Genomic DNA, 144179 nt, shown 5'->3' on the forward strand with positions numbered 1-144179 from the left:
ATCTTCTCAGTGTATCCTCATCTGTTTGGGCCACTGTCACATGCTGTAGAGGCTGGGTGACTTATGAGTAAGGGGGAGTTCTGAAGGCCTTGGAAGTCCAAAGTCAAAATGCCAGCAGATTCAGTACATCATGAGAAGCTAATCTAGTGGTTGAGGCTAACCTGTGGGTTACATCGTGAGAAGCTAATCTAATGGCTCTCAACCTGTGGGTTCGAACTCCCACAGGGGTCATATATCAGGTACCCTGCATATAGATGTTTGTGTTATAACTCATAACAGTAACAAACTTACACTTAAGAAGTAGCAATGAGAATGGCTTTATGGTTGGGGGGGGGGGGTCACCACAACATGAGAAACTGAATTAGGTCACAGCATTAAGAAGGCCGAGAACCACTGATCTAGTCTTTACCTCTATGGTGGCATTTTCAAACACTGTGGACTCCTATAAGTGGAGAAGGGATCTGGAGAACAAAAGATCCCTATGCCAGTCCCCTCTTGCCCTTTGATCAAGAAGTGATAACTCGTGGCAGAAGAGCTCTCAAAAATTTAATAACTTCCCATCTAGTCCAGGTTAGCCTCAAATTGACTACTTAGTACAGGATGACCTTAAAATTCTGATCATCTTGTCTCCATCTTTCGAATGTTGGGATTACAAGCATTCACCACCACACAATGTGCTGGGATCAAGCCCATGGCTTCAGGCATGGTAAGCACATTCTCTGCCAACTGAGCTATACCACCAGCTAAGTCCGCTCTCCTCAGTGAAGATTGCTTCAAAATGGATTGTGGGGGGGACACCTTCATTCAAATGACAGCAGTGTAACCACTGGAAAACAGAACCACCTTGGATTTGTTTCTGGCTTCTAGAAGACTTCTCATAAGTACTAACGTGTGGGAGCCACACCAGAGTCAGGCACACTAACTAAGGACTATTTCTCCAGGATGTGTTTATGGTCGTAATGTGCCTGTGTTTTGGTTTGGTCCTTTTTTTATCAGTCTTAGGCTATCTCGGTCCAAATTCTGCCACTTTCAGTGGGTCAGGAAGTTTCCAACTTACAATGTGTTCACTTTCTTAGGTAAAAGTAGTTACAGTAACAATAGACCAGCCTGGTAACATTGCTGACACAGTGCTGAAACCCATTTAAACTTCTTCACTCAGCCCACTACAAAGTCTCCGTTTTACAGGGAGGAAAACCAAAGCGTGGAAACATCAGGAGACTTACCAAATACTGTGGCTTCTGAGCAAAACCTGAATTGAAGTACGAAACTCCTAAACCCTGTGGCAGAGTTGTTCATCCCACAACACCTCATCTCTCGCTACCCTTTCACTTCTGTGTGTGATTCTTTGCTGTTCTGGGTTGAAATCTCTTCGAAACCTCTTTGTCTGTTAAACAATTATAAATTTCATTCTGCTTTCGATGCTCACCCCGGCCATTCAACAAAGATTACACTTTCTCTAAACCACAAAGTCTTCCTGCTCAGATTCTTTTATGAGAACCTTTATCTCAAGAATTAACTTGTTTTACTGCCCAACAGCAAAGCAGTCCTCTGGAGATAAGGCCATCTCTAAATAAAGGGCCGAGGATGTAAAAAGGAGAGAAAACACAATAGCCCCCAACCCCCAGCTACCAAATCACAGACTCCCCCCACATCCAGCCTCTGGCCCATCCCTACAAAGTGAGGCTAACCCCTGAGAGCTTACACAGCTTAGGACTGTTTATCTGGATTTTTTTTTTCAAATAAAGCCAACCCTCTGCGAAGCTCCTTTCAGACCTCCCTGACACCATTTTTTTTATGCTTTTTGCACTTATCCAACCATCTTACAAAACCGTGCTCCTTAAAATTATGGGATGCAGAATGAAAAACCCATCAGGATTTAATGACCGTATTTCAACCTCTTACTGCTTAGCAGAACTTGGCTTTTTCAGCATTTCCACAATTATTCAAACTGGAAGGGGATCAAAAAGGTAGAGTTTTGAGGTTTTTCTATTTTTTTTTTAAGCTGCCACAAACCATTCATCAAAGTTAAGCACCTTGTTAGGGAGAGGGAGAGAAGACGGAGAGAGACCGCGCACATGGAGGTTTGGAGAATATTTTTAAAAAAGACAATCTCACAGTCTAACGAAATATAATTAACTGAATTTCATCAGGGCTTCTATAAAAAATACACAAAGAATCAATAGGAGGCATAAAATCCAAAAGTGGGTTGTTATCTCTAGACCAGAAAAAAGCATTTCATTAGGCTGAAGGATTTTACACTCCCATTGGGAAAATTGCTTTTCCCTCACACCCTTTCCTCTGCTCACTACAGAAACTCAATTGAGAAGTCAATCATCAAAGCCACTTAGCAAATGTCACAAGGTGCTGCTGCTCTCCCCAGACATTTGTCTCCTCAATGGGAAATTCAGCAGCTAGGAGCCCGGCCCCTTTCTTCCCTGTTGACTGACACTCCCCCATCTCTCAGTGGTGTTTTATTCCCTTGCTGTGTCCTTTACTGTTTATCTGAGCTTGTTGTAATGGGGAGAAAAAAAATCTGATGCTCTAAGGTCCTGAGCAACAGTTTTTCCTTTAACATGCCAGCATTCTTGACACTCACCACCCCAGTGAGAGCCCTGCTTTCCCAAGTCATAAATGAACATCGCTGTCCATCCCTGCAGCTGGAAAAGCCTTTTGCAGGCTGGAAGTGTCCTCTTTTGGCATTGCATCCTCAGAAATCCCTGTTGCTTAAGGGACACTTTACCCGGTCATCACCCTGCAGGCCACAGATCGACCCAGCTCTCCCTCCACCCCAAAACAGAAGCAGATCCAATGCATAGGGAAGCACAGACACCCCAGGATGGGATTTTGAAGATCAAGCACACACCGTCAAAGAAAGAGCTTGAAGAAGGTTCGGGAGACTGACGTCATTATAAAGTATTGAGCTGGAAAGACCATAGGAAGAGACCACTATGCCGAGGTACAGAGTAAAGGGTAGCCAGAAGGAAGCAGCAGTTTATCGAGTGCCTCCTGTGGGCTAATGACATGTGTTTCATCATTGTATTTCTGAATTCTGTTTACTAGCCAGCTGCGTGAGCAGAGGGAGCTTCCTTCTTTTTCGTGTGTTCTATTTTTTCTATTTTTATTTTTATTTTTTATTAGATATATTTCTCTACTTACATTTCAAATGTTATTCCCTTTCCTGGTTTCCTGTCCATAAGCCCCCATTCCCTCCCCTCCCTTTCCCATCCCCCTCCCCCATACGGGTATTCCCCCAATCCATGCCCCTTACTGCTCCCCCCCCCATATTCCCGTGCACTGGGGAGGGGATCTAATCTTGGCAGGATCAAGGGTTTTCCCTTCCACTGGTTCCCCAACAAGGCTATTCTCTGCTACATATGCTGTTGGAGCCCTGGGTCAGTCCAGGTATAGTCTTTTGGTAGTGGTTTAGTCCCTGGAAGCTCTGGTTGGTTGGCATTGTTGTTCTTATGGGGTTGCAAACTCCTTCAACTCTTTTAATCCTTCCTCTAATTCCCCCCAAAGGGGTCCTGTTCTCAGTTCAGTGGTTTGCTGCTAGCATTGACCTCTGTATTGGACATGCTCTAGATATGTCTCTCAGGAGAGATCTATATCCAGTCCCTTTCAGCATGCATTTTTTAGCTTCATCAATCCTATCTAGTTTTGGTAACTGTATATATATGGGCCACATGTGGGGCAGGCTCTTTTTTTAAAATCACTTTTTGTCTTTCATTTTTATGTGTCTCACTGTGTGTTTGTGCACCACATGCATACATTGCTCAAGGAGGCCAGAAGAGGGCATTGGATGCCCCGTAAATAGAGTTATAGAACATTGTTAATTGCTAGGTGAACGTTGGGAATTGAACCTTAGTCCTCTGGAAGATCATCCAGTGTGTTAAGCTGCTGAGCCATCTCTCCAGCACAATTGCTTCTGTTTTAAAGCACAGGGATATGAAACTCACATAGGACATGTCTGAACACATCTCATCAAATATCAGATTCTTTTTTTTAAGTATTTTTATTAGATATTTTTATTTACATTTAAAATGTTATCCCTTTCCCAGTTTCCTGTCCATAAAACCCCATCCCATCCCCCTCCCCCTGCTACTATGAGGGAGTTCTCCCACCCACCCACCCGCTCCTTCCCACCTTCCCACCCTGACATTCCCTTACGCTGGAAACCTTGGCAGGACCAAGGGCTTCTCCCATTGATGCCCAACAAGGCCATCCTCTGTTACTTATGCAGCTGGAGCCATAGGTCTGTCCTTGGTTTAGTCCCTGGGAACTCTGGTTGGTTGGTATTGTTCAAGTCTCTAAAGAAAGAAATTGAAGATCTCAGAAGATGGAAGGATATCCCATGCCAAAAGCAATCTACAGATTCAATGCAATTCCCATCAAAATTCCAACTCAATTCTTCATAGAATTCTAAAGAGCAATTTGCAAACTCATTTGGAATAACAAAAAGCCTAGGATAGTGAAAACTATACTCAATAATAGAACTTCTGGGGAATCACTATCCCTGACCTCAAGCTGTATTACAGAGCAATAGTGATAAAAAATAAAATAAAATAAACTCTATGGTATTGGTACAGAGTCAGGCAGGTAGATCAGCGGAATAGAATTGAAGACCCAGAAGTGAGCCCACATACCGATGGTCACTTGATCTTCCACAAAGGAGCTAAAACCATCCAGTGGAAAAAAGATAACATTTCCAACAAATGGTGCTGGTTCAACTGGAGGTCAGCATGTAGAAGAATGCTAATTTATCCATTCTTATTGCCCTGTACAAAGCTCAAGTCCAAGGGAATAAGGACCTCCACATAAAACCAGATACACTCAAACTAATAAAAGAGAAAATGGGGAAGAGCCTCGAACACATGGGCACTGGGGAAAACTACCAGATTCTTTACAGAGAATGATTAATGTTTCCAAACCTAACAGAGTGGTTTGGGCTGTTATTGGACCAGTGTCTATGGGTGAGATGGTGTGTATGCACATGTACACGAGTGTATATACACATAAGTGTGCCTGTGTGCGATCATTCAACTAACTCAATTATCCAGACTTACTGTGCACACATCTCTAACTTACTTTGTTCTGATCACATGGACATGTCTTAAAGAAAGCAGATGGTGACAATGGCGGGCAGCCAGGGTGGGGCTCTGGTTCCCCATCAACACCCTGGCATCTGTCTTCCACTAATCCTTAAATTAGGAAAGCCATCACTGATGGACCAAACTTTCTGATCCTCTCTCAATCACCCAGCTGCTTAGAAACAATTTGTCTAGTCAATAAAATTAAGAATCCAGACCCTAAGTCAACGTTAAGAAAGAATTTACTTGTAGTTAAAGAATGTACCTTATGTATGAGACCCACTATTCGGTCCTCTGCAGCGAAACCACCAAGCCTCTTGCTCTGCACTGCTAACAGCTTGCACACCACCCGGCACTCGGTGCAAACATCATTATTTAATATATTTCCTCCGTCAAAGGTCAAAAATGGGGCTGCGCTAATAGGAAATTGCAGTAGAAAAAGAAGAAATGCTCACATCCCACAACCAAGTGAAAATCATGATATAACAGCAGTTAATGGGATCATAGCTGCATGGTCCGCTTCAAATGGCTTCGGAGCCGGTTAGCAAATCAACATCACCTACCCTCTGAAGAGTGCAGCCTTAGCCAGGAAAACGTGTGACTGGCCAACCAACCGTGGAGGTGGGCTACAGGAGGTTTTAAAGCTATAGCGTGAAGCTGGCTTAAATTATACATTATTTAGAAACTGAGAGTAAAAACATTACGGGAAGAATACCAAGGTGTTTCATATGATACCAGGAAACTCTTGGGTGAGTGAGACAGCTCAACAGGTAAATCGCTTGCAGCAATGCAAGCTGACAAACTTAGCCCATGATCTCAAGAAAGAACTGACTCCCAAAGTTGTCCTTTGGTTTCCACAGAGGCTCTGTGGCATGTGCTCAAGAATGTACATGTGTACACACACACACACACACACACACACACACACACACACACACACACACACACACACACACAAGCTTAGAATACCTTTAGATTTATATATAGAAAGCCTTTTGCATTCCAACCTCTCCTTTCCACATTGAGAACCCCCCTCCTCTTTTTTTAAGCCAATATACTTTAACTGGAGTCATGCTGCCATCTAGTGGACATTTCTCAGAAATGAGGTATTTCTGTCCTCCAGAAATATTTGACAGGGATCCGATACAGTTTTTCCTGAGGGCAGCATTTTTCACACTAGCCCTGGTTCCTGGCTTAGTAAAAAGATATTTTCAAATGTGTCAGTCACACTCAATGATCTGGAGTAGAGTTTCTGTGTTTCAGCTTTTGTCTAAAATTGAGAAAGCTCTCAGTAGAGAAAAATTGTCTTCCCAAACCCCCAGGAAAGACGTGCCCCGAGACCAAGCACGTTCTGTCCCCTTTTGCTCAGATCTGCTCCGTGCCTTTGAGGAAACCGACCTCAAACAAAAGCGAAGGACCCTGACATGTCCCTTTCTTTCCCTTCTTGTTGTTCCCAGACAACTGGAAACACCGCTGTGTGATAAACATGGCACTGTTGGGAAAGGGACGTGTCACCTCAAGCCTTCCCTCACAGCAGTGTGCTTGCAAAGCTACAGCGTGAGGGAGAAACCAGAGAAATGGCTCCTTCCTCAAAGAAGGAGCCAGCAAGTGTCATTTCATATCTCTGTATCTCGGGTCCTCATCTTGCTAAGTGAAGAGCATCAGGGGATGTGTAGAGTGCTCAAAACATGTAGAGTCTCATTACCTGAAAAACAAGGCAATATTGTGCCATGGTGACAAATCAAGAACAATTGTAAGACTCCTCACATTTTCATTTACTTTCCTCTATTGATAATGTGCTTTTATTGTTACCAAGAACCAAATGGCCAGCACTAAAAACAGACATACAAGTAACATTCTACGGACTGAGAAGGTTGTATCTATGTATTTTGTGTGTGTGTGTGTGTGTGTGTGTGTGTGTGTGTGTGTGTGTATTTTTTTCCTTTGGGTCTGTGGAATATAGCATGGTGTTGGCATTTTGTCTAGGCTCCATCCCACAGTTACCTGGCAAAAGGCAGGTATACCTGACTCACTATATATAAAAGGGACTGCTTACCGCCTCTGCTCCCTCTTGCCTTCTTGCTCTCCCTCTGTCCTCTTCCAGCTCCTGTCTCTTCCCATTCCTCTACCCCCCTCTCTCCAAGTGCTCATGGCTGACCTCTACTCCTCTACTCTCTCTCTCTCTCTCTCTCTCTCTCTCTCTCTCTCTCTCTCTCTCTACTACCCTCTCAATTCCCCTCCCAATGCCCTGAATAAACTCTATTCTATACTATACCAGGTTCCTCATGGAGAAGGGATGCCTCAGCATGGACCCATGGAGGCACCCCCTTCCCCAACACCTGACCGCACCTCCACCAAACACATTCCTTCTCTCCCTATCTTTTTATAAAACATGGTACCTGTACTCTATAAGTGAATATATACCATGCATGTCCTTTTGGGATTGCCTCCCAATTCTTACATGTAATCAAAGCCTGGATTTTCTCCCTTTCTCTTTCAGCTCTCAAAGCAACAAGAACTTTAAAGCAAGAACTTTAAAAACAATCCAAAAATTTGAAAACGAGCAAGAAGGTATATGGGAGGAAATGTAAAAGGTAAATGCTGTAATTATATTAATCTCAAAATTTTAAAATATTGTAAAAATTAAACAAATCTCCCAAACATAAAAGATGTTTAAAAGTCAGTTTCCTATGGATCCTCAATTTCTGGTAGACCCTGAAAAGCAGGACTATCAGAGCCATCACGATCAAGGCCCTACATTCCAACCTCTGCACCCCACAAAATAAACAGATAAATTTCTGACGAGGCTGTTGTATTAAAATGCAGAAGGTAGAAAGATGCCTGTGTACACAGACGACATAGTGTAATGTCAGCACGCACCTGCATGAACTGAAAGGGAACCTGAAGGGAGAAAATAAAATAGGGGATACCCACGCTACACTTCACAGACACAAAGAAGCTAGACTAGAAGGAAGACCCAATCGAGAAAGCTTGAATCTCACTTAGGAGGGGGAATAAAATAGTCATAAGAGGCAGACTGAGGGAGGAATCTAGAAGGGAGAGGGGATGGGAAGGGGAATGGGGGTTCAGGAACAGGTGTGGGAAAGGACAGGAGAGATGGTCAGATGGCCATGAGAATGAACAGAAATCTGCAACTGACAGGGGTGAGGAAGTTGGGAGCATCTCCAGGATAAGAGAGAGACCTGGGATAAGAGAGGTACCCAAGAATCAATGGGGGTGACCTTAGCTATGACATTGGGGATATGAAACTCCTCCTGTAGCCAGGCAGGAACCCCAGTACAATGATAGAGACACCAACCCACCCACAGAACCTTCAACCCAAAACGTATTCTGTCTACAAGAATGCAGGCACAGGAGATGGAGCAGAGACTGAGAAAATGGCCAACCAATAACCAGCCTGACTTGAGACCCGTCCCATGGGAAGCACCAATCCCTGACTCTATTCATGATACTCTGTTACGCTTGCAGACAGGAGTATGTTGTCCTCTGATTGAATCCCCCACTCCCCTTCCCATCCCCTCTCCCTTCCAGTTCCCTCCCTCAATCTGCCTCCTATGACTATTTTATTCCCCCTCCTAACATAACATAACTCAGACAGATACAGACACCCACAGCCAAACAGTGGTTGAGGCTTGGGAACTTTTTCGGAACAAGAGGAAGAAGGATTGAAGATCTCAAAAGGGATGGGAACTCCACAGGAAGACCAACAGAGTCAACTAACCTGGACCCTTGGTACTCCCAGAGTCTCAACCACCAACCAAACAGCACACATGGGCTGGACATGGATGTGCACCTTGAGTTTCCTTGCTTCATCATGTGGGTCCCCAACAACTAGAGCAGGGGCTATCCCAAAAGCTGAGGCCTGTCTGTGGGATGTATGCTTCTAGCTGGGCTGCCTTGTCTGCCCTCAGTGGGAGAGGAAGCACCTAGCTTCACAGAGACTTGAAGTGCTGGATGGGGCTGGGGGCGGGAGTTGGGGGGGTGACCAGGAGGGGGGCAGTGAGTGGGATGTAAAATAAATATGTAAGAATAATTAAATTAAATTTTAAAAACAATTGAGAGTAAATTGTACTTACTTTCTTTAATTTCCTTTCCTTTGTTATAGTGATCCTTACAGAAAATAATTGAACCTATTGGGTGAGATGAATATATTTGATCTATTTAAAATTCCTGTCTTCAGTGATTAAAGTAAGTATTTTCTCATTCTAAAATGCAATAGGGTTTGTCACTACAACCTTATAACAACAGCACTTGCCTGCTCGTTTGTTGAATACTTAGTATATTCCAGGCTCGAGCCAAGTACCTCACAGACACTGTCCCCCTTAACCTGCATAATATCCAGGGCATTAGTAGACAACCTCTTTTAGCACACAGGAAACTGAACGCCCAAAGAAATCACATTGGCCTAGATCAGAGCCAACAAGGGTCAAGCTGCACATAGCCTGTTTGGCCTTTGATTCTCATGGAAGAATTCTGACATATTATACAAGGTATCCAAAACAGCCACATAAAGAGTATTGGGAAGACAAAAGTTGGGGAAAGTTTTCTACCCCACTTAGCAGTATAAGCATGTCCCAAAGCTTCATTTAGAGAGTTTATATTAGTTAAGTAAATACATAAAGCTTAGGAGCCAATCACACTTCTCACTCTGCCTAGCTCTGAGATGTATTTATTAGGTGCCAGGAAACTAGGTGGTACTTATGAAAGTGGACTTTTACTGGGTCTTAAATAGCTGTGATTGCGTCTTGTGACTTTTACATTTGCACCTATTCTCATTCTGAAAATATCATTCACGTGAGTCTTCCACATCGGTGTATCTGTACCCTACCTGACCAGAGTCTGATGACTGGGAATCAGCAGCTGATACTCTCACCGCCCAGCTCAGTGGACACAGATGGGTGGTGTTGACCCCGTCAGTGTTACAAGATAGAAATGCATGGCTGTAAAGCCACGGGAGGTTTCAGGAAAACACTGTACTGGGGTCTTGCCATTCAGAATCTTCCAGAAAAGAAATCTCATCTTACAAAACCAACATCCTAGTCAGTTTATGTAAGCAAAGTCACGTTTATGGGATTGCACTTTCCTGGTTGGTTGGTTGTTTAAAGACAGAGCCTCCTTGTGTAGCTCTGTCTGGCCTTGAACTTGACATGAGGCCTGGGCTGGTGTCTGTATCCTGAACCTCCTGCCTCATCCTCCCAGTGTGATAAGATCACAGGTGTTCACAACCATGGCAGCAATGGGCTATTCTTTCAGGTCCCCGAATGAAAATTCTGTTGAAAAGAGCTGGCGCCCAAGCCGTTACAGAAATCAAACCCTCACCTCTAAATTTCTGTCTGCTGAAATGAGGACCAAGAGTCACTGAGCACAGGGAGATAAAAAGTCCTCGCAGGATGACAACCAGGCGGGAAACCCAAGGTAAAAGCCTAGATTATTTGCTGGGTTGAGAATGGAGGATAGCTATGTTTGGATAGAAATGTCATTAGCCCTTTTCATGGAAGCTTACAGTCCCCGGCATTCCCAAACTACTTACAATCTAGATGAGATGGCCTGTGTCTCTCATTTCATTTTTATCTTCCATAAACTGAGTCCATACCTTTCTACAATTTTGAACTCAGGATTGTTCCTGCTGAACTACCTCTTTCTAGGTGACCCCAGCATCCATTCTGTTTTGTGATGCCACAGTCCTCCTAAGGAAAAACTTGGATTCTATCCTCCACATAAACTGTTCTATGTTAGTCTGCATTTGTCTCCACCTCTCCCTTTCCCCATGCATCTGTCTCACACACATACAAAGACTTGCATTTATTCACCACATATGTATTTCCTTTAACTATGCATACATACAGATTCATACACACATATACCTTATACGTCGCCTTGAAAACTATGCTTTGTAGGTACAACAAATTTATTCAAAGACCAAAAAACTAAGAGGGACATCACTAAAACCCAGCCCCTGGGATGGGCAACTGTCATCTCTGCACAACGCTCCTTGGGCTTCCCCACCTCCAGCAGGGCCACCTCAGAAGCCCTTAGACTTCATTCCAGCCCGTGTCTCTTTTCCTTGTTCTCTAGTATCAAGGTCTCATGCACAGAGATTTCTAAATCCTTTCAGTCACCTAGACTCCTGCAAGCCCTCAAAGCAGATACTTTCCAAAATTAGCTCCCTTCCCAGGAATAACTCTCAAAGCAGATCTAAAAAAATAATCTACCGCCTACATTTATTTCCATTATTTTTTTTTCTATGACTTGATACTCTGTTGCCAGAACAATAAGGATATGCTGTATTCTGGGTTTGGTAAATCCTGGCAACAAAAACCACCATTAAAGCAATTTAAGACTGTTCTGTCTTTATGGGCATTTCGCTAATAGAAAGCACTTTGCCGGCTAGAGTTGTGTTAAAACGCGGGGCTCCTGTATATTCCTTGGCCTAGAACTGAAACGACTAAGAGGCCCAGCTCCTTTCAAAGATAGCTGGACATCTACCAACAGCAAAATTTGAAGCCTTGAAGACAGATGTTCGATAACAAAGAGGACTGTTGGCGGGAGGCTCCAAGTATGATTCTGTGTCAAAACAGAGGGCTGCTGAAGACTCCATCGGGGGAAACTAAAGAAAGCCCTGCCAAGCAGAAGGGATTTCAAAAATAATCAGTAAGAGTGGGCACAGAGTGGACCAGCTGGGGTGTCACTTTCAAACCTCAGCTGAGCATGCCAGGAACTGAAATTGAACAGAGTAGGGGAAAAAAATAGAATCAAGTTGTCAGCAGATGTACGCTCAGAGTACCAGGTGTCATCTTCACGTGGCCCAAAGAGAGGAAAGGAAGGAGACGACCAGTATCCTGAACCTAGGACCTGACACACTGAGCCAGTTCAGGTCAAAACACTGAAGACGACATACAAAAAGCCTGTTTCCTAATGTCTCTGTTTGCCTGGGGCATCCTGACTCCCCTCTGCCTACCTTCTGCTCATTAACCAAAGATCAGCTCTCGTTTTGCTGTGTCCAGTGAAAGCTAGCAAGCTTCCAACCCCGCCCAGGACAGCAGCTGAGCCGTGTCTACCCAGGCAAGAAAAAAATACTGCTGTCTTAGTAAGGGGAATCCAAGTTTTCACTTATCTTACCCAAGGGAACAAGACCAAAGGCTACAGAGCCTTGTATGTATGATGGTGAAGTGTTTTAGTTTTGTCAGATTTTCAAATTGATTATAGAAATCATTCTCTCCTCCTTTCTTCCACTTCTCCCTTTCCCTCTCCCCGTCCCACTCCCCTCCTCCTCCCCTCCTCCTCTTCCTCCTCCTTCCTCCTCTTATTCCTCCCCCTCCTCTTCTTCCTCTTCCTCCTCCTCTTTCTCCTCCTTCTTCCTCCTCCCACTTCCTCCTCCCCCTCCTCTTCTTCCTCTTCCTCCTCCTCCTTCCTCCTCCCACTTCCTCCTTCCCCTCCTCCTCTACCTCTTCCTCTCCTCCTCCTCCCCCTCCTCCTCTACCTCCTCCTCTTCTTCTTTTTCTCCTTTTCCTTCACGGCAAAGACAGCAGCTTAACCCAGGGCTGTGGGAAATTTAGAAAGTACCATTTCCCTGTGACATTGCAAATCCATGAAGAAAATGCAGTTTGGGTAGTGAGGGTGGAAGGAACAATGATATAGGAGGATATCACAGAGAAACAACAGACGACAGAGGGCAGGAAATAAAGTCTCCTTCCTGAACGGAGGACTAAGGGCTCATGGTCCTGTAGATGCGTTACTCGGATGGAGATGGAGATACTCCCAGCCTTCTTGCTGAGCACCCCACAAGGAACACAGAGCACCCCATTCTCATCTTACTCATGGCCCACATTCTCTTTTGCCACAACTTCACCACACTGGCTACCTCTCTGCTCTTTTGATCTCCTTACCCTGCAATCTGTGGAACATGCCCGATCTTAGTCTTAACTGCTTTCTCATTATTTCTTAATCTGTGCCTGATCTCATCTAAAGCTAAAGAATTATACATGCGTCACTTCTCAGGCTGTTTTTGGAAGGTAAATGTAGCTCTCACCATTTCCCTTCAAAGAAGCTTCTCTTTGCAGCGAATGGAGAGCATTACAGAAAAACACAACTGGACATAATTCAGAGATCAATAGATTGGGGGTTTCCCAGTCCCAGTGGATACATCCATAACATAATTCCTGGACCCAGTGCTCAGGGAATCTCAGAAGAGGAGTCGGAATTATTATAAAGCCAGATGACCAGAAAGTCTGCTGTGCGATCTTGTCTCCTAGAAATGACAGGGAAGCTTCACTTGTGATGCCTCAATAGTATGGCTATGCGATCAAGTACCAGAGAAAACCAATAGACACGGAGATCTTAAGAGACCCTACCTCTAGACAAAGGACTACTGACAACTAATGGCTATTGAGAGAGGGAGAGCTTGTCTTCCCTAGAGATGAGCCCCTGATTAATTACCAAGTGGTTGGCCCTGCAGGCACATACAAGCAACACTAAACAAACTCAGAAGGTTATATTTGTAGTTATGCATATGTGTATGTGTAAATTATATGTGTGTGTGTGTGTACAGAGAGAGAGAGAGAGAGAGAGAGAGAGAGAGAGAGAGAATATACTGGACAGGGAAGACATGGGATGGGTCAGAGGAAGGCAGAAAGAAGATTTACTAAAATTAAAAAGGGGGGGATTATATACATGCCAAGGACACTCAGACTTGCAGCACCGGATTCCTCCATCACAGATCAGTATCTCCAATGGCCATTCACCATCTTTACTGGGTATCTGGACTATCGTCTAACAACTGACAAACAGAAGCCTTGGTCTTCTACCCTGACTCTGCTCACCTCGCCCTTGGTTATCTCAGGAGAAGAAAAGCCATTCTTCCAAGACCCTCCTTGGACTTTGCTCTTTCTCATAGGCCTTAAATCTGGACCATCAGAAAAGCTTGTTTCATCTACCTTGGAATTATATCAGAATCCAACCGCTGCCACAATGGCTGCCATGACCACGGTGCCAGTCACCTTTCATTGTTATCTGGACCACAGATGTAACTTCCTAACTGGTCTCCACATTCCCATGCTTCTGCAGCATTGTTACTCCAGAGAGACACATTCATTCTGGGCATCCAATCAGGTCATTTTCCTACTCAGCATTTCTGAGGACACCCACCTTGCCCAGCATGAATTCCTACACTATCTGGCCCCTGCTGTTTGTTATTCTTTTAAAATTACTAGTGCTTAATCACAACCTTCCATATACATATAGATGAGTAAACGTACCTCAAGGCCTATTGTAGCTGTGTAGGATCCCGCAGAGCAGCCACATGTTTCTTACATAGATCCTCTTGGCACACAGGCATAAGCAAAGGTGCACTCTTTGACTAAACTCCAGTCATTATCCTATCCACTGTACCACTATCAATCTGCCTCCAAGACTATTAAGTTCAAATTTGGCAAGACCTCACCAAGTCAGTTTAGTAAGACTCTTCTCGCCTTTGATATCATTCAAGTTCATCACCTAAGTATCAGGCATGCTCTTCAAAACAACTCTATTAGGTTGGTTTAACGAGAGTCTCCTTTCCTTGATAGTCAATCGCATTCCTCTTAGGAGTTTCCTATCCCCAAGACTCGTTCTTCTGTATTTGTCCGAGAAGCTCCATAGCAAAGTCTTCCCCCCTTACTGTAGTAACTTGAATGAACGCCTTGTGTCATTTTTAAACAAGCATTCAGTGCAAATTTTTCCCACACACCATTAATTTGCAGGCTGACCATGGTGACATACCTAATTGGTTCCAGGGCAGAGTTGAGTAGTTAAAAGAGAATGCATAATCTTCAGAACCTAAAGTCCCTTCTCTCTAGTCACTGGAGTTTATGGTGCTCGCTGTTGATTGTGAACAACAAAAAAGAGAAAAAGAAGAAAAAAGAAAATTTGTAGATGCTTGGTAAATGGTGATTTAAAAAAAATACTAAAATGGGATAAAATTACAAAGTAGCAACTGGATTCCTAACAAAGGGATCGGGTTGGGACAGCCAAGTGAGTCCTGCCTTACTACCATAATTATAATGATACAGTAGTAGGACACCTCTCTCTAAATACGAATTTAAAGTCTTTGATGCTACAAATAGTGTCTGCTTCCGAAGGAAGGAGATGTGAATTTATCTTCAAGGAAAATCATACTTTAATTTAAGAAAACTATCCCACTCAAATATAAATAGTGTCCCATCTGGTACCATCAAGAGCTGTGACAGCCAAGCAACCAAATGCTTCTACCCCCGGTGCTATTTCTTTTAATAAGGCAAATGGGAAGGGGGGTGTTTCTGTAGCGCTGCAGGCTTCATAGTAATGTGAAGTGAAACTATTTCTCCCCCCCCCCTTCTCTCTCTCTCTCTCTCTCTCTCTCTCTCTCTCTCTCTCTCTCTCTTTCTCTCTCTTTCTCTCTCTTTCTCTCTTTCTCTCTCTTCCCTGATGAGAGAAGCTCTGAAGAAGGTCAGACCCTCTGAACAAGATCAGACTCTGGCTTGTACCAATGTCAGATAAGGAGTTGCCTCCTGGGCTGGCTGATGGCTTGCTGTGAGGCAAGGAAGAAAGTAGCCTCTATGGAGGCCTATAGCGACCAGTAAGGATTTTAAGTTATTCTCTGTGATCTTCTTATCTCTGAGATGCTTTTGTGAGTTACAAGGCAAAAGGCCTAGATGAAAGATGACAGGGCAAAGTCTGGGCGACAGCAATATAGAAACATCATGTAGAGGCTGGAGAATGACAGAAAGAACTGGTCCTGAGTACAGTTGAGAAATAGCCCTGACAGAGCAACCCAGAATTATGGAGACAGGATTTCGAAACTTAGAGTAGGCAGAATGTTCCTGAAAGGAAAATTATACAGATTTAAGGTTTAAAAATATGAAGTTAAAAGAGTAAGTTTCAAAATTCACAAACTCAGGACTAAACACTGTGAAAACCAAGTCCAGGCAGCCCCGCCCTGCCGCTAGAACTAACAGACCATAAAAGGAAAGGAATGCAGAACAGACCAGGAGTACTGGATCTGACTCACAGGCCACCTGGCAGGAAGAGATAAGCCCCCAGCCCCCGACTTTCAGAACGCCCCAAACCTGCCAATGTGTGCAGCTATACCTTATTACCTCATTATGTGAAATAGCCAATCATATGTGAACATGTCTATGTGCCTTGTTTGAATCCACCAATCCCCATAACTATGCATCTGCTTCTGTACGCCCGCTTCTGCTTCCCCAAACCCTATAAAAGCCCAATGCTGGAGCTGCTGGGCCCGCAAGTCCTCCGAAGAGACTGTGTGCCTGCAGGTACCTGTGTTTTCCAATAAACCCTCTTGCTGATTGCATCCGAGTGGACTCAGCTCGGTCATTGGGCGCTTGGGTCTCCTCCTGAGGGAAAGGTCCTCTCCGGAGGTCTTTCATTCCAATGTGGATGGATGCTTCAGGGGGAAATGTGACCCTGTTTGACAACACAACTCACTGTCACTTTCCTACTTTCTAGCTCATCGGGAAGAGGTTTCTTGGTGTCCTATCCCAGTAGGCAATTCTGCTTTGGAGAAAATATAAAAACAAACAAAAAGAAAAAAAAGAAAAAGAAAAGAAAGAACAAAACCAACCAAACAAAAACAGAATGCCACCCCTTCCTAAGCATTCAGTAGAAGAATAAGAACTCTAAGCTGACCCTGCCACACTCACAATATGAAAGCAGCTTCACAGGGCTTCCCCAAGCCCCACATCTCCCCTCCGATCTTGTCCCACTTTAGAGTGTCAGAGCATGAGCAGAGGAGACAGCAGATGACTCCAGTTTGTTCCCATGAGAGTAGAGATGAGAGTGATTCAGACATCCTATATGGATCTTGGAGCAGTTCTTTCTGAAAGATGCTTCTATCAGGGGGGACCAACCTCTTACATCCATAAGAGAATTATTTAACAGGGAAGAGCTCAACTCTAATTTGTGTCTCCTAAACTATGGGGAGGTGGACAGATTGCAAATACTACATCAAGTACTCATGACTTTGAGGTCTCAGTTGTAGAGCATTACTGAAAATCTAGGGAAAAGTGACTCCACTCCCTACCTGTCTATCAGTCATACCTTTTGATTTTTATCTTTTTAATAGTTTAAGACCAAAACTTTTGTACTTTCTGGGCAGACCTCAGAGGGGGAAAAATTCATTCTTTATTCTTGGCTAGAGGTCTCAAAACTCTGACATCTCATTTGATAAAAAGAAGACAACTTGGGTCTGTCAACAGTCAGGCCACACACTCACTGGAATGAACTAAACGCCCTCCAGATTTCAATGCTGGGCCACCAGCAAATATGATGGAATTAGAATGTGCGGCAATACAATTTGGGGCAATAAGGTATGAATGAGGTCACAGATATGGATGGTATTAGAACTATATAAGGAAAGACACCAGAGAGCTGCTGTCTCTCTACATTGTATGGACACAACAAAAAGCAGCAATTTACAAAAAAGAAAGAGGAAAGAGAACCTTCCACAGACACAGGACCTTCCAGAAGCTTTACTTTGGACTTCCAGTCCCCAGATATATGACTAATAAAGGTCTATGTCCCAGTCTGTGGCATTCTGTTACAACAGCTCAATATAAGACACCAACAGCTGACAGATCAAGAAAATAAAGGAATTTTAGACTGCACTGGCAGAGAGGCCAGATGCAAGGAGCTGGTTCCTCTGTTTCCTGGATCAGCCACAGGACATATTCAATATTTATGAAGTTCCGGCATATGACAGTCATTTGGGAGTGTAGGATAGATCCAGTCCCACCTCCCCGTGGCTATTAGTTTAAGGAAAGAAATGGATCTGAAAATAACATAAACCCTCAGATCACAGAGGCAAGACCAGCAAAGGTACAACAGTTCTTTGAGAGGAACGGGACATTTAGATGGATAATACTTGTCTTCTGTCTGTGAAGGGCAGGATACATTGACAGGACACTATCAGAACTGAGGGGACAGTTCCATTGGTCTAATTCCCTATGTCAGAAGAAAAGGCCAGGTATAGTGTGACATTTCTAAGCTAGCACTGAAGAAGTAGAGACAAGTGGATCTTTGGAAATCACAGGCCTATTTCTAGCCTATGTGGTAAGTCACAGTGAGAGAACTTTTCTCAATAAATAAGGCAGTGTCTGAGAAATTACATGAAGTTGTCTTCTGAGAGCTTGAACACACACATACACACACACACACACACATACATAGTCACACAGATGAGCACACACATACACATCTTCACATACATGCTCATAGACATTTTCATATACACATGCAAAAGATTCAAATCAAACTTTTAAGGGTTGACAAAGGAATATTGCATTATTCTTTCACACAGCATCCAAAAATCATGGCAGGTATGATTTGTTCTTATACCCCGAGTATCTCAGAATCCCCAAAATATCCCATCAGAAGCAATAGATACCACTTCCTAAAACTGTTCACGACACTGGCCTCTAACCTATTGTAGAGCTTAGAAGTAGAAAAAGAGTCAGGCCTTCTTTGAGCTGATTCTGACCTAGAATTAGAATCAGTTGGTGAAAATCCTCCAAAGGCAGATCTGTGGTTTCAAAATCATTTCTAATGACTGTAACTCCTGAAGACATGGAGCATGTCTGTGGATGAATAGATACACCTGCCACCGAACAGATCAGGTGGCAATCACACCAGCGAAGCAAGAACTACAGAAGTATTGGTTCATCTAGGGTTCACCATGATCTCCAAATAACTCAACAATTTGTTAATTCTATTAGGAAAAAAGAAACCACTCATCTGGATGCTGCATTTTCATGATGCCTATTAAACCAGGTCCCAGGGCCCACAGATCATTACAAGAGGAACGCTTTGTTAAGGAGGGCTGGTCTGCTACAGCATCCATTTGCTGTTCTGTCCTATGGTCAAAGTTTGGGGTTCTTGCTGTGTACCCAAAGGGGAAAGAGGATGACTATTAAAAAAAATGAGCCAAAAACTATTTAGGGAGGGGTATCTGACGGATAAAGAGAAACACTTCCTTCCAAACTCCATAGCTAATGCAGGATTGTGGTTGCCATGGTGACCTGAGCTCATGCCTGCCACCTGCTAGGACACCTCCCTACTCCCTGCTGGGGTACAGTGAGTTTCCAAGCTTGGAAGACACTCAGCTTCCCTTCAGGGACCACAGAGCCCTTCTCTCCTCCGTGAGTTATGTTTTCCTTTAGTCAAAAGGATTTTTTTAGAAGGACCTTCAAAACCTTGCCTTGTGTCCTTTAAATATATTTTAATAACCATAAAATACACACATTATAAACAAATACATTTAGTTGTATACAAGTATTACATAATACAAAGTAAAACCACCTGAAATTCTATTTAAGGAGGTTCTTTGTATGTACCAAACACTGAAAAATGCTGTTTTCTCCCTTCATTCAAGTGTACAGAAAGTAAAAGGAACACATTTTACTAATTCATTTAACTCTCATAAACTCCAGGCATGTAAGTTTCCTGATACTGTGACTACTTTATTCCTATCTTATTTCACAAATAGCAAAAGGATGTACTGAGTTCCGAGACCACATGGCTAGAAACAGTAGGAGTAAGAGTCAAGTCCTCCTAAGCCACTACCCAAAGACTATACATGGGCTGACCCTGGGCTCCAACCTCATAGGTAGCAATGAATAGCCTAGTAAGAGCACCAGTGGTCCTGCTAAGACTGAACCCCCAGTGAACTAGATTGTTGGGGGGAGGGCGGCAATGGGGGGAGGATGGGGAGGGGAACACCCATAAAGAAGGGGAGGGGAGGGATTAGGGGGATGTTGGCTCCGGATGTTATTCCGGAAGGGGAATAACAATCGAAATGTAAATAAGAAATACTCAAGTTAATAAAGATGGAAAAAAAAAGATTCAAGTCCTCACTCCTGACTTCCATGAAGCCTTTGTGAACTTAATTGCCACAGGTGCTGTGATGGCCAGTCCTGCTTGCCAACTTGACTACATCTGGAATGAACTACAATCAAGGATGGAGGGTACATCTGTGAGAGATTTTCTGCTTGAAGAAGAGAGTGAACTCACTTCTAGTCTGGAAGTTAGAGGTGGAAAGACAACAGGTCTTTGATCCTGATCTTTAGGCAGGAAGATGCACTTTTGATCTAGGCCACACCTACTGGAAGCCCATATAAGGACACTGAAGAAGGAAGATTTTGCTCTTTGCCTGCTTCTCTCACTTGCTAGCACAGCCATTCCTTTAATGGCAATAGAGACTACTTCCTCGATTCCAGCATATACAGAAGACCAACTGAGACACCCGGCCTGGTGGGACTGAGCAACTATTAGATTCTTTCCATTAGCAACTTTCCATTCACAGCCAGCCATTATTGGATTAGCTGGACTGTAACTTATACACCATTCCAATAAATTCACACACACACACACACACACATATATATGTGTGTGTGTGTGTGTGTGTGTGTGTGTGTAATTTGTTTATATACACAGACATATTCATTCCATAAATTCTGTGACTCTAGAGAATTCTAATATAGATACCTTTGAGCAACAATACTTTTTCAAAAGTAGTATATTCGGTCCCCAGCTCCGAAAAAAAAAAAAAGTAGTATAATAGTGTGGCATAAATGTACCACTGTCTATCCTTCTGCTGCCTCTTGATGGGCAGTTAAATGGCTGTCAACAATTATTGGCAATTAATTATTAGTGTGCAACAGTAGTAGACTTGCTTAGCTAGACCCATTGTGACTCTATGAGGCCATCTCCTTCTTCAGTAGACACCCCTGGCAGTAAGGTGAGCAAGTCAGAGACCTCGTTCTTCCATGACTTAAGAAAGCAAGGTGAATGACCCCTAAGATATTCCAACCATGGTTGACTTTTGGTCCCCACATGTATGTGTACCCATGCTTATGTACACACATGAAACATACATACATACACACATATGCACAAAGAAAGAAACTATGCAAGCTTAGAAGAAATGCATTCTTTAAAAAATTGTCCTCCAATCTCTCTCTATTCAAATATCCTAGTATCATTAATTCTCTTCCCTTCTAGTGATGTCCCCCATGGGCAGTGAGACTGTAGGCTCCCGCTTCTTGTTTTTGTTTTCTTATTGGTAAATGGAAATAATAACATCTGTCTTACAAGTCTTCAAAGGGTTAGATAGCACACAGAGAATATACTCTTTTCCTGATTCTCTATACTTCTTGCTGTCTGGTAAGAAAAGTCATGTCTTTGCCTATTTCTAATATTAAGAATGTTTCTCCCGGGGTTGGGGATTTAGCTCAGTGGTAGAGCGCTTGCCTAGCAAGCGCAAGGCCCTGGGTTCGGTCCCCAGCTCCGAAAAAAAGAAGAGAAAAAAAAAAGAATGGTTCTCTCTTCTGGCTCTAGCATTCCTTCTGCTCTCTCTTCTGCAATGCTCTCTGAGTCTTGCAGGTGTGTGTGTCTATAAATGCCTTATTTAAGGTTCAATCATCATTTATTGCCAGTATCCTGTAAATGTGGAGACTCCAGCTTGGCACCAACAGACAGTCACAAAGCAAAACAAAAGGCATGTGAGGGAAAGGGATCTTTCAAGAGAAGAGCAGGGAAAGGAGAGATGGGAAGGAGATAAGAGAGGGTAGGGGTGAAAGCGAATAGAATGTACTGAGTACATGAATTAAATTGTCAAGGAACACAACATAGTCAATTTAAAGAGGGGGGCATTCTGGGAAAAAATGGATCTAGACTTTTATTACCCTCACGCTAAACATAATGGTGTGGAATTCTTCCCAACATGATCTATCACCATCTTACTGCTCATTTAGCACGTACATTGACTTGCGCCAGCCACCTCTGCCATATCTGTTAAAAATTCACACACTTCCCCCTCCTTTTTCCATTAATACAGATAATTGTGTTAGCAGATTTCCTCTATTGATCTAACTTTGATCTGTTACACTGAACTTCACTTGGCTTTTGCGCTATCATTTTATTCATTGCTCGATCCGATTTGTCTGCACTTCATTTGCAGTTTTTCATATCAATATTCTTAGCATGAGAAACTGAAGTGTTGTTCTCATCCACCATTACCAGGGCTGTGCTCCCAGAGATCATTACAAGTGCCCCTTCTTCCTTGCTCTGTCAAACCACCCAGGGACTAGTTGCTCCTTAGTCAGCAGAATTACTGCGCTGGAAACTGTTTCTGCCTGATGTTTTATGGCAAATGGCTCAATTTGTTTCATGATAATTGGTCATTTTCATTTGCTTCAGTTTCTTTTCAGTTAGTTCTACTTAGATCTTTTTATAGAAAAGTACTCATTTGGGCTCATTCTGCCAATTGTTGGCAGGTCACCCATCTCTGGGCATGGGTTATAGAACTACTATGATACAAACAAAAAAGGTTTGTTTAGTATTTATTACCTTGATTAATTAACTTGTAATTTAAAAGAATGTTCGATGTTGAGCACATCATTTTCTGTGCTTAATAGCTTTCCCCTTTATTGACTTTCTAAACTGGCTGAGGCTACTCTCTGGGGGTCTTTGACACACATACTAGCAAGAAAAAGAGCCCATGGGTGACTAAAGGAAGTAAAGGGGGAGAGTTGTCTTCCAGAAGAGCCTTCCTCTTCTACAAGAATGGCTTTGGTCCTGACTACAGATCAGAAATACAGGCAGTGCTTATAAAATAAAAGTCAATCCTCAAACCCCTCCCCTAGTCCAACCAAACAGATTCTCTAAGGTTAAAACCCAGGTATCTGGATTTTAAGTCTCTTCAGATGTTTTTGATGTGCACCCAGAGTCGATGGCAACTGTTCTCTACAAAAATAACAACAGCAGGGTGGGAATACAACCACATTGTTTCTGTTAGTGATCAGATATCAGCAGGCTTGGAAGTCTAAAGTTAGAACTCTCCTTTATAACTTTCAGATTCTAAAACCAGAAACTCAAATTGTGATCAATGATCAAAACAATGAGATCAGAGCCATATTTCTAGCCCTGGGTAAATATAGGAGATCCCCAAAGCTCATAAGATTACTACCAAGAGACTCTCTGCTAAAGAACATAGACGTACTATCTCCCTGTTCCTTAACCTAAATATAGCTATCAATCACCTAGCCAGTTAAACACATCTGTTCCTGAAACTTTATAAATTAGCATAAAACCCACCTTAACAAGGGTGGGCACAATGACCATCCTCCACTATCCGTACCTAGCCCTGAGAAAGACTTTATAATAAATGCTGCTTGTCTTCTGTTCTCTGGGTCTTGTCTGAATGAATTCAACAGAGATCACAAAGACCAACATGTTGAGGGATGCCAGATCTGGATCCTAGTCACAAACCCCAGCCCACATCTCCCACTAAAAGATTTATTTGGCCCACAGATCTGACTTAACAGAATCTACTCCAGTACTCCAGACATAGACTTAGTCAGTCTCAGCACTTGACATAGGCTTTTCCTATTTAAAAAGTTAAGAAAAAAAAAGTCATAGGCAAAGCAAACGCATGGACAACCAAGCTTCTCTCCTAATGGAGATGGAAGGGAAGTCCCGGAGGCATAGAGGCTCAGAGAAAACTATGGAGATAAATCCAATCCTGAAAGAATCAATAACTACTCAGGGCCTAGAGACAATAACCTGATAAGAGAATATTGTTAAGTCGAATGCATGGCTCAGAAGAGCAATATTGCCCACAGGACCACACCAGCCTCCCATGAGACCTTCTATAACCTAAGACACACAGGTGAGATGCCTCTCCTAATTGTCCCTGCCTGCTGGGACCCCAGCAAGTCCAGTAGTCCTGAGCTTTGGCCAATCCTGTCAGAGTTCCATCTTCCTTCCTGTCTGTACCAACACCTGCACTCTTAGATTGGCTTACCACACCCCAACCCCACCCCATAGCCCTACCTGCTTCCTAGGTGGTCTGCTCCAACCCTGGACACCCTGGCCAGCCAACATCAGAGATTACCAGATGGCAAAAGGCAACCACAAGAACATAATCAACAGAAGCTAATTCAATATGGCATCATCAGAACTCAGTTCTACTACTACAGCAAGCCCTGGATGTCCTAAGGCACCTGAAGAACAAGATTGTGACCTTAAATCCCATCTCATGAAGATGGCTGAGGCCTTTAAAAAGGAGTTAAATAATTCCCTTAAGGAAATACAGGAAAACACAAACAGGTAGAAGCCCTTAAAGAGAAAACGAATAAATACAATTAAACAGGAGAAGGAAATGAAGAAAATGGTCCAAGACCTAAAAATGGAAATAGAAGCAATAAAGAAAACAGAAATGGAGGCAATCCTGAAAATGGAAAGCCTACAAAAGTGTACAGGAACTACAGACATAAGCATCACCAACAGAATACAAGAGATGGAAGAGAGAATCTCAGATGTAGAAGATACCACAGAAGAAATTGATACATTAGTCAAAGAAAAAACCAGGTGTAAAAAGTTCCTAACTCAAAACATCCAAGAAATCTGGGACACTGTGAAAAGACCAAACATAAGAATAATAGGAATAGAATAGGGTGAAGATTCCCAGTTCAAGGGGGCAGAAACTGCCTTCAACAAAATCATAGAAGAAAACTTCCCTAAAGAAAGAGATGGCCACAAGCATACAAGAAGCCTACAGAATACCAAATAGATTGGAACAAAAAAATATCCTCTTACCATATAATAATCAAAATACTAAGCATACAGAACAAATAAAGAATATTAAAAGCTGCAAGAGATAAAGGCCAAGTAACATATAAAGCCAAACCCATCAGAATTCCACCCTTTTCAACAGAGATTCCAGAAAAGCAGAAGATCCTAGACAGATATCTTGCAGACCCTAAGGGACCACAGATGTCAGTCCAGACTACTATATCCAGCAAACCTCTCAATCACCATAGAGAACCCAAGATATTCCATGACAAAACCAAATTAAAACAATATCTTTCTGTTAATTCAGCCCTACAAAAGATATATAAGGAGGGAACTACACCCAAGAAAACACAAGAAATTAACCATCATAAAGTAATGAACTAACAATCGTTGATCATTATTATCTCTCAATATCAATGGACTCAACTTACCAATAAGGCACAGGTTAATAGGTTAGATATGAAAACAGGACCTGTCATTATGTTACATACAAGAAATACACCTCAGCAACAAAGATAGACAATACCTCATATCCCATAACTCTTAAGAAAACAGAAGTAGTCATTAAAAGTCTCCCAACCAAAAAAGAAAAAGGAAAAAAGAAAGAAAGAAAGAGAGAGAGAGAGAGAGAGAGAGAGAGAGAGAGAGAGAGAGAGAGAGAGAAGGGTAAAATGGCATGGTGGTTTTAGTGCAGAACTCTACCAAACTTTCGGAGAAGAGCGAATATCAATACTCCTCAAACTATTCCATGAAATAGGAACAGAAGGAACACTATCTAATTCATTCTATAAAGCCACAGTTACCCTGGTATTTAGACAACACAAATACTCAACAAAGAGAGAGAACTTCAGATCAATTTTGATTATGAACATCGATGCAAAAATACTCAATAAAATTCTCCACTTACACAATCAAGTAAGCTTCATCTCAGGGATGCAGGCATGGTTCAATATACAAAAATCCCAACACAATTCACTATATAAACAAAGTGAAAGAAAAAATCACATGATCATCTCAGATGCTGAAAAATCCTTCAACAAAAATACAATACCTCTTCATGGTAAAAGTCTTGGAGAGACCTGGGATTCAAGGCACATACCTAACATAATAAAAGCAATATACAGCAAGCCCATAGCCAACATCAAGTTAAGTGGAGAGAAACTTGAAGAAACCCCACTAAAATTAGGGACTTGACAAGGTTTCCCACTCTCTCCCTATCTATTCAATATAGTACTTGAAGTTCTAGCTAGTGCAATAATATAACAAAAGGAGATGAAGTGGATACAGATTGGAAAGGAATAACATAAGGCATCGCTGGTATTATGTATTGGTAGTATACATAAGCAATCACCAAAATTCTACCAGAGAATTCCTACAGATGATAAACAACTTCAGCAAAGTGACTGGCTATAAAATTATAAAATTAAGTCAAAGAAATCAGTAGCCTTCCTTTATACAAACAATAAATGGGCAGAGAAAAGAAATTAGGGAAAAAACACCTTTTCCAATAGCCACAAATTATTTTTTATATTATATAATATTTATATATATCATTTATATTATGTATTTTATAATATATAAAATTACATCCTTTATATGCAAATCCAAACAACCCGGAGATTCCAACTTACACCAATAAGAATGGCTAAGATTAACTCTCAAGAGACAGCGCGTGCTGCCAGAAATGTGGAAAAAGGAAAACACTCCTCCATTGCTGGTGGGACTGCAAACTTGTATAACCACTTTAGAAATAAATCAGGCAGTTTCTCAGAAAACTTGAAATAGTTCTATCTGAAGACCCAGCCATACCTCTCCTGGGCATATACCCAAAAGATGTTCTGCCATACCGGAAGGACACCTGCTCTGCTATGTTCATAGCAGCCTTATTTATAATAGCCAAAAAAAAAATTGGAAAAAACCCAGATGTCCCTCAGCTGAAGAATAGATACAGAAAATGTGGTTCATTTACACAATGGAATACTATTACAACAAGGGTATCATGAATTTTGTAGGCAAATGGATGAAACCTGAGGCTATCATCCCGAGTGAGGTAACCTAGACTCAAAAGGACACGCATGGTATGTACTGACTGAGAAGTGGATATTAGCCATAAAGTACAGGATACCCATGATACACTCCACAGACCCTAAGAAGCTAAACAAGAAGGACCAAGCAAGGGTACTTGAATAACACTTAGGAGAACAAAATAGTCACAAGAGGCAGAGGAACAGCGGGGACTGGGCGGGAGAGAGGAGGTGGTGGAGAATGGGAGGAAGCAGACCAGTGTGGGGAGAGACGGGAAAGAGACCAGAGGGCCAGCAGAATACCTGGAAATCTGTACCTGCTGAGGCTAGAGCCTTGCGGGGAATCTCTAGTAAGTCCCAGAAACCTGGGATGGGGAAGGCTTTCAGAAGTCAGTGCATGTGACCTTACCCTAGATGCCTAACATGGGACATGGAACCCGCAGAGACCACCTCCTGTAGCCAGGGAGGACCCACAGTGGAGGGATAACACCAACCACCCAAAACGCTTTTGACCCGAAGGTTTGTCCTGTCTAAAAAAAATTCAGGGACAAAGATGGAGCAAAGCCTGAGGGAATGGCCAGCCAATCACTGACCCAACTGGAAACCTGTCCCATGAGCAAGCACCAATCACTGACATTATTCTCTGTTATGCTTGCAGACAGGAGCCTATCGTAACTGTCCTCTGAGAGGCTCTAGCTAGCAAATAACTAAAACAGTTATAGGTACCCACAGCCAAACGATGGAGGGAGTTTGGAGACTCTTATGGAAGAGTTGGGGGAAGGATTAAAGGCCCTAAAGTGGATGGGAACCCTACCGGAAGACCAATAGCGGCAACTAATATGGACTCCTGGGAACTCTGAGACTAAGCCACCAATCAAAGAACACGCACAGCTGCCGAGAGCCCTTAGCTCATAAGTAGCAGATGTGCAGCTGTCTTCATGTGGGTCCCCTAACAACTGGAATGGAGCCTCTTCCTAAAACTGACTGTGGTATCCATTCCCCAAAAGGGCTGCCTTCTCTGGCCTCAGTGAGAGAGGATGTGGCTAGCCCCACAGAGACTTGATGTTCCAGGGTGGGAGGATACTGTGGTGACCCTACCCTCTCATAGGAGAAGGGAAAGGGTGATAGGGAGGAATTCTATAAGAGGAAACTGGGGGACAGCCTTTGGAATATTAATTATAATATCTCCAAAAAGATATGGTGGGAGCTTTCTTGATTAACTTAACCACACGTAATCACCCCATCCACCCCAAAAGACCCAAGTAAGTCTAGCTAAACGTCAGTATTTTAATTTTTTTCTCCCATTACTGACAAAATTAATTTTTGTGCTTGATAACCTGCCTACTAGTCAGACAGACTTAAATCCCTCCTATTTGGGTAGGAAAATTCAGCCAGTAAAGTGCTGGCCATATAAAGATGAGGTCCTAAATTCAGATACCCAGCACCCATGTAAAAATCCAGGTGCATCAGTACATGACTGCAATCCCAGCACTAGAGAGGCAGATCCATGAAGATTCCTATGGCTGCTGATAAGACAGCCTGGAGATTATAGATATAGATATAGATATAGATTATAGATAGATATAGATATAGATATAGATATAGATATAGATATAGATATAGATATAGATATAGATATAGATATAGATATAGATATAGATATAGATATAGATATAGATATAGATATAGATATAGATATATAGAAGATGGTCTGCTGCTGATTTCTGACTTCCAAATACACACACATACATGTGCATGTACAAACACATGCACTCATCACATGTGCTTATACACATCTTTTCCTATTCAAAAATCATTTTAGACATTTCACATGGGACTCGGTGGCAATTTCCAGCTTCCCTGGTAATCTAGGAAGGAGTCCTGTGGACTAATCCAGGTGCCAGCACTCCAACATGCTGAGGGTTTTAGTTGCAAACATTATGTTATTTGGGAGGTTGTTACAGGTCTGAAATGACAGAGCACATGGGAGTTACTATTTAACATAGGATGTCTGCAACCTCATAAACACAGTTTACCCATCTGTAGTGGCTTGAATGAGAATGACTCCCTAGGCTTATATATTTGAGTGCTTTATATGTCTGAATGCTTGCTCCTGAATTGGTGGAACTTTCTTTTAGGAAGAATTAGGAGGTGTGGCCTTGTGGAAGGAAATGTGGTCTTGTTGGAAGATGTGTGTCACTGGAGGTGTGCTCTGAGGTTTCAAAAGCCTACACCAGGCCCATCCCCTCTCTCTCTGCCTCATGCCTATAGATCAGATGTAAGTTCTTACCTATTGCTTTAGCACCAAGCCTCCTGCTTCATGCTGAACTCACCCTCCAAAACTGTTAACACCTCAGTTAAATGCTTTCTTTTATATGTTGCCTAGCTCATGTTGTCTCTTCACAATAGAATAGAAACTAATACACCTACTAACAGCTACTTACTTGTTGACTCTATTATCAGGGGGTTATGCTAGATACTACAGATGTCACTCTGCATGGAATCAAACCTAATCCCTGTTTCCATGGAGCTTACAAACTAGTTCTCAATAAATGCCTGCTGATGGTATTTCAAGACACTAAAAACAGAAAGAAATCCATTCACTGGTTAAAAAAAAATAGTACAAGTGGTACAGCAAGGACTTACAATCCTTTACTTGAACATCCTGTTTCCCAGGGGGGAGGGGGATTTGTAAAGTTTCCTGAAAAGAAATTATGTATTCCCACAGGGCTAGACAACTTCCTACCATTGATTAAGCATGAAGCAATGAAGACTGTGGCTGAGAGAGGCATCTCACCACATCCAAAAGTCTTCCCAAAGCCCAAGAGTCACCTGCTTCACCTCTCCTGGGTCTGTATGTGGGATGCAACCACATAAATTCAGGAGCCTTAAGATGTCAGAGGTGTTCTATCCCCTGGAACTGGAATTATAGGTGATCATAATCCACCTGATGCGGGTGCTGGGAACCAAGCTCAGGTCATGTGCAAGATCAATAAGCATTCTTAACCGCTGAGCCATCTCTCCAGCTCCTATAACATAGATTTTAAATATTGCCATTCAGAAAGACTAGAGAGGAGCTAGGGAAAATAGTACACACACAAGAATGGGTGCAGACTTCCCAGGAGACATTTTCTTGAGAAGTTATCGGATTCTTTTTTTTTTAATTTATTATTATTTATTTATTTATTTATTTATTTATTTATTTATTTTTACACTCCAGATTTTCTTCCCTTCCCCGTCCACCCTCTGACTATTCCATATCCCATACCTCCTCCCTGCCCCCGTCCCCACATGGATATCCCCACGCCATCCACCCCACCAGACCTCTAAACTCCTTGTGGCCTCCAGTCTTTTGTGGGATAGGTGCATCTTCTCTGACCTAACTCAAGACCCAGGAGTCCTCTGCTGTATATGTGTTGGAGGCCTCATCTCAGCTAGTGTATGCTGCTTGGTTGGTGATCCAGTGTCTGAGAGATCTCAGGGGTCCGGGTTAATTGAGACTGCTGGTCCTCCTACAGGGTCATCCTCCTTCTCAGCTTCCTCTAGCTTTTCCCTAATTCAACAGGGGGTCAGCAGCTTCTGTTCATTGGTTGGGTGCGCATATCTGCATCTGACTCTTTCAGCTGCTTGTGTCTTTCAGAGGGCAGTCATGATAGGTCCCTTTTTGTGAATGCCCCATAGCCTCAATAATAGTGTCAGGTCTTGGGGCCTGTTGCTGGACCTTCTTTTCCTCAGGCTCTTCTCCATTTCCATCTCTGCAGTTCTTTCAAACAGGAAGAATTATGGATCAGACTTTTGACTGTGGGATAGCAACCCCATCCCTCACTTGATGCCCTTTCTTTCTGCTGGAAGTGGGATCAACAAGTTCCCTCTCCTCACTGTAGGGCATTTTATCTAGGGTACCCCCCACTTGAGTCCTAAGAGTTTCTCATTTCCCAGGTCTCTGGAGGGCTCTCCCAACCTCCTTCCTTCCAAGGTCACCTGTTTCCATTCTTTCTGCTGACCCTCAGGGCTTCAGTCCTTTCCCCCCACCCAATACCAGATCATGTTCCCTTCTCCCCCAACCCCAGCCTCTTTCCCTCTCCTATGCCTCCCTCCCTTGCCCCCGCCTCCCCCCCCCCGTGTTTCTTTTCTTCTCCCTCCCAAGTGAGATGGAGGTGTCCTCAGCTGGGCCCGTCAGCTTGTTTACCTTTCGGGGTTCTGTGGACTATATCTTGGGTATTCTGTACTTGGGTTTTCTTTTTTGTTGTTGTTTGTTTTGTTTTGTTTTTTGTTTTGTTTTTTTTGGTTAATATTCACTTATTAATGAGTACATACCATGCATGTTCTTTTGGGTCTGAGTTACCTCACTCAGGATATTTTCCAGTTCCATCCATTTGTCTGCAAAACTCAGGATGCCCTCATTCTTAATATCTGAGTAGTATTCCATTGTGTAAATGAACCACATTTTCTGTATCCATTCTTCTCTTGTGGGACATCTGAGTTGTTTCCAGCTTCTGGCTATCACAGATAAGACCACTATGAACATAGTGAAACATGTGTCCCTGTGGCATGGTGGGCATCTTTTGAGTATATTCCCAAGAGTGATATTGCTGGGTCTTTTAATAAATCAATTTTCAATTTTCTGAGGAACTTCCAAATTGATTTCCAGAGTGGTTGTACCAGTTTGCAATCCCACCAGCAATGGAGAACTGTCCCTCTTTCTCCACATCCTCAATAACATGTGTTGTCACCTGAGGTTTTGATCTTAACCATTCTGACTGATGCAAGATGCAATCTCAGGATCATTTAGATTTGCATTTCTCTGATCACTAAGGACTTTGAACATTTCTTTAGGTGCTTCTTAGCCATTCAATGTTGCTCTTGGTTTAGTCTACACCCTATTTTTTGATTGGGTTGTTGGGATTTGTTTGTTTGTTGTGGTTAGCTTCTTGAGTTTTTTTATATATTTTGGATATTAGCCCTTTATCAAAGTTTGTGAAGATTTCTTTCCCAATCTGTAGGATGCTGATTTGTCTTATTGACTTCGTCCTTTGCCTTACAGCTTTCCAGTTTCATGAGGTCCCATTAATCAGTTCTTGATCTTAGAGCTTGAGCCACTGGAATTCTGTTTAGGAAATTCCCCCCTTTGCCAAAGAGTTCAAGGCTCTTTCTCACTTTCTCTTCTATTACATTGCATGTACCTGGCTTTATGTGGAGGTCCTTGATACACTTGGACTTGAGCTTTGTGCATGGTGACAAATATGGGTCTATTTTCATTTTTCCAGAAACAGACAGCCAGTTATACCAGCACCATTTATTGAAAATGTTTTATTTTTTCCATTGTATATTTTTGGCTTCTTTGTCAAAGATCAAGTGTGTGAACTGATTTCCAGAATAATGGCATCTATGCTATAGATTCTCCAAGGCTGGTTGGCTGATTGGCTGATTAGAATATCTGTAACTATGGAGTACTGGGATATTACAGGTCTAGAACCAAACTATCTTGGGCTATCTTGACCCCTTATCTCACTGTCAACAGTTTCACATTAACATCCTTGTGATCCTCAAATAAAACCCTTTTGAGATTGCATGAAAAGGCCCCTGGCTTCCACTGACCCCAAACCAAGAACGTCATCAGCTAGCAGGCTGAGAACAATAGCGGAAACTCTCCCCCCAGCCTACTCGCTGTTGCCCATCTACTGATCCTGCCATCAACTGATCTTTAAAGCTACATTGATGATTTGTTGCTTTGTAACCGTAAGACCTTCAGGAAAATACTACCGTAGAAAAGCATGTGTTTGGGTTGACCTAAATCTGTGTTCCTGGGCTGGACTCAATCGTGTTTTGCTCCAGAATAAGCTATTACTCCCTTTGAAGTTTGATCTGCACATATTCACTGTCAGCGTTACACCTGCTCTAACACATTTCAGAGATTTTAGATGTTTGGCTCTTTGTCATTCTTATGTCCACCCCAGAAAGCAGTTTTCCTAGTTGCCAGCTCCTGCATGCATCTTAGCAAACTTGCAGACCTTCGGGGATACGTTAAACCAGCTTCAGTGAGAGCCAAGCATCTGCCTGTGAGAAAAGCCTCTACCAAACCTACCTTCTGCTATGTCCTTGTAGGCTTCTGCAGCCAAGGAAGTAGCTGGTCTCTATTAATGCTTTCCTTGCATTTTTTAAAAATCAGGACAGGGTGGAGATGAAGCAGTGCTTACTGTGCAGTGGAGGGTGGGTGTCCTTTAATTCACGCTCGGCCTCCTGGGTGTTGGGATTGCAGGCAAACTGCTAGCCCCAGTGGATTCTTGAAGTCCATTAGAGTTCTTTTAGTTCTTAGTACTTCATCTCACTTGGCTCGTTATCATCCTTTGTGTTATAGTTTTGTTTTTTTTTATTTAATTTGATTTGTTTTTCTGGTGTAGTTTCTGTCTTCTGTCCTTCCTCTAGACCCTGACAGAAAGAACTTATAAATTCTTTTTTTCAATTGTATATTTTATTTATTTACATTTCAAATGTTATCCCCTTTCCCCTCCACAAACCCCCTATCTTGTCCTCTCTCCCTCCTCCCTGCTTCAATGAGGGTGCTCCCCCATCCAACCACCTACTCCCTCCCACCCTGGCATTCCCCTACACTGGGGGAATCGAGCCTTCCCAGAACCAAGGGCTTCTCCTCCCACTGATGTCCAACAAAGCCATCCTCAGCTACATATGCAGTTGGAGCCATGAGTCCCACCATGTGTACTCTTTGGTTGGTGGTTTAGTCCCTGGAAGCACAGGGGGGAGGTCTGGTTGGTTGATATTGTTGTTCTTCCTATGGGGTTGCAAACCCTTCAGCTCCTTCAGTCCTTTCTCTAACTCTTCCATTGGGGACCCCATGCTCAGTCCAATGGTTGGCTGCAAGCATCCACCTCTGTATTTGTCACACTCTGGCAAAGCCTCTCAGGAGACAGCTATATCAGGCTCCTGTCAGCAAGCACTTCTTGGCATCCGCAATAGGGCCTGGGTTTGGTGTCTCTTTTTGAGTTGGATCCCCAGGTGGGGCAGTCTCTGAATGGCCTTTCCTTCAGTCTCTGCTCCACATTTTGTCTCTGTATTTCTTCCCGTGAGTGTTTTGTTTCCCCTTCTAAGAAGAATTGAAGCATCCATGCTTTGGTCTTCCTTCTTCTTGACCTTCATATGGTCTGTGAATTGTATCTTGGGTATTCCCACCTTTTGGGCTAATATCCACTCATCAGTGAGTACATACCATGTGTGTTCTTTTGTGATTGGGTTACCTCACTTAGGTTGATATTTTCTAATTCCATCCATTTGCCTAAGAATTTCATGAAGTCATTGTTTTTAATAGCGGAGTAGTATTCCATTGTGTAGATGTACCGCATTTTCTGTATCCATTCCTCTATTGAAGGACATCTGCGTTCCCTCCAACTTCTGGCTATTATAAAATAAGGCTTCTGTGAACATAGTAGAGCATGTGTCCTTGTTATATGTTGGAGCATCTTTTGGGTATATGTCCAGGAGTGGTAGAGCTGGGTCCTCAGGTAGTACTATGTCCAATTTTCTGCAAAACTGCCAGACTGAATCCCAGAGTGGCTGTATCAGCAATCTACACATCCTTACCAGCATTTGCTGTCACCTGAGCTTGTGATCTTAGCCATTCTGACTACTGTGAGATGGAGTCTCAGGGTTGTTTTGATTTGTATTTCCCTGATGACTAAGGATGTTGAACATTTCTTAGGTCTATCTCAGCCATTTGATATTCCTCAGTTGAGAATTCTTTGTTAAGCTTTGTACCCCAGTTTTAATAGGGTTATTTGGAGTCTAACTTCTTGAGTTCTTTATATAGATTGAATATTAGCCCTCTTTTAGATGTACAATTGGTAAAGATTTTTTACAGATCTGTTGGTTGCCATTTTGTCCTATTGACAGTGTCCTTTGCCTTACAGAAGCTTTGCAATTTCATGAGGTCCCATTTGTCAATTGTTGATCTTAGAGTATAAGTCATTTGTGTTCTGTTCAGGAAAGTTTCTCCTGTACCAGGTGTTTGAGGCTCTTTCCCACTTTCTCTTCTAGAAGTTTCAGTGTATTTGGCTTTATGTGGAGGTCCTTGATCCACTTGGACTTGAGCTTTGCACAAGAATAATGGGTCAATTTGCATTCTTCCACATGCTGACCGCCAGATGAACCAGCACCACTTGTTGAAAATGCTGTCTTTTCTCTACTGGATGGTTTTAGCTCCTTAGTCAAACATCAAGTGACCATAGATGTGGGGGTTCATTTCTGGTTCTTCAATTCTATTCCATTGATCTACTTGCCTGTCTCTGTACCAATATCATACAGTTTTTATAACGATTGCTTTGCAATACAGTTTGAGGTTAGGGATGGTGACTCCCCCAGAAGTTCTTTTATTGTTCAGGATAGTTTTTGCCATCCTGGGTTTCTTGTTATTACAAAACAACTTGCAAATTGATCTTTCTAACTCTATGAAGAATTGAGGTGGAATTTTGATGGGAATTGCTTTGAATCTACAGGTTGCTTTTGGCAGGATGGCCCTTTTTACAATATTAATCCTACCAATCCATGAGCATGGGAGATCTTTCCATCTTCTGAGATCTTCTTCAGTTTCTTTCTTAAGAGACTTGAAGTTCTTGTCATACAGATCTTTCACTTGCTTGGTCAGAGTCACACCAAGGTATTTTATTTTATCTGTGACTGTTGTGAAGGGTGGCATTTCCCTAGTTTCTTTCTCAGCCTGTTTATCCTTTGAGTAGAAGAAGGCTACTGATTTAAGTTAATTTTATATCCAGACACTTTGCTGAAGTTGTTTATCAGCTGTTGGAGTTCTCTGGTGGAATTTTGGGGCTCACTTAAGTATACTATCATCTACAAACAATGATATTTTGATTTCTTCTTTTCCAATTTGTATCCCACTTTTTACCTCCCTTTGTTGTCTAGAACTTATGAGTTCTAAGATTTAAGAATCTCACAAAGTATTAGAGGGAAAAAAAAGAAAGAGAGACTATTTCCCAGTCAATTTCAGAAAGGATCACTCTGCGGCTGAAACCAGACAAAGATATAAATAAAACTAGGGCAATATTGCCCATGGTCATAGATGCAAAAAACCCTTATTCTGCCAATGTAGCAGCAGGGTTGGGAACCCCATTTGGCATGACATATCTAAAGATGCAGAGATATTTAATATCTAGACATTAGATAATACAATATACAACGTAAACAGATAAAATAGTAAAATATATACATAAACAGATAAAAGAAAAACCAGACAACTACCTCATCAAAACAGAGCACTTAACAAGTCTAATTCCTACTTATATTTAAAAAAATCTCAGAAAACCGAAGACAGGAAACTTTTCCTAGATAAAGGGATGTAAAGATAGTAAAGAGTGAAGAGAGAAGAGGAAAAAGAAGCCATTTAGGATATTACACAAATAGGAAAGATATTCTCCCTAAGACTGGGAACAAAGTGAGGGCATATGCCCTTAACACTTCCCAAGGATGGACCTCAAAGTTCCAGCCAACACAAAGGCAGAAGCCTCTGACACAAAGCAGCCATGCAGGGAAGGAAGCACAAACATCTGTAGCCACAGATGACATAACTGTATGTGTAGAAATCTTCATATATTCCAGACACGATGCAGAGCATTGGCAGCTCTAACACTGGTGGGAGTGTACATCACAGGACCATTTTAAGGAATAATGGTGGTTTCTTATGAAGTTAAACAAATCTTAACATAAGAGCTAGTAATCTCTCTCCCCCCATTAATCCGGAAGAAATAAATGCAAATTCTCAAAGATTTGTATGTTAATGCCCTTAATGAGTTTTATTTTTAATCTCATAAAAACAAGAGATGGGAAAGCAAAATTGTGGTACATCCATTCAATGTTCCCTTCAAAAATAAGGAGGAATGTACCTCATTGGCAAAACCTTACACTCTGGACAAATCCTACAGCACTGCGCTGACAGAAACATCCACTTAGAAGAGTACACAGCATATCCTCTCACTTTCAAAACAAACATTTTTATTTTTAGCAACAGAGATGTCACTGCTGCTTGCAAAGAGGAGTGATGAAGACTGTTGTACAGTGTAACAGAACTTTCTGGAGGGATGGAAATCGTCAATAGCTTCACTGGAGTGTGGGTTACCAGGGAATGTTTACATTTACCAAACTATACATTTAAAATGGAAACATTCAAATGTATAAATTGTACCTGTTTTGCTACTTTTCAAAAATACTCAAAGATTTAAATAGTAAATCATCTAACCTTGGTTTCAAGTTTTCAAAAGTAATACAGACCTCACAGTTTATCTACCCATGTTAGAGCAGCACAAATTCCCAGGGAGTAGAGTTAATTCAGTGAGTAATTTTTCCTTACAAGAAATTCCAGAATTCACTTTACCCACATGGAAAATTCATTGGTGTCTAAGAGTTACATTAATGTTAAATGGATATTATTAGTATAATCATACTAATGAGAAACATGCTTGCCAACATGTAAATATAAATTGGGGATATAACAATTGCATCTATCCAAACTCTCAAGGAGATGATCCAACTCTGAGCTAGTTAAAGCCCCGGTGGCCCCTCCTGCCACGCGTAGATAGATGAAGGCATTCGCTGGTGCTGGGCTGTGTCCAGAGCCCCTTGTGAGGACGAACTGCAAAAGGCACAAGAATCGTACAGGGAAGCTGCTAGACTTCCTGCAACATGGGAAATGTTCTCAAGAGGGTTAAAAGTTGGAAGTAAGAGAGTTTTAAAGTACAAACAACCCAATTAATCTGGTTGTGTTTTATTAGTGCAAAAATGGCTTTGGTATTAGTTTATTACTTTTCAAATCATCCCATCATCATTTGTGCAATTCCAAAAGTATCATCCTGGAGCAGGGAGGAGACAGTGATAGAGGAGAGAGGGGAAAGGAGAGAGGGATGGGGTGAGGGAGAGAGAACTGAAAGTTCAAGTATTCATGGAAGTGCTCATTGGTATCTTCTTAAGCATCAGCATCTTCTAAGGAAGCCTCGACTAAGGCATGGTCCAAGCTCACAAAAACACCCCTGTGGTCCCAGCCATCTGCATGAGCATTTACAAACAACTTAGGGTGAGCTACCTCGGTATCAGTGCCAAGGCTACAAGGCCAGAACCACTCAAAGCACTCCTGAAAGATGGGACTGACCAACAGTGGGCCGTAAGGGCCGCCACAGACAGTGCCAAAGACTATCTGCATCCCCTGTGTAATTAGCTCTAAATAAATCTTTCACGGGATCCAGCAAAAGTGCACCATTTCCCCTATTTACTCCTCATTGTGAGCCTCAAAGGATATACAGATCCATCAAAATGAGAACCAGCTCTGAACCAAAATCAAAAACAGAAAATCCAAATCATGTCTTGACGGCCTGTGAATATTAGCGAGCAGCTTCCACATGAAAGTTGTCAAACTGCGCAAACTCGAAGGTATGCGTTCCGATCGCAGCCCAGCCATGCCCTGGGTATTTCACGGGCACATTTTCCCACAGGATCTTGCCGTTCAACATACCAGAGGCGAGATAACCCTGAAAGAGAAAGAAATATGTTCCTTGAAATGGAAAAGAGGCTCTGAAGCAGATTTAAAAATATACTTCAAGCAACTTAGTGGAACAAACATCTCGTCTCTCTCATCCAAGGCCTAAAACTGTAAAATACAATTTTATATGTTTCAGCAAAAGCCCGAAATAGACCAATTTTTTTTCTGAAAGAATTAGTAAGAAGTACCTATTTAAACAGTTCCCCAAATACATTAGATCTTGATATTTCCTGATGTTTCACCCAAAATCAAAACAAAATATAAGCCCATAATATTTTCTAGTATTATGAAGCTTCAGAGAAAAATTCATTAAAATAACTCCGTAGTTGCATACTCTGGTACTTTGGCTAAGTGGAGAGATTCCTCCAGAGTGTTCTGGAGCCCAAATGCCTTCTGCAAGCGGCTACGTACTTAAGGTCTAATTAAGGGCTGTGCACTGAGCTAGAAGAGGAATTAGCCTTTACTTCACTCTTTTTGTCCCCACGAGGAGCGCGTCACTACAAAGTCATATGGAATGCTTTCCCTTACATCAGAAGAGCAGTAGCCATGGGTTGAACAGAACAATGGGGTAGAGTGGAAGGAAGAGGGAAATACACATGAGGTGGGATTTGCTGGTAACAATGAAAAGAAATCAAGTGTTCCCTTCTCAGAAAGTGGCCAGTCCATCCCCCTCACTGCCGGGCACACAGTAAGTTGTAAATGTCACACTTTTCCTCCACGCCGTAGTACACTATGAGCACACACTCAAAACACACCAAGTGTACAGCCAGCCGTGTGGAAGAGCTACTTTCAAAGGACAAAGAACTGGAGAGTCAAACCATCAGGCCGAATCCACCACAAATCTGTCCGTCTCAAAATGACAGTGCACTGCTCTTTAATTTTATGGATGGAGACACTGAGGCTTGGGCTGACTAAAATTCCATGTCAAAGATGTTCCAGAGGAGCCAGGAATTGAGTCCAAGTCACCTAATACCCAATGTGAGGCCAATGCCTCTGACTACACACCTGCCCAGTTGTCTCTATCTCAGAGCACTTCCTGGATATCCTCTGCTACTTCCTGAGCAATAACTGTTAGCACTGGGTCAATGGATGGACGGACAGACAGACAGGCAGGCAGGCAGGCAGGAGGACACACACACACAAGCACAAGCACACACACTATATTGAACACAGTTTGTCTCAGGGGGCCATGGTACCTCCTGGACCTACTGCCCAGGCTCCAGTCATCCTGGAGTCCCGGATGCCCCTTTCACAAGGCTAGACCAACAACCTTTTATACCCAGCTTGCTCTCTGCCTCATACATCTAACCTCAAGCATCACTCGCTTGACACAGTCTTCTCTAACTTCCACAGTTAGAAAGTCAGAGCAGGGGGCTATTTTATCACACTACCCCAAACTTCTTCATAATTAACGTGCGTTCTCACGTCCAACTTACTGACTCAGAACAAAGCTCAGGCAGACAGCGGCCTCACAGCCAACCCCTGTTTCTGCAGTACACCGTCACAAGAATCAGGTACACTCATCTTTCAGCGCCTGTCTCCCATGGCTTGCTCACTAACGGCTCAGTTGAAGAAGTGCAGCACAGACCACATGGAGCCCAAAGCCCAGCTATCTCCTGGCCAGCTTCTTCAAGTAAAATGCTTGCCCAGCCCCAGTATGACTTCCTCATACAGCATGTACCTCAAGAGTGTCAGAGGTTAACCGATTTGTCCAAGGTCTCAAACCGTTAGTGGCAGAATTGGACCTAGGAACAGAACTTATAGTGTTCTCCCTTACCTACCTGGCACCATTATCAGGACCAAGAAAGTTTGGCTAGACAAGTCTTAGGATCCAGGAGAGATCCCACCACTACTATCATTCCATTTAACATACATACTATTAAGCCAACTCTTAATGACTTACGCCCAGAGCCATAGACTAATGCATCTTTCAGCCACCATCAGAGAAGCCTCCTTTTGTACTAGACGGTGATAAACAGAGACCCAAATTGGTATAGGTGCAGAGAGTGAGAGGCTTCTAAATGTTCTACCCTAATAGGACGCCCATAGCACTCATCCCATCTTCCCAAGGCTCAGGGATCACTGGTGGACGGGGAGACAGAGGGATTATAAGAGCCAGAGACTGTGGGTGACTATAAGGAAAACTGTTCCCTGACGTAGCAGGGAGCTGTACATACGAAATCACGGCAACTGTTACACCACACATGAGACCTGTACAAGCTAAAGCCGGACAAAATCCACACAAGCCCAGAAGAGATGGCTGTGAAGTCCCACCCTGGCTGAGAAGCCACTGGCCACTGACAGCAGCAGTGAGGGAGAAACTGTTTCCATTCTAAGAGGGTTGGATGGACGGAACATGCTTGAATGGAGAACCGCATACCCCAGAGGATATGGGCAACATAAACTGGACTTGAGGGGTTTTAAAAAAGAGGACACAGTTATGTGGGTAGGGATGAGAGATAGATCTGGTAGGAAATGGGGGGTGTGTGAATATAATAAAAATACTTTATATAAAATCCTCAAAAATAATTTAAAAAATAAAATGCAATTCTTCTTCTAAATACCCACCTTCACCAACAATACCACATAGGCAGTCAGGAGCTATGTCTGGGATCATTCTATCAAAGAACAGTTAGATCAAATTATAGGCAGTAAGAATAGTATGGTCAAAAAAACTACCTCACATCCCAACTAGATCTTCAACTCTTATATAAACACCTTAAAAATGAGAATTCTCATTTTTAGTGGTTGGATGGGAACAGAGAACAAACTTAAAACTTCTTTGGATCTCAATTTCAGTTTCTGAACAAAAGCAGGGAAGAACTGCTTCAGGAGAGCCACGCGTCGCAGACGCTTTCTCTGCACAGCATCCTCGGGAATGCTGTCTGTCTCTACCTTGACCAAGCGAGGCTGCTGATGAGGATGGTAGAGCCCCTTTAGCCCGTGCCTTCTCTAGTGCCCTCCTCTGATAATAAAACTGTAGAAAACTGTGCTTATACCAAACTACCAGAAATAAGCCTCTGATTCTGCATAGTACTCTAAGTTCTATTTCTACTCTCGTCTCAAGCACAGAGCGAACCACAACTCACTTGTTGACTTGACTAATGACTCTTGAATTCACAGGGCAACGACAAAGCTGAAGAAAGAAAACGCTGGGTCCCCATGAGCCACCGACATGCACCTTCACACTGTGGGTGGCTGTTTGGATTCCACAGCAGACTTGCTCTTCGTCACTTGTCACATCCCCCCATTTGTTTTATAACAGGAAATTCTAGAACATTACACATTTATCTCCATTCTGTCCCATCAGCAATACCCACCTTAATGCCTAAGGTGAGTGTATACCATCGCTTTGCTGTAACGTCAGCATGTCCTGAAGCATATGTTATCCACCCACCTGTAACACAAAACGAGTATCTCAACAGGCTTGCTTTTAGGCCCTAAGTCCTAGGATCATGCAACCCAGGGCACCTGTATGTACTTAAGTCTACCTCAGTGGGACACTGTTCCTTCATTTCCAGATCTATGCCTGATATAAAAGGAAAATACCTTATTCAGCTGCACACGACACAACATGTATTAAGGTTCTATTCTACACCACAGAGCATACATACACTCACAGCAGAGTGAATGAGATATACCTTAAAACTAACCGTAGTCTAATAGATTACCATCTAATGGGTAACATCTGGTTGGAGCAGCCTAAGACTGCAAAAGACTGCGAGCGAGTGGATCTGCTCACAGGAACTGCAGTGACTTACAATAGACCGAGAATAAGCTAATCTTGCACGTATGACATTTGAATGCTGGAAGAAACCCAGGACCAGACATCAAGCAGGTGATTTAATTCTGCAACAGTGGGAACTGAAGATGCAGACTGAAATTCCTAGTTCCAGTTCCACCACTAACTAGTTTTAGGGATTCAGGGAACGTCAATCCATGTCTCTGGTTCTGCTCTGAATCAAAACCTCAGTGAGGTTCAGCCCGGATGGGCAGCGCTCTTACCACCAGCTACCTCTACTTACAGAGCTGGGGTGAAGAGCGGAAAACTACAGAACAGATTGGTTTTGGTTTTCTTTGATTTTCTTTTTTCTTTCTTTCTCTTTTCTTTTCATTTTTTCTTTTTTTTTTCTAATGCAGGAGTAAGTCGAGAGACTGAGAATCAAGAAGTTACCACCACAGGGGCTTGTGCCAGGACAGCAGTATGAGGTAGGTGTAATTCAGTGTCGACCCTGCCCCAGAAGCTGTTCTGCACAGGCCAATGCTACTGAGACGTGCCAGCCAGGAAAGGCAAACTCTTTCCAAGTAGATTAGGGAAGAGGAGCTTTCCATTTTAAGAGGCTCCACTTGTTTTGATTTCTGTGAACACCAACATTTTAGTCTCGAGTGTCTCCTCAGTGTTTTTCTCCTGTCACTCCTTCATCGGGTTCCTCACAAACCTTCCCCTCATGGCACTGCATGCCCCAATGCCCTAAAGGCCTCCAACTGCTATTTTCTCAGTTACCAAGATGCCCTTTCCTCACAAATCAAATAGCTAGGACTCTGTACCGCTTACTACTTGCCAGCACATGCTGAAATTCATCCCAGTAGTCGCAGACACGTAGACAGGCTAAAAGTAAGTAATGACCCATGAAAGTATGTCATTTACCCAGGTCGGCTGTAACTCTGTAAGAGCCATTTGCAAAAATCCAGAAGAAAACTCCTGAAGCAGTTCTGATCAAGATACCACCTTTATTCACTCTTCCAGCAATGAACACACCGCCAGTCCGAGGAGTCTCTATGTAAACATCACACTGCACAGTCATGTTGCTCCTGCAGAAACAAAGAGTCCATTACATTACCCTCTTCAGCTACGCTCCAATGTAGCACCAGCACGATGCGTCACAGCCAACGCCTGCAGTCTTCAGCTGAGAGCGACTTGCCACATCTTAAGCTGGTAGCAAGGATGGGCCTCAAGAATGCTCACTGAGGGCTGTCTTAAGTTTTACGTGCTTATATTAATCAACTTTATTGATTCTTTTAGCGGGTTACTGGACAATATTTATGAGCTTTAAGCACTGTAACAGCATGTTTCTTGTCTAGAGACATTGAAACACTTTGTCATTCCGCAAGGGTGACATTAAAAGGAGGCACTTCTATGCTGCACATGGGTGGTTTACAGTGACTGTGAACAGAAAGCTTTACTTGCATTCCCATCAGCAGGGAAGCATGCAGCCCATGAAGAGATGCCTGCAGAACTTAAGCCACTATCATTTATACCTCTCAAGATTTAAAAATGCCCGAATAAAGAGTTAAGTAAGTTCTGACTCAACACGATGGCCAGTTTGGGGGCTGGAGGTGGACTCAGCAGTTAAGAGCACTGACTGCCCTTCCAGATGACCCTGGTTTGATTCCCAGCACTCACAAAGAGGCTTACAACCGTCTAAAAGTCCAGTTTCGGGAGACCCGATGCTCTGTATGGACTCTGCCAGGTCTGCACACACATGGCACACAGACATAGGCTTGTTGGACAACTCTGCCTGAGAGTACCGTCGCCCAGTGTCTAATTCAGTCAGTCTGAGGGGGGCCCTTGAATATCTCTATCTAAACTTCCCAGATGATGTTGTCTTGAGAAGCATTTTACACTGCACAGGCTGCCTGCCTGAGAGCCTTACAGATGCAGTAAAGGTTCACTGTCCACGGGAACGTATCAAGGATGAGGACTCTGGCAAGCAGCACCAGAGCCTTTACAACGAGCTCTCCTCCAGGAGCTTTCCTTTTAAAGATGTTACCGGGTGTAGCACGTTCCTTCTGAGACATTCCTGTCACGCTAAACTATCATCCCTGTAAGCAACACAGTTCACGCTCAGGACCTAACTGCAAATAGGAGAGGAATGTGCAAACTGTCAAGTAACAAACCCTACACCTTATCTAAAGTAAGACTGGGGACACAAGGTAAGGGTAACGGGTCCTCACTTGCCCTTTACAGTTCTCAACGTTCTCAAGTGAATTCTGCACAGCTGAACCTTATCCCATATAGACAGGGGGAGAAAGGGAGAGAAGGGAGGAGGGAGGAGGGAGAGAAGGAGGGAGGAAGGGAGGCAGAGAGGGGGAGGGAGCCTGGCCAATTAAAGCAAGGCTTCTGGCATAGACCACCGAACCAGAGAGGCCAGGTCCCGGTTCTGCCACTTATTTCAAAACCTCACTTTCTCAACCTGCAAGTTGAGCATGATGCATCCACCATCATGGCTGTGAAAGTTTTACGTGTGCCCCTGACTGCTCTCACCAGCCCACAGTAGCAGGCATGGCATCAGTGTGGCTCTCTAAACAAACCTTGCCACTTCCAATAGAGGATAAAACATTGGAAAATAAAACAGGATAAAACTAAAACACCAAATCACATGGAAATTAGGTAAAAAGGTGTGGGGCTGCCTTAGCACAGAGGAGCTTCTAGGCTCCTCAGACAGAAGAGCAGGATGGAAATGCCCTACAGTGGGGAGAGGGACCTTGTAGAGCCCACCTCCAGCAGAAAGACCGGGCATCAAGTGTGTGTGTTGCCACCCCACAGTAAAAGAACACTGGCCCAGAATTGTCCTTGTCTGAAAGAACTGTGGGTATAAAACTGGAGAAGAGACTTGGGGAAAGAAGGTCCAGTGACAGGCCCAAATTGTGATACAGCTCAAGGGGAGGCTGCAAGGTCTGACACTATTACTGATGCTATGGTGTGTTTACAGACAGGACCATAGCATGGCTGTCCTCCGAGAGGCCCAACAAGCAGCTGACTGAGACAGAAGCAGATACTTAAACCGAACCAATGGACAGAATCCAGGGACCCCTGTGGTTGAAGTAGGGAAAGGCTGGGAGAGGGCGATCCCATGGGAAGACCAGCAGGCTCAACTAATCCAGACCCCTGAGATCTCTCAGACACTGAGACACCAATGAGGCAGCATACAAGATCTGGTCCAAGGTCCCCAACACATACACAGCAGAGGACTCCCTGGTCTGGGCTCAGTGCCAGACTATGTGCCTAACCCTGGAGAGACTTGTGGTCCCAGGGAATTGGCAGTCCATCCTCTTGGAGACAGGGGTGGGGGTGGAGGAGAGGAGGAATGAGATGAGGAACCGTTGGAGGGATGACAGGGAGGAAGTAACAATTGACTGTAAAAAATAAAAGTAATAAAAGAAAATTTTAAAGTACATCTGGTCTACTTTTTAAGTAGCTTCCTGCACTAGCTAAGGCAGTGCAATTCTACTGTTTGTCCAGCAGGTGGCAATACCAGCTCAACAAATCAAGTCTGGAAAACTAATCACAAGGCCTACAATAAGTATTAAACTATAATCAGGTCCAGAAATCCTCAATTTTCCCATTAAAGTTAAATTTCTATGACTGCAGTTATTTCCAAACTGGAATGATCTGAAGGAAGGACATGGAAGCTAATTTGCTTATCTGAGGTCACATAATTCTGACCCACCGCATATTACGTTCTCCACCCAGATAGGTCTATTGGAACCTCTTCACTCAGAATGTACCCAAAGGCACAAGCGTATGCACCGAGGGCAACCGAGGGCAGCTCTCACACACCAGTGGTGATCGCCTATGACACTGATCGTGCTGGAGGCATCCGCGGCCCAGGTAATAGGTCGTTGGTTGAGAACTTGGCGCAGTGTGAAGCGATGCTCAAGGTCTTCGTTATTCGTGTAGTACTCGAACACGCCGGTCTGATCAGCAAAATTCGGAGCTTCACTAAATAATGGGTACTCTGTTCAGAACACAAAAATTCCTCCACTTAGTATCTCGGCGGGTAATTATCAATCTCCTACCTGATATCTGTGATACACTGCGAAACACTTGAATAATTTTTAAAACATAATACTTAGAAACAAAGTGTAGGTGTGTGTGTGTGTGTGTGTGTGTGATATATCTAGAAATAATCCAAATAATTGACCAGATGCCTGTAGCAGAGCCAAAGGCCTTTCTAAGCCAATCAGCTGAAAGATCACGTCCTGCCATGGGACTGTGAGACCCCGTAGTGAGTGGCAGAGTCTCCGTGGGGGGGGAACAGGAGGTGCTGGCCCCTGAAGTTGGGTACAGGTACATCACTCTGGCAACGCTAATCCTCTCCCTGTTGCTTTCGTACAGTTATCAAATTTGGGAACAGCTTACAGAGCTACCCGACTCACCTTTGAAAGAATCCTTCAATCCCACCAAACACTTAGGAAGCAAGGCAGTTCTTGCTGGGTCCTCTGAGGCCAGCACAATGAACACGCCTTCTGTTTTCCTATGGTTCTCCCCAGTTACCCAGCCACCATGACTTCCAATCACTCTACAGCAGATCCTCCTAAAGACTTGAGGGCTAAACTATGACCTCCCACAAACAAAGGACAAGTTGGAGCCCCTCACTGTGGCATAACTGTGTCAGGCACTCATGTCCCTCACACTCAGATAGAGACATGATACGGTTTAACCTCCACATGAAAGGGAGAGACCAGTGGTAGCCAGGACAGTAGTACCTAGTTATACCCTGCAAGTTGCACCCAGAACAACTTAGAATTAGAACTTTCATTCTCACAATGACTTCTGCATTTCTTCTGGAACTGAAAGAAAAAAAGAATTCACATCAAGGAGCTAGAAACACTAGCTCTCTTTTAACCAAACACAACGCTAAAGCAGTGCTTCTCAACCTGGAGGGTCGCAACACTGGGCATCCTGTATATCAGATATTTATAATTCATAACAGCAGTTATGAAGCAGCAATGAAAATGATTTTATGGTTGAGGGTCACCCCAGCATGAGGAACTGTATTAGAGCACTGCAGCATGAGGAAGCTTGAGAGTCACTGCTCTAAGGCCTAGAGGCGGACTTTTGACGTCATGCTATTGTTCATCAGTCTGAGAAGAAACTGCCCTACCTATACAGAAGGCGGATGACAGGTCACCTGGTTAAAACTGCTTACCAACGTTGAAATCATCCTTATAGCTGGTTGGGAAGGGCTGTGACTTGGGAGGGGGACGGTAGCTGCCTTTGTGCCCTGTGGTCAGAGTGGTGAGTGTGAACATCTCATCCTCCTCCAGTTCCAGTGAGAAACTGCCGCTGCCGTCAAGGAGCTGAAAAAGAAGACAGCCCCAGGTTCAAGGCCAGTGCTAGGTGTAAACAGCCATTCCAGTAGGACTTCCTACACGTGTGAGGAAGACCAGAAATAAACACCAAGGCCCTTGACGATTTTAAGGGTATTTTAGAAGCATGCGTAAATAATATTTTATAGAAAAAGCTTCAGCAGATGGAAGGGACAATGACAAGATTCCGGAAAGTCTCTATCTGTCATTCAACCCTTCCATTCCACTGTAGCTCTTGAATACTTGAGTACATTGAATTAATGCAACTCAGCAGGCTGCTTGTTTCTTTAAGAGCCTTACGAAAGGAAAGAACAGAAAGAACCCACAAAGCCCGACAGACAGCTCAGCTGCTAAGCACGAGAAACATCTTACAATTAAGAAATAAAACATTAAAAACCTGTTCATTATATGGTCAGTGTAAATTTCAATTAGTAGGCTAGCTTTGTGTCACAGTTTTGATCCTAGCAACTCAGCCTGTCTAAGTTTTTCATCTCATCCTTGAGGCTAACAATACATGCACCAGGGGACTGTTCTGAGGATTAAACCAGATGTTTATAGAGGCCTTGCTTAGCTCACCTCAGTGTGTGGCCAGGAGAAACACTCCCTAGAGCATAGGTCCTACAATAAGCATTTGAATCCCTGCGTAACTAGTGTGGGCACTGAGCCTGCGCCACCCTTGAAACTTCAATGAGTTTGATCTTTAATAAGTTTCACGTCAGATCATTGCTTTAAGAGTAAACAGATGCAGAACCATGAATATCTGATCACATTCTGGTTCAGCACTGACTCCAAACAGCACTCCTACTTGGGAGTTCGAGTTGATTTTATTATTTCTAGTAAATTATCATACAAGTAGAGAGTGGTCTAATGGGTATTTAACCATTGATATTGACTAATCATAATATTAATCATTAAAAACCCATTAGATTCAGTCGAGTAGATGGTGTAATATATTTGCTGGGGCCACTTTATTCTTTGAAAACTTTCTTGAGAAATCACCAAGTACCAAGCACCACATGCTTCTGGTCTAAAACCAAAATAAGGTAAAGCCCCAATCTCAAAGTCACAAAAGTGGTGGGGGAATCTTTAATGAGACCCACACATAGTCCTACACTGGGTACAGTGAGTAAGGTTTCAAAGAAACTGACACTTGAGGTTACATATCTTCACAGATATGAAGGAAGCTGAGAAGTTTACTCTGTGAGGAGACAACAGCTACTGAGATCTGCATCTGGAAAAGGAAATATGTCTTCTACTTCATGAGAGGACAGTCAAGGTCATGTGATAGGTCAGTGGGGGTCATGTGACAGGTCAGTAGGGGTCATGTGGTAGGCCAATGAGGGTCATGTGACAGGTCAGTGGGGGTCATGTGATAGAACAATAAGGGACATTTGTCAGGTCAGTGGGGTCAGGTGGGGAATGTGTATCTATGGGGAAAGCTGCTGATACATTCCTAACAGGGTTTTAGGCACAGCACTCTTATAGCATTGTGAATGGCTGGCCCTGAGAGTCAGACTCAGTACTGAGACCTGGACACTTTCTGAATAAGGAGGCATAATGAAATCCAAACAGAAACAAGCAGCAGGGAGGAGGAGGAACAATAAAGAGTAAGAGAAACCCAGAGATGGCCAGACTACCTACAGTCAACTGCTATGGGGACATAGACCAAGGCAGAGGAGGACAGTACCGAATGAGGCAGCCAGGCACTGGCAGCACATCTACCAGTGTAAACCAGCATGTAAGGACAGAGCACAGCTACGGCCCCAATGGCTTCCCAACACCTTAATCAGAATCCCTATTTAAGGAAAATATGAATACATTTTTATCTGTTCTGTAGCCATAAAATAACTTCATTTTAATTCATTAATCGAATTTGTTCCTTTTTACTGTTGTAACGTCCCAAACATAGAAATCAATTGTAAGACTACCCATAGAGTTTCCAGTTGTTTAAAATGAAGTTTCTCTGGTGTTGTTCCAAGCTTGGTGTACCACACCTGCAGCTCTTGTATTTCTTTCTGGGGAGAAAACACAAGAAAACACTGAGAAATTCATCAATGCCTGATATTAATACCTCAAAAAGAAAGCAATGCCTGCTGTTTCCAGTTGCTAAAAGACCGCCTCTGTCTAGTTTAAACTCTTCTGAAAACAGCAAGACTTTGTTTAAGCAAATTGGGTTTTTTTGGTTTTTTGGGGTTTTTTTTGTTTTTTGTTTGTTTGTTTGGTTGGTTTTTGGTTTTTTTGTTTGTTTGTTTGTTTGCTTCAACTAAGACATTTCAGAGAAACCTGAGGAAAACTGACACAGCCCTGGGGACACCAACCCGCTTTGTTTTAGAGAACCACATCAGCTAGGTCACTGTGACACTCAACAGGGCATGCTCAGAAGCACTCCCGTCACGTCATTGTCCCCCTTCTGAAATGTGCCCTCTGACCTTCGCTGGGTAGGCACAGGAGGAGTCCACTCCCACTCCTGTCAAACTACCACTTCACTGAGCATGCTCGGGAACGTGCCTGCTTCTAGCATGCTCTCCTCCAGGGCTGTGACAGCGTCCCTGAGGAAACCTGCCATGCCTCCCTTTACAGAGGAGAGCACTGTAGTCCAGAGATCTCTACTCACTCATGTAACTCATTTAAGTAACCCACTGCATTAACACCAGAGAGCACTGGCGAAGATTAAGAACCGGTCTTAGGGCCTTGGATTCAAAACAATTTTCCTATGTAAAAACCTTGTTAAACATTTAACTATTTACTTTAAAATGTCTTTATTTATTATTATAAAATCTTAATCTGTTTTTTCTGCCTTCATGTATGTTACTATCATCATATAAAATTCACCTTGTTCAAAGATTGTTCTAACATTTTTTTCAATGAATATTTAATAACTCAAAACTGCTAAGTGAATAATGATCTGATAGGCTGACAGATAATAACCCAGGACAGAAGCTCTTGCATAAATAAGCAATAATGTTCTAAAAGACCTTAAAATGCTTTTCATATTTAATAATTATCATGAATTATGATTATTACACACACACACACACACACACTGAGAAGCTTCCAAAAGATTTTGAAAGGAGATAAATCTCCATGTTCACAGAACAATGGCATGAAAGTAACAGATCCACATGATTTTTAACAACTTGGAGAAAAGATGTCACGTGGCATCTTCAGACTTCTGAGCAACAGCTTGCCCGTGTAGTTAGGTGGTCTTAGCAGTTGAAGGGTCTCTGGATGTCTTTGCCACTTGCTTTAGATAAATGGGAGGGAAGGCACTTGGTCCTGAGCAAAGGAGGATGCTAAAGGGGTGAAGGAGGGGTGGCTGGGTGTGTGGCAAAGCTCAAAGGCGAAGGGGAGGGGGATGGGATGTGGGGGTTGCAGAGGGGAGACTGGGAAGGAAGACAACATTTGCCACGTAAATAAGTAATCGATAAGAAAAAGCAGATAACATGAACTCGCAACTTTAAAAAATAGTTTTTGGCTTGATTTTGGAGACAACTGTTTGATTGCAAAAATTTTATATCAGTGCCTCTTTCTGAAGCCTCCCAGCTTAATGAAGTCAGATGTTTAATCAAATACAGAATACAACTATTCACCTTGTGTTTTGTGAGCAAATTTAAATTTCCCTTTGCTAGATGTTAGAATAACAACATTGCTTTCAGATTATAATGATTAGATGTTTTGGCTAATTTTCTTATAAATTTTGTTCTCTTAACAATTTTATGCATGTATATAATGCATTCTGGTTGGTTATCATTCCCCCCTCCCCTGCCTCTCTTATCCCCCTCCCAGCCCTGCTGGTCCTCTAATAACACTCTGGCATAAACAAACAAACAAACAAACAAACAAACAAAAAACTAGTCCTTATGACATTATTAGTAAGAAAGCACATTGGCTTCTTCCAAACAAAATCCAATAAGAGGCCTTTAAAATGGTGACTTTTGGGTATTTTGTTTGATTTGACTTTATTTTGTTTTGTTTGTTTCTCGGTATAGAATACTCTAAGTTTTAGTGCTTGACGACTCCTCAGGAGGCGGTGGTGGTGCATGCCTTCAATCCCAGCACTCAGAGGCAGAGACAGGCAATCTATGATTTAGAGGCAAGCCCCAGTCTACAGAGTGAATTCCAGGACAGCTAGGGCTCACAGAGAACCCCATTTTGAAAAAAACAAAAAGGAAAAAGAAAATTCCTAAGACCATGCAGCTGGTGCTCACCCCACCAAGGGCAATCATGCCCCAGGCAGGCAGCTTTGTTAGGTGTTGGCTTTTTTGCCCTATTTCATTACGGGGCTCAGAAGAAACCTCGCTTGGTGGAGGCTTTGCCTCACATGCAAGAAAGTCTGGGGTTCTCGCCCCACATTCCCTAAGGCAGATGTGCCAGCACATGCCTGCAATCCCAGCATTCTTTAAGTAAAGGCAGGTACGCAGAAGTTCCTGGACAACCACCACTGTTAAACAAGGCTACCTAGATTTCATGAGACTGTGTCTTTTAAAAAAAATGTCAAGAGATGAAGGCACCAGGGCAGGTGACTATTCATACACAAATTCTTAGCAATTTCTATAATAAATGACGCATAAAAATTGATAGCCTGCAATGGAACACAAAATTTTCATAAACTTTTAAAAATGTGTTTTATTTATAAGCTGTGTTTCTGTAAGCTCACATGTGTGACCTTTCGAGGCCAGAAGCAGGCACCAGGTCCTCCGTAGCTACAGTTATATGTAGCCGTAGCTACCTGACAAGCGTGCAGGAAACCAGTTCCACTTTTAGGGGAAAAGCAGCAAGCACTCCTAACCACTGAGCCATCTCTCCAACCCAGAGATAAATTTTGAAATCAAAATAAAAGTTAAATGCATGTACTTACCAAAGACCCCTTTAGAATGAAGGTGGCCAGCTGACGTGAGACATTATAATACGGTAGATATGGCCGTATACACATAGAATGTTGACGACTCTAGGGGAAAAGTCAGGTAAGTTACCCAAGCTATTTTGTGGGGAAAACATAAATAATCAACGCCTGAAAAGCAGCAGGAATGGCAAACATTTATAACAAATATGAACTTATTTCAGTTTATTAAGATAAACTGCTAACGTAACTTTAATTAATGTACACTGTGTGTGCCTGGACAAAGCTCAGAGTGAGAACATGACCGTAATGGTAACTTAAATATAGAGACCAGATCCAAAGAGCCATACTGTAAATAAAATAAATGTAACGTGATATAAATAGATGCTCTTCTCTTCTGTTCTCATGGACTTTTTTTTAAAAATTACATATAAAGTAATGATTTCACAGCATTCTGTTATCCTTCTGCTGGGGCTGTGGCAGGTACAATAAAATTGGGAAATATAAAAAGTGAGAGAAGAACAGCGTTCCTTCTGTGTCCCAGGGTCCAGTCAGTTTAATCTGAAGTGGTCCTGAAGCAGGAAGGTATGTGTGGTAAACTCTGAAGCCATTGCTGAGATACGACCCTCTAAAGGGTCGCGGAAAGATCATTACAGGAACAGAAAAGCCTCAGAAAACACTCAGTCAACGTCAAAGAAAACAGCAAAGGAGGAATACCAAAGAGAAACAAAACCATGAACTGTGGAAAACAAAGACCGCAAGGCAAAAATAAACCAAACCATAGAAAACTAAGGCCATTCAACAGACAAGGCTAAGAAAAGCAAGATCAAACTACATGCTATTGAAAGGGGACATGCATCACATTAAAAGAAAAAAAGCAATAACAAATAGTAACAGAGAACGTTGATTTTAAAATAATAGGAAAAATATAAACAGAGAAAGTTTAAAGCCAGAAGTCAATACATTAAAATATCAGAAATAAAGACAAAATCTGAAAATGCCCCAGGGAAGCTAGCAGGTTGAGGTGGGAGAGGGTGGTGGGTGGGTGGAGGAGCACTCTTTCAGAAGCAAAGGGGAGTGGGGAGGGAGTGAAGAACCATGGAGGGGGAACCAAAAAGGGGACAACATTTGGAATGTAAGTAAAATAAAATATTTAATTAAAAAAAAAAAACCTAACAGGGGGGAAGACGAGAGACAATCCTGTAGTAGTTGAGATTTTTACTTGTTGAGATTTTTCAGGCAAAACAAGAAATGAACACAGACAGACAGACAGCAGACAGACAGACAGACAGATCTGAGACACAGCCATGGGGAATTCCACAGGCAACAAAGCAGCTATTCTTCCAGGGCAGCGCTCAGTGTGGCCCACAGTGAGGCAACGACTGCAGTCCTCTCAGAGGAACACCAGGGAGTAGCTCTCCAATCAGAATGGGATGAAATGAAACTTCAATACCAATTGCAAAAGTCACAGAAACACAGATATAAAAGTGTTGGAGATCGGCTCTGCGGCTTTGATTCACTCAGGAATCTGCATGTTCAAATGCTGAAGATCCTTGTCTCCAGTTGGTTTTTGATCAGTAAAGATGCCAGCAGCCAATAGCTGGGTAAAGGGAGACAGGGCAGGACCCTCAGAGTTGCACGGGCTGAGATGCAGGGGGAGACTACCCAAAATCGCCATGCTTTGGAGGAGAAGGGTGCGATGTAGGAGCTACGGGAGAAAAAGCCAACCAGCAATGTGACAATTCAGGTGGGTGGCCACTTCCCTGATTGGGCCTGGGGTAGCAGGGGAAGTGCCCAGCTTCAGGGTAGCCAAGGCATTTTAAAATTAACTGGCATATGTGTGCACTCGTCTTCCACTTCTGAATCCAGATCGCTCCTGGGCAAGTACGCATGTGCAACCTGCTGGAGCCAAAGTGTGGTAGCCCAAACTCACAGCTACATAAAAGGACCTTGCCACGAAGCAGTTAAGTCGAGGAGGAAACCACGAGTACAATAAAAAACAAACTCTGTGGTCGAAATATTAAAACAAAACCTAAAACAGATAAACTACACTAAAGTATCAGATACAGAGGAAGTGAAGGCTACTCGTGCCTATATATTTTAAGTGTTTTCTAAGAGTAACCTGGCCTTCTACTTTAAGAAACTGGACAGTTTCAAAAGAGCAAACCAAAACCATAGCATACAGAGGAAGAGAATAAATACTGCTGTGAAATACTGAAACACAGAAAATGAACAAAACAGCATTGTTTCTTTAAAAAAAGACAAATAAGCCTTCCCGGAAGATCAATCAGGAAGAAAGAGACATGACTCAGTAACTAAAGAGAACGGCAGAAGGGCACCCTGCCAGCCTTATACAACTAAAACAGGTCTACACGAGGGGTTCCATGCTCAACCACACAGATCAGGAAGTCAAAATGACAGAAACACAAAATTCCATAGCCTCTGAAAAAATTTTAACACCTGACTACACCTACAATAAGTAAAAGAATTCTTAAACTGAAACTCATGAAGGAAAATCCTGGGGTCAGGTGACATCATAAATGAATTCTGCCAGACAACTGAAGACCATCAGACCTTCAGATATTTTCCAAAAATGTTCCCAAATCACTCCATGTGGCTACTAATTACTCTGATACTAAAACCAAACAGGACATAACAAGGAAAGAAAATTCTAAAGGATCTAAGAAGTCGAATCCAACAGCAAATACAAAGGACAATGTCACATTGAAGAATGATTCATCTGAGGGACGCATGGGTCTCCCCACACAAAACCAGTCAGTACAATGCAGCACACAGAGTTCACGGAGGACAAACGCCACATAAGTGCGTGCTTGGTGGAAACCAGAGCTCTGCGTAAAAAGATTCAACAAAAGACAAGCTCCTCAACCTAAGTTTTAAATACTGGCAAAATCTCCAGCTAACAAGCATACGCTACAGAGTTTCTTCTGGATGAACACCGGGCAGGGCAACAGGGCAAAGAAAAGAACCGTAAGGCTTCTAGGATGATAAAGAGAGGACTAAAAGCATCTTACTTGAAGTGGGAATGCTCATGTAAACAAAATTCTCTAGTAACCATCAGAAAAAGCAAGTTGTGAGGCCAAGATTAACACATTAACAACAGAATTTCTACACACAAGAATGAAGCCCTGAGAATAACCTTGAGGCATCCTACTTACAGTAGAATAACCTTGAGGTGTCCTACTTACAGTAAAATAACCTTGAGGCGTCCTACTTACAGTGGGATCCAAAAGAGTAGGTAGTGTTACTAAAAAGAAACATGGTTCCCACAAGAAATGCCAAAGTATCATAGAGAAATTAATAACATAGAATGCTCAGAAAGACGGCCCACATTTGTTGACTGGCAGGATAGAATGGTAATGCTATGCACATTACACACTGACTGAGTAAGTAAAACATCAATCTTAGGTTGTATGCTCGCAATAGTTGATTATGTTGAAATCCAAAGTAACCAAAATAGCCAATCTTGAAAATGATCAAAGCTAGGAAACTGACCCCAAACCCTCACTTAGAAGTACAGTAACTAAGATGCATGGCTACCACAAAAGCACAAGCATAGAAAAACTCTCAAATTTCTTACAGATTGCTTTTCGGTATGTGTGTGTGTGTGTATATATATATATATATATATATATATATATATATATATATATATATATATGTATATGCAAAGCATGGTGGAAGCCAGCTAGGTGCTGGGTGGAGCTTGGCTGCGTTAACGGGCAGTGTGACACAGTCCCTGCCCCTGAAGCATTGCTAGGTCATGGATCCCACTATGTGCTGATGGTTACTGTTGCCCTTAAGCTGATCTGCACTCTATTCAATTTGCTTTACTTCCAATCTCTCTCTGAGGAATACACTTCCCTCATTACTCAGAGCTAATCATTCCATAATAAATGAAATAGATGCACTTTTCAGGAATGAGGAATGGAGGTGGTCATGAGGCTCTGGAGGATGAGGAATATGCATTCTGCTTGACCTTTAGGGCCATGGGAAAGTATCCAGACAACAGAACCGAGTCCATAGAAACCTACATTGCCCACTGTAGAAACTGCTCATTATGTGACTTGGCCAAACTTGGAATTATGAGGAGATACATGTGCCCAATGACTGATGCATTAATAAGCCGAGTGAACTTGGGAACTTCATGAAGAGGGAGTAAAAGTGGTCTCAAGAAGAAAAGGCATAGACAGGAAAAAGAGGAAGAATCTATAGAGAACAAGCAAATGTTAGATGGGTTTACATGAGGAAGGGTTGTATACGATCCAGAAACAAAGAGTGTTAGAAGAAGAGTATGGTTTAATGGAAACGAGCTATGGGCTAGTGAATTAATGTTTATAGGGAGGTTGTCAATTTTGGACCTAAGGCCATGGAATTGCTAGGATAAGGAAACATAGTGGAGAATTGAAAGATGATGTACAAGCACATAAAAAGTTGGTACTTCATTCTCCTCGCTACTTGAAGGATTAGAGAGATATCGGAGAGAGCTAGCTGCTTTACTAGCATAAAATTTAAAGCTTTGTAAGAAATCATTTTAACCTTAGTAATCTGTCACCTTTCTGTCCTTCCGTGAAAATAGCCACTGTAAAGATTGCTGTCTGCTGTACCAGGAAACCACAAGCAGCTACAGGTGAAGAACAGGCTGTGTAAAGACTATAAGGAAATGTACTTTTGATTTGTGTTTTAAGGAAGGGAGGGGTAGGACTAAAGATCTGGGGTTGTTAGAATTTATGTAAATTAAAGGATTTCTAACGATTAACAATGGTCAAAGCCTTGATGATGTAGCTCTGGGTTGGGGCTCTCTGGTCAAAAGAAGGAAGAAGGAAGAATGGGGAGACTGATGAGGCAGAGAGCAAACACCTGAACTGAGAGCTGCATCCACTACTGACCCCGAGTAGTTACCCAGTCAGGACTGCTCCACTTCCCCCTTTCTCATGAACCCCTCACATGAGTGCTGAGGCTGGACCTCAGCAGCTAGGCATATGCACACAAATGAAGGAAGTGGACCAAATGCCAAGCACCTCAAGAAATAACAGGATCAGAAACTTACAGAAGGAGGGCAACCCAGTAGGAGGACCAGCAGCCTCAATTAACGTGGACCCCCCCCCCCGAGATCTCTCAGACACTGGATCACCAACCAGGCAGCATACACCAGCTGAGATGAGGCCCCCGACACATACACAGCCGAGGACTCCCGGGGCTGGGTTCAGTCAGAGAAGATGAGCCTAACCCTCAAGAGACTGGAGGCCCCAGGAAGTTTAGAGGTCTGATGGGGTGGGTGGGGTGGGGACATCTTCACAGAGAAGTGGGGAGGAGGTATGGGATGTAGACCAGGAGGGGAATAAAAGCTGGAGTAAATAAATAAATAAATAAATAAATAAATAAATAAATAAACAAACAAGAGTTTAAAAAACTTAAAATAACAGCAATCTTACAAAAAAAAAAAAAAAAGACTACCCTTCAAATCCGCATGACCCTGGATTAGTCAATGTTTTCCTGTGTCTGATACTAAATGTGCAGAAAACAAAAGAAAAAAAGTCCCAATCTGAACTTCACACAAGTTTAGAGCTTTTTTTACTTCAAAGGATGCCATTAAAAAGAAAGAAGTTGGGCATATTCTCCAGCACTGGAGAGGATGAGCTAGTAGGATTATGAATCTAGGATCCGGCTGACTTACCCTATAAGCATGAGAGCAAATATAGAAAAGCCACGTGAAGTATGTGCTAGACAGTGCTACCAGCCACCACCCTGGCTCCCTTGGATCTGTCTGTGGATGAAAGACACACACACACACACACACACACACACACACACACACACACACAAGCTTATTTTAATATGCTTTTTAGCTCAATGTCTGGGTTAAATCTTAAGATTCCCACAGCTAATATGCCCTTACCTTCACTCCTAGCTCAACACCCTAAGTCTGCCCTCAGCTTAGCTGCATTTCTCATCTCCCATCATGCTACCGCAGGCCCAGTGGGGGAAGCAGTCAATGGCCACTCCACCTGAGATCTCACATGACTAGTGGTTCTTTCTCCCTCCAAAGCATGGAACTTTTCTTTCCTCTGCCTGCCTCTCCTAGTATGCATGAGGGAACCTGGAAGTCCTGCCTCTTCTTCCCAGTCATTGGCCCCTAGCATCTTTCTTGATCAACCAAGAACCAACTAGGAAACAGGACCTTTAGCATTCACACACAGATTCCTGATCAAAGCATCAGAGCCACACCCTACATCTCATCTTTTTTGTCCAATTTAAAGAAAACAACTCTTCCCTCAGACATAAATTGGACAATACCATAACAATCATATAAATTACAAAGTATGATATGTAATTGACATCTAGTTCATCATGTTTGTCAGATAAAGTACTCTATCATCTCTAACTTGAAGAGTTATAATTTTATCTTTGAATTATGTTTAGACTTTAGCTTGTAACATTATCTGAAAACCATGTCTTTTATTTTATAACCTCTCTCAATGCTAAAAACTTGTTTGATTGTGAGACTATAACTGGTCTTTAACCTCGTTAGAAATCTGAGAACAAATTAAATATTGTCTAAGCGTATAGAAAGTACCAAACATAGCTTTCAAAACTTAAACAATTATAGAGACAGCTGACTATCTGGTCAGCCTTTAATTTTTGGTGTTTTTGAAGACTAAGTAAATTGTTTTTGAACTGTTAAACCTTAACTGCTCAAGTCATTTTTATTTGAGTAAACTGAAAACATGTTATAGTATTAAATCAGACTCTAACATAACCATGACTTTGTTATCTGGACCTTAACTTGTGTTATTGAGTCATCTTAATCAGGTTGTGAAGTAGTTATTAGAAGAACTGAGTCAAGACTTGTATTTTTAAATAAGTCATACAGGCACAATGTCTATCTAAGAGTAACAATATTAATTTTAAATTTTGTATCAATATATACATTTATACCAGTGAAAACCACAATTTTATATTAGTATATAATTTTTATATCAACGTAAGAGATTACAGGTTTAATTTTATATCAATTATTAATATTTTTATCAATGTAAGGTTATGGCTATATAATTAAGAATAAAATTTAGTAATCTAACTCATCTATTTTCCCATTTAAAATTATGACCAATTTTACATTATTTCTTAAAATGAGTATCTATAATTTGTAAAGTAACCATTACCAGATATCCAAACCCAGGGAATTGGGCTGAGAACTCTATAGCTTTTTTTTGTTGAATAAGGATGATGAGAAATTTTTTAAAGTGATGGGAAGGGGTAAGAAAATTAGTAAAACTGGTTAGACTTTACAAAGCTAGCTTTAGCATCTGTTATCTAGTCTCTGTATTCTGGAAGGTTCAGATCTTGACCTAAATTTTAACCAGATTTGTCTGAAAGGCTGAATGAGGCAAGATAACCTGGAATTCAGGGCAATCCAGAAGCTGTTTTGGGCAGCAGCTGGAAGCAGGGCACCAAGCAGGTCAGTTCAACATCTCTGAGGATGAATCTCATCCTCACTACATTTTATAATATATCACAACCGAAATTTAGTATAATTAAGATATTTTTATAGATTATGAAGGATGTGTAGATCAATTAAGGATGCATTTTGTTCTGTGAGTAGTGAAAGACAGCTGTCTTTTTCGTGAGTTAATTTTATTAATAACCAATTGTAATGTCGTGTGAAGGATTGCATGACGAATCTTTATCTGTCTTGTTTGATTTTTTTTAACCTTTTTAGTTCTTTAGGGGCCTCCCCCGTCATATGTGATCTATGGATGGAGTCCAAAGCCCTCTCTCCTTTCTTGTCAGCACAAACACAGAGTCTCTCTCCCAAAATAACATGTCCTTGGTCCAATAATCAGAAATCATTAAACATTTAGCTTGACCGCTCTCCCAGAGGAATTTTAATATAACCACCAAACTCTTAATTACATTTATTTTGATAATTAAAGCAATTTAAAGCTAATAAAACAATGTAAATAAACGTTAACTTGTGAGACAGTGTTTTTGTTGTTCCCTGTCCTGACCATCATGAGATCAAGGCCTAAATTATTTATATAATATAAGCTTAAATTTTCTTTTGTTTATTGTATAAGCCTATGTCTAGGCTCTCTCTTTATATGATTTTTAGGACCTAAATTTTTACTGTCTAAGATAGGCTAGGTTTCCTACCCCTTGCCTTTGGTCTAATTTTTTAAGATTGAATGTCTCAATATTTTTATTTCTCTGTATCTTACTGTAATTACATTTTCTTTTGTTTATTGTATCACTCTCTCTTAACTTTTCTCTTTCGTGGAGCTTAATACCTGTTTATTTGAGAACATCTGAACCATTACTATTATAATCCTTACTATCCTTAAAAACAGTTTAATCAAATTTTAAAAATCTGTCCTTTGATTTTTTTTTTTGCTGGCTGGAGACAGGCAGCTTTATTGTTTGTTTCTCAGTGCCTCTCTTCTAGGATTTGGGGAACCAGTTAGCTTGTTTGCACAGCAGGCGTTCCCAGCCTCTGGCTTAAGCTCTCTCTGGCAGATGTGTTTCCTTGTTTCCATGTGCTGGAGCCATGTGACTCAGCTCAGCTGAGAAATCAATCCTCCCCTCCTCTCAGACTTCTCATCCGTGTGTGCAGGTGGGAGAAACACAACTGAGCTGAGGGCAGATTTAGGGTGCTGAACTAGGAGAAGGTAACCAGACAATTAAGGTGAGGGCAGATTTAGAGGTGTTGAGCTGGGAGTGAAGGTAAGAGCATGTTAGCTGCAAAAGGTTTAAAAATGCCCGGCCATTGAGCTAAAACATTTAAAAATAAACTAGTGTGCTCTCTCTCTCTCTCAATCTCTCTCTCTCTCTCTCTCTCTCTCTCTCTCTCTCTCTCTCTCTCTCTCTCTGTGTGTGTGTGTGTGTGTGTGTGTGTGTGTGTGTGTGTGTGTGTGTGTGTTTTATCTATGAATCCAAGGGAACTACAGTGATGGCTCATACCACATTCTACCCAGAGCTTAAAACAGGGTAGTATGATCTACACATTACAGCGGCCATGTGTCTTCTGAGGGGCTTTTAGATAGATTATATGAAGAACTCTTACAATTCAAGAAGAAAACTAAAAATACTCTTAAATGGGCAATGGAGATTTAAATAGACATTTCTCCAGTGAGGAAATACAGATAGCCAAAAATTATATGAAAATATAACTGGCATCATTAGTCAGTAGGAAAAGGAAAGTCAAACGGTAATAACATCACCTCACACCCTCAAGAATGACTATAAGCAAAGAAATGGACACTAACTGCTGGCTAGGATGAGGTGATGCTGGAAGCCTTATGAACCGCTGGGAGCAAGGAGAAATGGGACAGGGAACTGGCAGCTCTTCACACTAGTTACTGTTTAACTGGCAGCCCCAGTCCTGGCTACACACCCAAAGGAACTGACACATATGTTCGCCAGTTATCCCAATATATTGTGGAGAGAATATCTTGTATATTATATTGCTCCCTTTCGATTAAAAAAAACTATAGCCTATAGAAAAGAGTAGAATAGAAGGTAGGACATCCAGGATACAGCAAGGCAGGAGACCCTCCTGGGAAGATGTGACGAGACAGATGCTTGGGACCTGAGCACAGGTAACCAGCCACATGGCAGAATATAGATTAAAATAAATGGGATAATTTAACTTATGATCTAATAATAAAAAAGCCTCACAATATAACCAAGGTATTTGTAAATATATATTTTGAGTCTAAATCTTATTCTGGGAGCATGGGGCTGGTTGGAAGAACTGGTTATTATTTACATCAATATATCTTTAAAAAGAGAGCTGTCTTAAAACAACAGAAGGAGCAAGGTAACCAATAGCCTTCTCCAACCTTTCTCCCAGGGCAGCAGTCACAAGAATCTTGGAGATATGCCCTCCTATGCCCAGAACACCACAATATCCTATCCGTCTGTCTAAAGACACAGTTCCTGGTGAAGTATGAGATGCCCACTACTTGAGTCCCAACAACGGACAATTACCATAGTTTCAACGATGATGGTGAAATTCCCCAAGCCATCAGTCAGAGCTACATAGCTTCCTCCTTTCTCTAGATGGCCAACTGTCTTCAGGTAATACCAGCCTGGTTGAGTAAATTGAGTTGTATGAGCTATGGAAAAGCAGAAAAGGATGTGAATGAGACGACTTTAAAAGAAAATAGCTCTCTATTGTCTGGTTGATTCTGTGCAGCTAGAGTCAGTTTTAAGTAAGTATCTCCCAAGTTTCTGCTCCTGTTTTTAAATATTTCAGCTGAAAAGCATATCTGCAGGAAGGCTTGCTGAATGACTGGTAAAATTAAATGAACCTGGTAATACAAGAATATTAATTATGCATTTCTTTTCCCAAAGGGCAAACTTGAGTGACTGTTCACACCCCTTACCCACTTACCTCATTCATCTTCCCAACCCTTGCCCACTTATCACACTTAGCACATTCTACCAGAACAAAGAAAATAATTAAATAAAAAAGACTTTTAAGTTAATAAATGTACCCCAGAACTACTTTAAGGTCTCAAATTTCTTTCTGAGTATATATGTATGTATGTGTTCACACACAACTCACACACACACATACACACACACACACACACACACACATTTCCCAAGTCACAAAATTAGAAGAGTGTTACTTTACAAATTCCAACAACCAAGAGGCTATCCAATCAACACACAAGTCTTACCTAACTTCTCCACTATTTTGAAGAGTGATGCTGTGATTACAGATCTGAGAACAACACAAATCTGCAAATGATAATTATCAAAGCACGGGCTTAAAATTAACACAAGTGGACTTAGAATTGTCTTCCTTTGAAGAAACTGGTTTTAATGAAAGATAATGGTATAATTTTGAAGTAAAAAAATAATGTTGAGACCCCGTGGGAGAGAGACCTCACCGCCTGGTAAGGGGGGCACTCCTGAGGCTGCAGAGCGGAAGAGACCACCAACACTGCTCACCCCTGCCCACATCCCTGGCCCAAGAGGAAACGGTATAAGGCCTCTGGGTTCCCGTGGGGGAGGGCCCAGGAGCGGCAGGACCCCTGCGCCTGAGACACCTCCGGAACCTGAAGGAACAGACCAGATAAACAGTTCTCTGCACCCAAATCCCATGGAAGGGAGAGCTAAACCTTCAGAGAGGCAGACACGCCTGGGAAACCAGAAGAGACTGCACTCTGCACACATCTCAGACGCCAGAGGAAAACACCAAACGCCATCTGGAACCCTGGTGCACTGAAGCTCCCGGAAACAGCGGCGCAGATCTTCCTGGTTGCTGCCGCCACAGAGAGCTCATGGGCAGCACCCCGAGGGCAAACTTGAGCCTCGGGACCACAGGTAAGACCAACTTTTCTGCTGCAAGTGACCTGCCTGGTGAACTCAAGACACAGGCCCACAGGAACAGCTGAAGACCTGTAGAGAGGAAAAAGTACACACCCGAAAGCAGAACACTCTGTCCCCATAACTGACTGAAAGAAAACAGGAAAACAGGTCTACAGCACTCCTGACACACAGGCTTATAGGACAGTCTAGCCACTGTCAGAAATAGCAGAACAAAGTAACACTAGAGATAATCTGATGGCGAGAGGCAAGCGCAGGAACCCAAGCAACAGAAACCAAGACTACATGGCACCATCGGAGCCCAATTCTCCCATCAAAACAAACATGGAATATCCAAACACACCAGAAAAGCAAGATCTAGTTTCAAAATCATATTTGATCATGATGCTGGAGGACTTCAAGAAAGACGTGAAGAACTCCCTTAGAGAACAAGTAGAAGCCTACAGAGAGGAATCGCAAAAATCCCTGAAAGAATTCCAGGAAATCATAAATAAACAAGTAGAAGCCCATAGAGAGGAGTCACAAAAATCCCTGAAAGAATTCCATGAAATCATACATAAACAAGTAGATTCCCATAGAGAGGAGTCACAAAAATCCCTGAAAGAATTCCAGGAAAACACAATCAAACAGTTGAAGGAATTAAAAATGGAAATAGAAGCAATCAAGAAAGAACACATGGAAACAACCCTGGATATAGAAAACCAAAAGAAGAGACAAGGAGCTGTAGATACAAGCTTCACCAACAGAATACAAGAGATGGAAGAGAGAACCTCAGGAGCAGAAGATTCCATAGAAATCATTGACTCAACTATCAAAGATAATGTAAAGCGGAAAAAGCTACTGGTCCAAAACATACAGGAAATCCAGGACTCAATGAGAAGATCAAACCTAAGGATAATAGGTATAGAACAGAGTGAAGACTCCCAGCTCAAAGGACCAGTAAATATCTTCAACAAAATCATAGAAGAAAACTTCCCTAACCTAAAAAAAGAGATACCCATAGGCATACAAGAAGCCTGCAGAACTCCAAATAGATTGGACCAGAAAAGAAACACCTCCCATCACATAATAGTCAAAACACCAAACGCACAAAATAAAGAAAGAATATTAAAAGCAGTAAGGGAAAAAGGTCAAGTAACATATAAAGGCAGACCTATCAGAATCACACCAGACTTTTTGCCAGAAACTATGAAGGCCAGAAGATCCTGGACTGATGTCATACAGACCCTAAGAGAACACAAATGCCAGCCCAGGTTACTGTATCCTGCAAAACTCTCAATTAACATAGATGGAGAAACCAACAAAGTCCATGACAAAAACAAATTTACACAATATCTTTCTACAAATCCAGCACTACAAAGGATAATAAATGGTAAAGCCCAACATAAGGAGGCAAGCTATACCATAGAAGAAGCAAGAAACTAATCGTCTTGGCAACAAAACAAAGAGAAGAAAAGCACACAAACATAACCTCACATCCAAATATGAATATGACAGGAAGCAATAATCACTATTCCTTAATATCTCTCAACATCAATGGCCTCAACTCCCCAATAAAGAGACATAGATTAACAAACTGGATACGCAACGAGGACCCTGCATTCTGCTGCCTACAGGAAACACACCTCAGAGACAAAGACAGACACTACCTCAGAGTGAAAGGCTGGAAAACAACTTTCCAAGCAAATGGACGGAAGAAGCAAGCTGGAGTTGCCATTCTAATATCAGATAAAATCAATTTTCAACTAAAAGGCATCAAAAAAGAGAAGGAAGGACACTTCATATTCATCAAAGGAAAAATCCACCAAGATGAACTCTCAATCCTAAATATCTATGCCCCAAATACAAGGGCACCTACATACGTAAAAGAAACCTTACTAAAGCTCAAAACACACATTGCACCTTACACAATAATAGTGGGAGATTTCAACACACCACTCTCATCAATGGACAGATCATGGAAACAGAAATTAAACAGACGTAGACAGACTAAGAGAAGTCATGAGCCAAATGGACTTAACGGATATTTATAGAACATTCTATCCTAAAGCAAAAGGATATACCTTCTTCTCAGCTCCTCATGGTACTTTCTCCAAAATTGACCATATAATTGGTCAAAAAACGGGCCTCAACAGGTACAGAAAGATAGAAATAATCCCATGCGTGCTATCGGACCACCACGGCCTAAAACTGGTCTTCAATAACAATAAGGGAAGAATGCCCACATATACGTGGAAATTGAACAATGCTCTACTCAATGATAACCTGGTCAAGGAAGAAATAAAGAAAGAAATTAAAGACTTTTTAGAATTTAATGAAAATGAAGGTACAACATACCCAAACTTATGGGACACAATGAAAGCTGTGCTAAGAGGAAAACTCATAGCGCTGAGTGCCTGCAGAAAGAAACAGGAAAGAGCATATGTCAGCAGCTTGACAGCACACCTAAAAGCTCTAGAACAAAAAGAAGCAAATACACCCAGGAGGAGTAGAAGGCAGGAAATAATCAAACTCAGAGCTGAAATCAACCAAGTAGAAACAAAAAGGACCATAGAAAGAATCAACAGAACCAAAAGTTGGTTCTTTGAGAAAATCAACAAGATAGATAAACCCTTAGCCAGACTAAGGAGAGGACACAGAGAGTGCGTCCAAATTAACAAAATCAGAAATGAAAAGGGAGACATAACTAGAGATTCAGAGGAAATTCAAAAAATCATCAGATCTTATTATAAAAGCCTATATTCAACAAAACTTGAAAATCTGCAGGAAATGGACAATTTCCTAGACAAATACCAGGTACCAAAGTTAAATCAGGAACAGATAAACCAGTTAAACAACCCCAAAACTCCTAAGGAAATAGAAGCAGTCATTAAAGGTCTCCCAACCAAAAAGAGCCCAGGTCCAGACGGGTTTAGTGCAGAATTCTATCAGACCTTCATAGAAGACCTCATACCAATATTATCCAAACTATTCCACCAAATTGAAACAGATGGAGCACTCCCGAATTCCTTCTATGAAGCCACAATTACTCTTATACCTAAACAACACAAAGACCCAACAAAGAAAGAGAACTTCAGACCAATTTCCCTTATGAATATCGACGCAAAAATACTCAATAAAATTCTGGCAAACCGAATCCAAGAACACATCAAAACAATCATCCACCATGATCAAGTAGGCTTCATTCCAGGCATGCAGGGATGGTTTAAAATACCGAAAACCATCAACGTATTCCACTATATAAAGAAACTGAAAGAACAAAACCACATGATCATTTCATTAGATGCTGAGAAAGCATTTGACAAAATTCAACACCCCTTCATGATAAAAGTCCTGGAAAGAATAGGAATTCAAGGCCCATACCTAAACTTAGTAAAAGCCATACACAGCAAACCAGTTGCTAACATTAAACTAAATGGAGAGAAACTTGAAGCAATCCCACTAAAATCAGGGACTAGACAAGGCTGCCCACTCTCTCCCTACTTATTCAATATAGTTCTTGAACTTCTATCCAGAGCAATCAGACAACAAAAGGAGGTCAAGGGGATACAGATCGGAAAAGAAGAAGTCAAAATATCACTATTTGCAGATGATATGATAATATATTTAAGTGATCCCAAAAGTTCCACCAGAGAACTACTAAGGCTGATAAACAACTTCAGCAAAGTGGCTGGGTATAAAATTAACTCAAATAAATCAGTAGCCTTCCTCTACACAAAAGATAAACAAGCCGAGAAAGAAATTTGGGAAACGACACCCTTCATAATAGACCCAAATAATATGAAGTACCTCGGTGTGACTTTAACCAAGCAAGTAAAAGATTTGTACAATAAGAACTTCAAGACACTGAAGAAAGAAATTGAAGAAGACCTCAGAAGATGGAAAGATCTCCCATGCTCATGGATTGGCAGGATTAATATAGTAAAAATGGCCATTTTACCAAAAGCGATCTACAGATTCAATGCAATCCCCATCAAAATACCAATCCAATTCTTCAAAGAGTTAGACAGAACAATTTGCAAATTCATCTGGAATAACAAAAAACCCAGGATAGCTAAAACTATCCTCAACAATAAAAGGACTTCAGGGGGAATCACTATCCCTGAACTCAAGCAGTATTACAGAGCAATAGTGATACAAACTGCATGGTATTGGTACAGAGACAGACAGATAGACCAATGGAATAGAATTGAAGACCCAGAAATGAACCCACACACCTATGGTCACTTGATTTTTGACAAAGGAGCCAAAACCATCCAATGGAAAAAAGATAGCATTTTCAGCAAATGGTGCTGGTTCAACTGGAGGTCAGCATGTAGAAGAATGCAGATCGATCCATGCTTATCACCCTGTACAAAGCTTAAATCCAAGTGGATCAAGGACCTCCACATCAAACCAGATACACTCAAACTAATAGAAGAAAAACTAGGGAAGCATCTGGAACACATGGGCACTGGAAAAAATTTCCTGAACAAAACACCAATGGCTTATGCTCTAAGATCAAGAATCGACAAATGGGATCTCATAAACCTGCAAAGCTTCTGTAAGGCAAAGGACACTGTGGTTAGGACAAAACGGCAACCAACGGATTCGGAAAAGATCTTTACCAATCCTACAACAGATAGAGGCCTTATATCCAAAATATACAAAGAACTCAAGAAGTTAGACCGCAGGGAGACAAATAACCCTATTAAAAAATGGAGTTCAGAGCTAAACAAACAATTCACAGCTGAGGAATGCCAAATGGCTGAGCAACACCTAAAGAAATGTTCAACATCTTTAGTCATAAGGGAAATGCAAATCAAAACAACCCTGAGATTTCACCTCACACCAGTGAGAATGGCTAAGATCAAAAACTCAGGTGACAGCAAATGCTGGTGAGGATGTGGAGAAAGAGGAACACTCCTCCATTGTTGGTGGGATTGCAGACTGGTACAACCATTCTGGAAATCAGTCTGGAGGTTCCTCAGAAAATTGGACATTGAACTGCCTGAGGATCCAGCTATACCTCTCTTGGGCATATACCCAAAAGATGCCCCAACATATAAAAAAGACACGTGCTCCACTATGTTCATCGCAGCCTTATTTATAATAGCCAGAAGCTGGAAAGAACCCAGATGCCCTTCAACAGAGGAATGGATACAGAAAATGTGGTACATCTACACAATGGAATATTACTCAGCTATCAAAAACAATGACCTTATGAAATTCGTGGGCAAATGGTTGGAACTGGAAAATATCATCCTGAGTGAGCTAACCCAATCACAGAAAGACATACATGGTATGTACTCATTGATAAGTGGCTATTAGCCCAAATGCTTGAATTACCCTAGATGCCTAGAACAAATGAAACTCAAGACGGATGATCAAAATGTGAATGCTTCACTCCTTCTTTAAAAGGGGAACAAGAATACCCTTGGCAGGGAATAGAGAGGCAAAGATTAAAACAGAGACTGAAGGAACACCCATTCAGAGCCTGCCCCACATGTGGCCCATACATATACAGCCACCCAATTAGACAAGATGGATGAAGCAAAGAAGTGCAGACCGACAGGAGCCGGATGTAGATCGCTCTTGAGAGACACAGCCAGAATACAGCAAATACAGAGGCGAATGCCAGCAGCAAACCACTGAACTGAGAATAGGACCCCCGTTGAAGGAATCAGAGAAAGAACTGGAAGAGCTTGAAGGGGCTCGAGACCCCTTATGAACAACAATGCCAAGCAATCAGAGCTTCCAGGGACTAAGCCACTACCTAAAGACTATACATGGACTGACCCTGGACTCTGACCTCATAGGTAGCAATGAATATCCTAGTAAGATCACCAGTGGAAGGGGAAGCCCTGGGTCCTGCTAAGACTGAACCCCCAGTGAACTAGACTGTTTGGAGGAGGGCAGCAATGGGGGGAGGGTTGGGAGGGGAACACCCATAAGGAAGGGGAGGGAGGAGGGGGATGTTAGCCCGGAAACCGGGAAAGGGAATAACACTCGAAATGTATATAAGAAATACTCAAGTTAATAAAAAAAATTGAAAAAAAAATAATGTTAAATATCTTATTAGGATAATAAAGGAAAAGTTTATTATTATTTATCTTATTTATCTGGTTGTTGGCTATTATATTGGTATACTCCATATTATACATATACGATAATATTTTATCTTTTTCTAAAGTTCTTATGTTCAAATATTTAGGAACCAATGCAGAGCCATACTATTTCACAAGCACACATATTTCTTTTGATTAGTGATTATAATTTTTGCAAAAATAATATACACTTAATTTAGTACAATCAATAAAATGGAACTGACATAAAGAATAATCCCCAAACTTCTAGACACACTGAGATGAATATAAGCACATTCATTCCATCACTATTATCATGACGTGGGACCACATACTTGAATGACCACCTCTGTCTCCATCACTGGACATCCCCACTCCCTGGGCTCCTTGCCTTTCCCTCTTCCCCCTTTCTTAAGGGCCTAGTCTTAAAATAACAAAGTATGGGGTTGGGGATTTAGCTCAGTGGTAGAGCGCTTGCCTAGCAAGCGCAAGGCCCTGGGTTCGGTCCCCAGCTCTGAAAAAAAAAAGAAAAAAAAAAGAAAAAAGTACGAAATACAGAAAGCAATCAGGTTACCCAATATAACATCATAAACACTGGCAGAGCTCCCTTACAACAGTCACACCCTTGAAGCATGGACAGCTTGCATAACTTCCCTTGGTGCTTTCTGGTTTGTCTCTTAAAAAGAATCTGTGAAAAGAGGATAGACTCTAGACATCCATACCTGATACCCAGATAGGAGATGCTACTACATAATGTCCACTCCACGGCTCCTGGGCTGTCATCAATCCACTTCGTCCATAGGGCAATTCTTCATAGTAACTAGCCACCAAATTCCAAGCAATTGTGCTAAAAGATTAGTTTGATTAAAAAAAGAAAAGAAAGAAACACCATGATACTATGTCTTTAAAACATAAATTATGTCTAAAAGACTGAAGGAAAAGTATCCTTCATAATTATATTTAAGTAAAGCAACATTAACTTTTAAATACCCCAAACAAAATGTATGTTGCCTCAGTTCACTCACAGTTTTAAAAATCCAGTTCAATGTCCACCCAAATATCTTAATGGTGAATCAGAGAACTAAAAGTAACACATACATGTAAGAATTCTGTTTAATAGTGATAAAGCCAAAAGACGAATGATGCTTGACGTGTCAAAGATTTGAAACCAGTACAAGCAAAAGCTTTTTCTGTAACTGCCCTCCCATTGACAGCTTTCCTAAGACCCAGATTTCACATAGGTGATGAACTTGACTTGGGAACTGCTGCAGTTTTAAAAGGAGAACTTTTATTAGAGTCAGGCTGCCTGGGTTCAAATCAGGCCTCCAGGAGTTGACCTCTTCTGACCCTGCTCCCTTACTTATGCACAGGACATGACTGTTCTGAATCAGTGGGTGGCGGAGGATGACACACATTAACGCAACTCTAGCCTGCTATTTCTGCTTCCACTGACTTACTAACTGGATCAGCTTGCTGGCCTGCCTCTAGGCCTTGCTTCAGATGACAGACACTAATAATTTACATCTCATACTGAGCTCCAGGGACAGAGTTGTGGCCCCTATGGCTTTCAGAAACTTCAAGCATAAGATGTAAGTTTTCATATCTGAGTGTTTTCCTCTCAGCTGAGAACAAACAGCACTCACCCAGAGAACTTCACCTCCCTGACCAAATTTTCGCTCAACACACAAAGCTACTCTGGCATGCTTAGAAAATCTAACCTTTCTCATGACCTTATTGCAAAGCGAAAATAATAATAATGCTGACCAAGCACACAGAGACACACAGCAGTGGGTATCATAAGATCTTCCTATCTGGATCACACGTGCATGCCATCCTCTATTTTGTTACACTGGTGTTTCTCAAACTAGGGCATCTTCAGAATGGCCTGAGTACTGACCAGATGTACAAGTTCCAGGACCCTGGGAGTCTGAGCGGCTGCCTACACATCAGCATAACTGCAGACTTCTTACGACAGGGCAAAGTTAGGAATACTTCTTTATGTGACAGAATATGGAGGTCAGATAGTAAGTATCTGGATGTGGTGGTGCATGTCTATAATCTCAGTACTGGGGAGAGTTCAAGGCCAGCCTGAGCAATAATAGGAAGAGCCTGTCTCAAAAAATAAGACAGAAAAGATGGGGAAAAGGCATGAAGTAAAAATATACTTAATATGAGAGAAAAAAGTCCTAACACCTGTTAAATAAAAAGCAACTTACTCAACAGACCATATGTTAAGGTGTCAATTTCATATTTAAATGTATATAAAAACAGGAGAGTGCTTTAAGGACCACTGCCTCGAGGTGGAGAGATTATAGGCAGCTCTGTCTCACTCTCATACGTATCTTCCCTTTCTCAACTGTCTGCAGTGAGCATGCACTAGCTGAACACCAAACAAGCCACCAGGAAGTCTGCACATCGGCTTGTTTTCCGTAGCTATAATAATAAGCCTCCTTTTAGACCTAATTGTTCCTAAGCTGTCATCAAAGCATGTAGGAAGCATTCCTTTAATAACAAAAGGGATTCTGTTTTTTATTAACTTTGTTTTGTGAAGAGTCGGATAAAGTTAAGGGAGCTAGTCTGAGTGGAAGTAGGTACCAAGGGAAGGCTACAGCCCTGATTTTTTTTTGTTTGTTTGTTTTGTTGTTGTTTTGTTTTTGTTTCATTTTAAAAGTAGTTATGAAAGAAGGGTGAGTAACAACTCTACATTAAAAGAGACTTTGGGATCAAAACTGCTAAATGTAATGCACAGAAATGTGCTGTATCTTTCTTTAAGTAAATAAATGTTACAAATGACATTTAAAAAATATGAATGAAGGCCAAGAATTAGAAATCTTTTATATGCTCATAGTTATGAAAACGAGGAAATATTCTTATGTTAAATATGATGGTATAATATGACAAAGTACAAATTGTAAATATATGTAAATTATCAAAAATCACTGTGCTGCCTGAGTAAACTGTACCCCAATAAACCCAACTTTACTTAATACGGACTTTCCTCAAATACAGAAAAGAAGGCATAGATTAGACAAATATGAGGCATATGCAGATTAAGTCAATAAAGCATATGTTTACAACCATTGGATCTAGAGTATAAAATTATAGTGATTCTTTTCTCCACTTCCTGTGTTTTCTAAAATTTGTGATAATAAACACCTTCAAGAGACTGTCAATAACTTACGCGGTCATATTGCCATTGATGTAATTCTGGTTCAATATGCGACCCCAACAGCCTGCGCCAACATTACTGTTGACAGTGCTAAAGTCTTCCGACGACCAAAGCTTCTTCCCTGACATCTTTGCATTCCAGACTGTGTAGGTTCCGGGATAATGAGCTCTAAGAGAAAGGGTACAAGTGGAGAAGTCAGAAGCGCCACCTTCCATAACGTAGATGGGTGAACTCGTATACGGCCCTGCACAAGGCTTGCTGTTAAAAACAGTCAAGCGGCTTCCAGAAGACAGTTGGGGGGGGGAGGGGCTCCCACTACTTCATCTGTGGGCACTCGACAAACACAGCAAGTAAACACAACAGCCCAGGCCTGCAACCACACGAGAATATTCTGACACCCATAAATGGATGCAAATGCAGTGATCGGTGAAGGCCCAAGAGGCCACTACCTGGACCACTCTAAGTGGAAAACAAGGTTAAAAAAAAAAGATTCAGCCTTTCTGGGGCACCTAGGGAGCTCTGGAAGGGACAACAGCCAGAGGCCAAACAAGATGAGTCAGGCCAGGATGTCCGTGAAGAAGCGACCTCTCCTCTGTCTCTGTCCTCTTGAGACAGAAGCCTTGACATTTACTCCAAGGCAAAACACTGAAACAAATCCCCAAGAGCCCCAGAGATATCAGTGTACCGTTAATCCTTGTGTGACAAGAGTGAACTACACTGAGAAAATAAAGGTCCTGTCTCACAGCAGCAGGGATCCGCAGCCCTGAATGGGCTACGTAGCAATATCTAGATGCTCTGTCAAGACCTCAAAAGAGATGCTTGAGAATCTGTCCCAGAAAACCAACTCCTTTCATGCCTGCATGTGATCAGCCAATCAGGTGAGGTCTACATAGATGCTGATTGTTACAACTGTAGACACTATTGATTAAGCTTGATTGAGTGACTCAACACTACTAAGATAGTAAATGTAAATCAGGTAATACAATCATAAGAGTGCATGTACTAACTTCAGGAATAAGACTATAAACTTCCTAGTTTAATTATTTACAAACAATTTGAAAATAAAAGACACTTCTTATATCACAATTTTAACATCTGTGCTTTCTTGGAGTAGTACAACATCAGAAGAATGACAGTGAAGACTTTTTAATCAACATCATTTTAGTCATGGTCATTTTAGCAGAAAGCCCTGATCGGGAGTTGTTTGTATCAGTTCCTGTCCGGACTTGCTTCAATGATGGATTATGATCTGGAAATATAAGCCAAATAAACCCTTTCCATGGAAACCAATAAGCTTGGCTTTTGCCCATGGCGTTTTCATCCCCACAATAGAAACCCTAAGCATTCTAGGTCATTCTGACCTAGGGAGGACTGTCTGTAGTGTACAGTGTCATCAAAGATCATAAACAGGTAAATTAGTGAGTCAAGCCTGTAACCACATCCTGGGCCAAAGTCAGAAGGATTGAGATCAGCCTTGGGCCAGAGAACACAACAAAGAAGAAAACCCCCAATAAAGGCCTTTCCCTCCTATCTGGAATTTGTTACTGACCAACCAGAAACCAACATCCTATGTGGCCAACAATGCATTTGTACAAATGGCTTGTTAAAATCTTGAGATCTGCTTGCTTCTGCTTTTTGAATACTGGGGCTAAATGTGTACATGGTTTCATAAGTTAGAAGAGGTAAATGTATATACATGATCCAAAAGGTTAGTAGCTCAAAGTTCATTCCAAGTTCAGACATGACATTAAAAAGAAACGTTTTCTTGTTTACTGATGGTGTGCACGTCTGGCTGATTTGCAAACCTATTTTCTTTCTGATAAAGCTATGATAAGAAGATGAGAACTGCTTTGTCTCCCTTCTTGATAAATGTCTAAGTGTTCAGTACAGGAAAATGCTACTCTCCAACATGAAAGAAATGCCATCTTAATAATCGGCAGATTGATCGCTGATGTTAGAGGTCAGATTAGTAGTTACAATATGAGGTAAATGTGTAGAAAGGTTCCCAACCTAACTGAGGACTTTAGGGTTTCCCTGGTGATAGGTCCATATGGATATTCACCCCCTCTGTGGTAACCTAGCTACAGGTCTATGTCTTAGACCCAAACTACCAAAAAGAGTAATCGCCTAACATGAGAAATGCCAACCCCAGATTCAGTCTGAGCCTCTTCACCACTGTTTAAAAACTAAACACCAACAAAGAAAGCAGCAGATGGGCATAAAGCAGTCTCTCAATTTCTGCATGACTGATACTACAGGCTCGTTCTTCTTTTACGTGGGAGAGCTGACCTGAGTATCAGGAATGTTTGCACACAGTTCTGGCATCTACCCATAAGATATTAAGAGCGCGACTTTACCTAGCTAAGATAATTACAAATACCTCCAGACAGTGCCAAATGTTTCCTAGAAGATAGAATTATCCCCAGCTGAAACACCTAGCATCAAGGTGTAAATGAAAACAACTGTGAACAGCAGAAACAAAGACAAGTCTTGTTAAACAAGAACAAATAACTCCTTAAATAAGAACCGAAAGGGCAAACACTACAGCAAAAGATCTTTGCATCAGCAGAATCATAATACAGATCGTTTGATAACAGAGAACATCTGTAACATGGAGAACACAGCATCAGTTATATCATAAACTGTAAGCATGGGGCTGGAAAGATGGTTTGGTGGTTAATAGAGCTGCTGCCCTCTTCAGGGAGCTGCAGATCCAGTTCCCAAACACACATCACACAACCCACAAACCCCTGTAATTCCAGCTCCAGAGGATTCGAGACCCTCTACTAGCCTCCAAGTGCATATATTAAATGAGGCATACACACACACACACACACACACACACACACATACACACACACACACACTCACACACACAGACACAGACACACACACGCGCACACACACATTTAAAAAGAAAAGAAATACAATGATTTTTCAGAGTCGTATTGAAAAACAAAACCCAATTTAATGCAAGAAACTATCTAATAAAATGATCTTGAAAGTAAAAGAATTAATTAAAAGTAAATAAAAATGAAAGCAAGATTCTCTTAATCATACATAGAGCAGATTTCAGTTTAAGAAGTACGTAATGGGTCACAGGACGGCATTTTCTATTGCCAATGGTTACAAAGCACAGTGATAAAACATTATCTATGTGCAAGTAACAGGGCAGCCCGTCTCACAGACAAACTGTGTAAAACTGAAGGAAGTGAGAGGAAACATGCAGGGCAGCTCTGCACAGATCACATGGACAATGCAAGCTATATCAGTGAATTTATGGACTGAACCCATCTGTATCCTAACAGGAAATCTATCCTAAGTCAGAAAACAATTCTCTAGGAAAAACATTTAAACAATACATTGACCATTATATGACTTAATGTGAGCAAAAGAAACTAGTTTACTGAAGTGAGGGCTCAGAGGGAAAACAATTGCACCAAATATCCACCATAAGGAGTGAGTAAGCAAACAGCAGGTGATCTCCTGAAGTGCAGTAGAAAATATCCTTCAACTCAACAGCTTTCCTAGTCCAATCATTCAGAACACTCTCGCTTCCCTCAGGCCTGAGCGAGCACAGCCATTCTAGAGAAAGCTAAAATCTTCCATTTTAGCGTGTGAGTGCTTAAAAATAAATTTATAAGTACACTTTTTTTTGCAAAAAAAAAGGTCCACGTCTAATTTAATTGTATCAAATTCCAAAAAAAATAGGGTAGACATATGCTAAATAAAATACAAGAATGGAATTGGTAAGATATTGGCTAAGGAAAGTCACAGAGCAAGCAACCGGGTCCTGCATTAAGCTATAAGGACAAAAGAAGCCAGAAGCTAGCTGAGTCACAGATCCATTGGAGAAGACTTAATTACCATCCGATACATTAATACTGAATGGATCCAGATCCAATCAATTAAAACTATAAAACAAGAATAACCCATAAATCAAGAAACAATCATGTTTAGTTATAAAAATGATGTTTATGATAAAAAGGAAAAGAATCTATATCATTCGAGAGACATGATAAAATCTGTATAGAAGAGATACAGCACAGTGTCTAAGATTTGTTCCAAACCATGGAGAAGGTGGAAAGAGAAGTGGATGGACACGGGGATGAAGAGTGGCCACAGGCTCGTACTGTCGGAGGCTGCGTGGTCTGGTCGGAGCACACACTCACATCCGGCTTACTTCTGTATACACTGAAAAGTGGAGAGAGCACTTGCCCTAGCACAGATGAGGCCCTGGCCTTGCTCCCTAGACTGGAAATGAAAGACAAAATTAAAGTACTAAAAAATAAATAAATGAAATAAAGTCCAAGATTTTCATTTAGAAATAAAGTATGTGAAGAGATTAACCCATCTCCCAACGGATGAAAAGTCAAATCTCACACACAGCATGCTTATGTGCTGTCATGATACATAGTTTCAAAAACAAACTGCTGAACACAATTCAGGACAAAAGTAGGACCCAGAGAGCTGTAAGGCAGAAGCAGATTAGGAAATAGAGGCAAAAGTCTAAGAGTCAAAACACGGAGGGCACGAGAAACAGTTACAGTTCAAGCTGCACGTGAACAGCGTCACAAGAAAACCCAGTTAGGCACCAATTTCACAACACTGCCTTGGTAACTTGGAAAATTAAATACCTGCATTTAAATCTAAATAAAGCCCCGTTTTATTAATCTCAACATTAACTCATTTATTTAACAAGTCACCAATGCACTTCACCATTACAGGGCCCAAATACACATCTCAAAGAGAAAGGAGTGAGCCGTGAGCAACCAATGTCTGATGGAGTAAACACTGCCGTAGGAATGTCGTCAGAGGGGTAGAGAGGCAAGGAGAAAATCATAGTCGCAAACTGTCGGTGTTCAAAGTAAATTCACCTTACCCTATAACATCAACCACCTTCCAGAGCTCCTGGTCAAGCAGCACAGAAGAGGAAATTGGCTCCCAGAGATTATCACTTGCTATGATTCTCACTCGCTGGAGACCTTCATAATCAAGCATTTTTCTTAATTCCTTGGGAGACATAGACAGGACACAGCACAGGTTACATACAAGCGAGCCTTCAGCTACTGCAGTATGACCAAAACTAGCCAGTGTATCTTTCAAAGTCCTACGTTCTAATGTCAGTTTCAGCACTGCTTCTCACAGGAATGAGTTTCCGGCATAACACCATAGAGGCCACTATCTTCCTCCTGAGTCTAAAATTAAGCTTAACAATAGAAATGAGGGATTTGGAGGGGACAGGTGTACATAAAACTTATCAAATAGTATTATGTAGAAATAATCTATAATATGTGATAAAATACTCTAATATCATAGTTTAAGTATTTCTCTGTATATTTAAAAGTTCTACTATCGTTGAAAATGTAAGTCCTTCAATGTTTATAAACCATCTTTCCTACAAACACTACATATTTGCTTTTTGCTTTCCTGTCTCATGCTTATAAACAGGGCAGGAAATAAGATTAAATCGCAGGGCCATCGGCTGACAAAACCTAAGGGCCAACACAACATTCTACAGGAAAACATGCTCGCCAGAACACCAAAATGGATAGATTACTTCTGTGGAAAACAGGGACAGAGGGAAGGCCACCAATTTATCCACGATCAGAAGGAACAGATTCTAAACCAAAGGTGTTTCTTGATAAATTGACACCATCAAGTCTCTGACATACATATCAGGTGTTCGTTGACATTTGGACAAATTAACATAAGAAAAAGTGAAGGTTTTCACCAGCTTTTTTAATCTTCTAATTTTCCTGACTTATGAAATTTCCAACGAATATACTTTTAAAGAAGCAAATAATGAATTCTGTAATTAAATCCATGGTGTACTTTACAATAGATTTCTTAAACTTATGATATTGTATACTGTACTAGGTTAGGAAACATAATGACAGATAGATGACAAGTGGAATCCATCTCTCAAAGACTCTCAGTTGAACCCAAAAGGCCAGGAGATGAAGAATCAATCCCTCAGCCTACACCAGGAAATCAAATTTTCTGTTTCATTACTCAAGTTTTTTCTTATTCTTACAGAAAAGAAAAAAAACTTAGTCAATTTTGCATTCATTTATCACTGTCAACACTTCTAGTCTTCATAAACTTACTCTTAAACAATCATCAGGAATTTTGTGCATATTTCTAAGTGCCCATAATCTGTAAGCTATGATTCATGGATGAGTTCCGATCCCACAGTCAGTATGATTTACAGCACTCTGTGCAGAGTCCGTGGCATCTCAAATGCATCTTAATTGAGCACCTGGCCCTCCCCAAAGCCACACCCACCTAACTACTTACGCTAAAGAAGGCAGGTCTTAGAGGCCCAGAGATTCACACATTCACATCTGTCTAAAACCCTCATATTCTACAAGGGAGTTCCCAGACACCATAACTACAAATTACCATGAAACCGAAGTCAATCTTAAACATACCTACATAGCAAAAATGATCCCAAAAGAACTGGTACATTTGACAGAATACATAAATAACTGGTATTATATATATTCAATCCTTAAGAACAAACCCTCTCTCCAGAGGACATCTCACCGCACAATAGAGGCTATGTATTCGTTAAGGCCACATGAGCTGACCTAAGGTCACTCTGCAATAGGAATTTCAAAAGATCACAGAATCCAATAAACCCTCCTGCTCTAAAAGTGGAAGGCATAGATTACATGCATCTATATCCTGAGACATTTAGGAAAATCCAAGGTCAGAAGAAAAATAAATGAAGTCTGACTACTCAAAAACACTGCTAGTGGATCTTAGAGCAACAATTCAATCACTAACTTAAAAGAAACTGGAAACCAACTGTTAATAATTCTAATGTCCCCCAAATGAAACAAACCCTATCATGGATACTACACTAGGCATGCACTAACTTGGGCTTCTGTTCCTGCCTCTTTCTGACTCACAAAGCTCATGCTCTCCCACTAAGGAGCTTGGGCTTCAGTTTTGTAGTAGACCCACGGTGCCATCTCCCATACCAACCCGGCCCCTCTGTGAACAAACACTCACAGCAAGATGTGGAGACTGATCAGAACTTCAGTTCTGGGGAGAGGCTGGGAGGTGCCAGGCCCAGAGCTTAAGTATAATTCATAGGCTACCTTTAGCCCTCTAACTCTCCACATCCAACAGATAAAACATCTGGGGATGTAGTACTGAACTACTTCCTGTTTTCTACCAGTCAACAGGCCCAAAGTGTTATCAGACCACATCTGATGCCTACAGTTGATCTTTCTGTTTTGCTGTGACCGCCTACTTAATGTTTCTACTAATGCATTTGACAAGTATCTCCGTTTATGACTTTCTTTATTCTGTTACTATGGAATTTCATAAATCTGCTTCCACACTGAACATGAAATTTGGAGTAAGATAAATCTGTGTTCTTAGCCCTACCATGTAACTTGCATTTGTCTCCAGAATAAACTACCTTTTAATCTTTGCCACTTCGCTGACATCACTTTTTTGACCATCCTACATCATGCCTGCAGCCTGGCACTGACTCTGAGTCACCTTACTGTGGCAACCATGAATCTCCTCAAAACAATACCCTGCCTCCTTCTAATGCAGATTTGTTAAAAAATGAATCTACCACAGCATGCCACAGTACCCTACTGACAAGACAAATAGAGATAAAAAAAATAAGCTAGTAAACATCTAAATCCAAAAGGTAAAACTGCTGGGCTCTTCCAATGGCAGGAATCAAAACGTGCAATTGTCTGTTTCCTAAAACTGACAACAAGAGCAGCTGCCTCCTGGGAGGGACTTGAAGGTGCTAAAATGGCCTGAGAAAAGTAGTGCAGGATAAGATTTTTAAATACTGCGGACTACCTCTTCAGGGATTTCACACAGAATTATGTTATGTAACATATTCTGTCTATAACATGTTATATAACATATACTTACCTACAACTGTCACCTGGACACAGGCTAGAGTCCCATGAGAGTCTCGCCTGAGGCATTTCCCTATGCTCATGTTTGTGGGGGATTACCCTGACTGCTAACTAATACAGGAAGGCCCAATCCACTATGGGCGGCTCCATCCCTAGACAGATGGTCCAGGCTGTGAAAGGAAGCTGGTGAATCATGAACCCAAGGGTGCGCCAACAACCAGCACTTCCCCACACTCTCTGCTCATGCTCCTGAAGCTGGCACTGGCTCAGTGATGGACTAACCTAGAAATACAAGCCAAATAAGGTCTTTCCCTCCCAAAGTTGCTTTTGGTCAGAGTATCTTATAACAGCCAAAAATGTAACTAGAACAAACTCCACCAACATGATGAGGATTTCAAAGAAATTCAGAAATAGGATAAAGAATAAAACTAAATTTCTTGAGTCTTTAAAATCCAAAATAATCCAATTGTTGTAATGTTTATCAGGATTCTAAATTAAGATCATACAGATAAATATGTACATATCTGTGCATAACAGGTTTGTTTGTTGAGATCGGGTCTCTCTATATATCACTGACTTCACTGTGTAGACCAGGCTGTCCTCACAACCTCAGAGCCCTGGCTCTGCCTCCCGAGGACTAGGATCACAGATGTGCGGAAGTTTGCCTCCCTAATGCTTTTTTGTTTTGTTTTGTTTCTTCTGATGCTGATGGTAGAAGCAGTGAGTGTGAATCCCACCGTTATCCACAACCACACCCTAGTCCAAAGTAAAAGGAATGCTCAACCCAACTCTTCATATATAGGCCATTCCGGATGAAGAGTTCTATACATATTCTTCAATACTAGGGGTATAGACATTACTCCTAACTTTATGTCACATCTAGCAAATTAACTATGCTGTCAAAAAATAAGGTTTCTATCTAACTGTCCTCCAAATTTCCTTGTATGAAGTATAAGCAAAAAGAGATTAGTTTTACAAACCTTTATATAGTTGGCATCAAACGGCCTTTCATTCCATATCTGCAAAACAAAAATTCAAAATGTCTGAAATGAAACTTTTCAAATGTCAGAAAATGAACACAATCATTGAGGCATCACACCTCATTTACCTGGTGAGTAAGCTTCCAATCTTTAAAAACTGCTGTCATACAATTTAGACTTTTATAAAGCCAAATGACTTTTAACAGCTTACAGTTTTGAAAAAAGATTTTAAAAATATTTTTCAAAAAGCCATTTCTGGGGCTAGAAAGAGCATTTTTGCTCTCTTAGAGGACAGAAGTCATTTCCCAGCACACCACAGTGCCCAACAACATCTCCAACTACAGTTCCAGGAGATGCAGGGCCCTCTCTGGCCACTATGGACAGCAGGCATACATGTGGTACACATATACACATACACAGCCAAACATTCATAGACATAATTTTTTTTTCAAAATAAGGCATTTATTCCAGAGCTTTCCATCAACAGAATATTGATGTAAAAAATATTAGAATTATAATGTGCACAAAGCTTACATTGGACATTGGAGAACAAACAGGTGTGAGAATCATTGAAATAATTCTAATATGCAGACATAGTAAAAAGCAAAGTATTTATCATGGAATGGTTAGAAGGAATCTTAGAGGGAATTTGTGTATGCAGAGCAATGCAATGGCCTGCAAGAACACAAGAGCAGGATCTTCCTGAGGAAGTGTACAAGGAAACACGCTTTGCTCTCCTACGTTCAGAATCATGAGGGTGTGGTTTCAGTGCTGGAAGGGAACTTCTGGGCTCTTAGTCTTGTAGTCTAGACATGAGCCTAGGTGTGATAAAGAGCTTATCTAAAAAGTGCTACCTCACTGTGTGCAACTAACCAGAGACTAAAATGAGACCGTTTACCATGATTCACAGGAAATATTTTGTGACTGTACCATATCAGAAATCTCAGAGATCCATCTGCATTTTATCACACTAATGGGTTAAACGTACCAACATTTAACAAAAAAGTTCCCAGATACAAACTGTCAGTTCTACTTTGAAAAAGGAGAGCAAAAGCAGTGTGTCTTGACTGCCTTCCTGCGACCATGACTCATCCTCATGCCTTAACCATCCCATAAGAAGATCATGGATCTGCATCAGTGTTGGTCTCTCGCTGAAGAGCTCAGGATGCTGCTGGAACATGGCAGCCACTCTTCTACCACACAGCAGAAACTCTGGACAAGTTGACTGATAATTTATACTGTGAGTGCATGAAAACTTCAATACAACATCAATCTTAGTCAACGGTGTATTCAAATGCAAATGCTTATGGAGACCCACTATGGCTATGTGTGAGACTTTTGGGGTACAGTTTGAAGTATGTGGCTAGCATCCAACAGTCAAACTCAGTAAAGCTGCAATATAACGTTTTATACCTTTTAACACATTAAAGGACGCTAAGTAACAGTTTAGGACAGAAGGAGGCAGATTTCTAGCAGCCTGCAAAATCTTGTCCATCACTTATATTTTCAAAGTCTAAGAAGAGTGAAAAACAGCTTCAGTATGAAACAGTCACACTGTGAATGTGTATGTATCTTATACTGCCAATGACATAGCAACACCAATTTAATATTTATGCACTAGCTCTTTATTTAAAAAAAAGAGACACTTTGATCTCTGGTTCAGGGCACTAACAGAAAACTCAACAAATTAAGAATAAGTTTTAAAGTAAAAAGGAACCACATTGTTGTTTAAAAACTAGATAAAACCTTTAAAGGAAAGCCAGGCGGTGATGTCACACACCTTTAGTCTCAGCACTTGGGAGACAGAGGCAAGGCCAACCTGGCTAGTTCTAGGACAGTCAACTCCACACACAGAAACCCTGACTTAGAAAACAAACCCCAAAACAAAACAGACAAAACAGAACCAAAACAAACAAACATCAACAACAAAGGCTTCGAAGGAGAATTTGAATTGGATTTTATGAATAAAAAAAAAAAATCCTAACCACAGCCAATTAAAATGCAGACTTGTGGAGTCCCGCCCCAATGGCTAGATCTACAAACACTCCCATACACACCCAAGTTCAGACAACATTCCAGTGGACAGAGGAGTAAGATTGCAAGAGCTAGATGCTCAGGAAGTTTGCTTTGAGACTGTGACTCCTAGGAATGTCACAAATGACACCCAGAAAGTCTCCCGACTATGACTGCATAAATGTGAGCTCAACAAGGACAATACCAATAGACATTCGATGTGCAGGGGAAGCATGAGGCCTCAAAGAACTCCAGGCAACTGAGGAAAGCTTTGAGGGGGAGGGGTGGTCTTCCCCAGAGAACAGCACACCAATTGGTTGTCTAAGACCAAATGGTCAGCCCTGAAAACATACATGCAATACATTATATGGACTGAACAGGCTATATGTGGGAATATATATGCATACACACATATGCTTGCAAGAACAATTAGTGGGGAAAAGAGGGGCTGTGAATGTCCAGGAGAGTCAGGAGTGGTATGTGAGAGGACTTGGGGAAAGCCAAGGAAAGAGAGTCACGTGAGATTATATTATAATCTCAAAAGTAAAATTAGAAAAAGAAAACTTTCTAATTAAAAATGTTTTACTGTGAAAAAATTTAAAAGAGGAAAATATTCGTACTGTTCAAAGGCAAGAATAATTTAGATTGACAAAGAAAAGCAATAAGAGGTCAGCTGCAGTTCATTCATAATGTTATCAGACACCAAAATAATAAATCAGTCTCATGACACAAAAGGGTTAGTCAACAAAGAGTCACAGTTCAAGCATTAAGTAGGAGGAAGGACTGAGTCTTTTTTCTTTGTTTCAACTCCATCATAGCAGGTTTAGTTTCGTTTTCTCATGGTAGATATAGGTGCTCAAGTTTCTTTCTACTGAAATAACAAGAACTATTTATACATTCCCTGAAAAGGGCAACATTGGTTTGGGGGGTTGTTTTGTTTTAAACCAAGGATATACACCTTGGGCTTCCTCTCAACCCCATTGACTAGGAATTAAATAAAACCAGTCTCCGAACACATTTTTCTATTTATCAATTTAGAAAGAGTACTTTTTAAAATCTGGTCTGAATTTTGTAACCTAAAGTATTTCCCTGTTTTCCTTCTTAAAACTATAACAAGGGGCTGGAGAGGTGGCTGGGTAGTTAAGAGTACTGACCGCTCGCTCTTGCAGAGATCTTTGGTTCAAGACCCAGTAGCTACAATCGGGTTCACAACTATCTGTAATTCCCAGGTCCGGGAGACATGATGTCCTCCACTGGCCTATGAGGATACTACATGCACATGCTCATAGACATACAAGCAAGCAAAACACCCATATACATAAATAATAATTAAAAAAAAAACCTATATCAAGATACCCTGCTATGGTATTATGCAATATATAAAGTGTATTTGCCTATACCTAAAATATGGCTGTAAATTTTTTAAGATTTATTTATTTTATTTATATGAGTACCCCATAGCCATTTTCAGACACACCAGAAGAAGGTGTTGGATCCCACGACAGATGTTTGCAAGCCACCATGTTGCTGCTAGGAAATGAACTCAGGACCTCTAGAAGACCAGTCAGTGCTCTTAACCACTGAGCCATCACTCCAGCCCATAAATCTTTTTAATAAATCAAAATTGAATCAAATTACTTTCTAAAATTATACATACATATACAAAAATAAAATTAAAGTGTGTTAAAAATGTGTTACTAACCCCAATATAATCAATGTCCAGGTCATGATAATGCTTGGCACCCAAAATCCATCTCACAATATAGAAGGCAGTCAGCTGAAGATTTACATAAGGCCAACTGAAGCCTTTGCCCAGCCATCCAGGGAATGACCATGGCAACCCTGCAGGGAGAACAAAGGTGAAAGAGGAGCGTGTGAAACCATGCTGGCACCACTAGGACAAGTGAGAAAACAGTGTACTAGGCAAAGGCCACCACAAGGCTGGCTCAAAGGAAAGACTCTACCACACACAAATGTAAAAATGGTCTCTATTCAGTAAAAACCAAGCGTTCTTACTGACCCTTATAGCTGTGCCCTCTACTTCCAACTGTATATTCCTTTCAAGAAAATGAAATTAAATAAAAAACGACTCCCTCACAGCATTTTCTAACAAAGAAATGCACGTTTTAACATCTCTGTTCTCTATAGGAATGTTCAATATTACACTCCTGTTTTCTGTGGTCAAACAGGGAAACCCTGAAAGGCTTCTTCCAAAACAACCCTAACGTGATAAGTGCAAAATGAAGGTCTCATTCACAAGGATATCATCTTACAAACTAAGGTTAAATTGTCAGGCAACCAAGATCAGCAAAGCTAACTGGACCATTAGGTAAGCACATAAATGCCAAGTCAGGAAAGTGCTGCTGAGGGAGGGAAGTCACCCACGTGCATGACCTTCAGTAACTCTTGCCTGTGACCTTAGGAGAAAGCACCGGAAGGCACTAGTGATAATTCCTACCTCAACTACAATATTTGAAAATTACCAATCTAGTTTGCTGCTAAAAGAACCAAAATCAACCCAGCACAGTATTTTTTTCTAAGCTAATTTCACTACATGAAAAGTGTGACACTGAAACAACAGAACATTTAAAACAATGAGCTGCTCACGGGGGAAGGTGAGTCTGCCATGTGAGCCTTGGCTGGGATGTGGTTTAGCATGCCCAGCGTGTACACTTACATGAGGTCTCACCTTGGAAACGGGACAATGGGGAGCACGCGCTCAAGGGAGTGATGCTCAGACTCTTCCAAACACTTTTGGAATCTCTCATAAAAACCCACTTGGAGAACTACACTCTTCACTGTTCTTTCATTTTGGGAAGCAATACTCTTTGGCTTTAATTATCAAGAGAACTAATTTTCAGTAACAAGGTACTTAAAATAAGCCATAATTTGATTTATCTCAGTCTGAATGTAATCAAAAGAGCAAATTTACTTCAAGTGATAAAAGCCCTATGCTCTGGCTATTTAAAGCACTTCCTGCTGCTAAGAATTGTGAAATGAACACAAGCCAGCTTGAGCAAGTATCCAGTGTGTCCGAAGCTAATAACCTAATATGGGTAGAAACTGGACACCACCGGATTTGTTTAGAATCCTCAGTCTCTGGTGACCTTAACATCAACAAGACTGCCAGACAGTTTTATGTCAACTTAACACAAGCTAGTCATCAAAGAGGAGGAAAGCTCAATCAAGAAAAAGACTCTACAAGGTCGGGCTGTATGTAAGCCTGTAGGGCATTTTCTTAACTAGTGATTGATGGAGAAGAGCCCAACCCATTGTGGGTTGTACCATTCCTGGGCTGGTAGTTCTGAGTTCTATAAAAAGGGAGGCTGAGTAAGCCATGTTGAGCAAGCTAGTAAAGCAGCATTCTTCCATGGCCTTTGTATCAGCTCCTGCCTCCAGGGTCCTGTCCTGACTTCCTTCAATGACAATCAGTGATCCAGAAGTGTACTGCAGAAAAACACACAAACAACAACAACAACAATGCAACTTGCATTGTCTGTCATTGTATTTCATCACAGCAATAGAAACCCTAGGAAAGCAAGGTTTAAAATAACAAGCCAGGCATGATGGGAAGCCTAGCACTTCTGAGACAGCAGGAGAATAAGGTAGAGGTCAGTCTGGGGTAATAGCAAGGTCCAGGATACCCTAGGTCACAAAAGGAGACTCTGTCTCAAAAATCAAACAATCAATCAATCAATCAAGGCATGGATATACAACATGATAAACAGTGACAATGAAATTTCACTCCTGGTATATGCTTCATAGCTGGTAGTACAGAGGTAATATCAAAAAATTAGTGCTTTAATAATAAAAGAGACTTCACACACATGAGTCCAAATTTAAGAGTGAAAGGAAAAGAGAAGGCTAAGCACTTTACCTTACCCATAAGTATAATATTTGGGTTCCTCTTCTTAGCTTCCTTCATTAGCCACCACTCATAGCCTCGGAAATAATTCTCATCTAGCTCATAGTGCATGTGGGAGGGTTCAGTGCCGTCTGAATAGGGAGAGCAAAAGGAAGGACATGACCCAAGGATGTGCTTTCCAGAGCCTCTGAAGAACATACACATATACATATAGTCTCTTTCTCTCTTACACACACACACACACACACACACACACGCACAGTCTCACACTCACACTCACACACATAGTCTCACACTCACACTCACACAGTCTCACTCTCACACATACACTCACACACACACTTGCATGCAAACACATACTAAAACAATTTTTTAAAGTGGTACTTTTCTTGTACTCTTAAGTCTGGTTCAAAAGTTGTTACAGATGAGAATTTTGTAAGAAGGTGGCTTTGCAAAGTATCTTTTTCATATTTTTATTATCTTAAACACAGTACAGTTCTTAAATAATAAAGCCATAATGTTATTTTCAAAGCAGTACGGAGAGAAATGCTATCACATTTTATTACTGAAAAATCCCAGCACTAAGTTCTGCTGAGTGTTCAATCTTCCTGAGGTTTCCCAACCTCAAGTGCATGCCCCTCTCAACCTTGGCTGTGAATCCCTGTACTCCTGAGCCCCAATCCTTATATTCCACAATGTCCTGATACAGCAAGCTCTAAGACAAGGTAAATGTATATGCCTACCACAGTGATATCAAAGTCCTGTGCTAGCACCCATCCAGCAGAGGAAACACCAAGGCCAGAGGTGGGCCTCTGAGGCCAATGTCCTCATGTGCACTCATGGTTCACAGACACCAGTCTTTGCTAAGTGGGGCCTTATGAGGAGGGAGATCCTGCCAGCCCAGTTCTTCTTCAATGTCAGCATGAGAACTCCTGAGAGCTGCCCTAATGTGTCGCTATCTCTAACTCAGCTTCAGCAAATGCACTGCATCAGCCTTAGCTCCTGGTCTAGAAGGCTTTAACATAGGACATTTTTTTTTCTGAGAAAAGCTTCTGTTAGGAGGTTCCAGCTGTTCATCTGACCACAGCCTGACCACAGACGGTTACCTACTCTGCCAACTATGACAACTCCTGCTAACCAAACCACAGATGAAAGATCATTCCCCTTTTCAATAAAGTGTCAAAGTCCTGTCGCTCCCCAGACAAGCCATGGGTCCTGTCATCACCACTGCCATGTCCCTGATAAGGGGCCAAACCTAGTTTATTACACTGGAAGCCAGGGCTTTTGTGCTAAAGCTCCAGTAAGAGTACATCTTCAGATGAGACTCGGCATAAAGGCTGCTCTTCTAGAGAGCAAGGGCTCGGCTCCCAGCACCCATTTGATGGTTTAACAATTATCGAAACCTCTCCTGTCAGGAAGTCCAACACTCTCTTCTGGCCTCTGCAGGCACTAAGAATGTACATGGACAATACATTTATATTCATAGCTTAAAAGTAAAACCTTTTTAAAAAATTACCTTGAAATCACTAGCAGGAAGACAAATATACAGAAAATACTCTCAAGTAATATTACTGGACTTGATCTATAAACATAAAATATATCTAATTACTGAGAGAAGTACTTTGAAATTTTGTTATGGTTGTGTCTTTATTTAAATGATGTTTGTTTTTTTAAAGCAATATCTGTGTCTCTAAAGTACATTTGATGTATTTTAAGTACATTTTTAAAGTTAATTACATCTAACATATTCTATGCATAATTAAATTATTCTCATAACTTTTCCATAAAATTCCAAATGTGCATGATTTTTAGAAAACTGGATTTGTTTCTCTAATGACTACATCAACTAAATGAGCAATGCAGAGTCTCAATACTATTTTGGAAATTTTGCATTTAACATGATTCTTAAAAATAAAAATAAGAAAAGCCAGACCGGCAATTTGATGTCACCCAGCACAAAGTATGCAATTCACACCTGAAAAGTGGAAAAGGAGAAAAGTAAAGCTCAGTCTGCTGAAGAGAATGAGGCTATCTTCCTTCTGTCCCATATGTTTAAGTAGAGGTAAAATGTCAGGGAAACCGCTTGTCCCAAATCCCCCTACCTGTTGTTTGTCCATCGCCACCTATTTCCACTTTTAGAATATGCAGAGAGGCACCGAAGTTTGGCTATGGAAAAAGTAACAGTGTTATTAGTGTGATCCGTCATGCAAAACCTCCTAGAGGCCTTGGGCAGTACGGTGGAAGAAGAGCCAAACTTCTATCAGAAAGCTGAGAAATGCCAAGGCTGGACTTCACCATGTACTTTAAAAACACCACAGGCCCATTAGGTGATGATTTTTCCTTACCTTAAATAGATAATCCAGTATTTCAGAACGATAGGGCTCTGGGTAATTTACTAGAAGCCGGGAGGTTGCCTGGGAAAAAAAGTTTTCAAAAATATCAAAACAATTATAATCTTCTGTATTTGTCTATAGTGTACACACACACATGCACACACACACATACCAGTCTGTGGAAAGTCGTTTGCCATGCTATTGGTCTGTACCCAATCACTGGGTGCACAAGCCTATTGTTTTTCCGAGAGTTAAGAGGTTTTATGATGGTGTAAGAGTTGGTTGAGTGATAAGCCATTAAAACATTGTGATGGTCAGCATTGTCAACCTGACAGGATGGAATATCTATCACTGGGGAGAAAATCTTCTGGGTGTGTCTGTGACTGAGCTTCTAGAGTTAACTGAAGTAGGAAGGCCCACCCTGAATGTGAGTAGAAACATTTCATGGGCTGACACCTCAAAATGTATAAAATCTAAGAAGGCTACTTGAGCACTGGCGATCATCTATGTGCTAACTGCAGCTATGATGTGACCAGCTGCCATGATGAACCAAACCCTCAAACTGGGAGCCTTATATTGTTTTTGGGGTGTCTCATCATATCAACAAGAAAAATAGCTATTATAAACATGATTCTAAATGTATCTTGAAACTGAAATATTCTATCCTAAGAGCACTCATCTGGGGGCTAGGATAAATTAGATGAATCTCAGACAGTTTTACCCATCAATATCTTACAGCCATGTTAAGAGCTATCCTGAGGCAGACATCCCGAGGCCACAGGACAGACTGCCACCTCTGCACACCTCGGCCCACATCCCTGGTCCAAGGGGAAACTGCACAGTGCATTTGGACAGAGGGATATAGGAACAGACAGCCGCTGGTACCTGTGGTTCTGGTCTGCGCCCAGGACTGAATTGATCCAGCCAAACAGCTCCCTGCACCCAAATCCCATGAGGGAGAGAGCTGGAACCTCAGAAGTGTGGACTCCTGAGAAGTCAGAGGAGCATACCCTCTGCCTACAATCCAGACCCAAGAGGGAATCGTATAGTGCCAACTGTGCCCACTGGGTGCAAAGACCTACACAAGCAATCAGGCACAGGACCCTTTGATTCCTGCCCACGCCTAGAGCTGGAAGACAGTCTCCAGGAACGCTGCCACAGCTCAGAGCAGAGCACCTGTTCTTGGAAAAGGATGAAAGAAAACAGGAAAACAGTTCTACAGGAGTGCTGACACAGAGGCCTATAGCAGGGCCAAGTCACTCCCAGAAACAGCAAGACAAGCAAACACCAGAGACAACCCAATGACTAGAGGCAAGCACAGGAACCTAATCAACAGAAACCAAGACTACTTGGCATCAGCAAAGCCCAGTTCTCCCACAGGATATCTGAACACACCAGAAAAGCAAGATTTAGATTTGAAATCACATTGTTTGATAATAATGGAGGACTTAAATAAAGAAAGACATAAAGAACACCCTTAGAGAAATGCAGGAAAGCACAAGTAAACAAGTAGAAGCCATTAGAGAGGAAACACAAAAATCACTGAAAGAATTATAGGAAAGCACAATCAAACAGGTGACAGAATTGAAAATGGAAATAGAAACAATAAAGAAAGCACAAAGGGAGACAACCCTGGATATAGAAAACCAAAGGAAGATACAAGGAGCCATAGACACAAGCATCACCAACAGAATACAAGAGATAGAAGAGAGAATCTCAGGGGCAGAAGATACCATAGAAAACATTGACACAACTGTCAAAGATAATGAAAAATGCAAAAAGCTTCTAGCCCAAAACATACGGGAAATCCAGGACACAATGAGAAGTTCAAACCTAAGGATAATAGGTATAAAAGAAAGTGAAGACTCCCAACTTAAGGGGCCAGTAAATATATTCAACAAAATTATAGAAGAAAACTTCCCTAACCTAAAGAAAGAGATTCCATAAACATACAAGAAGCCTACAGAACTCCAAATATATTGGACCAGAAGAGAAATTCCTCCCATCACATAATAGTTAAAACAGCAAATGCACAAAACAAAGAACGAATATTAAAAGCAGTAAGGGGAAAAGGTCAAGTGACACATAAAGGCAGATCTATCAGAATTACACCAGACTTCTCACCAGAGACTATGAAAGCCAGAAGATCCTGGACAGATGTCACACAGACCCTAAGAGAACACAAATGCGAGCCCAAGTTACTGTATCTAGCAAAACTTTCCATTAACATAGATGGAGAAACCAAGATATTTCATAACAAAACCAAATTTATGTAATATCTTTCTACAAATACAGCCCTACAAAGTATAATAGATGGAAAACTCCAACACAAGGAGAGAAACTACACCGTACAGAAAGCAAGAATATAATTTCCTTGCAATGAAACCAAAAAAGAGACAAACAAACATAATTCCACCTCTAACAACGAAAATAACAGGAAGCAACAATCACTATTCCTTAATATATCTCAATATCAATGGACTCAATTCCCCAGTAAAAAGACATAGACTAACAGACTGGATACATAAAGAGGACCCAGCATTTTGCTTCATTCAGGAAACATACCTCAGACACAAAGACAAACACTACCTCAGAGTAAATGCCTGGGAAACAATTTTCCAAGCAAATGGCCTGAAGAAACAAGCTGGAGTTGCAATTCTAATATCAAATAAAATTGACTTTCAACCAAGAGTCATTAAAAAAGATAAGGAAGGACACTTCATATTCATCAAAGGAAAAATCCACCAAGATGAATTCTCAATCTTAAATATCTATGCTCCAAATGCAAGGGCACCTAATTCATAAAAGAAACCTTACTAAAGCTCAAAGCACACATTGCACCTCACATGATAATAGTAGGAGATTTCAACACCCCACTCTCATCACTGGATAGATCATGGAAACAGAAATTTAACAGACAGAGAAACTGACAGAAGTTATGAATCAATAGGATTTAACAGTTATTTATAGAACATTCCATCCTAAAACAAAAGGATATACCTTCTTCTCAGCACCTCATGGAACCTTATACAAAATTGACCATATAATTGGTCACAAAACAGGCCTCAACAGATACAGGAAGATAGAAATAATCCCATGCATTATTATTATGATGCATCCTATCAGATCACCACACACTAAGACTGGTCTTCAATAACAACAATAATGACAGAAAGTCCACATATACAAGGAAGTTGAACAGCTCTACTCAATGACAACTTGGTCAAGGAAGAAATAAAGAAATTAAAGACTTCTTAGAATTTAATGAAAATGAAGATACAACATTCCCAAACTTATGGGACACAATGAAAGCAGTACTAAGAGGAAAACTCATAGCTCTGAGTGCCTGCAAAAAGAAACAGGGGAGGGCATATGTCAGAAGCTTGACAGCATACCTTAAAGCTCTAGAACAAAAAGAAATAAATAAACCCAAAAGTAGAAGGCAGGAAATAATCAAATTCAGAGCTGAAATCAACCAAGTAGAAAAAAAAGGACTATTCAAAGAATCAAAAAAGCAGGAGCTGGTTCTTTGAGAAAATCAACAAGATAGATAAACCCTTAGCCAGAATAACCAGAGGTCACAAAGAGTGTATCCAAATTAACAAAATCAGAAATGAAAAGGGAACATAACAGAATCTGAAGAAATTTAAAAAACATCAGCTCCTACTACAAAAGCCTATATTCAACAAAATTGGAAAATCTGGAGGAAATGGACAATTTTCTAGACAGACACCAGGTACCAAAGTTAAATCAGGAACAAATAAATCATCTCAAGAACCCCATAACTCCTAAAGAAATAGAGGCAGTTATTAAAAGTCTCCCAACCAAAAAGAGCCCATGTCCAGATGGGTTCAGTACAGAATTCTATCACATCTTCGTAGAAGACCAATACTGTCCAAACTATTCCACAAAATTGAAACAGACGGAGCGCTACCGAATTCCATCTATGAAGCCACAATTAATCTTATACCAAAACCACACAAAGACACAACAAAGAAAGAGAACTTCAGACCAATTTCCCTAATGAAGATTGACGCAAAAATATTCAATAAAATTCTTGCACATCGAATCCAAGAACACATCAAAATGATCATCCATCATGATCAAGTAGGCTTCATATGCAGGGATAGTTTAATATATGAAAATCCATCAATGTAATCCACTATATAAACAAACTCAAAGATAAGAACCACATGGTCATTTCATTAGATGCTGAGAAAGCATTTGACAAAATTCAACACCCCTTCATGATAAAAGTCCTGGAAAGAATAGGAATTCAAGGCCCATACCTAAACATAGTAAAAGCCATATACAGCAAACCAGTAGCTAACATCAAACTAAATGGAGAAAAACTTGAAGCAATCCCACTAAAATCAGGGACTAGACAAGGCTGCCCACTCTCTCCCTACTTATTCAATATAGTACTGGAAGTCCTAGCCAGAGCAATCAGACAGTGAAACGAGGTCAAAGGGATACAAATTGGAAGGGAAGAAATCAAAATATCACTATTTGCAGATGATATGATAGTGTACTTAAGCGACCCCAAAAGTTCCACCAGAGAACTACTTAACCTGACAAACAACTTCAGCAAAGTGTCAGTATAAAATTAACTCAAACAAATCAGTTGCCTTCCTCTACTCAAAGGATAAACAGGCTGAGAAAGAAATTAAGGAAATGACACCCTTCACAATAGTCCCAAATTACATAAAATATCGTGGTGTGACTTTAACCAAGCAAGTGAAAGATCTGTATGACAAGAACTTCAAATCTCTGAAGAAAGAAATTGAGGAAGATCTCAGAAGATGGAAAGATCTTCCATGCTCATGGATTGGCAGGATTAATATAGTAAAGACAGCCATTTTGCCAAAAGCAATCTACAGATTCAATGCAATCCCCATCAAAATTCCTACTCAATTCTTTATAGAGATAGAAAGAGCAATTTGCAAATTTGTCATTTGGAATAACAAAAAACCTAGGATAGTGAAAACTATACTCAACAATAAAAGAACTTCTAGCAATAGTCATAAAAACTGTATGGTATTGGTACAGAGACGGGCAGGTAGATCAGTGGAACAGAATTGACAACCCAGAAATGAACCCACACACCTATAGTCACTTGACCTTTGACAAAGGAGCTAAAACCATCCAGTGGAAGAAAGATAGCATTTTCAACAAATGCTATTGGTTCAACTGGAGGTCAGCATGTAGAAGAATGCAAATCGATCCATTCTTATCACGATATACAAAGCTTAAGTACAAGTGGATCAAGGACCTCCACATCAAACCAGATATACTCAAACTAATAGAAGAAAAAGTGGGAAAGAGTCTGGAACACATGGGCACTGGGGAAAATTTCCTGAAAAAACACCAATGACTTATGCTCTAAGATCAAGAATCGACAAATGGGACCTCAAAAAACTGCAAAGCTTTTGTATAGCAAAAGACAGTGTCATTAGGACAAAACAGCAACCAACAGATTGGGAAAAGATCTTTACCAGTCCTACATCTGATAGAGGGCTAATATCCAAAATATACAAAGAAGTCAAGAAGTTAGATTCCAAAGAGCCAAATCACCCTATTAAAAAATGGGTTACAGAGCTAAACAAAGAATTCTCAGCTGAGGATTATCAAATGGCCAAAAAGCACCTAAAGAAATGTTCAACATCCTTAGTCATCAGGGAAATGCAAATCAAAACAACCTTGAGATTCCACCTCACACCAGTGAGAATGGCTAAGATAAAAAAACTCAGGTGACAGCAGATGCTGTCGAGGATGTGGAGAAAGAGGAACACTCCTCCATTGTTGGTGGGACTGCAAACTGGTACAACCATTCTGGAAATCAGTCTGGAGGTTCCTCAGAAAATTGGACATTACACTACCTGAGGACCCAGCTATTCCTCTCTTGGGCATATACCCAAAAGATGCTCCAACATACAACAAAGACACATGCTCCACTATGTTCATAACAACCTTTTTTATAATAGCCAGAAGCTGGAAAGGACCCAGATGCCCTTCAACAGAGGAATAGATTCAAAAAATGTGGTACATCTACACAATGGAGTACTACTCAGCTATCAAAAACAATGACTTCATTTCATAGGCAAATGGAATGAATTAGAAAATATCCTGAGTGAGGTTATTCAATCACAGAAAAACATACTTGGCATGCACTCATTGATGAGTGGATATTAGCCAAAAAGCTCAAATTACCCAAGATGCAATCTACAGACCACAGGAAGCTCAAGAAGAAGAATGACCAAAATGCAGATGCTCCCACTCCTTCTTAAAAGGGGGAAAAATATTCATAGGAGGAGATATGGAAACAAAGTTTAGAGCAGTGACTCAGGGAATGGCCATTCAGAGCCTGCCCCACATGTGGCCCATATATATACAGCCACCAAAACTAGATAAGATTGATGAAGCTAAAAAATGCATCCGGAAAGGGACTGGATATAGATCTCTCCTGAGAGACATATCTAGAGCATGTCCAATACAGAGGTCAATGCTAGCAGCAAACCACCAAACTGAGAATAGGACCCCTTTGGGGGAATTAGAGGAAGGACTGAAAGAGCTGAAGGAGCTTGCAACCCCATAAAAACAATGCCAACCAACCAGAGTTTTCAGGGACAAACCACTACCGAAAGACTATACATGGACTGACCCAAGGCTCTAACTGCATATGTAGCAGAGAATAGCCTTGGGTAACCAGTGGAAGGGAAAGCCCTTGGTCTTGCCAAGGTTGGACCCCCCAGTGCAGGGGACTATGGGGGAGGGCAATAAGGGGGATGTATAGGGGAATACCTGTATTGGGGAGGGGGAGGTGAAGGAATGGGGGCTTATGGACAGGAAACCGGGAAGGGGAATAACCTTTGAAATGTAAGTAAAGAAATATATAATAAAAAATTAAAAAAACAAAACAAAAATAGCTATGCTGAAAGTAAACAGTACGCCCCCACACACAAAGCTTTATAAACTCAACCTGCTACTGTTAAGATTGACCTAACAATGATTCCCAAGGCAAGGCTGTATGAACAAAACCTAAGACTGATAACAGAACAAACGGAAAGACATATTAAGTACAGGCACTCAATGAGCAGCAGAAGCAACCCGTCTGGAATGGCTAAGAGCAGGTTCTCCCTTAAACTTTGCACTGAATACATCCTTGCCAATGCTTTCACCTACAGACTTCTGGCCCCTAACACTTTGAGTAAATAAACTTGTGTTATCTTAAAAGATAAAAAGATAGTACAGACCCTCCGTTCAGATGACAGTCTGAAAAAGAAAAAAAAAATAAAGAAAAGATAAACCAATAGTGAACCAAACACCTGTACTTTGGGAGGCCATATCACTGAGTAGGTAAGGATTAGTTACAAGGCAACCAGGGAAAACTGCAACTGTGCCTTCAGGGCTCTGTCTCCAGGTAGGCAGCACTAAAAACATGATAGGTCAAGGACTCATAAACAGTTTGTCTTGGCAACTGTATCTCTTGATGATCAAAATGTCCCCCTTTGTGATGACAAGCATTATTGAAGCTGAAGTATGTCTGTAGTCGTAGAAACTAGGGTACCAGGACACTTTCCCAACAGGCTGCCTCAAGATCTTAAAACAATTTGTTCTTCCATAAGACATAAGAATCACAATTGGCTAATCACACCTGTCCTCATAATGCTAATCCCAATCACCTTGTTCCCTCAGAAGAGAAACTGAAAGGGAAATGAAATAACTTTTCAAAACCAGAAGATGAGTGTCCTGTATCTCTGAAGCCCGCATGTCAACCCTTGAAGCAAAATGCTTTCCCTAAATATGTAAAAGTCAGGAAAGGGCAATCTAAATACTGCTACCACTGTGCTAGGTAACATGTTTTCCACACACGTTGAAAACTGGTGTGTAAATAAAACGTTCAACTATCTTCATCTATTCGATATTGTTCTAAACTGACTAACATATAATACAGTATAAAGATATTACTAATTGAATATTTTATAGATTTACCTGCTCTGGGGGCTGGAGAGATGGCAACTCCCAGTGACCTGCTTCTGGTTTCTATAGCTACCTGCACTCACCTAAACAAACATTCCCACCACCACCACACACACACCACACAAACACACACACACACAGTTAAAATAAACCTTTAAGAATGAACATGAATTTCTTGTTCTATGTTCTTAAGTGTCTTTAGAGTTCCATTGTGTAGCACTTGGCTAGCCTAGAACTGGCTAGTATACCAGTCTGTCTTCAAACTCAGAGGCAGATCCATCAGCCTCTGCCTCCTGAGTGTTGGTATCAAAGGCTTACTCCATCACACCAGCTTATAAAATTATTTTAATAACTTAAAATTGCGTAAACTAGGTAAAACTAGAAATTTCAATTTTTAAAGAAGCCTACACATGTAGAATTAATATTATAAAGATATCAAAAGGAGAGATTAAGGTTGTGTATGAAATATTGGCTATTTTAAATAAAAACCAGTACTGAGAATAAAGAGATTAGTACATAGTACACACACATGCATACATCCATTCATCCATACATAGATACATACATGTTGGGGTATATAAGAACATTTTATTATATTTTTAATGTTTCTGTAAGTCTAAAATTACACTTAAGGTTACAATTTAAAAGCAAAACCACTTCCCAGTCCCGAGATTTTTGAATCATCAAGAAATCTCAAGAACTCATCTTTTGAGAATTAACTGGTGTTTATTATGAAGACAGAATGGGAGAGGAGACAACTTAAAACTTTAACCAATAAGCCTGATGACCACCCCACCTCCCAGTCCCGCCGCCCCCCAACACACACACACACACACACACACACACACACACACACACAGACACACACAGAGTTAGTGGATGAAGGTGGCCCTCTTTTAAAACAGGTCGCTCAGGCTTTACACAACCCTAAAGAGGAGGTGAAGTGTACTATTCACTACTCAAGAAGGTTCCCCAAACCCTGCCCTAGTGCCTAGTGGCCTATGTCTTCTGACTCAATGCCTCCACCAACTAACTCCCAGGGAAGGAAGAGAACAACTGAAGCATCCCGCTGAGGCTTCAAGGTCCCTCTTTGGCTTTTCCAGAGGCGACCTTTCCAGCGCGGCAAGGACAGCCCAGGTCGGCGATCCAGAACGAGTGTTCCCTCGAGCCCTGGCCACTTGACTGCAGCAGACACCTGTTCCTTCGAGACCTCTGGATCCCCATTCCAACCTAACTGCCAGCTCGGGTTCATCTCAAGCCCGCACGCGGATAGTGGCGTTTGCTCTCCCGGCAACGCCGCGGGGGCTTGTGGGAGGGGGCGGCCCCGGCGTTCCCTGCGTTCCTCCGCATTTCTGCCTCCCGCCAGTCCGCGCTCACCCCGCCGCCGCTGACTGCGCCGATGCCATCGAACTCCAGGCCCAGCCCGTCGGAGTCGTCTAGCTCGTAGGCGCCGCTGGGCGCCAGCATCGCGCACAACAACAAGGGCACCGCGACACGGCTCGCCGAGCCCGCGGCGGCGGTCATGACTTTTGCTTGGCGTTGCTGGGAAGCCTTAGGTCGGCTGTTAGCCATTGTGCGGGTCACGTGACTGTGGCACCCTGGGAGGCGGGCCCGATCGCCTCCCTGAGGAAAAAGAGCGGACGGCTGAGGAAGCTTTCGCCATTTTAAGTGAGGGCTCCGGGCTGCTTGCGCAGCCGCTGTAGTGTTGAGCAGGGAGAGGTTGAGGGAGTTTTGCCTTGTCACTTCTGTGTCAAAGAGGCGGGACCAGTCTCTGCGTGTAATTACTTAGTGACCACTCTTCCTACCTCACCTGATGGATCATCTTAATGAACGGGAAGTGAATGGTCAACAACTGTCAAAAGAAGAGGGCTGTGAGTGGTCCTACCCTAGTAGATCATTCTCTGTAGGAGACAGCAATGAGGACCTGGCTTGAAGCCCCAAACTAAGCCCCCAGTCAAGCTGTCAAGCTGTCACCTTGGTTGAGTCGCTTGGTTTTAGGACCCTGATTTTTTCCTAAACCACTGTGAGACAACAACAAGAAGTCAGGGAACTCCGGATAAAATAACATAAAAAGTAAGATAATAGGCACTCGGGTAATCTTAGTTGGGTGCACTTATTCTCTTAGCAAATGCTAGCTGACAGAGTTTCTGTTCAATTGAGTAGTGTGCTATATCCAGGTCTTTTAGCCTTAAAAGAGTTAATATAATTACCTGTCCAGAATGTTGCTAAAACATAGTATTTTGGATTAAGAGACTTTAAAAAACACACTAGGTCCAGGATACTTGGACCTTTATTGTGTTTCTTAAAGGACTGTGAAACTCGCTTATGAAAGATGCCCTGACTAAAATATAGGAAGTGGTAATGTTTGCCAACTCCTGTTACAGTAACCCTTACCTCCCTACTCACTTCTCCCTCCAGTTAAATACCCTAGCAGATGCATTCATCCTGCGCCTTGCAGACCACAAGATGGTAGCTACAAAAGCAGCCCCACCCCCAAAATTATACACAGACTTATCTCAAAACATCATATGAGACTTTATGATTAAAAAAGAAAGTCTCGATTGTACAAAGCTCAAGTGTGAAATCTATAGCTGACAACGTAATGTCACGATACGAGAAGATTGGACATGCCTGCTGGCACATTTTACAACATGACTGCTCCTGATCAGATTCAGCACACACGTCATTAACCTTTTGGGGGGGGAGGGTATTCATTTTCTTAGGGTGTGTCCCTGTGCCCTGCAACTTCAATCTGTGTGCTTCGTCCATCTAGTCTGTCAGAGCAGTTTAACTCTTAGGACTCAGAAGCTGACAAAGGTGAAATTATACTTCCTTGGAACAATCATAAGCTTCCTTCCACTGTCAGTAAACTGATCCAGGACAACCCTACATTGGTAGGAAAGTGTGAACTATCCTGGGAATTTGGATTCCCCTAATACTGGAGAAAATTGATGTCTGAAAAGCTGAAGAGAAATCAATCAATCAATCTCTCTGTCTCCCCCCCCCACTCCTCTCTCTCTCTCTCTCTCTCTCTCTCTCTCTCTCTCTCTCTCTCTCTCTCTGAAAATTCTTTTAGTGGAAAGCATAGAATCAGTTGAGTCCCCACCCCAACCCCCAAGACACCAGAGTGGCAAGGACACAGGCCACAGGCACTGGCCCTGGGGCTTAAGGGAGCATAGGCCATTGCATAATTATCTTTGGAATAAGTCGTGCCATCCCTTAAAAACAAGCCTAAGTCTGTGTTTCAGGACTGTTGTCTTCAGTACTTTTCTCATTGCTGTAACAAAATATTTGATAAAAAAAAATACCTGATAAAGGGCTTAAAGACAGAAAGGCTTATCTTGACTTACAACTGAAAGGCTTCATCCTTCTTGGTGAGAGACTGATGCCAACAGTGCCCTGAGGCACCTGGCAGTGTTGCAACTCCAGTCAGGAAAGCCCAGAGAGGTGAATGCTGACACTCCTTCCTTCTTTTTGTTCCATCCAGGACACATGACATCTTCCCTCTTCAGATAAGCCTTTCAGGGAACACCTTCACAGATGCACCCAGAGGTGTGTTTTGTGGTGATTTTAAATTCAGTCAAGTGGATAATGAAGACCACCACAAACACAATTATGGGAAATTGTAGGAAGGGATAAAATCAAACCACTTGAAAATCCTGTAATCAGCCTATGATATCTCTAGGGTCTTTCTGGACGATACAGTATCTTCTTTGTGTGTGTGTGTGTGTGTGTGTGTGTGTGTGTGTGTGTGTGTGTGTTTTATATTCAAACATATTTAGGGATGTGCACGAGTCCTCAAAAAGGCCAGAACAGACACTCAGGTGTCTTGCTCTATCACTTTCTACATTATTCCCTTGAGACAGGATTTCTTACTGAACAGCAAGGTCCAGTAACCTTCCTCTGAAGCCCTGGGATAATGGTTGCCTGACACCTGTTATGCAGGGGCTGAAGACATGGACTCAGGTCCCTATGCTTGTGCAATAAATATTCTTACCTACTGAGTCATTTTCCCAACTCTTCCACCTTATGTTTTGAGGCAGGGTCTCTCACCAAACCTGGAACACATACCCGTCTCATGAAAATAGGAAGTTGAAGCCAACATCCAGCATATGCCTTCCTGTAGCATGCCATTCCAACTTTCTATTGGCAGACAGGTTAAAGATTTTGTGCATCGTGCAAACGATGCAGAATAGGAAATAGAAACCATTAACAAGACAAATGGTACCTCTCCTGGAAGCAGCACAGTTCATATATCAAAGCAAAGAGCTGTTGTCTCCAATTCGTAATCTATACTCAGGAAACAAATATTTCTGTTTAAGCAAAGTCATGTATGCAGACTGGAAAAGAAAATTCATCTGTATGTGAGATAAAGAGAAATCACAGTTATCAGAGAAGGAATTGTGTTCTTAGTTTCTCTTAAATGTATGGATTCAGGATCAATGGCATCAGACTAGAAGAGGAAGGTCTAGTGTTTCTAATGTATTCTTTTAAACCGTTTTAAATTGAATTAGAAGTGTTTCTGAGTAACCTATTTATGTTCCTCTAAACGTCTCCTTTTTGTAAATTAAGATAAGAGAAGAATCATAACCTTTTGAGAAAGATGAGCAGCCTTGCCTTTTAAGCCAAAGTGCTGACTAAGGTTCCTAACAGCCCATCCCATCTGTTCTGTCACATTGTATATGCACAAGCATTCTCTAAGCAGTGTCCAACTCATACACATATTCAGTATATAATTCTTGAACTTAAAAAAAAATCACTGGTCACAAGAGAAGGTAAGACAAAACAATTACTAAAAGAGTTAGAAGCATTCCTTTGAGATATCCCCAGAATGAGAAAGAATGTGAGGGCGTGCCTCTTTACAGACATCCTGTAGTGTCTCCTTGTAGGTCTGAGCTTTCGACTCTGGATAGAGTTGTTTCTGCCAGCAACTTATAAATCAACTTCTATCAAAAGAATATGTGATTGCGGGGCTGGTGCTATGGCTAAGCTAGGGTTAAGATCACTACATACAGAGGCAGGAGCACTAGTACTTTCCAAGTCTGGCATCAGCAAACGCCTTTAACTCTTCCTGTGCCTAGTCAGCCAACACCCTAGTCTGGCTGCCCCACCTCTGTCTACAGACATGCAGACCCACAAGTGTATGTGTGCACATGCTCACACAGACACATCCCTGCACATTACATAAAATATAAAAATGTATTACATATGTTACACATACAAGACTCACTTGCACTCACAGACATATACACATAATTATATAATTAATAATATTGCAAATATATAATACTACATATATATATATATATATATACATAGTGCATGTTGTAATGTCATGTGCTGATCACTCTTTTGAGGGCTATGTGAATATTAACCTGACTGAATCTCCTATTGGTCAATTACAGGCATCAGTTTGGGGGGGGGGGTGCAGGACTCAAGTCCAAAGGGGCTAAGTGCCTTATCTATAATCTCTGCCTATTAGATTGGAGGAATATATATATATATATATATATATATATATATATATATATATATATATATATAACACAGAATGGGAATCCGAAGGATTAAGAGCATTGACCTCTCCCAGATGACCCAGGTTCAATTCCCAGTACCCATATGGTAGGTTACAATCATCTATAACCCCAGTCTCAAGGTTACCCTCTTCTGGCCTCTATGGGCACTGGGCATGAAAAGTGGTACACAGACATAAATACACCTATATACATAAAATAAAATTTTAAAATAATGATAGAGTTCTGTTAACTCAGAGCCTTAGATAACAATGAAAGTGGTTCAGAGGAAAGAATCCAGCTTGTGGAATAAATTGTATGTTGTTTGCTGGGCTTCCCTTACGAGTACATGCATATAAAACCATGAATAACTGTGGTAACAGTATAGGCTCTTAAATCTCCAGACAACTTGGCCTCAAATCTCTCTCCTCCAATCTAATAGGCAGAGATTATAGATAAGGCACTTAGCCCCTTTGGACTTGAGTCCTGCACCCCCCCCCCAAACTGATGCCTGCAATTGACCGATAGGAGATTCAGTCAGGTTAATATTCACATAGCCCTCAAAAGAGTGATCAGCACATGACATTACAACATGCTACATAAATGATTTACAAGTTTAACAACTGTTTTGAATGTACCTTTTTTTCTCACATTTCAGCAAATCCAGGGAAAATATATTTCTATTTTTGTATTGGTTTGGATTTATTAAAAAGTGTAGACTGGGAACACTTGTGTGTGTGTGTGTGTGTGTGTGTGTGTGTGTGTGTGTTCTTGTTTTAAGGCTTCTTATCTTTTTTTCTTCTTTTATGAGATCTTTGCTTATTGGGGAGGGGGTTTGCATACTCAGGACACTGTACACACATGGAGTTCAGAGGTTTTCTCCCACCACACGGCTTTCAGGGATTAGACTTAGGTCAGCAACCTTAATGATGGCACCTTTACTCACTGAGGCATTTCTCCAGCCCTTGCTTTACTTTGAGTTTTTGTTCTATAATAATCCAGACCTATCACCGCTTCCCAGTGCTAAGTGTGTTGGGAGGCAGAATTAGACTACCTAATTCTGAAGGAAGCAGAGTCTCCCTCTTCCTGCTTTCAGCGCAGGCTCTGACCGTAACCAGAACTCGCAGTCAGTTCCTTGAAGTTGTACTTTGACCTTGGAAGGGTGGCCAGATGTTTGAGGGTGGATCTATCACACTGGAATCCCAGAATGCCACAGAGATTCCAGCTAAAGTGTCCTCAAGGGTCCGGCACAGTAAGGTACTGCAGTGCTATCCTAACCTGACTGTCCAGATGGGGTGACCTGCTTTTCTGTTCATTCTCTCTAACCATTTTTATAAACCTCATCCTCAGAGCTCTGCATAGATCATAGACCATATCTGACTGCTTTCCACGTCACTTTTTGTGCCAGGTGACCACAGTTTCTGTTGTTTGCAGCAAAGAACGCTGGCTGAATGTAATCCTCAGTGAATGTAATCATGACAGCGAATTCTCTCACTGCGAAAATTGCCACCTCTCCCTGTAGTTCGTTAGTCAGTGATGTTTACTGCAAAGATTTGTTCAAGTAATAGAAAGCCAGGAGGTTTCAGTGCCATGCTTCAAAGGAAATACACTTAGTCTCCTTTCAACTGTCAATATCAACTGTTAGAGGGGAATTTTAGAGTCTACTGAGTTCCTAGAGCTGAAGAAAATGACAGTTTATGTTAATTACCCTCATTTTCTGTCACTGTAACCAAACAAGCAATAAGGCAAGAAGCAACTTGAGGGAGAAAGGGTTTATTTGTCTTAGAGTTGAAGTATAATTTATCACAACAGGGATAATAGGGCATCAGGTGTCATGGGCCTGGTCACCTTGTGTCCACAACCAGGAAACAGAGACAAAATGTGGGGACAGACTATAAAATAATCAAGGCCCATTTCACTGACTCTTGAGGGTTCCACAACCTTCCCCAAACAGCACGGCCAGTGGGGACGAAGTGTTCACACATAGGTTCTGCGAACATTTCATGTTCAAACCACAACACAGTACAACAGAGAGATTATTTCAATATACAGCACAATGCTGCCCAACAGAGAATGCCAAACACAGACAGCATTCGAACTATATATTAGGCACACTAATGACAAGACTGAATATTAGCCTTGGTAGTTTATTTTTACTTAACCCCAGATATTGCCCTCATCAACAACCTATATTATGCTCTTCATAACTTTCTAAGAGACCTTACTTTATGCATTTGTCACATCTGAATTTGGATATCATCAGGATTTCCCCAAGCAAGTAGCCCAGAACCCCAGCCTTTCCATTCCTCTCAGCCGCCTCTTTCAAAACTAAACTCATAGCCTTTTCCACTCTCACTTTCTGCCAAGGACCCTTTCTCATTAGGCAACAAACACAACATGACTAATTACATGGACAAAAAAAGGAATAAAAATGAGAAAACATACCAGGGCGTCAGAACTTGATCCCACCCTGTTTGCTCGCTGCTTTTAATCTCAGAAATTGCACCAGACAAGTGATGCAGCTTTAAAAAAAAAAAAAAGGAGAAAGGGGAGGAAAATGTCCTTCATCAGCAGAATAACTGCCTACACTGTCTGCCATATGGAGAAGCTGCAATCCAGAGAGTCTGCATTCATTTGCCCTGTTTCCCATTTTTAGCCCAAGCACGCTGCCTCTGACCACTGTTGAGGGCCTAGTGTGAGCTCAGAAGATCAGAAAACAGACTGGCCAAGAATTCTGGCCCCATAGGGCCAATGTTCAAATAACTTTTTTATTGATTTGGCCTTTATATTATCAAAATGCCTCCATGTCTCTGGGCTCTGAAATTTCTCCAACTGTTCATTTAAATGCCACTGTAATTAAAATTCGGTGCCAGTGCAGTTTTAACAAGAGGCAGAATCCATGAAAGTTGGTGTCTCCTTATGTGAGGTGAGCAAGTTTTGCTCACTAACTTTTTATTCCTTCTTTAAGCAGAAGCAAAAGTTTGTATCTGCCGTGTTCTCTAACTACATCCTCTTTTTTCAAATGTTTGAAGAGTAAAGGGCATAGAGATTCGATATGGATGTGAAAATACTCTTTCTCTACAAACAGAAGTATGGTCTCTTTGGGTAAAATTAGATCTTGTGCAAATTGTGAACTACCCATGAAATAGAAACAATAGTTAGGCAAATGTGCAAAACCAAGCAAAAAAGAGATATGGGGATTATAGTCATAAGTAGATCGAAATTATTATTTCATTTTGGCAAATTTTTAATCCCCTCGTTTCTGTATGTGTGTGTATGCGCTTGATGTGTGCAGATTCATATGTATGTGTTCATGTGTGCAGATGCGTGTGTCAGCCTGAGGGCCACCTTGGGACTTGTTCCTCAGGCTTCATCATTCTTTTCTTTTAAATTAAAGACAAGTCTTTCTCTAACCCAGAGTTTGCCTGCCTCTACCTTCCCAGTACTGAGATCACGATCACATGCCACCATACTTGCTTTGTTTGACATTGCCCCTGAGGCTCGGACTTAGATCTTCATGGTTGCAAGGGAAACACTGCATTAAGTGAACCCCCACACCCCAACGCTGAAGCTTTAGGTCATTACTGCTTTTACATTTTACCTTAATTTTCCATCATCTCAATGACAATATATCCTGAAGTTTTCAACTACTACATGTTATTTACACATTCTTACTTCACAAATTCATTATTGTTACAATTCTTTCTTGTTATTATTGTTTGTTTTTGAGACAGTATGTACACAGAGTATCCTGGAACTCACTGGGTAGACCAGGCTGGCCTTGAACTCAGCGATCCAACTGCCCCTGCCTCCCAGATACTGAGATTAAAGGTGTGCCCCACCACAGCCCAGCGTATTCTTATGATTCCTGAAGACATTCTAAGAAAATTTCAAAAGCCTTTGCATCTCCCTTATACACCTCACTTAACTGCAGGAAGAAATGTCTCAGCTATGGCATCGCTTTTTTTTTCAACTATAAACACAGACTTGGCATATCCTGAGTAGAGCCTAAAATTAAGTTAAAATTTTCCACTCTCGATTTCATACTTATAAAATAGCCTTGCCTTAATTTCTAATCAAAGTTTATTTGGATACAGTTTAAAGATGGTATCTCACTTTAGCTTTCTCAAAAGTAGAATGTTCTAAAAACTAATTTCACTTTGCATTAAACTACTTTACCTTGTTTAAAGTAGTTTTACCTTGTTAAAGTACAGCCATTAGTGTTTTAAAAGCATAATCTATAGCACTCCCGAACACATTTTCAAATTCCATGATTAGCTATTTGCCTGACCCAGTCCCATCAGCTGCTTTTAGCAATCACTGTTTCCTTTTCCCAGAGGATTACCAGAAGAGAAGATGATTCTGTAATCGAATACTATACATCTAATCCTATTAGTCCCCCAGGAGAGAAGTTCTCCCAGAGCTGTCTGTCTTGACCTGCTCAGATCCCCACATTAATCCCCAAACCCACTCTACCTCCTCTGCTTTATTCTCCATGAAACAACTCACCCCAAATCGGTCCACAGCGTCTTCTCCATCCTCACACCCAGATCACTCATCCTACCTCATTCATGCACATCTAGAAGTGTTTAAGCTTCTGTGGCATCCAGGGTGACAGCAAGTAGCCCTCTCTTACATGATGGTATGCTCATTCCCACGGAATAGTCAGAGCCTATGTAGATGCCCTCACAGTCGATCTAATAGGCAGGTGTAGTGACAGGATTAAGACATTAAGAAAAGCATCAAAATCAGAGGATGTAGAGATGAATCACCTGGGAAGAGTCCTTGATGTACAGTATGAGGACCTGAGCTGGGATCCTAGTGCCCAAATGTATGATCATAGCCCCAGCACAGTGGACAAGTAGAGACAGGAAGAGTTTGCTAGCTACCAGTCCAGTTCCGGCATCAGTAAGAGGCCCTATGAAAAGGCATAAGGCAGAGCAAGGTACACAGGACACTTTTCCTGGTTTCCAAAAGTGTGCACACATGCATACATCAGTCACACACATATGCATGAAAAAGGCATACAAGTATACATTTATAATTAAGACACAAAGAGAATGGATTATGAAAATCATAGGACAATACATGACCCAAACATCATTTCAAGTACAGAAGGATCCTTTTGTTTGAACTCAGATAAAGTAAGCCTTCTCATTAAAAGGCTGCTTCCTCATTGGCTTATGACAAAATACGAGCGCAATTTCCTGTCCCCACAACACTACTGGTTTCTCTTCTTGATACAAGCAGAGTTGCCACCCTCCTCAGACAAGAGAAGCATCACTCCAGAAACGGGTGAGTATGAGATTAAAAACTAGAACACGATTTCAAAGTAGATAGCGTACTTTTAGTATCTAGTGTACTTTTGGCAGAATGATCAAGAAGGTACTATGCATCTGCTTTGGGATTTGTGAGTGTAACAAGACCAAGCTTTGTGTGAGAGATGCGAATGAGGAAGACACATGGTTTCTTCTTCTTTGAGTAGTAGGACCAGGGATGTCAGAACTCAAACTTAGAAGTGGTTAGGTGATGATATGGGGTTAGCCAAGGGGACGCTGTGTGCCCAGCTCTCTCCTCAGGATGCAGTATTGGCAAACTGATGGTTTAGGAAGAATCTCTGCCAACCTGGGCAGGAGAGCTACCTGCTGTTACCTCCCCACCGGTGCAGGAGTCTGGGAATCGCTTTTACATTCATCAGAACTCGTGTGAGGTTAGAAAATTATGTTTCTGGTGTCATTTAGCATCCGCGGTAACTACTTGTTAATAAATAACAGTCATAGTAGCGGAGACTTGTGGAGACTCAAAAGGCAGCAAGCATGTTTTAGGTGAAAGTGTCTCTGTAATGCTGTGTGCAAGCAATTTGCCTTTAGCTATTGTCATCAATAATTTATATTACTTTTAGAGCCACACTATAGATTGCCTTTATTTTTTTTTTATAAAACTCAACCTTGGATCATTCATATTTTCAGTGAGGGTGGCAAAATTTCTCAAAATTTCACTAAAGCATCCTAAATAATATTTGGAAGGATACAGGAATAATGTGTTTTGTATATTTTTTTAAATGCATTTCCACCGACTCAACAAGAGCTATCTGACATGCTGGCTTGGTATCGCACTTGACGACAGTCAAGGATGACTTCCTTTTAGGAAATCTGTGGGGCGGTAGAAGGGAAAGCACTACATCGCTGACGTTAACATATGGTATAGACTTTCCCTGTGCTTGGCTCTGGGCCCCACAGGCCACCTCATCTAACTCTCAGAGCAACCCTGTGCCCTGAGCACTAACTTACATGAGAGGAAACAAACTTAGAAGAACCACAGATTCCCCCCAAGAACTTTGAGAACCTTTCCACAAGCGACCACAAGCACATATTATACTGCCTCTGTTGCTCAACAGACAAGATGCTATCTGGTTCATCAAGCCACCCTGGCTGGTGGCTGCTCTCGGCAAGGGAGGAAGTGCTAAAGAAATGTATTCCGTTCAGAACTGTAAAACCTCACTAAAATAATTCTCTCTGTCTTCGCTTTTGTAGAAACAAACATACACTCGCTTAATAACACAAAAAGGAAGACAGCAGTGCCTGCCCTTCCTTTCTTGGTCCTGTCTCAAGAGAGGAGACCTTTTTGACTTGGGTGTTTTCCCTCGGGTGCATGAGCCTACCCAAGGGTGTGATGCTGACATTCTTTAGAGCCCCCTCCTTAGCAGCTCACCCAGGTCCTTCCCTTCTTGTGGTTCAGATTATAGAGTTTCATTTTCTGTCTTCACCAAGAACCTTTAAAAAAGGTTTCTTCAAGAACCGAAGAGGCAATTTGCTGAGTGTTAGTCACCTGTAAATGCTAGGTTTCACTCTGTTTCTTGAAATCTGGTAATAGGATGACAGCCATTTTCTTGGTATACAGTAATGTGAATACTCTGTCATCTGGTTTCAGTGGTTGCCGTCGATAAGCCCCTTGTCAGTCAGAAATGTGCCTTTTGTACCTAATCCATCTTTCTTTCTCTGGCACTCCCCCACCCCCACCCCTACCCCCTTAGTTTCTGGTCTCTGCCTTTTGATCACAGTGTATCTAGCTACAGAACTTTCACTTTGTCACATCTGACACTAGGCTTCATAATGCAGGGGGATTCATGTCCCCCATAAGTTCTGGAAATCAGTCGGCCGTCGTATTTGTGCCCATTGCTTTTCACCGACCTTCCTGCCTTCCCTTACGGGACTCGAGTTACACGTGGACTTCACTGATCTTCCTTTCTCCCCTTGTGGGGCTCCAGTCACACGTGTGCTCATCTTCTTGGTTTACTCACTGTGTATCTTTCCTGTGTCTCTTTTTCCTTTACACAGATAACTTTTTTTTCTGATTTCTTTAGTTTCCTGTACTGCTTCTCTTCTGAGGAATTTTTACTATGACATTTTACTCAACAAAGTCTACACTAATTTTTAGAGAAATTTTTCAGTTTTGACATTCTCTCCTCACTCCTTGCTCTCCTTTTCCTGAGACATGCTCTCATTCCATAGCACAGGCTGCTTGTCAGTCCATGGTGCTTCCCTAAGCCATGGCTCCCCAGACACTGGGATTACAGGCAGCAGCTATCACACACAGCTAATTCTCTTTCTCTTCGTTGATCATGTGATCCCATCTTTATTTCTTTAAACTGATTAGATACACATGGTCTGTGTATCCCTTTATCTCTAAAGCTTTTGTGCACCTAGTTCTCTTAGAGTCCCCCACCTCCCCAAACACCCCCCATCTCGGGTATTTTTTTAAAAAATCTTTATTAAATGATTTTATTTATTTACATTCTGAAAGTTGCCCCCCCTTCCCGGTCCCTCCTCCCTTCGTTCTTCACTCCATCCTTCCTCCCACCTCTGAGAAAGTGCTTCCCCACCATCCACCCACCCGCACCTCACCCCCACCTCTTCCCTGGGCATCTAATTTCCACAGAATTAAGCTCATTCTCTCCCACTGAGGCTATACAAGTCAGTCCTCTGCTATTCCCATGCCTGGGGCCTGTGAACCAGCCTATGTATGCTCCTTGGTTTTTGGCTTAACCTCTGGGAGCTCTGAGGGGTCCAGGTTAGTTGACACTGTGGTTCTTCCTATGGGATCACATTCCCTTCAGCTCCTTCAATTCTTCCTCTAACTCTTCCATATCGGTCTCTGACCTCAATCCAATGGTTGACTGTAAGTGTCTGCATTTGCCTCAGTCAGTGGCTGGTAGAGCCTCTCCGAGGACAGCCATGAGAGGCTCCTGTCTTCACGCACTACATGGCCTCAGTAATGTTAGGACTTATTGTGCACACATGGGATGGGTCCCAAGTTAGGCCAGTCACTGGTGAGTCTTTCTTTCAGTCTCTATTTTTGTCCTGGCATTTCCTATAGAGAGGGACAATTCTGGGTTAAAAATTTTGAAGATGGGTGGATGACCTCCTGCCTCAACTGGGGGCCATGAGTCCTGGTAACCTCTCATATCTCAGGTCTCTGGGACTTTCCTTGGCCCCTAACTCTTACTGCTGCATATTTCAATTCATTCTCCTGGCCCCCTAGATGACCATTCCTGATCCTGCCCCTCCTTTTCTCCTCCCCCCGCCCCTCTCCCACCCAGTTTCCTCCCTCCTCCTGCCTCCTGTGATTATTTTGTTCCCCTTCTAAATGGGTTTCAGGTATCAACACTTGGGCCTTCCTTCTTGCTACACTTCCTACAGTCTGTGAGTTAGACCATGGCTATCTGACATCCACTCATCAGTGAGTACATACCATGTATGTCATTCTGGGTGCAGGTTACCTCACTCAGGATGATATTTTCTAGTTCCATCCATTTGCCTGTGAAATCCATGATGTAATCATAGTTCTCAGGGCTTTTATCTCTTGGGCTCTCTGAAGCCCAGGCTGAGGAAGCGTCTCTTTATGAGAAAATTCTGCATTCATTTCTTCTAGATGCCTAAAACTCACTTTTCATTTAATAATCTTTCCATGACTGTTTAAATTATTTTTTATTGATTTTGTTGATTCTCATGTAAGAAAAAAGAAGCAAATTGTACTTCTTAGGAAAGCTTACATGTCAAACACGTTGTCAAGCCTCAGTCACTGTGGCCTGTTAATTACACCATTCACCGTCCTAAGCTTACCGCATAATCGGTTTTTACAAACTGAACCTGTTCAAACGGAGTCTACGGCTTGATACTTGTTGCATGTGTCCAGTCAACCAGCACCCACATTAAGAAACAGAGTTCTGCTGAGTATCGCAAGTCCCCCTCCCACCTTCTTTCAGTGAAACCTGACCCGGTCAAAGGTAATCACTCTTCTGACTCAGCATAAACTGTGGCTGGCTTTTATCCAATAGTATGCTCTCTATTGTGTTGGTCTTGTCAGTCAACATTGTGTTATTAGTCATCAACTCTATTATTTCATTTAGACCAAAATGAAAGCATTGAGATAGAGATGATGATGATGATGATGATGATGACGACGACGACGACGACGACGATATACCATGTGTGCTATGCATTCTACTGCTAATGGGCATTCTAGTTGGTGTGTTTTGCAAGCAGTGCTACTGTAAACCTTCTGATCTTAGTGCCTGCTGCTTAGCAAATGCTCATCTAGCAGCAAAATCACCAAATCATGTTACATGTGTACATTTTCCAGCCTAGTGTACGTATGGGTTCGGGTACTCTACATCACCACCAAACTTGGTATTTTCCGCCTTTCAGTTTATTCTAGCGAGTGTGTTAGTGGTGTCTCATTGAGGTTTCAGTTCATATTTCCATGGTGGGTGATGAAAATGAACCATGTAAGTAGTTCACATGAACCAAACTAATGGCGTGAATTCAGATCCTTTCATCCTTTCTACGTGAACATCTGCTAAACTCTATGAACACTCAGGGAAAGTTTTTTTTTTAATGTAGCTCTTTGCATAAAAACAGAGCAAAGTAAGGAACTTGCCAGCTTCTCTTTTTTGTCTGTGAACGTCTCTGGCACTTGTTAATTTCTCTTCTGGTGTGCCCTCACCCAGAAGCTACAGCCTCCTAGGGTGTGGTGGCAGGAGAGAGCCTTCTGCCTTCCTGGTGTAAATTCTGGGCCTCGTTTCTCCGATCCAGAAGCCCTGGCTGTCCTCCCACCCACGTCTAACTCAAGCATATCTGTAGTGCCTTGCTCACCTCCCCCTCCTCAGCTCTGATTTCTCTGATTTCTGTTTTCTTTTCTTTTCTTTTTTTTTCTGGGGCTGGGGACTGAACCCAGGACCTTGTGCTTCCTAGGTAAGCGCTCTACCACTGAGCCAAATCCCCAACCCCTGATTTCTGTTTTCCATCGCAAATATTTTGCTATTGCTTTAACAGTCTGCTTTGCAGGTTTTATTCCTATCTTTAAGTGTGATGCGAACCAGACCATTTGGGAGTTTTACTTTTCCTCTTGAAGAGTGAGATGCGTCCCACGCGTGACTTTTCCCAGAATCATGCCTTGTGATAGAAAACTCATTTGTGCTCTGAACTCATCTCCACTTGGAAAGAGAGTGACGTCCAACGCGCAGCTTCCCGTAAAGGTCCCATCATGTAAACCATCAAAACAAGGCCCCACTTGCAAAGGGATTGGGAGCCCTTTTCTAGGACAGTGCCATTTTATAAAGGAATGAACCTCAGAGCCAGCCAGCTCTAAGGATAGAAGTTGATAATCACAACATCTTCAGAGAATAGAGGTGGCTCTGGGTCCCCATTTGTGGGATGTAAGTGAGACACAGTGAGCTACATTTCATAAGAAACAAAAGACACATAGAAGAGGGAGGACTGCCTGTGCATTAGTACTCAACAAATTATATTCACTCTACTTAATAATGTTATGAAAATATTCTCTTAACAATGTGACATTTGAAATGCCTTATACTGATATTGTATGTTAAGTTGAAACTTAAATTGTATAGCCATGTACTTTACCCTCCAAAGCAACAGAATAAAGTAGTATTTTCCCATCACAACCAAATAATTAAACTTTCTATTTTTTTAGCCACCAAAATAGCTTTAACAGTTTAAAAAACTTTGGTAATGGTTATTAGGCATCGTCTGGTGGGAAATACCATTCTCTATGAGCTAGCATCTTTTGAGCAATTCTTATTTGAAATAAAAAAAAATCTCTGATTTTATTTGCTAAAGTTCATTGGTTTAGTTAAATGGTGTTTGTAATTTGAAATTTTTTTATTTTCAATAAATGAAAGGAAACAACAGCTTTAAAGTCATGATTGGAATGGGGTTGTATACCTTACACATATCTAACCAATTCTAGTTTCCCTTTCATTGCAGAATCAGGACACTTTTAAAAGAACGCCCGGTGGTATGAAAATAAAACCAGGGTGTTCACAGCTTCACCAATCTCCAATCTCCTGTAAGATTCAAAAGAACAGATGAGAGGCTAAAATCCCATGATTCTAAACATGAAGACTTCTGATGGTTAAATCTAATTAACTGCTTTAAATCACCGCCAGGAGCTTGGATCCTGACTTCTGGCAGTAATAGTCTGTGTAAAACTTCGATCTATAATCACTCTCTCAATGCCTGGATGCACTAATCAGAAACATAAGACACTGAGAGAAAACCCTGAGAGAAAGAGACTTTAACATTGACAATTTACAAGGCGAGAGTCCTTTCCCCATTTACAGCCTAAGAAGTAATGTAATAGCCACTGTAAAGAAAAAATGACGATGAACAGCACATGTGTTGAAGAACAGCATGACCTGGACCACTATTTGTTCCCAGTGGTCTACATATTTGTGTTTATAGTCAGCGTCCCAGCCAACATCGGCTCTTTATGTGTATCTTTTCTGCAAGCGAAGAAGGAAAATGAACTAGGAGTTTACCTCTTCAGTCTGTCACTGTCAGATCTGCTGTATGCGTTGACGCTGCCTCTCTGGATAAACTACACTTGGAATAAAGACAACTGGACGCTCTCTCCCACCTTGTGCAAAGGAAGCGTTTTCTTCACCTACCTGAACTTTTACAGCAGCACGGCCTTCCTCACTTGCATTGCCTTGGACCGCTATTTAGCAGTCGTCTACCCTCTAAGGTTTTCTTTTCTAAGAACAAGAAGATTTGCATTTATCACCAGCCTGTCTATCTGGATATTGGAATCCGTCTTTAACTCCATCCTTCTGTGGGAAGACGAAACAAGTGTCGAATACTGTGATGCAGAGAAATCTAATTTCACTCTCTGCTATGACAAATACCCTCTGGAGAAGTGGCAGATAAACCTTAACCTGTTCAGGACTTTCCTGGGCTACGCAATACCCTTGGTCACCATCATGATCTGCAACCATAAAGTCTACCGCGCCGTGAAGCACAACCAAGCTACGGAAAACAACGAAAGGAGACGGATCATAAAGCTGCTTGCCAGCATCACGCTGACTTTCATCTTATGCTTTACCCCTTTCCACGTGATGGTGCTCATCCGCTGCATTTTAGAGCGCAACGTGAACTTCAATAACAAGACTGGAAAGCAGACATTTACGGTGTACAGAATCACAGTGGCCCTGACGAGTCTAAACTGTGTCGCCGATCCAATTCTCTACTGTTTCGTGACGGAAACCGGGAGATCCGATATGTGGAACATATTAAAAGTGTGTGCTAGGAAGCGCAATAGATCCCGAGGACAAAAAAGAGACATACTTTCTGTGTCCACAAGAGATACCATAGAACTGGAGATTATAGAATAAAAAGTAGAGGCCGGTTAAGTTACATGATATTATCTAATAAAAATTATACTTTGGAAAAGAAATCCGGCATAGGGCAATCAAGTGCGAATACTTTAGTCTACCCCCGTGGAGATATTTTGAAGGTGCATTGTACGACTCCTGTCCTGACTTTATTAAGTAAGGTACAAAAATGTATTCTTTTGTATGTATTCTAATGATCAGACATCATCATTTCAGTACCAGGTCTCTTTGTCTCTGTGCTATAACCTCCAAGAAGCATGTAGGATGGTACATCGGGGGCCATTCTATCTGATGGTTAGGATTCCTTTCGTTGTTGCTGTCTTCGGATTTTCAGTTTTATCATCTGTATAAACCTGTCTTCAACAAGGTAACTGCTAAAGACTCCTAACCACATTCATTAACAAATATTTGAAGCCATTCCATGAACTGGGATTTTCCATTGAGTACTTACTTGGGTTATAAAAGAAATGTTCTCATGAACTTTGATGTTTACATACATTTGGAGATCTAGTCACCACATCACATAAAGTAAAAGTAAATGGCTTTTTTATTTTGGTCTTAATTTCTTTACATTTATAGTTGAATATATGATCATTGAACCTAATGGAGGTTTTCATCCAGACAAGCACATATGTATAGGCAATCTTACACCCAGGCCTCCTTTTTTACTCATACTATGTAAAAGCAAATCTTGATATATCTTTCAAATCTTCATTGTGAAATTGTCCCTGCCTAGTTTTGGGTAGGCACCGGGTAGGCATTTCTTTTAACCAAAGAATATTTGGAGGTTTTTCTACCCTGCTTTCTCCTTGACTCCTTCTTTCTTCCCTTTTTCTATGTATTCTTTCTCATTGTGCAAAAAATGATCAGCTAGCAAGTGTCTTGATGTCTACTTGGTCCCTTTCATTGTGAAACAAAAGCTTGACCATCACAAGGACTGGTATGTTTGCAGCAGGATATGCGTGTGTGCATTTATGACAGTACTTTTCCATTGGTCTTCCATGATGCATGCACACTGTGAAAGGCTATGATGCTATCTATCCATGCACCGCATTTTTCAGTCAAAATGCTTTCATAAAGTCAATACATCCTGTGTGCGCTCAGAGACACATATATACTTAAAAGCTAAACATAAAATGTTAAAAATAAAGAGTAGCAAAAATCATTTGATTACTTTTAAATGTTATTGGTAACCTGTCAGAATACACATAAAGATTTTTTTAAATCCCAGCAATATTTTGCCCACTCAGATGTAGATTCAGTGACTTGACAGTCACTTGGATTCAGTCCTTGAACCCAGAATGCTAACTTGATTTCCAGACTCAACTTTTGTCTTTTATGGCACTTTAAAAATACTTTAAAATTTTTCTGTCTTTCTTTATGCATGAGAAATTAGTGCAGTTGTTGGGTTTATTCGAACGAGAGCCATATCACTAATATATATCTTTAGAAATAGAAATAATATAGACAGTAATTATACTATATTATTCCCTGTTATAAGAGAGATGGCTCAATGGTTAAGAGGACTGATTGCTCTTCCAGAGGTCCTGAGTTCAATTCCCAGCAACCACACAGTGGCTCACAACCATCTGTAATGGGGTCTGATGCCCTCCTCTAGTGTGTCTGAGGATGGCTACAGTGTACTCATGTATACTTATCTGTTATAGAGACTTGCTTAGAACTTTTCTTTAGTTACTGAAAGAGACATGACAGACACAAACTTCCACAACCATTGACGACAATATTATAATTAGATAAGTAACACTAAAACATTGGTTGAAAATTCTGTAGAATTAATTTCTCTAAAGCCAGGCTGCCAGAGCCTTCTAGCAACCTGCATTTTCTCTCAGAGCAGGGGCAGTGTTGGGATAGTCAGAAGGTACTCTTATGATGAGTACTCTAGACATGACTGAACTCAGTCAGCCTTGAAAAGTTAGCCCTTGGATCTTTAAAGACTTCCGGAGTTCCTCATTAAGATTCTTCCATTAAACAGAAAGTCTTTCTGGAAGGGAAAGGCACTCCTAGCTGTTCTTACTCGGTGTTTTGTTGATAAAGAATCTAAACTGGAAGGCCAATCCCTTCACTTACCCACTATTTGAAACATTGTAATGTTTTCCCCACCACTTGCTTCCTACAAAATGCAGAAACAGTGGCAGCACCTGCTCTCAGGGGTCATTTGTTATCTTTGGTGCGTGGGCGTTTTGCCTGCAGGTATGTCTGTGCTCCGTGGTAGCATCTGCTTTTAACAAACAGGCAGGAGACCAATGTGCACTTCTGTGAGCTGTCTACTTATGGCTAGTGGCTACACCTGCCTTTGTCAGGACTGTGGACAGCTACCCAAGAAGGAGAATGTCTCCTGACATATACCTGAAGAGTAGATTATAGCAAGGAGAATCAGCTGGAGCTGGCTCTAGGACACAGCTTTATAGTTCTGCTCTCCAGACAGTCAAACACTGGCATTTAAGGAGATTCTAGGTTCCTCCTGTTTTCTGGGTCTGTGGGAAATTCTCAATACTGCCGGCTCCTGGGCATTCCCCACTCAGAGGAAATACACTAAAGGTATCAACATACAGGTAGATACTCATTTTAATTTGCATATGTGACCTTTGTTTGCTTATTCAGACTGACTTTTTTAAAGCACATTTTTGGATAGCCGGAGAAAAGACTACACATAGGCAGTGTTTCTTTGTTTTGTTTTTGTATCTTGTTCGATTTTTGCCTCCACTTTCCCTGCCTTATTTAGGGAATTTTTAAGGGTGAAAAGGTGAAAGATGGAAAGGTATTTAAAAAAAATAACTCCTTCTGTTGTCCAACTTATATGTTATCTCCTTAAGAACATCTGTAGCAAATGTTTTTGTACCAAGTAATGTATTTCTTCACCTCTCAACTGCTAAGGTAAGGCTTCCATGAACACTGGTATGGATTCTTTGGAGTAATGGTTGAATAAGTCACTACTTACCTGTTACCTCTGTTGACTTTGTTTAGCTGATTTATTTAGTTTCAGTTAGGTGAGTTTGATTTCAAACCAGAATCCATGATACAGAACACATAGGGATCTCTTTGTCTTTATATATCAACTCTCTGATTCTGGGAGCCTGTTTTTCAAATCCCAGTTTCATCATTCTCTTATGCATGCATGGGGCCCTGTTCTCTGCTAGCTAAACCCATTCCCAGTTGCTATGGTAACAGTTGCTACTGTAGCGATGCTGACCCAAGACAGCTTTGTGATAAGTAGATTTATCTATGCTGGGGGAACCCTTTATGAAATCAAAAGAATTCTTGAAACAGAGATAGGAATACAAATGTGTAGATACAACCAACAAACTTGCTCTCTCACCAAAAAAAAAAAAAAAAAAAAAAAGATCCTTGTAACCTTTTAAGAGGAACTTGTGCTGTTTTTTATAATGTCTAATGCCAACTAACAAAATGTGTCATCTCTTTAACTTCTGAAGTAATGCACCATTTGGGTTCTTTTGGCTTTGTCATTTACCAACCAGCAGCTGGGGGAAACATTTCAAATCTTTTCCTTCCCTATTCTGTCTTTTCTTTTTCCCTGAAAGTGGCTGATAAGGGTGTGTTTGTTTTACTTCCTACGCACCCCCATGTTTTATTTTTCTATTCAACATAGTAAACAAAATAAATACAGTGTATATATTAGGATGCTTTCGCCACAGACATTTTTACCCCCTCAAGATACAAGATCTTATTTTGTAGTGTATACATTAACCACATTCTATTTTCCTTCTTTATTTTATTTATCCTTCTCTCATACAATACACCCTGATGGCAGCCTTCTCTCCCTCTGCTTCTCCCAGTTTTCCCCTTCCCCAGATGAGGGGTTGATTTAAGAAAGCTTCTATCTTTATTTCCCTTTGTACAATTCTAGAAAATGTAGTCCTAAGTAAGTATACATACCCTTCCTAGGTAGACACCTCGGGAAGGAGGAAGTGGATGTTTCATGAATTCAAACGCAAGCTGTATTTTTTAAAGTTTTATTTATCCCTAGCATAAACCCAATTCAATTCAAGTAAAAGAAGAAAAAAAGATTTGAACACCATACTGTATTTTATTTTTTATTTTTGGTCCTCCTAATATATTAAAGATGGATCACATTGAGATAAACTATGTTGGTTCCACTCACTGAGTTCATGTGACCTTAAGAATTAGAAATCACAAAAGCAGGTCAGATACTGAGTGAAGTAGAAATGAGATGAAGGTTAAAATTGTTCTTCTCTTTCATTTGCTGCTGAGCAGGGCTAGTCCTGTTCGTGACCACTAGGGGTCAGTCAAGTTCTAGCACAGAATTTTTCAGGTCCTACATTCACTACAGTTCACAAACTGACCCAAGATGTGTTTTCTTATCCAAGCAAACAGCAAACACCTCCTGTAACCTGGAAATAAAAGAGAAAACACACCCATATTCCGTCCTCCTCTCTCTGCGAAGCTGGGTTATGGACTTCAAGAGCTGGCTCAGTGGTTAAGAGCATTTGTTACTCTTGCAGACGACCTGGGTTTGGTTTCCAGGTACTCACATAGTAGCTTCCAAGTCCCAGAGAATCCTATGCCTACATATGATCTCTAGGGGCAACAGGCACATATAATACATGCAGGAAAAAATACTCATAACACACAAAGTAAATAAACCTAAGATTAGAGGGCTAGCCAACTTTGAGTGTGTGTGTGTGTGTGTGTGTGTGTGTGTGTGTGTGTGTGTATAGGCAGTTTGCATGTGAACCTGCTATTATGAAATTACTGTGCTGAACTCAAGATGCAATTCAGTATATTTGCAGTTTTAATTTTTTAATTATTGTTAGATCACAGCACACAGAAATTGACATCTGTTATTTTGAATTGCTTAAATCCATCCTCCCACAAAGAACGGTAATGTCATCGTGTCCTAATTTAACAGCGTTTGCATATAATTAGATATATAATAGCCTGTAAGCTGTTTTTCTTCTGATTATAATTTTCAGACACTTTTCATAAAAGCACCACTGGCTATTTACACGTTCAAAAGAGGTTACAGTTCTGAAAATGATGCTGCAGTTAGGTGTTCAACAAGCGAACCAGGGGCTGTAGAGATGGCGTAGACATTAACAGCCTTTGCTATACAACTCAGAGGACCTGAGTTTGGATCCTAACATCCATGTAACATATTTCACATGTGTGGTTTCACATGTGCCTGGAATGCTGGTGTTGCAGGGAGTATGGAAACAAGTGGACCACTGAGGCTTGCTGAATGCCAGTCTAGCTGAAACACATAGGCTCCAGAGTCAGGGAAAGTGATAGAGGAGGACTCCCAATGTCTTCTGTCTTCTTTGCACACATGCTCAGACACATACTCTTACATACCCCACAAAATATCTCCTTCACACACACACACACACACACACACACACGTAAACCATATGTACACTAGAAATAAATGAATGAAACGGAGCCTTCATATTGTTCAATTCCAGCTTTCAAATAAAAATATACACCTCATTCATTAGGAAATTTGGGCTATTTCAAACTCAACAGGACCAAAGAATTCTTCCAACTTGACCATGCCATGAAAATATTTCCAGATCTCGGTATTTTAAAGTTCTTGGATTTGCCTGAACCTGTAAATATCCTTCTAAAATAATTCATTTCAGAGTCATACTAGAAGTCTCCAAGGCTTGCTAACTCTAAGCCATGGCTGACGGTAACTGAAAGCTGTGGTTGGAAATTTCAGAATACCTCCTACCTCTACCCCCATGCCATCATGAGTTGTTACAATTATTGTAGGGAGTATGTTAATTAGTGGAATGGAGTATTGATGTGTGTGTGTGTGTGTGTGTGTGTGTGTGTGTGTGTGTGTGTGTGTGTGTGTATGTGTGTGTTGGGGGTGATTCCAAAAGCCCTTATAGATATTTGCATTTGAACTGAAGGGACTTTTTTATGAAAATATCTTTATTGTTTTAAATGTCCCACTACTTGATCTAAAAATCAGGATAGTGGCTTTTTTACAAGCTTTACTAATTACAGAAAAAAATGATTTTTTCTCTTTCTCTACAGAAATTTTATCCCCAATAGACAGGGTTCTTCCCTGGTCGAAGCCTGTAGGAAGGAGGGAATAAACAACACAGTAAGAATGGGTGGAGCTCCTCTGCTTACTGAAGCTCAGGCTTCTCTGAGGGAGACTCAGCCTGTGTAGACCTGTGGCCCACTGGGGCAGACCTCTGCCTTGAAGGCCACCAGGCCCCTGAAAGCCTAGGTGCTGTATATCAAGGTAGCTTCCTGGGAATGAGACTCTGGTGAGCCTATGGCTTGGACCCTTCTCGAGCTGAAAGTTTTAAAGATCACATGGAAACTGAGTTTGAGATAATTTTCCCTTTAGAAGGCCTCTGTGTCTTTCCTGTCTGTCAGAGTAAAGCAGTAGTCACATGTCCCTGATGAGTCACTCCTCTCGATTTGGTAGTAGTGGGCGTGCTCAGCGTAGAGTCCCAGCCATCACACCTTATTCACGAAAAATGTTTTCAGTGCGGTTCCCTCACCAAGCCAGACTCATAAAAACTAGTTTTCTTTTGCCTGTACATGCATGTCTGTGCATTACATGTGGGCCTGGTGCCCGAGTAAAGTTAGACGCCATCCCCCCATCCCCACCCCCGGAATTAGACCTACAGATGATCGTGAGCTGAGATGTGAACCCTCTGAAAGAGCAGCCAGTACTCTTTAGTCTGTGAACTATTCCTCTGACACCCCCTCCCAATTGTTAATAATTCACAGACCCATTAAATTCACTGTAGTCTACATGGTGGCATCAATCTCTGTTGGTAGCACACACACACACACACACACACACACACACACACAAAGGCACACACGCACGGGCAGACACACACACAGTTGCATTATCTTTGTGACCTGTAGCTCCCAGACCACATGCTGACCTATGGGAAATTCCACTTGAGTCATTACTGGACTGTCCTTCCTCTTTGAGGTTTACACCAGAGTAAGCGAGATTTTCAAGATGCTAAATAAAAAAATGAAGAAGGGGCCTTTGATTTGTTCCTGCCTGTACTATCATCGTGACAATGAATTTTAGTTTTCAGTGACCCTGTAAACATCACTGGTACTTCCTACCTCTCAGAATATGGTGGCAAGGGGCTCACTGGCAAACTTTGGTAGGAGCCAGGGAATCGACATGTTCTTGTGAATCACTTAGATGTGTTTTCCAAATAAGGTGTCTTCCAGAGATGGCTCTTTAGGGGATGACTAACCACAACAAACAGGTTTTTAGCTCGAGGGAAGAAATATGCAGTTAGTAGCTGAATTAGTCAGCCTAGTCTCCTGGCTGTAATGAGTGATTCAGCGGTAGGTAAGTGACTTGAGTTGCTTACATGATCAAAAGGCGCTCTCTCTGGCTCCTGATGATGCAATATCCCACTAAGATGTCTGAAATATTTATGGCCATTTTGTTATCAGGAAGGAGCAACAGTAGAAGGAAAGAAAGCTTAAAGACACCGAAACCTGACACTGAATCCCAATGATGTGAGTCTCAGTGTAGAATAGTTGTATGAGGTTTGTAAATTACATCTTCGTTATGCTGAGCTTTCGGGCTAATATCCATATGCCAATGAGTGCATGAGTCCACACCATGTGTGTTCTTTTGTGACTGGGTTACCTCACTCAGGATGATATTCTCTAGTTCCATCCATTTGCCTAAGAATTTCATGAGGTCACTGTTTTTAATAGCTGATTTGAAATGTAAAGAAAATACCCAATAAAAAAATGAAAATACAAAAGAATAGCTGTATAAACCAAATAGACCTCTTCATTGAACCCAGTCTGAGTCGGATTTTTTTTTTTACTTGTATCCCAAAAGTCCCTAGTGGAAATTGGAATGTGGAAGTGAGGTGATGTTACAGTGTCTCATTGTCCAAAGAAGAGGGAAACAAGAACACCGCTAGCTCACAAAATTATCAGCCCTCATTGAGACATAGCAAGAGCCCTTCCTAAACCTCTGCCTTTGATAACCAGGACATTACAGTCCAAAAGTGAAATGTCTCCCACAGGTTCAGGTGTCTGAGCAGAGTAGTGGCGTTCCTTTGGTGATTTGTGAAACTATGGAGATATAAGGTCCTCAGCTGATGATTCTGTCTTTGATAGTTTGTGTGGCCTTAAGAATATAAGGCCTACCTACCTATTGGTGTATATCACTAGGATATATCCTTAAAGATTCTATCTGTTAAGGCCTCAGTAAAATATTAAGGCTCAGGTGGAATGTTATGTTAAGGAAGGCCTAGATAAGACCGTTATCTGGCTAGGCCGCCATTTTGTGCTGTTACTAATATTATAAGGACATTTTCTCATGTGTTGTTTCTGCTGTTACTAGGAAACTCTTTCATACCCAAGTTGATTAGTTGATTACATAATTCTGTTATATTCTGTGCCCTTGGAAGCCAATCGCGGCAGAAGACAGTAGAACTGTTTTGTGTAGTTACCCACAATAAGCCTGAACACAAACCAACCACCCAACAGCACTTCCTGCACCTGTGTAGAAGCTTTTATGGTATTTGCTTTTGTAAGCTGCCCCTGGGACAGACCCCAACATAGGCGAGACATGTGCACCATGTAAGAAGCTATTTGAAATAAGACTTCCATTTTGAATAGAAGTCATATAAAGTTTAAGTTTCCAAAACCTCCTGGAAACTGACATCCTACTTGGCAGAAAAAGACATATACATGGGCAACTGACATCGTGGTTGGCAACTTAAAACGTGAATGTTAGACAAGTGCTATCCTGGTTAACAAGTTAAGACATGAATGTTAGACAAGGTAAGTCCCCTGCCACAGTTGAATACCCCGACCAATGGGAGCAGGATAAGTGTACAACGAAGACACATTCCTAAAGAAATCTCCTATCTCCAAATCTTGATTGGTGGAATAGCTTAACACAGATGTTTATGGAGTTTAGGCTTAAAAGCCCTATAGGATCTTAACTCAGTGTCACAGTTGAGCTCCTGTGTCTGAACCATATCCCCAATGGATCAGTCCTGGGGTGTATGCTCAATAAACTACCCCTGTCTGACTAAGACTGGTGTTTGCGTGGCTTTTGAGGAAACTCCTGAACCCCAACAATATCTGCTCTAGGTTTAGGCATGGATGTTCTTTTCCTGGGCCTCTATCTCACACACCCACTACCATGAAACCTATTATACCCTCTCCATCATGAAAGACAGATTTCTCTGAAACTGTGAACCAAAATAAAACATCTCTCTCTGTACTATCTGGGCTTATGTCAGCTTGACATAAACTGGGATTACCAGATAGGAAGGAGCCTCAACTGAGAGATAGACCTCCATACAATTCTAGCTGTAAGGCATTTTCTTAATTCATGATCCATGGGGAGGGCCCAGCCCACTGTGGGTGGTGCCATCCCTGGACTCTATAAGAAGGTTCTGGGTTCTAGAAGAAGGCAGACTGAACAAACCAGTAAGCAACACCTCCTATGAGCTCTGTTTCAGCTGTTGCCTCTGGGTTATCCCCTGTCTGAGTTTCTGTTCTGACTTCCTTCAATAATGAACAGCAATGTGGAAGTGTAAGCCAAATAAACCTTTTCTTCCCAACTTGCCTTTTGGTGATGGTGATGTCACAGCAGTAATAGAAACCCTGACTAAGATACTCTCTATCATTTATGTCAGGCATTTTATCAAAGCAATGAGAAAGTAACAACACATTAGTCATCAGATAATGTCTTCCTAGATTTTTCAGTTATGAAATTATTAGGTTAAAAAGGGTTCTTTTTTTCGTGTGTGTGTGTGTGTGTGTGTGTGTGTGTGTGTGTGTGTGTTCCTTTTTAAATTAAAAAAATTTTTTTACTTATTCACTTTACATCCTGGTAACTGTCCCCGTACTGGTCACCTCCCACACAATCTTTCCCCCCATTCCCTTTCCCCCTCTCCTCTACGCAAGTGGGCACCCCTCTGGGTATCCCCTACCATAGTACATCATGCCTCTGGGAGGTAGGTGAATCCTCTCCTACTGAGACCAGACAAGCTATCCCAGCTAGAAAAACATATCCCATAGACAGGCAACAGTTTTTGGGGTAGCCTCTGCTCCAGTTGTTTGGGACCCACATGAAGACCAATCTGCACATCTGCTACATACGTGCAGGGAAGCCTAGGTCTAGCCCGTGTGTGACTCTGGTTGGTGGTTCAGTTTCTGAGTCCCCCAGAGGTCCAGGTTAGTTGACTCTTTTGGTCTTCCTGTGGAGTTCCCATCCCCTTCAGGGCCTGGAATCCTTCCTCCTATTCTTTCGTAAGAGTCCTCAAGCTCCATCTACTGTTTGTGGGTCTCTGCGTACATCTAAATCAGCTGTTGAGTGGAGCCTCTCAGAGGACAACAAGCTAGGCTCCTGTCTGCAAGCATAACAGTGTATCATTCATAGAGTCAGAGATTGGTGCTTGCCCATGGGTTGGGTCTCAAGTTGGGTTGGTTATTGGTTGGCCATTCTCTCAGTCTCTACCCCCTTCTTAATATCTTCCACAAGGCACCTAAAATTGTTGTAAAAATTTAAATCCCGGCCCAAGGTTTCTATACTGCCATAGACCATTTAAGTTCCCGAATGAAAGGCACACATCACCTTTATATTTCCAGTAAGCCTAAACAGCACAACAGCAGAGCAGCTGCCTAGTCTCCACGTTTTGGGAATCTACTTTTTATCGATAACCCTTAGTTAATATTTATTATTTACTATGTTTCATCTAGACTGCTTTAACTCCAGTTGGCCAGTCCTCAGGGTCATGTTTTTACGGCTCACCTAACCCATGATGGTTTCTCCCCCATCCACCTTCTTTCCCTCATGATCTCCTCCGACCCCAAGTCCGTGAAACCTAAACCCCACCTATTTTTCTTCTGTCCAGCTATTGCTGTTGGCATCTTTATTTATCAATCAGAAATTACTTGGGGGCCCAGTCACTCAGAATCTAAGTGTAGACTTTCTCTGGAGCAATCAGTCTTGGGGGGACCAAAATTAGCATTGGAATACAAGCAGCATTAGGCTAACCCACTACATTTCCCATAAAAAGACTGGCTTCCCAGTCTCTTAAGTTGGAGGGATGGTTTGGGTCATTTTGTGAATTATAGATATTTTATAAGGGATAATTTACAAATAATTATAGTCTTAGACAGAGAGGAAACTAAATAGAGCTTAGACTCAGGGATTTCTGTCTTTCTTCTTCTCTCTCCTTTCTTAGGTAAAGTAAAGGAGTTGAAAATAAAAAGGGGGGATAGAGTAATATAAGAAATTAGATAAATGGGGATGGATAAATAAATTTCCTCTTACATTGGTAGAAATCTTTATATTTAGATGCAGAATTGAAGCTATACCACTTATTGGTTGGCCATTCTCACAGTCTCTGCTCCCCCTTCCTCTTAACATCTTCCACAGGGCACCTGAAACCCTTAAAGTGAAATAATCTTTAAACTCTGAAAATGTCACGTGAGGTACCTCTCCACTGAAGAAGTATGCTTTTTGTGCTTTAGGGAAAAGACAAGGTTTAGCTTGAAAGAAGACCTCAGAATTGCAGGTCACTAGTAAATAGCTCAGAAGCAATGCCCTGGTCCAGTGGGTGGCAGGAAGGTAAATGCATGACTAGTGAGGAGAATTAGCTACTCTTCAAAACATACGTCCGTCTTTATCACAAAACACATTTGCTTGTTCGGTATTCATTTCATGGAAATGAATGTACTTTCTTCCAAAAAGGAGACACATGAAGAAGAATGCTGAGGTCCTCAGTGGCAAGCATCTGGTTTCTGATAGCGTCTGAATATTTCTTTCAAGTGCTGGTTGGATATTACAGTGCTGGGAGATGTTACAGAATTCCATTGTGTACCTGGTTGAATGACCTGAGGAGGGAAGATGAGGCGGGGTCTCCTTGGCATTTTAATGGGGCTAAGGAGGGCTGGACTCAGTCAATGCTTGCAGTGCCCTTCACTAGGTACATAGCAATGGCTGCCTCTCCACTGTGGTGAATGTTCTGGGAACAGAGGAAAAGCTCATCTTGAAACTAAGCTTTCCCAAGCTCCAATTGGGATGGGAGATTGGACACTACCCTTGTATGATCAGCTCTAGCAAAACATCTGAAGAATATCTGAAGGGGGGGGATATTGAGATGGCTCAGTGGGTAAAGCACTTGATATGCAAAATAAGCACCTGAATTCTGATCCTTTATATTTACCTAAAAAGCCAGACATGATTGAACATGTCTGTGACCTTAGTCTTGGGGAAGCAGAGTCAGGAGGACTTCAGGGACTCAGTTACTAGCCAGTCTAGCCAACCCTTGAATTCTGAGTTCAATGAGAATGAGTACACCTGTATACACATGCATACAAATAAATAAATAATACATAAAATATCTCAAGTTCCTCCAAGTAGAGCTTTTTATTTCTAATTGACCATTCTTCTGAATGAAGGTGAAATTTTACATTATCTATGGAAAAAAAATACAACAGGTTTGGAACGATGGCTCAGGGGTACTTGCTATGCAAGTGTGAGGACTAGAGTTCAGGTCCCCAGAAGCCACAAAGAAGCCAGGCATGCATAGTGGCCTTGTGAAATCCCAGCAAAGACAAGTGATCCCCCAGGACAGGCTAACTAACTAGAGTAGCTAGAATCAGAGAGCTCTGGGTTCAACAAGAGATGCTGCCTGGAAAAATAAGGTGGATAGGGATCAAGGAAAACATCTGATGCCAATTCCAGACTTCCATGCACATGGAAACACACATGCACATGTGTGTGAACCAACTTGCAGGTATGCTTCCATGCACACACACACACACACACACACACACACACACACACACACATATATATATATATATATATATATATATATATATATATATATATATATAGAGAGAGAGAGAGAGAGAGAGAGAGAGAGAGAGAGGGGAGAGGCAGTCAAGCAGAGAGACGACAGACAGAACCAACACACATTATGTGGGCTCTGGATCACAAAGAGAATTGATAGCACCATGTACACGATGCATAGGGATTTGTTTGTGTTCTAAGATGCTGAGAGCCATTGTTTATCCATTTACACATGAGGTAACAATTCCCTAGGTCTGTATGAGTCAGAAAAGTGAGTTGAGCTCAAGCATGAAGGTGCACATCACTCTCTTCTTCTGAGTGAAGACTTCGAGCTAGTATCCAATGGGGATGTCTTGCCAGGCCAGTCATTATTATTTTTGGGGGGTACTTTTTAGATATTCTTTATTTATATTTCAAATGTTAGTCAAGCCCCCTATCCCATGTCCTCTCCCTCTTCTTCTATGAGGGTATTCCCCCTCCCCAACTACCATCCCCTTCCTGTCTCCCCACCCTAACATTCCTCTACACTGGGGAGGTCCAGCCTTGGCAGGACCAAGAGTAGCCCTTGGGGTTAACTTCTGGGTAAGACTTAGTCTTCTCTAGGAGCGTTCATAGTGCTGGTAAGTGCTATGAATGCTAGGCAATAAGATTGATTTCTCTATATTCTATGACTTAAGAATGTGGCATCTTCAGCAACAGAGTCTTGGCATCAAATACTGAAAGACCACTTAGTGGCAATAGCCTGTAATGTTTGGGTGTCTATGGGACCTCAGTGACAAACGACTTCAAGAGATAACCCATCTTTGGCAGTGAGCTGTTTGTTAGTCTAGTACGTTCTTTGTGACCCATTCTATGGTAACTCCATTTAAATTCTCTTTATTTGTGCATATGTATGTGTTTTTAGGAAGTGTCTATGGGAATAAGTTACCTTTTAGCAAAGTCTTTAGTGTTAATGATCCCATCCATCTATCCCAGTGCTTCTCAACACCCCAAGGGTCACATATCAGATATCCTGTATTACAGATATTCACACTACCATTTATAACAGTAGCAAGCTACAGTTATGAAGTAGCAACAAAATAATGTCATGGTTGGGGGTCACCACAACATGAGGAACCATATTAGAGTGTAGCAGCATTAGGAAGGTTGAGAGCCACGGTTCTGTTTCCTCCTCTACCCTCTCCTCCCTAACCTTCCCCCATTTAACCCTGCTTATTACAGTATTCCCTTTAACATTTTATACCACATCCCCTGTTATATCTCACCTCCTCTGAAATCCCCCCAATTCCAGTGGTCTTTTACTAATTTCCTGACCTCTATGGATATTTCAAACAAAGCATACATGGCTGAATATTCAAAGCTAACATACACAGTTGGGAAAAAACATGACATTTATCTTTATGAGTCTGAGTTACGTTACTCATAATGATTCTTTCCTGTTCCATCCATTTACCTAATAATTTCATAATTTTTCTTAACAGCTATTGTAAGTAGCTGACTAATATTCTACTGTATAAATGTACTACATTTTTATATCCATTTATTAGTTAATGAACTTATATGTTGTTTCCATTTCCTGGCTGATTTCAGCCATTCTGATTAGAATGAGATGCAATTTTAAAGTAGTTTTAACTTGCATTTTCCTATGGCTATAGGTATGACATATTAACCATTTAAAAAAATTACGGGCCATTTGTGTTTCTTCTTTTTGAGAACTCTCTGTTTAATTCCATGCCACGAGTTTTAGTTCAGAGATTTGCTTTTTTGGTATTTAATTTGGTTTGCTTGTTTGTTGCAGTTTTTCGAATATTCTGGACACAAACACTCTGTCAGATGCATATGTGGTATTTTCCAGTTCTGTAGACTGACTCTCCACTCAGTGTTTTGGGATTTTCTGTGTGTGTATCTGTGGGTGTTTGTGTGTGTGTGTTAGTTAATTGTGTGTGTATGTGTGTGTGTGTGTGTGTGTGTGTGTGTGTGTGTGAGAGAGAGAGAGAGAGAGAGAGAGAGAGAGAGAGAGAGAGAGAGAGAGAGAGAGAGAGGCCTTCTAGTCCCATAAAGTTATCCATTTTTGAGTTTTGGTTTTGTTTTAAATTCTTATACTAAGGAAAATTCTACAGACCGCTCTTGACTCATTCCACAAAAGGCAGTATTTTTCAGTATGGGAAATGAACTGCAAATTAGCCTCCAGTTTATCCCAGTATTACATTAAGGAAATGATTTACTATGATTCTATTTAGTGTTGGAAGAAGACTAAAGCAATCAGGTTTTTCTGTGTGACGAGTGAATCAGTGTGCTCATTATCTGTTTATGAGGAAGAGAGAGCACTGAACAGCCCTGGGGATCCAATGACTTATGAATGCCTCCTCAGAGCAGGACGTCGGCCATAGATCTCCCCGCCGGCTCACCCCCGCAGTTTCCTAAGAATGTTTTTCATGATAAAACTGAGTATAACATAATTTATTTCTGCTTTGTTGGCTCCAGCCTAGAGTTCTAAACTCAAGTTTGGAAGCAAGAGCTTAATAAAAAAGTACACTGAATGGGGACAAACATCCACACCCCTCTCACCTCTCCCTGGTTCCTTGGTTCCCAACATTCCCTGAACTTTCAGGCTCCTAAGGTATTTTAATCAGGTGTCCTCAGTGACAGGTGTCAAGCCTAGCACCCCACATCTTACACTGCACTTCTGAAAGCTGATGGTGCTTTTCTTCTACTGTATCTGAAGAAACTTCAGCTTAGAGGGATTTAAAACAGGTTAAGAACTGGACTTTGCATTCTTGAGTTGAAAGGCTGAAATTCTACCTACCCAGGTACTGTATACCCGTTTGTTACCCCTGATTTCAATAGGACTTGTCCTTCTTTTCACACAGCTGACCACTTAAAGATGTAGGTTTCAATTAAGGTCCAGAAATTTTGTCCTTGTAAGTTATAGAGATCCCATGAGCACACATACTACTGAAAATAAATGGTGCTTTGCTGAAAAGAGGGCTGCCAATATCCCAGAAAAATAAAACATTTTAATATCCAAGATGGTAAACAGCCTTGACCGTTTATCTGCCATTATGAAGTCTAAATTATAATTATTATGATGTCAGATAGTGTCAGGGCACGAGTGATCAGGAGAAGGCATATGCTGCCTCATGATTGGTCAGATGAAGACAGCACAAGATTTTTAAAGTATAAAAATGTAGAAAGTAAGAAATGGTTAAGAAACTAGATGCAGAGCTCACTTGTTCTTATAAAGTTTCTGACTGCCAAGACTCAGACAATACCCGTTTCTCCAAAGAGTGAAATGAGCTGAAGATTGTTCTTTTCAGTTCAAAACAGGGAGGTTATGTCATATTTAAGAAGTGGAGTGCATAGAAGACATAGGTCATTGGGGCTCTAGCCATTGGGGTGAATTAATGTCGTCTCTTCGGTGAAGTTCAGATCTTAAAGAAATTGACTTATTACCCATAAGAATGGTTATTATAAAATGAACGGGCAGGAACCTCCTGTTCTCTTGATTTTCATTTGTCCCTCTTTCATGAGACTGGTCCCCTTCCTTCCTACTTCTGTGTCCTGTTGTGACAGAAGGACAACCTTGTCAAGATGTCAGCTCGCAAGCCTCCAGGATGCTGAAGCACTTTATCAGTTACTCGGGTATTTTATGATAACAACACGAAACGGTCCAAACCATTGCTTATTGGAAGTTAAGCTCAATGACTTAAACTCTCCTGGGTAAAGTTCCCAATCAATTCCATGCTGTTTGTACGTCATTGCGTCATATTTGAGAACACTGGAGAGAAATGTGGGATAAAATATGATTAGCTTTTACATAATAGTATAAAATATGATAAACGATTTACTGGAAAGTAAAGAAAAGCATAACTCATTAACTTGTCTTTGTTTTTACTGGACACCAGGCATACTTGGGAGAATATAGTCCAATGGGGGAATCCAAAGATAAACAACCAAGAGAGGATACAGTAAGAGTTAAATGAGAATGGGAGAAAGACAGGACCAATCCTAGCTCATTCTTCAAGGGTCCAGGAGAATGTTTTAGGAAACTTGCTATTGCTTCTCAGGTCTCAAGGTGAAGCAGGATATAATTAAGTGGGGAGGAATCTTAGACAGGGCCAGATCATGCAAAAGTATGACTCCATATTTAAGGAAATGAAAGTGGTTCCTTATTATTGAAACTTACTGTAGGAGAGGCAGTAGAAAATAATGAAAGCTGGGGCAAAGCAGAAGTTGTGTTAGAGAGTCTTATAGCTAAGAGTCATAATTTGGATTTTTATAGGAAGATCAATACACAGATATGAAAAAGTTTTAATCAGTGAATGAGCTAAGTTTTTCCTATACTAAGATAACTCTTGGCTTCGTGTCCGAGATACATGGAGGAGGAAAAATATAAAGCAGCATTATTTGCTATTGGAAAGAAAGGTTTGATGAGCAGAAGAAATGTGGGTCAGGGCTAGGCAGGTGGCATCTGGGTGGCAAGAATGGATAGATATAAAGGGTATTTAGAAGGACGGTGTGCCTTTCGGTAGAAAATCATACATCTAGAAGAAGCAAGAAAACACCATAAAACCAAGAATTGGATTTCTAAAGGCTCTGATGCTGGCAGGTTGGGCATTCAAAAAATAGCATTGACTGGATCAGAAGGAGCCCACACAAGTCTAGGTCCATTTGATATTACCATCTTATTGTCCAATAAAAGACCAATTGACACACATGATCAGTGAACCTTTTCCTCTGATTCTTGAGAGACATTTCAACCCTGTATATTCACTGATAGAAGTAATTGGTTCCTGTGCTATAGTTTAACTTTCACTGATCAAAAAGAATGTGTTCCCCAAGTTAGTAATTATATATACAGGGCAGAAAATATGCCAGTCTATTCCATTGAAGACGCCATGTTTTGCATGTAAATTTCAATGGCAACTGGTACCTCTTACATTTATAGTACTGTAGTATTATTCATTGTTTATGAGTATCCAGATGCTTCAATGGGGATGAAAGGAGGCCATGATATCTTCATACCTTAGATCTCTCTACAGTTCCTCCCGGGATGTATATTGCTTTTCATTCATTATATTGGACAGGAATGTAGATACGGGTATATATGTGCATCAGTAGGAGGAATTGTAGCAGTTTCTGAGGATTCTCTGTGGCCATTCTCGGTGCAGTAGGATAAACATCATGAAGACTTTACCAGTTGCTTAAGATAACTGTACAGTTGGAGACTGGGGTAGTAAATAAACTAAAATCCAGTGCATTGCCTAGCCTTCATTTATCATCTAGGTAACCACTAGACTACCTGGAATTCTTGATAAAGTTTTGAGTGCACCAGCGTCAGAAGGGTCGCATTCACATTTCACAGTTTTCACAAACTCTTTGGATTTCCCCCTTCCCTTTCTTCTGTGGAATGAGTTCACTGTGGAGAAGGATTGGGAGGGGGTTCAGTATCTGTGTATCTATTTTACATGTCATTTCAAGGTTATTGTTCCAATATTACTTGGTCTCCCTTTTGATAGGCTTTACTCTGAATACTGAGACTGGAGGAAGGGCCACAAATTTCCACTGCGGTAACTGATACCACACTTCTGCTCACCTCTACCTATTCAGAAATAGAATAACACAAGTCATCAACCTGAGTCAGCAGTCTAGCACGTCTCATATCCAAAAGCACTTCTCTGATAGAAGAAAATCCCGTGAAGACCTTCAGAGTGATACTCTGACCTAGTCATTATAGGCATTACGTCAACAACAGCTCTTCTGGTTAAATGAGTGGAATCCCAGGCTCTGCTATCAGCCTTAGTAACAACTTAGAGTCTGGTTTTATGGCAGTCCTTTACACAAGAAAGCTGCTTCCATCAAACTTCTAAACAACGGTCAGTGCCCCTGCGACCAGCACATACCTTACAGTCTTGATTAAGAAAGTGTCCTCTGAGTTTGTTCAGTGACACAGCAGGTGAACGTTTTCCAGATCTTAAGTAACAATTAAACCTAAGCCCTAGCACCGCTAACCTTCTTATCCTTTTGTCAGTACCATATCAAGACAACCCAACATCTCTACCTCATTTTCTAGCATCCATCATTTTCTTGAGTCTTTTTAGGACTCATCCCAGACTCTTAATGTTGACCTTAGACTTACCCCAAGAGTTTTAACATCTGCTTGAGAAGTTTCCCGACATTGAAAACCAAGTTAAAATGAATTATTCTTGTATGTAAATAGTTCTCATCCAACTCCTTATCTGCCTTCTCCATTCCAGGTCATTGTGCTTCAGATCTACTCCTCAGAGCTGTGTGTCTTTTAAGTATAAATTTCTTTCCCATGTAACAGCGATTGTACCTCTTCCCTGACTGCATGCCAAGACTTGGGGAAGGCTTGGGGGTAGAGAAAAGTGAACTAATGCTATAGTGAATAGTGCCATAGCTGATCCCATTTATCTATCTCCTGGGAAGGGGAGGCTACTCCCAGAGAGGAGGAGTTTGCTTCAGTCATCCTGGAATATTCAGAGGACTTCAAGGTTCCCAATTCCTAGAATAAGTTCTTCAGATATACTCAACACAAGTCACAGAATTCCACCATCTTCACATCGTGTTACTAACTGTAGCTGAGGAGTCCCCCTAAAACTGTGGAGAACTTTTCTACCTAAAGCTATATCCCAGACATGTTTTTCAGTACAACTTGCAGGAAATGAGTCTCCTTTCTTTTGATGCAGGTAAGAGAGTCATTGTAGTTGAATTGTCTTGCAGCTAGCATTGCCCTCAAAATGCTCAAGTATCAGTCAACATATTCAATCTTCTACCTGAACATCACTCCAACTAATCTCAAGTGAAAGACTTAGTAGCTTCATGCTACTATTATGTCATTGTAGGCCAAAGATGACCACCATTCCACCTGCTATGAGATACAGAGTATTTGGGTTCTGCTACTATGTTACTGAGCAAACCAGCTTGAGAAATCTTACCCAGAAGGCTTGATTTATAAAGCCAGTGCCGATACCAATTGTTTTCAGCCTGACCTCCTTAAGGAAGCGCAGCTTACAACAAAGGGCTTGTGTATAATTCCTGAGATCAGGAATGAGTGACAATGGGGAAAGAAGAGATATAGGAAAATAATGTGAGAACTTGCTCACCCACAGGGTGGTTCTAAGCTCAAGTCTGTGCATCCAATCTTGCAACACCATGGAAAGAAAACCACTATCTCAGCATAATCTATTGGAAATGGAAATAACCTTGGTTATAGTTAGATTAGTCAAGAGAGGGTGGAGAGAGGTTTGAATTGGAAAGACAATAAAAGCCAAATGACTAGGTGTTCAACAGTACTCAGTCCTTTAGACTACATTTGACCCCTAGATACATTTCATTTGGCAGATACTGGATTTAAATATGTATGCAGATGATGGATTTCTCTCTTGTGTAACCATCTCTACTAACCACCACTGTATCACACCCAGCACACTCCACACGTTTTTTTTTTTCTCTTACTCCTAAGTGCATTTTGGCTCAAAACCTGTGAGTCTTGGACTATATTCTGATAGCAAGGCAGGGTGCTGTCAACAACTGCAAGCTTTCCAGCTGGCTCGTCCTCAGAAGGGAACAGACAACAGTGACTCACGCCTCCTGGAAAAGGTAGGCAAAGGTTCTCTGCATTCCTGTGAGACTTCCAGCACAGGGGAGCAGAGAAGCAATGGGATTCGTGGATTCGCAGAGCCCGGGGCACATGGTCGATAGACAGGCACTCTCTTAAAAAAAGATTAAGACAAGGCATTAAATATGTTTAAGCAGCCTGTTTAGTGAAGATGTTTCATCATTGATCTTATTAGATTTGACAATGCTGTGCCTGGCTGTATTCCCTATCATTTCTCTTGCCCAGGAGTGGTTTCCAACTCAGCAATCATTTCCCTTCTACTCCAAAGGCAACATAAGAACTATAGTTACTGCATCATCAAAGCTGCGCTTCGGGGTTATTGCCCACATACTGATGATAACTTCATACTGTTAAGCGAGCTGTGTTTGCGAAGGGTATTGAATTTCTTAAGCTCATTTCCAGGCAGACAATGGATACTTTCAACATCTTCTTATGAAATTTATATCATAGACCTGTCTGAGGCTCCTTTTATGTCAAGTCATTGCATCAAGCTCTCTTGATGGTAAAAGCTAAAATCTGAGCACTGGCATGCAGTGCTAGGATTCTAGTAAGAAAGCATTTGATGTCCTGGAAAATTTTGGCACAGCGTCATGGAGAAAAGGTAGGTCTCATTGGAGAAGAAATGGCATTTTATTCTGAATCCAGAAGATGACTTGTTTCTGATGCTGAAGTGATGGGACGGGAAATAAGACAGTATGTGGAACTCCCTGTGCCATCTAACACCTCTACCTTTATGGCACTTGTCAACCATCTTCCTTAAGATGCTACTGCACCTTTACCAACAGTCCATAAACTCCGCCTTCCCACACATCAGAGACAGGCACATTGTACTTCATGCCTGCAAGGAGCAAGCTTGATGGGGCCCTGTATTAGGTGCATGGGAACTGATTGACTATGAATAATAATAATAGCCATTGTCACAATAAAACACCGTGGCCAAAAGCAAGTTGGGGAGGAAAGAGTGTATTTGGCTTACACTTCTATTTTGTGGTTCATCATTGAAGGAAGTCAGGACAAGAACTCAATCGCTCCTGAGAGACACAGCCAGAATACAGCAAATACAGAGGCGAATGCCAGCAGCAAACCACTGAACTGAGAATAGGTCCCCCGTTGAAGGAATCAGAGAAAGAACTGGAAGAGCTTGAAGGGGCTCGAGACCCCAAAAGTACAACAATGTCAAGCAACCAGAGCTTCCAGGGACTAAGCCACTACCTAAAGACTATATATGGACTGACCCTGGACTCTGACCCCATAGGTAGCAATGAATATCCTAGTAAGAGCACCAGTGGAAGGGGAAGCCCTGGGTCCTGCTAAGACTGAACCCCCAGTGAACTAGACTATGGGGGGAGGGTGGCAATGGGGGGAGGGTTGGGAGGGGAACACCCATAAGGAAGGGGAGGGGGGAGGGGGATTTTGCCCGGAAACCGGGAAAGGGAATAACACTTGAAATGTATATAAGAAATACTCAAGTTAATAAAAATAAAAAATAAAAAAAAAAAAAAAAAGACAGGTTCTTGAAGCCAGGAGCTGATGCAGAGGAAGTGGAGGCCATGCTTACTGGCTTGTTCAACCTGCTCTCTTATAGAATGTAGGACCACCAGCCCAAGGATGGCAGCACCCACAATGGGCTGGGCCCTCATCCAATAATCACTTCTTAAGAAATGTCTTCCAGCCAGATTATATGGAGGCGTAATTTTTCAATTGAGTCGCCTCCTTTCAGATAACTCGACCTTGTGTCAAGCTGGCATAAAACTAGCCAGCACAAATATCTATCTCTGGATATAAACTCCTAAGCATAGCATCACACTGTTGACACCTATCAGCAAAGCGACTGCTTGCCCTAAATCTATTTTCACATTTACCCAGGCTAGGATTTCAATGGTCAGGAGCAAGACTCACTTGTCACACTTCGCTGCATGGGCAGAAGGAAAGTGTATTTGCGGAGTGGTAGGTGACAAGATGAATAACTAAATGCTACTGTTAATATTCTGGTATATTCTGGTATATTCTTCCTGGCAAAACATTTCAGAGTCCCTGCTTGGGCTGATTTCATAACTGGTGATGTTTTCCACTTCCCCAGACCCTGTGTTTTAAATTAGTGATTCTGTAGTTTGATGTGCACAATTAAATTAACTACATATTTACAAATAGAGGCCTGGACTCTGCATCTTAAATCAGACTTTCTAAAGTTAGTCCATGGTTTATGAACTCCTTAGAAGGTTGTGTAGTGCAGCCAGAGTTGATTGCACACTTCCAGAACAACAAAGAAAGGGAAAAGAGAATTTATATTCAGTGAGCATGACCCCCTATTGGCCTCTTTCATGGTGTGTGTGTGTGTGTGTGTGTGTGTGTGTGTGTGTGTGTGTGTGTGTGTGTGTATGAACAGGAGCGCACATGCATGCCTGTCTTACTAGGTCTGTGTGGGCTTAATAACAATTGTATGGGAACTTGCAGTGTAAATTACCTTTACAGATGCATTCCACTAATTTGTATAAATGCTTTAATAAGCTGCTTAACTTAAGAGGTGCATCCTCCCAAAAGCATGCATAAGAAACAAAGTAACATTACACACCTAAGATATGGAAACAGCTTTGCATGAATGGGATAATGCAAAAATAGAAGGAAATAAAGAACCAAGCAAGGAGGCAGCAAACCGCCTAATCCCTCAAGCCCTGAATTCTTAGAGCTTGAAGAAAGCATTCCTGTTATTCAGAATTTTAGAGATACCTCCTTGAGTGATGTGGACATCTGGGAATCAGGGACAGAGACAACAAAAATGCCTCTGTGATGTCCTATGCAACCATGGCAATGGGTGATATTGTTATGCCTGTTGCATCCATGGTAACAGGTGGTACTGTGATGTCTGACTCATCTATGACAATGGGTAGTATTGTGAGGTCTGATGCACCCATGGCAACAGGTTGTACTGATAGAGAGGACATAAGACAATCTGAAGGGTCAGCTTGCTCTGGGAAATCCTGTCCCTACCTTCTGGGGCTAAAATGACAACATGGACCACTAGGGCCACCTAATACTTACATGGATACTGGGATTTGAACTGTTTCTCACAGATGGCTGGCACATGCTTAACCATTGAAGCATCACCACAGTTCTTATGAAAATTTATCCTTTTTAAAAATTTTGTTTGTTTTTTTTCACTCCATATTTTATTCCCCTCCTGGGCTACCCTCTGACTGTTCCCCCATTCCATACCTCCTCCCCACACCCTGTCTCCCCAAGGATGTCCCCACCCCAAACTCCCTACTGCACCAGACCTCAACTCCCTGGGGTCTCCAGTCTCTTGAGGGTTAGGTGCATGTTCTCTGACTAAACCCAGACCCTGCAGTGCTCTGCTGAATATGTGTTGGGGGCCTCATCTCAGCTGGTGTATGCTGCCTGGTTGATGATCCAGTGTCTGAGAGATCTTGGGGGTCCAGGTTAATTGAGACTGCTGGTCCTCCTACAGGGTCACCCTCCTCCTCAGCTTCTTCCTACATTTCCCTAATTCAACTACAGGGGTCAGCAGCTTCTGAACATTGGTTGGGTGCACATCTGCATCTGACTCTTTCGGCTGCTTGTTGAGCCTTTCAGAGGTCAGTCATGATAGTTTCCTTTTTGTGAGCACTCCATCACTTCAGAAATAGTGTCAGGCTTTGGGGCCTCCCCTTGAGCTGGATCTCACTTTTGGCCTGTCACTGGACCTTCTTATCCTCCGGCTCCTATTTCAATCCTTGCAGTTCTTTCAGACAAGAACAATTATGGGTCAGAGTTTTGACTATGGGATGACAACCCCATCCCCGCTTGATGCCCTGTCTTTTTACTAGAGGCAGGCTCTGCAAGTTCCCTCTCACTACTGTAGGGCATTTCATCTAAGGTCCTTTCCTTTGAGTCCTGAGAGTCTCTAACGTCCCAGGTCTCTGGTACATTCTGGAGAGTCCCCCACCTCCTACCTCCCCAGGTTGCCTGTTTCTATTCTTTCTGCTGGCCCTCAGGGCTTCAGTCCTTTTCCCACACCTAATATCAGATCATGTTCTCCCCACCCCCCTCGTCCCCTTTCCCTCCCTTCCTCCCCCGTTGTGATTGCTTTCTTCTCCCTCCCAAGTGGGACTGAGGCATTCTCACTTGGGCCCTTTAACCTGTTGACCTTTTAGAGTTCCATGGACTGTATCTTGGGTATTATGCATATTTTTGGTTAACATTCATTTATTAGTGAGTAGAGCATGCATGTCCTTTCAGGTGTGAGTTATTTCACTAGGATATTTTCTAGTTTCCGCAAAATTCAGGATGTCCTCATTCATAATAGCTGAGTAGTATTCTATTGTGTAAATGAACCACATTTTCTGAATCCATTCTTCTGTCATGGGATAGCTGGGTCGTTTCCAGCTTCTGGCTATCACAAACAAGGCCACCATGAACATAGTGGAAGACATGACCATGTGGCTTGATGGGGCATCTTTTGGGTATATTCCCAAGACAGGTATTTCTGAGTCTTTAGGTAGATCTATTTCCAATTTTCTGAGGAACCTCCAGATTGATTTCTAGAATGTTTGTACCAGTTTGTAATCCCACCATCAATGGAGGAGTATTCCTCTTTCTCTACATCCTCAACAAAATGTGCTGTCACCTGAGGTTTTGATCTTAGCCATCCTGATTGGTGTAAGGTGGAATCTATTGGTCATTTTAATTTGCATTTCTCTGATCACTAGGGACTTTGGACATTTCTTCAGGTGCTTCTCAGCCATTCAAGATTCCTCCATTGTGAATTCTCTCTTTAGTTCTATACCCCATTTTTTGATTGGGTTGTTTGTTTTTTGGTGGTTAGCTTTTTAAGTTCTTTATATATTTTGGATATTATTCCTCTATTGAATGTGGGGTTAATGAAGTTTTTTCCCAATCTGTAGGGTGCCAATTTATCTTATTGACTATGTCTTTTGTCTTACAGAAGCATTCCAGTTTCATGAGGTCCCATATATCAATCCTTGATCTTAGAACATGAGTCATTGGAGTTCTGCTAGGAAATTTCCCCCTGTGCCAATGAATTCAAGGCTCTTTCCCACTTTCTCTTCTATTAGATTCAGTGTATCTGGTTTTATTGAGGTCCTTGATCCACTTGGACTTGAGCTTTGTGCAAGGTGACACATAGACCCATAGAAAAATATTCATTTTTCTACAAACAGCCAGTTAGACCAGCACCATTTATTGAAGATACTTTCTTTTTTTTTTCCATGTATATTTTTGACTTCTTTGTCAAAGCTCAAGTGTGCATGAGTGTGTGGTTTTATTTCTGGGTCTTCAATTCTATTCCATGGATCAACCTGTCTGTCTCTGTTCTAATACCATGCAGGTTTTATCACTATTGCTCTGTAGTAGAGCTTGAGATCTGGAATGGTGCTTACCCCAGCAATTCTTTTATTGTTAAGAATTGTTTTGGGTTTATTGACTTTCCAGGTGAATTTGAGAATTGCTCTTTCCATGTCTTTGAAGTATTGTGTTTGGATTTTCATGGGGATTGCATTGAATCTGTAGATTGACTTTGGTAGAATGGTATTTTTACTATCTTAATTCTGACAACCCATGAGCATGGGAGATCTCTCCATTTTCTGAGATCTTTGATTTCTTTCTTGAGAGACTTGAAATTATTGTCATACAGATCTTTCACTTGTTTGGTTAGAATTACCACAAGCTACTTTATATTACATGTGACTATTGTGAAGGGAGTTGTTTCCCTAATTTCCTTCTCAGCTTGTTTATCATTTTTATAAAGGAAAGCTATTGATTTGTTTGAGTTAATTTTATATCTGGCCACTTTGCTGAAGTTGTTTGTCAGCTGGAAAAGTTCTCTGGTAGAACTTTTGTGCTTATGTATACTATCATATCATCTGCAAATACTGATATCTTTATTTCTTCCTTTCCAATTTATATCCCCTTGATTGCCTTTTGCTGTCTTATTGTTCTAGCTAGAACTTTGAGTACTATATTGCATAGATATGAACAGATATGAGGAGAGTGGGCATCCTTGCCTTGTCCCTGACTTTAGTGGTATTGCTTCAAGTATCTCTTCACTTAATTTAATATTGGTTATTGGTTTGCAGTAAATTGTTTTTTACTGTGTTTAGGTATGCACCTTGAATTCCCGATCTCTTCAGTACTTTTAACATGAAGAGGTGTTGTATTTTATCAAATGTTTTTTCTGCATCTAAGGAGATGATCATGTAATTTTTTTTCTTTGACTTTGTTTTTATGGTGGATTACGTTAATAGATTTTCATATATTGAACCAACCTTGCATCCCTAGGATGAAGCCTACTTGATCGTGGCAAATGATGGATGTGTTCTCGAATTTGGATTGCAAAATTTTTATTGAGTATTTTTCCATCAATATTCATAAGTGAGATTGGTCCGAAGTTCTCTTTTTTGGTTGGTTCCTTGTGTGGTTTAGGTATCAGAGTAATTGTGGCTTCATAGAGTGATGTAGTGTTCCTTCTGTTTCTGTTTTATGGAATAGTTTGAGGAATATTGGTATTAAGTCTTCTTTGAATTCTCAACTAAATCTGTCTGGCCCTGGCCTTTTTTTTTTGACTGGGAGGTTTTTAATGACTTCTTCTATTTCCTTATGGGATATAGGCCTGTTTAGATAGTTTATGTGCTCTTGATTTAACTTTGGCATGTGATATCTTTCTAAAATAACCATCCATTTCATCTAGATTTTCCAGTTTTGTTGAGTATGGGCTTTTGTAGTACTTTCTGATAATTTTTTTAATTTCCACCATTTCCGTTGTTTCCATTTCCCCAACCAAAAGAAAGAGATAACCATAAAAGTCCTCTCATCACATAATAATCAAAACACTAAGTACACAGAACAAAGAATATTAAAAGCTGCAAGGGAAAGGGGCCAAGTAACATAAAAAGTAGACCTATGAGGATTAGACCAAACTTCTCAACAGAAAGACTAAAAGCCAGAAAAGCCTTGTCAGAAGTTATGCAGACTCTAAGAGAACACAAATGCCAGCCCAGGCTACTATACCCAGCAAAACTCTCTATTGAAATAGATGGAGAAACCAAAATATTCCAGGACAAAACCAAACTCAAACATTATCTATATACCAATTTAGCCCTACAGAGGATTCTGGAAGGAAAACTCCAACAGAATGAGGGAAACACCAAAGAAAAGACTAGATATTAAACATTTCACAACAAAACTAAAAGGAGAGAACCACAAGCACATAAAGCTACCTACAAAAACAAATATAACAGGAACCAACAGTCATCTCTCTTTAATATTTCTCAATACTAATGGACTCAATTCACCTATTAAAAAACATAAGCTAATAGGCTGGATATGCAAGCAGGATTCAGCATTTTATTGCATACAAGAAGCACACCTCAATATCAAAGACAGACACTATCTCAGAGTGAAAGGAGGGAAAAGGGTCTTCCAAGCAAATGGTCCCAAGAAAAAAGATTGGGTTGCCATTCTAATATCCAATAAAATAGACATTCAACCAAAAGTTATTTAAAAAGATAAGGAAGGACACTTCATATTCATCAAAGGGAAAATCCACCAAAAGAAAAATCTCAATTCTGAACATCTATGCCCCAAATGCA

The 144179-nt window shown here is 41.4% G+C and overlaps 2 protein-coding genes across 19 annotated transcripts; one reads left to right on the forward strand and one right to left on the reverse strand.

Annotated features, from left to right (window-relative positions):
- Positions 1 to 36528: 36528 nt before the first annotated feature.
- Positions 36529 to 105917, reverse strand: Galc (galactosylceramidase). Of its 14 annotated transcripts, none has more exons than XM_063261959.1 (17): positions 105844 to 105917; positions 89918 to 89986; positions 89675 to 89738; positions 87590 to 87703; positions 85410 to 85549; positions 81695 to 81733; positions 77699 to 77829; positions 72829 to 72984; positions 70370 to 70494; positions 62233 to 62360; positions 52243 to 52332; positions 49313 to 49399; positions 47225 to 47375; positions 45823 to 46030; positions 42940 to 43103; positions 41612 to 41688; positions 36529 to 38280 (listed from the first exon to the last, which is right to left on the reverse strand). In XM_063261959.1, the coding sequence occupies exons 4-17, from the start codon at positions 87681 to 87683 to the stop codon at positions 38134 to 38136; spliced, it is 1737 nt and encodes a 578-aa protein (XP_063118029.1). In that variant the 5' UTR covers positions 87684 to 87703; positions 89675 to 89738; positions 89918 to 89986; positions 105844 to 105917; the 3' UTR covers positions 36529 to 38133.
- Positions 99427 to 116651, forward strand: Gpr65 (G-protein coupled receptor 65). 5 transcript variants are annotated; one of them, XM_008764761.4, is made up of 3 exons: positions 99679 to 99958; positions 108563 to 108693; positions 114687 to 116634. In XM_008764761.4, the coding sequence occupies exon 3, from the start codon at positions 115079 to 115081 to the stop codon at positions 116090 to 116092; it is 1014 nt and encodes a 337-aa protein (XP_008762983.1). In that variant the 5' UTR covers positions 99679 to 99958; positions 108563 to 108693; positions 114687 to 115078; the 3' UTR covers positions 116093 to 116634. The 5 variants fall into 5 exon arrangements, with proteins under 5 accessions (XP_038967990.1, XP_008762983.1, XP_038967989.1 ...); XM_039112062.2 differs by lacking the exons at positions 99679 to 99958; positions 108563 to 108693 and adding an exon at positions 99427 to 99553; XM_039112061.2 differs by lacking the exon at positions 108563 to 108693 and having other exon boundaries at positions 99753 to 99958.
- The last annotated feature ends 27528 nt before the right edge of the window (positions 116652 to 144179 follow it).

The sequence above is a fragment of the Rattus norvegicus genome, chromosome 6 (assembly GCF_036323735.1).
Source record: "Rattus norvegicus strain BN/NHsdMcwi chromosome 6, GRCr8, whole genome shotgun sequence".
Taxonomy (NCBI): domain Eukaryota; kingdom Metazoa; phylum Chordata; class Mammalia; order Rodentia; family Muridae; genus Rattus; species Rattus norvegicus.

Bases quoted from the DNA above. Each gene is read 5' to 3' on its own strand.
- Galc (XM_063261956.1), bottom strand. From the start codon at position 99,457: ATGGCTAACAGCCGACCTAAGGCTTCCCAGCAACGCCAAGCAAAAGTC. The intron at 70,495-72,828 runs GTAAGTTATTGA...CTAATCTTTTAG, and splicing joins ATCAATGGCAATATGACCGC to CACAATTGCTTGGAATTTGG. The intron at 52,333-62,232 runs GTAATTGTCCGT...CTTTTCCCCTAG, and splicing joins CCATCATCGTTGAAACTATG to AGTCGTCAACATTCTATGTG.
- Gpr65 (XM_039112062.2), top strand. From the start codon at position 115,079: ATGACGATGAACAGCACATGTGTTGAAGAACAGCATGACCTGGACCAC.